Source organism: Dendropsophus ebraccatus, chromosome 6, assembly GCF_027789765.1.
Source record: "Dendropsophus ebraccatus isolate aDenEbr1 chromosome 6, aDenEbr1.pat, whole genome shotgun sequence".
NCBI classification, from domain to species: domain Eukaryota; kingdom Metazoa; phylum Chordata; class Amphibia; order Anura; family Hylidae; genus Dendropsophus; species Dendropsophus ebraccatus.
This window is the reverse complement of record NC_091459.1, coordinates 151,200,793-151,344,971: the sequence shown is the minus strand read 5'-3', so window position 1 is coordinate 151,344,971 and position 144,179 is coordinate 151,200,793. Positions and strand designations below refer to the sequence as shown.

The 144,179-nt window shown below is 51.0% G+C and overlaps 2 protein-coding genes across 6 annotated transcripts; one reads left to right on the top strand and one right to left on the bottom strand.

Annotated features, from left to right (window-relative positions):
* Positions 1 to 51,578: 51,578 nt before the first annotated feature.
* On the top strand, positions 51,579 to 92,866 carry GTF3C2 (general transcription factor IIIC subunit 2). Of its 4 annotated transcripts, none has more exons than XM_069973280.1 (20): positions 51,579 to 51,674; positions 53,385 to 53,700; positions 53,852 to 54,259; positions 62,810 to 63,041; positions 63,274 to 63,529; positions 68,045 to 68,139; positions 68,219 to 68,296; positions 69,185 to 69,283; positions 72,122 to 72,349; positions 72,991 to 73,102; positions 73,179 to 73,296; positions 84,392 to 84,417; positions 87,558 to 87,687; positions 89,998 to 90,139; positions 90,294 to 90,455; positions 90,526 to 90,613; positions 90,694 to 90,822; positions 90,923 to 91,099; positions 91,586 to 91,693; positions 92,299 to 92,866. In XM_069973280.1, the coding sequence occupies exons 2-20, from the start codon at positions 53,430 to 53,432 to the stop codon at positions 92,515 to 92,517; spliced, it is 3,078 nt and encodes a 1,025-aa protein (XP_069829381.1). In that variant the 5' UTR covers positions 51,579 to 51,674; positions 53,385 to 53,429; the 3' UTR covers positions 92,518 to 92,866. The 4 variants fall into 4 exon arrangements, with proteins under 4 accessions (XP_069829381.1, XP_069829380.1, XP_069829382.1 ...); XM_069973279.1 differs by having other exon boundaries at positions 53,382 to 53,700; XM_069973281.1 differs by having other exon boundaries at positions 51,668 to 51,752; positions 53,382 to 53,700.
* A 7,059-nt stretch (positions 92,867 to 99,925) lies between these two features.
* SLC30A3 (solute carrier family 30 member 3) lies at positions 99,926 to 128,304 on the bottom strand. Of its 2 annotated transcripts, XM_069974158.1 has the most exons (8): positions 128,173 to 128,304; positions 103,560 to 103,765; positions 103,339 to 103,485; positions 102,348 to 102,501; positions 101,803 to 102,013; positions 101,524 to 101,629; positions 100,747 to 100,881; positions 100,295 to 100,517 (listed from the first exon to the last, which is right to left on the bottom strand). In XM_069974158.1, exons 1-8 carry the CDS (start codon positions 128,247 to 128,249, stop codon positions 100,372 to 100,374), a joined length of 1,182 nt encoding a protein of 393 aa, XP_069830259.1. In that variant the 5' UTR covers positions 128,250 to 128,304; the 3' UTR covers positions 100,295 to 100,371. The 2 variants fall into 2 exon arrangements, with proteins under 2 accessions (XP_069830258.1, XP_069830259.1); XM_069974157.1 differs by lacking the exons at positions 100,747 to 100,881; positions 101,524 to 101,629 and having other exon boundaries at positions 99,926 to 100,517.
* Between the last annotated feature and the right edge of the window lie 15,875 nt (positions 128,305 to 144,179).

Genomic DNA, 144,179 nt, shown 5'->3' with positions numbered 1-144,179 from the left:
TCCCAGCACCAAGCTCAGCAGTACAGTAACCCCTGCACCGCCAGGAGTCTGACAGGCAAGGCGGGCTGGTAAATTCAAACTCAATTCAGACAGACACAGTGCAATAAACAGACAGACAGCGCAAAGTCATATTCCTAGCCGAATAGCCCTACGGAACCTAGCGATGGCCGAAACGCTCTACAGTACCCATCGATGGGCCGAAACACCATACAGAGCCCAGAGTTTGCTGAAACGCCCTATAGAACCCAGCGGTGGCAGAAACATACTATAGAACCCAGCAATGGCCAAAACGCCCTACAGAACCCAGCAATTGGCCGAAACACTGTACAGAACCCAAAGTTGGCCAAAATGCCCTATAGAACTCAGCATTGGGCCAAATTGCCCTATAGAACTCAGCATTGGGCCGAAACGCCCTATAGAACCCATAGCCATTTTAATACACTGGTGAACCTGGTGGAGGGCTCTCCTCCCTTTTTGGCGACACCCCCTCTCCCAGTGTTATTAGAATCAGTGCTCCACACACACAGTATAATGACCTGAAAGTGCCCCCACATTGTATTAAGAGCCCCAATACATGCGGTAGTTGTCTTATAGCAGTATTTCCACCATACAGCGATTACATATTGCCTCATAACTGCTCTGAACAAAACAGAAAGATATAACCAATTAGACCATTACATAACACTATCACTACAAGCCTATAACAGAGTGCAGTTACATCCAGTCACTCACAGGGGCGTCTTCTCTCATCAGAGTCTGTCACTTTTTCTTTCTCTCCATACAGCATGGCCTCCTTTATGTCTTCCCCCCAGCTGTGTATCCTCTCTCCAGAATCTACCAGAAATATTTTAGGCTCCAACACATAGTTGTTAGGTCCTCTGTACCCCTATATAATAGATACACCCCTCTGTGCCCCTATATAGTATGTACACCCCTCTGTGCCCCTATATAGTAGTTACACTCCTCTGTACCCCTATATAGTAGATACACCCCTCTGTACCCCTACATAGTAATTACACCCCCTCTGTACCTCTATATAGTAGTTACTTCCCTCTGTACCCCTATATAGTAGTTACACCCCTCTGTGCTCCTATATAGTTGTTACCCCCTCTGTACCTCTATATAGAAGTTACCCCCTCTGTACCCCTATATAGTAGTTACACTCCTCTGTACCCCTATATAGTAGTTACACCCCTCTGTACCCCTATATAGTAGTTACACCCCTCTCTACCCCTATATAGTTATTACACTCCTCTGTACCCCTATATAGTAGTTAAACCCCTCTCTACCCTTATATAGTAGTTACACCCCTCTGTGCCCCTATATAGTAGTTACCCCCTCTGTACGCATATATAGTAGTTACACCCCTCTGTGCCCCTATATAGTAGTTACCCCCTCTGTACGCATATATAGTAGTTACCCCCCTCTGTACCCCTATATAGTAGTTGCACCCCTCTGTGCCCCCATGGTTTTTAGGTGTCCCTGTGCCCCCACTTAATAATTAGGTATGCTCTGTGCCTCAGTATAGTAGTAAGGTCCCTATGTAATATAGGCCCCTCTGTGCAGTCCCCATATAGTATGTTCACTTGTGTGCAGCCCCCAGTAGTATATAGACCCCATTGTGCTGCCCCCAGTAGTATATACCCTTTGTATGCTGCCCCCAGTGGTATATAGACCTCCTATGTTCTGCCCCCACTAGTATATAGACCCCTATGTGCTGTCCCCAGTAGTATATAGACCCCATTGTGCTGCCCCCAGTAGTATATAGACCCCATTGTGCTGCCCCCAGTAGTATATAGACTCCATTGTGCTGCCCCCAGTGGTATATAGACCTCCTATGTTCTACCCCCAGTAGTATATGGACCCCTGTGTGCTGTCCCCAGTATTATACAGACCCCATTGTGCTGCCCCCAGTAGTATATAGACCCCATTGTGCTGCCCCAGTAGTATATAGACCCCATTGTGCTGCCCAGTACTATATATCCCTTGTGTCCTGCCCCCAGTAGTATATAGACCCCTGTGTGCCGCCCCAGTAGTATGTAGACCCCGTGTGCTGCCTCCAGTAGTCTATAGCCCCCCGTGCACTCCCTAGTAATATATAGACCCCCTGTGCGTTCTTCCAGTAGTATATAGCCCCCTTGTGTGCTCCTCTAGTAGTATATAGACCCCTGTGTGCTGCTTCCAGTAGTATATAGCCCCCCATGCGCTCCCCAGTAATATATACCCCCGCTTTGTGCTCCCCAGTAGTATATAGACCCCTGTGCGCTCCCTCAGTAGTATATAGCCCCTCAGTGCGCTTCCCCAGTAGTATATAGATCCCCTGTGCTCCCCCAGTAGTATTTAGCCCCCCTGTGTGCTCCCTCAGTATAAAGTCCCCCTGTGCGCTACTCCAGTAGTATATAGCCCCCCTGTGCACTCCCCCAATAGTATATAGCCCCACATGTGCTCCCCCAGTAGTATAAAGTCCCCCTGTGCACTACTCCAGTAGCATATAGCCCCCCTGTGCACTCCCCCAGTAGTATATAGCCACACATGTGCTCCCCCTGTGCGCTCCCCCCAGTAGTATTTAGCCCCCCCCTGTGCGCTCCCTCAGTATAAAGTCCCCCTGTGCGCTACTCCAGTAGTATATAGCCCCCCTGTGCACTCCCCAAGTAGTTTATAGCCCCACATGTGCTCCCCCAGTAGTATATAGCCCCCCTGTGCGCTCCCCCAGTAGTATATAGACCCCTGCTTTGTTTCCCCAGTAGTATATAGCCCCCCTTTGGGCTCCCCCTCCCATATTACCCCCCTGTGCACTCTCCCAGTAGTATATAGCCCCCCTGTCTGCTCCCCAGTAGTATATGACCCCTATGTGCTCCCCCAATAATATATAGACCCCTATGTGCTCCTCCAGTAGTATATAGACCCCCTATGCGCTCTCCCAGTAGTATATAGCCCCCCTGTGCTCCCCCTCTCATATAGGCCACCGTGAGCTCCAACAGTAGTATATAGACCCCTGCTTTGTGCTCCCCAGTAGTATATAGCCCCCCTGTGCCCCCCACTCCAACATAGCATATAACATAAAAAAAAAATAGGGGGACATTTATTAAGTCCAGTGTTTTCGGCGCTGGACTTAAAAATGTCCCAGCAGCTCCGACACTACAGAGATTTATGTAGAGGCGCACGGCAGGTGGTGTGAGCTGGGGGCAGGTGGTGGTAGCTGGGGCAGGTGATGTGAGCTGGAGCAGGAGGTAGTAGCTAGAGCAGGTGGTAGTAGCTAGGGCAGGTTTTAGTAGCTAGGGCAGGTGGTGTGAGCTGGGGGGACGATGGTGGTAGCTAGGGTAGGTGGAGCGAGCTGGGGCAGGTGGTAGTAGCTGGGGCAGGTGGTAGTAGCTGGGGCAGGTGGTGTGAGCTGGGGGGCAGGTGGTGGTAGCTAGGGTAGGTGGTGTGAGCTGGGGCAGGTGGTAGTAGCTGGGGCAGGTGGTGTGAGCTAGGGACGGTGGTGTGAGCTGGGGCAGGTGGTCTGAGCTGGGGTAGGTGGTGTAACCTGGGGCAGGTGGTAGTAGCTAGGGCAGGTGGTGTGAGCTGGGGCAGGTGGTGGTAGCTAAGGGCAGGTGGTGTGACCTGGGGCAGGTGGTGGTAGCTAGGGTAGGTGGTGTGAGCTGCGGCAGGTGGAAGTAGCTGGGGCAGGTGGTAGTAGCTGGGGCAGGTGGTAGTGCCTGGGGCCGGTGGTAATAGCTGGGGCAGGTAGTAGTAGCTAGGACAGGTGGTGTGACCTGGGGGGCAGGTGGTGTGAGCTGGGGCAGGTGGTGTACCTCTTCAGCTCTTCAGTCTTGCCTGAGTGGTGTATGCCCTCCCTAGGTCCCGGACACTCGCTGGTTAACGTAGAACAGTGTAGGTGTAGGTGTTGTGCAAGGAACTACAGAGTCCAGCAAGCACTTAAAGTGACTGATTTAGGGGGCGTGGCTTGAGCATGGCCGGGTGAAGACATACCTGACTGCAGCTCCGGGCCCCAGGCTCTAAATCTGGGACTTTACCCTCCTTTATCGCCACACAGTTATGCCCATTGGGGGTAGGAGGACACCCGCTACCCTCCCGGCCACCCCACGGACCTCCCTGCCTCGCCCTACCCGGGTGACACCAAACGCCCTGCGGCTCTCCCCGTCCTCCCCGCGGCAAGCAAAGATGGCCGCCGCACCAGCCACAAGGCCCCCTACACAGAAATCCACGCCGGTGTTCCCAGAGCTGAGTCAATCTGTACCGGGGATCCTGCGGAAACCTCCGGATGAAGGGCAGTCACCCGCATCCCCGACAGGAACGGATCCCTTGGTCGCACTGGCCCCGGCCTCGATCCTGACGGAGGTGAAGATTCTGCTGCAGGCCCTCCCCACCAGGGATGAACTGACCACAAAACTGACGCGTATGGATGAGAGACATGCCGGAGACATGGCAGACCTCAAATCCTCCATCGCTACAATCAGCACAGCAGTCTCGGGACTGGAGGCACGCCAGGACGCTGCGGATCAGGTTCTTTCCACCCTGACACCCCGCCTGGACTCCCACGACATTGTACTGTGGGATCTAGTTGCTCACGTGGACGACCTCGAGAATCGGGGTCGCCGCAACAATGTCAAGATCCGGGGTCTACCGGAGGACATTGGCCCGGACCGCCTCACCCGAGCTGTCAGGTACATCTTCAACAGCTACCTAGGGAACCCCTCTGACACTCACATAAAGTTAGACCGCACACACAGAGTAGTCCACTATTACCAGCAGAAGGAAGCGATCCTCCAGCATGCATGGGAGAAGGGACCCCTGGAATTTGAAGGTGCAGAGATCGTCCTCCTTCCAGACCTGTCCAGGCGCACTCTGGCCATGTGCCGAATGCTTCGCCCTCTATTGGACGCTATCCGGGAGTCGGGGGCCTCCTATAGATGGGGGTACCCTTCCACCTAATCATCCGACATGCCGGGACGACCTACCTTCTCCGCACTCCAGTGGACCTACCTGGGGCTCTACAGCTGATCGGCCTCTCTTCGCTGGATCTCCCAGATTGGACGGAGCCGGTGCTTCCACCCCCACCTGCTGGCCTGGTATTGAGCGGGCGCTACCCGAGACAGGAACAGCGTAGATCCCGTTCCCCGCACTGGGGCAGTCCCCGCTCTCCGCACCACCGAGATCGCTGCTCCCCTCCCCATCGCCCAACGGAGTCCCGTTGAGTGGCTGCACAAATCCAGAGATCAACTCCTGAAGGCCTGCTGCGGGACTTTCCCCGCCAGGATGTAGTTCCGGATGCCGTTAGTGTTAGTTCCAGACCGTAGGCCCTGTTGGGTTGAGACTCTGGCTACATCACGCCTCCCTGCTCTCATCCCTAGAGGGGTCTCTCCCCCCCCCTAGACTGTGCTTTACCCCCCCCCCCCCCCCCCCGGGACTGTGCCTTACCCCATCCCGATGCCCCCCCCCACTCTGCGCACATTACCGGCCTGCCTCCCGGACCCCTACGTTGTTCGTATGAGAAAGGATCATCATTCCCACTATGGGGGAGGCTGTCATTGTTGTTGCTCATGTCTGACTCAGCAAAGGGGCAGGCACTCGGAACACAGCGGAAGAGACAGTTATGCCCAGAGTTAGTTAGTTCCTATTGTGACACAATAAATTAAAATGACAAAAGTAATAAAATCACTTCTCCTGTTGTATCTTGTAGAAAGGAAACAACAAAACTATACAGAAATTATACAGTGAATGACACATCTCTTGGATAAATATCTGTGCATATATGATAACTCACAAATATATGTGAAAGTCCAAGTCCAAAAGACGTGTGCAAAGCACAAATAGTGCCTGGGTGCACGGCCTGATCCAATGGGAGAATACAAAGTAGTAGAGGTGGTCAGCGCCCAGTAGAATGGATATTGTTTCCTTATATCTCAATGTAAGAGCCTGAAGGTATAGCCCCTGGATACCGGGGTATGCGCAATAGAAAAAAGACTGGATTCCTTCAGCTCACGTAAAATCATTCAATTTTATTTCAATAATTCATTAAAAAGACAGCCGACGCGTTTCGAGCCTAGCCTGGCTCTTAATCATGGCATCTAAGTGATAATGTTACAAGACAAACAAAATATTAGTGTATGTACAGACAAAGGGATTAAAATTACACATAACAAAGTATTAGTCACAAAGGAAATGGACAACAAAATGAGTAAGCACGGATTGTATAACATATGTGGTATTATCGTAATGCGCTTAGAGTATAATTGCATGACATAACAAGCTTGTTCTGCACACCGTTGTATTATAGATGAGATAAGACATACCATATAATATGAACTCTAAATGTGATGTGTAATAAGACACTCAATAAAACAAGTGTGGGAAAAAAATCTGTCCCAAAAAATGGGAAAAACATAAATGCAAAGAATCAGCACATTCTAATAGAATACCTGGAATTAGTGCAATCATTGGGGAAAGGAATAATGCCTCCCATATTGAACGAACACCATGGAAACAGAAAGTCTCTGTAATACACAAATGGATAGATGGCTAATGTATGCAGAGACCGATGGCACAAGTTGCATAGTCATGTCACATGAGCCATATGTATCCACTGGAGTATGGAGATATAACTACATAGCCACTCACCTAAACGGGACCGGGACAGCAGGAGAGACGCTTATCGCGCCACAGAGAAATGCGGCGTCTAAGACAGGTGATTGAGTGTCGGGATAAGTGCCCGGCGAAACCGGAAGTGTCGTCTCGCGTGCTATACCTTCGGGTTTTGAAATTGAGATATAAGGAAACAATATCCATTCTACTGGGCGCTGACCACCTCTACTACTTTGTATTCTCTGTGCATTAGGCTGGCACCACCTCTCTGTCCCTCCTCCCCACCCTCCTCATCATTAGCAATGCCCCTGGCAGGTATTCTCCTATTCATCAGCTGTGTGAGCAGGGGCGTAGCTAATGTGTCCTAGGCCCTAGTACAAGAGGTCAACTTGCCCCCCCCCATCCTTTTACGACCAAGTGATAATATTGGTATATATATATATATATATATATAAATACACACACACACACACACACACACCAAGACCGATATTACCAATAACACCAGCATATAGGAAGAGGAAATATTATCAACATATATATTACCGCCATATTGTTACTGATCAAATCCTGTATACTGAGACCAATATTACCAATAATACCAGTATATAGGAAGGATATATTACCGCCACACCACAACCACTACCATCTCCACCATATTGTTACTGACCAAATCCTGTATACTAAGACCAATATTACCAAGAATACCAGTGTATAGGAAGGTTACATTTGATGGATAATGTGTTTTCCGTTAGACCCATCAGCGGCACCATAATGGGGTATTCTTGCCCCTGTGAGCTAGGCAGGACAAAAGAATATTTACTAGTACAAACAAATAAAGTTTTATTAATTCAAATAAATGGACCCTCCTCCCTCTAAAATAAGAGAAGGCGGATCCCCACAACCAGTGAGTCATTCTAAAGCAGAAAAACTAAGAGAATAAAGGGCGGGAAGTTGTGCCGCTGATGGGACTAAGGGAAAACACATTATCTGTCAGGAACCGGACAGCAGGACAAGACAAGTCAGTGAGCCCTAAGCTCAGCCCCGCCCACTGTCCTCTACCTACTTGCCACAATCCGCCCTAAGATGTCGGCGAGCAACTGGGCGGCAGTCCCTGCACTGGCTAGGTGGGACACAAAGACAAGACAGACAGACAAAACACAATGAAGAATAGTCGACAGTCCGGGTCACAACAATCGGGCAGCACAGTACAAAAACACAATCCAACAAGCAAGGTCAATAAACAGGCAATATGGTCAGGGGCAGCAGCTAGCAGGGATGGTCAGAACACAAGGCAAGAAGGGTCAGAGAAAAGACAGATAATAGCAGAAACACAAGCAGGCAGAGACAAGCTCAATATCCGGCAGTGAGAGGCCGGCTGGCAGACACTATATAGGAGACCAGAGGTCCAGTGCAGAAGCTGATTGGACCAGACCCCTGTAGCGCCTGGAGTAGTGGATCCACTGAACCGTCACTAGCGATAGCACTGACCTCACCAGGGAGCGGAGTCTAAGGGGCCGCTGGTATTCACCAGAGCCCGCCGCAAGGCGGGATGGACTTGCTGCGGCAGGCGACCCCCAGGTCGCTACCCCTGGCTTGGTTGCTAGTGACGGCAGGCGAGGCGTGGCAGGACAGGACTCAGGAACAGGACTCAGGAACAATGGGAAGGCAGGTGGCAAGGACTAGGGACAAGGACTGAAGACAGGAACAAGGGACAAGGACTAAGGTCAGGAACAACAGGGAGCAAGGCCAAACGCTATGGGAAGCATGTAGAGGCTCCAACACCTGGGAGGGGGCAGGGCTGGAACTTATAGGAGAGTGTGATGTGCAGCAACCAATTAGGGGCGGAACTGGCCCTTTAAATCTGAGACAGCCGGCGCGCGCGCGTCCTAGGAGGCGGGGACGCGCTCCGGCCGGCACAGTGAGAGACAGGAGCGGAGGAAGGTGAGGCGCCCCCAGGGGCCGAACTAGCAGCAGCGCCGGGTCCCTGCACAAGGACCCCGGCGGCTGCATGGGGCAGGAGGAGGTTGCGGCGGCGGCCTGGAACACGGGACGCCGCCGCGGCCGTGACAACCCCTAATCTCCTCAGAACACCTGGGGCAAGAGCAACCTGACTGGCAGGGAGAACAGTCTGTCAGACCAGCTAACCAGCATCAGAGTTAACTCTGGAGTGGCCAGGAGTATCTCAGGCAAAGCGGGTGTGGCTGAACAAACACAGAAGGAAATAGAGCAGTGTTCAGACAAGGTGCAGGACATGCAAAACATACAAAAACACTGAATATCAGCGCCATCTCAGGCGCGCAGCACGAGCCAAGGGGCGCACGGAGTTTGGCACAGGCCTATTCATGACATTATCCATCACATGTAACCTTCCCTTACATCCCACAGCGGCACAATAATGGGGACTTGACACATACTTTTAAACCCCCTAAGGGTGGGATTGAGTTAACAACCGAGGTAGAAAAACTTGGAATAGAGTTTCCTATTCTGTAGCGCTTAAAGAAGGTTCTGGGCGTAGACCAAGCCGCTGCAAGACAAATTTGTTCCAGCAGTATAAGTGCTCTTTCTGCCCATGAGGCCCATGGTGGAATGGGCTTTCGTAAATTCTGGAGGATCTTGGTCATTTAAAGTGTAACAGACATTGATGCTTTCTGAAATCCACCTAGAGATTGATGGTTTGGAGGCTTTCTTGACTTTGTTTCTTCCCATGAAGGACACGAATAGATTTTCGTTTTTTCTAATCTCATCAGTCTTGAAGGCCGGTTTGAAGGCATCTGACAACATCTAGGTTTGCTAATTCTGGGTCTTCAGAGGTGAGATCCAATGGTAGTCTGGATATGGAAATCATTTGATTTAAGTTACTGAAAGAGGGACACTTAGGTGAAAAATTTGGCAAAACTTTCAAAAGTACTTTATCCTGTAGAAAAATAGTGTAGGGTTCCTTAGCAGCAAGGGCTTGCAATTCTCCTACTCTCTTGGCAGATGTTATGGCCAAGAGGAAGACGGTCTTCAGAGTTAGCTTTTTTTAAGGACATTGTCTCCAAAGCTTCAAAAGGTTCTTTACTTAAAGCTTTTAAAACAAGAGATAAGTCCCACGCATTCACAGGTCTACAGACCCTGGGACGAAGTCTGGTGATAGCTCTTATAAATCCTTTCACTTCTTGAATTTGCAGGAGCCTCTTCTGAAGATGGACTGATAGGGCTGCTAACTGTACCTTCAGGGTGTTTGGAGACAACCCCTTATCAAAGCCATCCTGCAGGAATTCTAAGATCTCTGGGACTGAAGGGTTACTGGGGTCTATTTGTCTAGGAGAACACCAAGATTGGAAGATTCTCCTGACTCTAGCATATGACCTGTTAGTAGCATCACTTCTAGAATGAGAAAGTGTGTCTATTACTCTGCTCGAAAACCCTTTAGCCCTCAATAAGGACTGATTAGTCTCCAGGCCGTCAGATGAAGAGACCCCAGGTTCTGGCAGAGCTGCGTGCCCTAAGACACCAGGTGTAGGGCTGTAGTGGCTCTGCTCATCGTTAGAAGCTGGGAGAACCAGGACCTTTTCGGCCAGAAGGGAATTATCGCTATTACAGAGGCTTGGTCTTGTCTGATCTTCAGTAACACTTTGGATATCATGGCCGTTGGAGGGAATATATACGCCAGTCTGAACCCCCATGTTATTGTCATCACGTCCACTGCTACTGGATTGTCCTCCTGATAAAGTGAGCAGAATTTCGGGACTTTTGGGTTGAAACGCATTGCAATCAAGTCTATCTCCGGTAGGTCCCACATGGAGATAATTTGCAGGGTTCAGAGACCATTCACCTGGGACTGATAAATTCCAACTGAGTTTGTCGGCCACTACATTCAGAGTCCCCTTTAAATGCACTGCAGCTAGAGCGGTCAGATTTGCTTCTGCCCAATTCAGAATTCTTCCCACCTCTCCAAGGAGAACCTTGGATCTGGTGCCTCCCTGCTTGTTTAGGTAATACACAGCAGCGATGTTGTCTGATCTTACCTTGATTGCTTGACTCTGAATCTGAGGAGAGAGAAGTGTGAGGGCTTTGTAAATGGCTCCAGTTGGTTTGAAGAGAGAGTTCTTTCTGATCCAGTCCATCTTCCTTGGATCTCTTTCTCTTCTAGGTGAGCTCCCCATCCTGAGCCCGAGGCATCTGTTGTGAGAAATGTCCAGACTGGTTCTTGTATATTGGCTCAATCCTTTACCTGTGCCCACCATCGTAGGGATTTTATTAATGTTAGAGGAATTCTGATCTTCTTGTCTAAAGATGAAGTCTTCTTGTTCCATTTCTGTAGTACTTCCGACTGTAGGGGTCTCCGATGCCAAAGGGCCCAGGGTACTGCTTCTGCAGATGAGGAGAGAAGTCCTAGATAACTCATCAGAGTCCTGAAAGGAACTCGTCGGGGAACCCTCAGGAATTTGTATCCTTCCATAATTCTCAACTTCCTTTCCGGAGTGAGATAAAGTCTCATATCTTGGGAGTCTATGACAAACCCCAGATATCTTTTGATTGTGGAGGGTATGAGGTAGGAAGGTGAGCAGGTTCAATGTGGAGGACACATCTTGGTTTAGGAGTTCCTGAGATCTTGCTACGATGGGCCAATCGTCTAGATAGGGTATAACATTTATGTTCTGCACCCTTAGAACTGCCACCACGCAGGACACCACCTTTGTAAATACGAACGGGGCTGATGTTCTCCTGAAGGGAAGGACTTTGAATTGTAGATGTAGAATCTGCTTCCCCATTTGTACTGGGGAAACTTTGTGTTCTTTGAAGATAGATATATGGAAATATGCACCGAGATCGAGAGACGCCATAAAGTCTCCTTTGTTTAGAATCATTTTCACTGATTTTATTGTTTCCATTCAAAATTTGTTCTTGTTCATAAACCTGTTTAAGTACCTAAGATCTATTATAACCTATTATTAACCCTGGGTGTAACATAGCCTAGGCCAGACTATACCCCGGGGTGTAACATAACCTAGGCCAGACTATACCCCGGGGTGTAACATAGCCCTGGGCCAGAGTATATCCCGGGGTGTAACATAGCCCTGGGCCAGAGTATATCCCGGGGTGTAACATAGCCTAGACCAAACTATACCCCGGGGTGTAACATAGCCTAGGCCAGAGTATACCCCTGGGTGTAACATAGCCTAGGCCAGACTATACCCCGGGGTGTAACATAGCCTAGGCCAGACTATACCCCGGGGTGTACACCAGCCTAGGCCAAACTATACCCCGGGGTGTAACATAGCCTAGGCCAGACTATACCCTGGGGTGTAATATAGCCTAGGCCAATCTATATTGCTATGTTACACCCCGGAGTATAGTTTGGCCTAGGCTATGTTACACCCCGGAGTATAGTTTGGCCTAGGCTGGTGTACACCCCGGGGTATAGTGTGGCCTAGGCTATGTTACAACCCGGGGTGTACACCAGCCTAGGCCAAACTATACTCCGGGGTGTAACATAGCCTACGCCAGACTATATCCCGGGTTGTAACATAGCCTAGGCCAGACTATACGCCGGGGTGTAACATAGCCTAGGCCAGACTATACCCCGGGGTGTAACATAGCCTAGGCCAGACTATACCCCGCGGTGTAACATAGCCTAGGCCAAACTATACCCCGGGGTGTAACATACATAGCCTAGGCCAGACTATACCCCAGGGTATAACATAGCCTAGGCCAGACTATACCCTGGGGTATAACATAGCCTAGGCCAGACTATACCCCGGGGTTTAACATAGCCTAGGCCAGACTATACCCCGCGGTGTAACATAGCCTAGGCCAAACTATACCCCGGGGTGTAACATACATAGCCTAGGCCAGACTATACCCCAGGGTATAACATAGCCTAGGCCAGACTATACCCTGGGGTATAACATAGCCTAGGCCAGACTATACCCCGGGGTTTAACATAGCCTAGGCCAGACTATACCCCGGAATGTAACATAGCCTAGGCCAAACTATACCCCGGGGTGTAACATAACTTGGGCCAAACTATACCCTGGGCTGTAACATAGACTAGGCCAGAATATACCCCGGGGTGTAACATAACCTGGGTCAAACTATACCCTGGGCTGTAACATAGACTAGGCCAATCTATACCCCGGGGTGTAACATAGCCTAGGCCAGAGTATACCCCGGGATGTAACATAGTCTAGGCCAAACTATACCCCGGGGTGTAACATAGCCTAGGCCAGAGTATACCCCGGGATGTAACATAGCCTAGGCCAGAGTATACCCCGGGGTGTAACATAGCCTAGGCCAGACTATACCCCGGGGTGTAACATAGCCTAGGCCAGAGTATACCCCGGGATGTAACATAACCTAGGCCAGAGTATACCCCGGGATGTAACATAGTCTAGGCCAAACTATACCCCGGGGTGTAACATAGCCTAGGCCAGAGTATACCCCGGGATGTAACATAGCCTAGGCCAGAGTATACCCCGGGGTGTAACATAGCCTAGGCCAGACTATACCCCGGGGTGTAACATAGCCTAGGCCAGACTATACCCCGGGGTGTAACATAGCCTAGGCCAGACTATACCCCGGGATGTAACATAGTCTAGGCCACACTATACCCTGGGGTGTAACATAGCCTAGGCCAATCTATATTGCTATGTTAAACCCCGGAGTATAGTTTGGCCTAGACTATGTTACATCCCGGAGTATAGTTTGGCCTAGGCTATGTTACATCCCGGAGTATAGTTTGGCCTAGGCTATGTTACACCCCTGAGTATACTTTGGCCTAGGCTGGTGTACACCCCGGGGTATAGTGTGGCCTAGGCTATGTTACACCCCGGGGTGTACACCAGCCTAGGCCAAACTATACTATATATCCCGGAGTATAATTTGGCCTAGGCTATCAAGAAACAAAGAAATAAAGATAAAGTGGTTGGCATTACGGGATACTAGGGACGGGGATTATTATCAGGTTTATGCAGGTTAACGGGGAAACGGATTGTGATCACAGTTTAGGAGGTGCAAACTCGCAATCCATAGCAGACAACGTCATGGCACGCCAGCACCCTCCACTGATCGTTACAGCTGTTTCGTGCTAATCACAGCACTTCCTCTGACGTCACCACTTCAGCTGTGTCTGCGGCTTAAAGGGCCGAGCCACTGACGTCAGCAGAAGGGGTGTTACAATGATAAAAAGTTATATAGAAATACATAAAACCATATTACTATCATCCAGGGACAGTTACAGAAACATAGAGAGATCAATTCTTTCATTTAAACCACATAAGCCTTGTGCATTGGTGGAGAGAATCCATTGCGCTTCTCTCTGTAACACCTTATTTTGGTCTCTACCTCTTCTTCTTTGGACACGTTCTAGACCCATAAATTTTAAAGCTGAGATTTCATTATTGTGAACTTCTCTCATATGTTGTATTAAGCGTGGTACCCCTTTACCTGTGCGGAGAGATCTTGCATGTTCATAAAATCTCCTATTTACTGTTTTGCCGATGTAAAACAGCCCGTAATTACACAGTAAGGCGTATACGACCCCGCTAGTGCGGCAACAGATCATGTCCGATACATTAGCAGTGACTCCTCCTACTGTGACAGACTTACCAGGGAGGAAGTTATCGCACCAAGAGCAGGAACCACATCTAAAATTTCCTTTTGGGGCCATACCAGAGAGCCATTTACTATTATTTTCAGGCGATAGTTTACCGTGTACTAAGGCGTCCCTGATATTTTTTGCCCTTTTAAATGTGATCACAGGTACATCTGCAAAGCACTTTGAGAGTATTGGGTCCCGTTTTACCATGAACCAGTTGTCTTTTATCACTTGTTTAATTTTCTCTGCTAATGGGGAAAATTTGAAAGAAAACGCAAAGCGTGTCTTCACACCTTGCGTTTCTTCCACTTGCATTTTCTGTGCGTTTTTGTTAATTTTACGTAGTAGGGACGATCGTTGCTTATTAAAAGCTTCAAACCTTGCTTTTTCTAATTCTTTTTCAGGATAACCTCTTAGGATCAAGCGCTGCATGAGTTCATCTGATTTTTGAAGGTATGTGTCGTTGTCTTAACCTTAAAAACTGCCCATACGGGAGCGCTCTTTTTGTATGATTAGGATGGTAGCTTTTGTAGTGCAAGAAAGCGTTTGTAGCTGTCGGCTTACGATAGCTCGTTGTATGCAGCATATCATCCTTGATAGTGACCATGACGTCTAAGAACTCAATTTCACAGGTACTACTTTTACTGTTCATAGAATTATTATTCATATATTCAACAAACTCATCAAATTCATTGGCCGTTCCGCTCCAAATTACGAAGACATCGTCCACAAATCTGTGGTACCTTAGGATGTACTTCGCAAATGGATTATGGGAAAAGTTATTGCCATTACATCCTAAGCCTCCTACATGGTATCATATACATAAGATACACAAAAGAATGGAAAAACCGCCGGGACGTCCGATTGTCTCTGGAATTGGTTCTCCCACTGAGCCCTTATCTAAGTATTTGGATTGGCTGTTGAGACCTATACTACAAAGTGTCCCAGCCTTAATAAAAGACACAAATGAATTTTTACTTGCTTTGAAGATGTTGGCTCAGTGGGGGGACTGATTTTGGGGACAATTGACGTGGAAAGCCTGTATACGAAGATCCCCCATACTCTGGGAGTACAAGCCATTAGAGACCTCTTAAAATTAACTGATAAGAGTGAGACTTGCACGGATTTTATCTGTGACGCCCTTATGTTGATCCTACAAAATAATGTATTTCAATTTAACGGGGAATGGTTTGTTCAGAAAGAAGGTACTGCGATGGGAACCCCCGTCGCATGTACCTTCGCAAACCTTTACCTGGCAGTACTGGAAAAAATGATGGTGTTTTCTTCCCAAAATCCATTTGCGAAGTACATCGTAAGGTACCACAGATTTGTGGACGATGTCTTCGTAATTTGGAGCGGAACGGCCAATGAATTTGATGAGTTTGTTGAATATATGAATAATAATTCTATGAACAGTAAAAGTAGTACCTGTGAAATTGAGTTCTTAGACGTCATGGTCACTATCAAGGATGATATGCTGCATACAACGAGCTATCGTAAGCCGACAGCTACAAACGCTTTCTTGCCCTACAAAAGCTACCATCCTAATCATACAAAAAGAGCGCTCCCGTATGGGCAGTTTTTAAGGTTAAGACAACGACACATACCTTCAAAAATCAGATGAACTCATGCAGCGCTTGATCCTAAGAGGTTATCCTGAAAAAGAATTAGAAAAAGCAAGGTTTGAAGCTTTTAATAAGCAACGATCGTCCCTACTACGTAAAATTAACAAAAACGCACAGAAAACGCAAGTGGAAGAAACGCAAGGTGTGAAGACACGCTTTGCGTTTTCTTTCAAATTTTCCCCATTAGCAGAGAAAATTAAACAAGTGATAAAAGACAACTGGTTCATGGTAAAACGGGACCCAATACTCTCAAAGTGCTTTGCAGATGTACCTGTGATCACATTTAAGGGTGCGTTCACACCTACAGGATCTGCAGCAGATTTGATGCTGTGTTCAGTTATTTAAATGAAATCTGCTGCAGAAAATCAGCTGCAGATCCTGTAGGTGTGAACGCACCATAAAAGGGCAAAAAATATCAGGGACGCCTTAGTACACAGTAAACTATCGCCTGAAAATAATAGTAAATGGCTCTCTGGTATGGCCCCAAAAGGAAATTTTAGATGTGGTTCCTGCTCTTGGTGCGATAACTTCCTCCCTGGTAAGTCTGTCACAGTAGGAGGAGTCACTGCTAATGTATCGGACATGATCTGTTGCCGCACTAGCGGGGTTGTATGCGCCTTACTGTGTAATTACGGGCTGTTTTACATCGGCAAAACAGTAAGGAAACTAAATCGGAGATTTTATGAACATGCAAGATCTCTCCGCACAGGTAAAGGGGTACCACGCTTAATACAACATATGAGAGAAGTTCACAATAATGAAATCTCAGCTTTAAAATTTATAGGTCTAGAACGTGTCCAAAGAAGAAGAGGTAGAGACCAAAATAAGGTGCTACAGAGAGAAGCGCGATGGATTCTCTCCACCAATGCACAAGGCTTATGTGGTTTAAATGAAAGAATTGATCTCTCTATGTTTCTGTAACTGTCCCTGGATGATAGTAATATGGTTTTATGTATTTCTATATAACTTTTTATCATTGTAACACCCCTTCTGCTGACGTCAGTGGCTCGGCCCTTTAAGCCGCAGACACAGCTGAAGTGGTGACGTCAGAGGAAGTGCTGTGATTAGCACGAAACAGCTGTAACGATCAGTGGAGGGTGCTGGCGTGCCATGACGTTGTCTGCTATGGATTGCGAGTTTTAAAAGGACTGAATAAAGAAAGTTTTTTATGGTGAGTGTACTCTCAATCTTTCTTCTATGACAAATAGTGGCCTAGGCTATGTTACACCCCGGGGTGTACACCAGCCTAGGCCAAACTATACTCCGGGATGTAACAAAGCCTAGGCCAAACTATACCCCGGGGTGTAACATAGCCTAGGCCAAACTATACCCCGGGGTGTAACATAGCCTAGGCCAGACTATATCCCGGGGTGTAACATAGCCTAGGCCAAACTATACTCCGGGGTGTAACAAAGCCTAGGCCAAACTATACCCCGAGGTGTAACATAGCGTAGGCCAGACTATATCCCGGGGTGTAACATAGCGTAGGCCAAACTATACCCCGGGGTGTAACATAGCCTAGGCCAAACTATACCCCGGGGTGTAACATAGCCTAGGCCAAACTATACCCCGGGGTGTAACATAGCCTAGGCCAGACTATACCCAGGGGTGTAACATAGCCTAGGCCAGAGTATACCCCGGGGTGTAACATAGTCTAGGCCAAACTATACCCTGGGGTGTAACATAGCCTAGACCAGAGTATACCCCGAGGTGTAACATAGCCTAGGCCAGACTATACCCCATGGTGTAACATAGCCTAGGCCAGACTATACCCCGGGGTGTAACATAGCCTAGGCCAGAGTATACCCCGGGGTGTAACATAGCCTAGGCCAGAGTATACCCTGGGGTGTAACATAGCCTAGGCCAGACTATACCCCGGGGTGTAACATAGCCTGGACCAAACTACACCAGAGGGTGTAACATAGCCTAGGCCAAACTATACCCCGGGGTGTAACATAGCCTAGACCAGAATATACCCCGGGGTGTAACATAGCCTAGGCCAAACTATAACCCAGGGTGTAACATAACCTGGGCCAGACTATATCCCACGGGGTGTAACATAGCCTAGGCCAGACTATACCCCGGGGTGTAACATAGCCTAGGCCAGACTATACCCCGGGGTGTAACATAGCCTAGGCCAGACTATACCCCGGGGTGTAACATAGCCTAAGCCAGAGTATACCCCAGGGTGTAACATAGCCTAGGCCAGACTATACCCCGGGGTGTAACATAGCCTAGGCCAGACTATACGCTGGGGTGTAACATAGCCTAGGCCAGACTATACCCCGGGGTGTAACATAGCCTAGGCCAGACTATACCCCGGGGTGTAACATAGCCTAGGCCATACTATACCCAGGGGTGTAACATAGCCAAGGCCAAACTATACCCTGGGGTGTAACATAGCCTAGGCCAGAGTATACCCCGGGGTGTAACATAGTCTAGGCCAAACTATACCCCGGGGTGTAACATAGTCTAGGCCAAACTATACCCCGGGGTGTAACATAGACTGTCCCTCTGTGTTCTGTCACTATGATGGGTGGTAGTCCTTGGTCCCCTGTGTTCTGGCACTATGATTGGTGGTAGTCCCTGGCCCCCTGTGTTCTGGCACTATGATTGGTGGTAGTCCCTGGCCCCCTGTGTTCTGACACTATGATTGGTGGTAGTCCCTGGCCCCCTGTGTTCTGGCACTATGATTGGTGGTAGTCCCTGGCCCCCTGTGTTCTGGCACTATGATGGGTGGTAGTCCCTGGCCCCCTGTGTTCTGGCACTATGATTGGTGGTAGTCTCTGACCCCCTGTGTTCTGGCACTATGATTGGTGGTAGTCCCTGGCCCCCTGTGTTCTGGCACTATGATTGGTGGTAGTCCCTGGCCCCCTGTGTTGTGGCACTACGATGGGTGGTAGTCCCTGGCCCCCTGTGTGGGGCCCCTCTAGGCACATTCTTGTATCTTATAGCGGATACAGATAGGAGGTCAGGTGAGGTGTCTGGCAGCCCCCCAGGAATGTGCAGTGTGTAAGCGGCACATGTGGCCCAGTAGTCCCTCACTGTCCTTGTGTTTCCTGTTCCCTCACAGGATGAAGGCCGTCTGTCAGTGTCAGGGAGTGGCCCTGGGGCCATAGTCAACTGCCCAACTGTATAGACGGATGGAAGTCATGAATCAGCGCTCGGCTCTGCTGTATCAGCCGCTCCATATGTTTCCTGTTCAGCTCTGAACACCTGGACTGAGATGCAAACAGGAGAGGAATCCTGGGGTCGGAGCCAGAGGATGAAGATAAAGGGTCGGAGCCAGAGGATGAAGATAAAGGGTCGGAGCCAGAGGATGAAGATGAGGGGTCGGAGCCAGAGGGTGAAGATGAGGGTCGGAGCCAGAGGATGAAGATAAAGGGTCGGAGCCAGAGGGTGAAGATGAGGGGTCGTAGCCAGAGGATGAAGATGAGGGGTCGGAGCCAGAGGATGAAGGGGAGGGGCCCAGAGGGTGAGGGGACAGGGCCCAGAGGATGAGGGGACAGGGCCCAGGCCAGAGAGGGCCCAGGGGATGAAGATTAGCAGTCGGAGCCAGAGGATGAAGATGAGGGGTCGGAGCCAGAGGATGAAGATGAGGGGTAGGAGCCAGAGGGTGAAGATGAGGGGTAGGAGCCAGAGGGTGAAGATGAAGGGTCGGAGCCAGAGGATGAAGATGAGGGGTCGGAGCCAGAGAATGAAGATGAAGGTTTGGAGCGAGAGGATGAAGATGAGGGGTCGGAGCCAGAGGATGAGGGGTCGGAGCCAGAGGATGAGGGGTCGGAGCCAGAGGATGAGGGGACGGGGCCTGAGGATGAGGGGACGGGGACAGAGGATGAAGATGAGGGGACGGGGCCAGAGGATGAAGATGAGGGGTCGGAGCCAGAGGATGAAGATGAGGGTCGGAGCCAAAGGATGAAGATGAGGGGTCGGAGCCAGAGGATGAAGATGAGGGGTCAGAGCCAGAGGATGAAGGGGAGGGGCCCAGAGGGTGAGGGGACAGGGCCCAGAGGATGAGGGGACAGGGCCCAGGCCAGAGAGGGCCCAGGGGATGAGGGGACAGGGCCAGAGGATGAAGATTAGCAGTCGGAGCCAGAGGATGAAGATGAGGGGTCGGAGCCAGAGGATGAGGGGACGGGCCGAGGATGAGGGCGAGGGGTCGGAGCCAGAGGATGAGGGGACGGGCCCAGAGGGTGAAGATGAGGGGTCGGAGCCAGAGGATGAAGATGAGGGGTCGGAGCCAGAGGATGAAGATGAGGGGTCGGAGCCAGAGGATGAGGGGACGGGCCCAGAGGGTGAAGATGAGGGGTCGGAGCCAGAGGATGAGGGGACGGGCCCAGAGGGTGAAGATGAGGGGTCAGAGCCAGAGGATGAAGATGAGGGGTCGGGGCCAGAGCATGAGGGGACGGGGGTCAGAGGATGAGGGGAAGGGCCCCCTGCCATGCTGTTCTTGTCCCACACTCTGGGGGAAGGTTCGGGGCTCTGCCTGCGTTGCGGGTGTCATTCCTCTCAGTAAAGGTTCATAGCGAATGAAGGAGCTAAATTGCCATCAGGAGCCGTCGGTTCTCGTGGCCCCGGGTTCATTGCTCTATGTCCCGGCCAGTGAGAAGATCTGTCACAGTCACAAGATGACTCCCATCTGTAGAGCCCAGAGCTGCGCTCATCAGTACCAGGGGGCAGCTAGCTGTGATCCCTCACATCTGAGATCAGCAGGGGGCGGCTGGGGGACATGTGTGAGATCCAGGGCGGCTGGGGGACATGTGTGAGATCCAGGGCGGCTGGGGGACATGTGTGAGATCCAGGGCGGCTGGGGGACATGTGTGAGATCAGGGGCGGCTGGGGGACATGTGTGAGATCCGGGGTGGCTGGGGGACATGTGTGAGATCTGGGGCGGCTGGGGGACATGGGTGAGATCCGGGGTGGCTGGGGGACATGTGTGAGATCTGGGGCGGCTGGGGGACATGGGTGAGATCTGGGGCGGCTGGGGGACATGTGTGAGATCCGGGGCGGCTGGGGACATGTGTGAGATCTGGGGCGGCTGGGGGACATGGGTGAGATCCGGGGAGGCTGGGGGACATGTGTGAGATCCGGGGCGGCTGGGGACATGTGTGAGATCTGGGGCGGCTGGGGGACATGGGTGAGATCCGGGGTGGCTGGGGGACATGTGTGAGATCCGGGGCGGCTGGGGGACATGTGTGAGATCCGGGGCGGCTGGGGGACATGTGTGAGATCCGGGGCGGCTGGGGGACATGTGTGAGATCCGGGGCGGCTGGGGGACATGTGTGAGATCCGGGGCATTGGGGGACATGTGTGAGATCAGGGGCGGCTGGGGGACATGTGTGAGATCCGGGGCGGCTGGGGGACATGTGTGAGATCCGGGGCGGCTGGGGGACATGTGTGAGATCCAGGGCGGCTGGGGGACATGTGTGAGATCCGGGGTAGCTGGGGGACATGGGTGAGATCCAGGGCGGCTGGGGCACATGTGTGAGATCCGGGGCGTCTGGGGACATGTGTGAGATCCAGGGCGGCTGGGGACATGTGTGAGATCCGGGGCATTGGGGGACATGTGTGAGATCAGGGGCGGCTGGGGGACATGTGTGAGATCCGGGGCGGCTGGGGGACATGTGTGAGATCCAGGGCGGCTGGGGACATGTGTGAGATCCGGGGTAGCTGGGGGACATGGGTGAGATCCAGGGCGGCTGGGGCACATGTGTGAGATCCGGGGCGTCTGGGGACATGTGTGAGATCCAGGGCGGCTGGGGACATGTGTGAGATCCGGGCGGCTGGGGGACATGTGTGAGATCCGGGCGGCTGGGGGACATGGGTGAGATCCGGGGCGGCTGGGGACATGTGTGAGATCCAGGGCGGCTGGGGACATGTGTGAGATCCAGGGCGGCTGGGGGACATGTGTGAGATCAGGGGCGGCTGGGGGACATGTGTGAGATCCAGGGCAGCTGGGGGACATGTGTGAGATCCAGGGCGGCTGGGGGACATGTGTGAGATCCGGGGCGGCTGGGGGACATGTGTGAGATCCGGGGCGGCTGGGGGACATGTGTGAGATCCGGGGCGGCTGGGGGACATGTGTGAGATCCGGGGCGGCTGGGGGACATGTGTGAGATCCGGGGTAGCTGGGGGACATGTGTGAGATCCGGGGCGGCTGGGGACATGTGTGAGATCCGGGGCGTCTGGGGACATGTGTGAGATCCAGGGCGGCTGGGGGACATGTGTGAGATCCGGGCGGCTGGGGGACATGGGTGAGATCCGGGCGGCTGGGGGACATGGGTGAGATCCGGGGCGGCTGGGGACATGTGTGAGATCCAGGGCGGCTGGGGACATGTGTGAGATCCAGGGCGGCTGGGGGACATGTGTGAGATCAGGGGCGGCTGGGGGACATGTGTGAGATCCAGGGCAGCTGGGGGACATGTGTGAGATCCGGGGCGGCTGGGGGACATGTGTGAGATCCAGGGCGGCTGGGGACATGTGTGAGATCCAGGGCGGCTGGGGACATGTGTGAGATCCAGGGCGGCTGGGGGACATGTGTGAGATCCAGGGCAGCTGGGGGACATGTGTGAGATCCAGGGCGGCTGGGGGACATGTGTGAGATCCGGGGAGGCTGGGGGACATGTGTGAGATCAGGGGCGGCTGGGGGACATGTGTGAGATCCGGGGAGGCTGGGGGACATGTGTGAGATCTGGGGCGGCTGGGGGACATGTGTGAGATCCGGGGAGGCTGGGGGACATGGGTGAGATCAGGGGCGGCTGGGGGACATGTGTGAGATCCAGGGCGGCTGGGGGACATGTGTGAGATCCAGGGCGGCTGGAGTGGGGGGGGGGGGGCATGCACCAGGGAGAGAGAAGGCTGAGGAGACATACCCTTCTGGGAGTGAGGATATTATCCATCTATATGGCGGTGTATGTGTTATTACAGGACTGATGGAACCCCATAAGACGTGTTATCACCTCCCTCAGTGGTAGAGGCAGCAGAGGGGGCCGCTCACCCCAGGGCCCCGCACCACCTGCACTTCATTATCCTGACAGCTGATCCCATTTCCAGGGAACGAGAATTTCCCCGAGATATTTATTCCCTTTTATGGAGAAAGTGATAAAGTAACGGAGACTGTGAAGGCCGAACCATAGGAAAAGAGAGGGGGGGGGGATGGGAAGAAGGCCGAGGGGGGGAGACGCCTGTGTGTAGAGAGGAGGAGGAGGAGGAGAGGTGTAGTCCTGTATGTAGAGAGGAGGAGGAGGAGGAGGAGGAGAGGTGTGAGGTGTAGTCCTGTATGTAGAGAGGAGGAGGAGGAGGAGGAGAGGTGTAGTCCTGTATGTAGAGAGGAGGAGGAGGAGGAGGAGAGGTGTGAGGTGTAGTCCTGTATGTAGAGAGGAGGAGGAGGAGGAGGAGGAGAGGTGTAGTCCTGTATGTAGAGAGGAGGAGGAGGAGGAGGAGGAGGAGGAGGAGAGGTGTGAGGTGTAGTCCTGTATGTAGAGAGGAGGAGGAGGAGGAGGAGGAGAGGTGTAGTCCTGTATGTAGAGAGGAGGAGGAGGAGGAGGAGAGGTGTGAGGTGTAGTCCTGTATGTAGAGAGGAGGAGGAGGAGGAGAGGTGTGAGGTGTAGTCCTGTATGTAGAGAGGAGGAGGAGGAGGAGAGGTGTGAGGTGTAGTCCTGTATGTAGTCCCTGTGTCTGTGAGGGTGTAGTCCTGTATGTAGTCCCGGTGTCTGTGAGGGTGTAGTCCTGTATGTAGTCCCGGTGTCTGTGAGGGTGTAGTCCTGTATGTAGTCCCGGTGTCTGTGAGGGTGTAGTCCTGTATGTAGTCCCGGTGTCTGTGAGGGTGTAGTCCTGTATGTAGTCCCGGTGTCTGTGAGGGTGTAGTCCTGTATGTAGTCCCGGTGTCTGTGAGGGTGTAGTCCTGTATGTAGTCCCGGTGTCTGTGAGGGTGTAGTCCTGTATGTAGTCCCGGTGTCTGTGAGGGTGTAGTCCTGTATGTAGTCCCGGTGTCTGTGAGGGTGTAGTCCTGTATGTAGTCCCGGTGTCTGTGAGGGTGTAGTCCTGTATGTAGTCCCGGTGTCTGTGAGGGTGTAGTCCTGTATGTAGTCCCGGTGTCTGTGAGGGTGCAGTCCTGGCTTCTAGTAGCTTCCAGCAGGTGTAGATTTTGATAATGATATACGCCTGCAAGCAGGTGTAAATCCTGATAAATGAGGCTCGGGAGGAGGCCACACCTCCTCCCCGCCTTATCACGCTCCCGTCGGGGTGCGGTCCCGGTGTCTGTCGGGGTGCGGTCCCGGTGTATATCGGGGTGCAGTCCCGGTGTATGTCGGGGTGCGGTTCGGTGTCTGTCGGGGTGCGGTCCCGGTGTCTGTCGGGGTGCGGTCCCGGTGTCTGTCGGGGTGCGGTCCCGGTGTCTGTCGGGGTGCAGTCCCGGTGTATATCGGGGTGCAGTCCCGGTGTATGTCGGGGTGCGGTTCGGTGTCTGTCGGGGTGCGGTCCCGGTGTCTGTCGGGGTGCGGTTCGGTGTCTGTCGGGGTGCGGTCCCGGTGTATGTCAGGGTGCGGTCCCAGTGTATGTCGGGGTGCGGTCCCGGTGTATGTCGGGGTGCGGTCCCGGTGTATGTCGGGGTGCGGTCCCGGTGTATGTCGGGGTGCGGTCCCGGTGTCTGTCGGGGTGCGGTCCCGGTGTCTTTCAGGGTGCGGTCCCAGTGTATGTCGGGGTGCGGTCCCGGTGTCTGTCGGGGTGCGGTCCCGGTGTATGTCGGGGTGCGGTCCTGGTGTCTGTCGGGGTGCGGTCCCAGTGTATGTCGGGGTGCGGTCCCGGTGTCTGTCGGGGTGCGGTCCCGGTGTATATCGGGGTGCAGTCCCGGTGTATGTCGGGGTGCGGTTCGGTGTCTGTCGGGGTGCGGTCCCGGTGTCTGTCGGGGTGCGGTCCCGGTGTCTGTCGGGGTGCGGTCCCGGTGTATATCGGGGTGCAGTCCCGGTGTATGTCGGGGTGCGGTTCGGTGTCTGTCGGGGTGCGGTCCCGGTGTATGTCAGGGTGCGGTCCCAGTGTATGTCGGGGTGCGGTCCCGGTGTATGTCGGGGTGCGGTCCCGGTGTCTGTCGGGGTGCGGTCCCGGTGTATATCGGGGTGCAGTCCCGGTGTATGTCGGGGTGCGGTTCGGTGTCTGTCGGGGTGCGGTCCCGGTGTATGTCAGGGTGCGGTCCCAGTGTATGTCGGGGTGCGGTCCCGGTGTATGTCGGGGTGCGGTCCCGGTGTATGTCAGGGTGCGGTCCCAGTGTATGTCGGGGTGCGGTCCCGGTGTATGTCGGGGTGCGGTCCCGGTGTATGTCGGGGTGCGGTCCCGGTGTCTGTCGGGGTGCGGTCCCGGTGTCTGTCGGGGTGCGGTCCCGGTGTCTTTCAGGGTGCGGTCCCGGTGTCTGTCGGGGTGCGGTCCCGGTGTATGTCGGGGTGCGGTCCCGGTGTATGTCGGGGTGCGGTCCTGGTGTCTGTCGGGGTGCGGTCCCAGTGTATGTCGGGGTGCGGTCCCGGTGTCTGTCGGGGTGCGGTCCCGGTGTATGTCGGGGTGCGGTCCCGGTGTATATCGGGGTGCGGTCCCGGTGTATGTCGGGGTGCGGTTCGGTGTCTGTCGGGGTGCGGTCCCGGTGTCTGTCGGTGTGCGGTCCCGGTGTATGTCAGGGTGCGGTCCCAGTGTATGTCGGGGTGCGGTCCCGGTGTATGTCGGGGTGCGGTCCCGGTGTATGTCGGGGTGCGGTCCCGGTGTCTGTCGGGGTGCGGTCCCGGTGTCTTTCAGGGTGCGGTCCCAGTGTATGTCGGGGTGCGGTCCCGGTGTCTGTCGGGGTGCGGTCCCGGTGTCTGTCGGGGTGCGGTCCCGGTGTATGTCGGGGTGCGGTCCCGGTGTCTGTCAGGGTGCGGTCCCGGTGTATGTCGGGGTGCAGTCCCGGTGTATGTCGGGGTGCGGTCCCGGTGTCTGTCGGGGTGCGGTCCCAGTGTATGTCGGGGTGCAGTCCCGGTGTCTGTCGGGGTGCGGTCCCGGGTCCGGCTTCAGCCCGTGTGGGAGTCAGTCAGTCCTGGGTTTCCTGTCCTCCGGCAGTCCCCCCTCCCCCTCTCGGTAACATGAGCAGCAGCCGCACACAGGGCCGCCATGCAGAAACCTATAAATGCCGCCATTGTCCAAACATTCACCTAACGCCGGAGCTATTTATAGAGGAGCCGCCGGGGCCCTGGGTCCTAGAGCCCGAAGCCCACCGGGGGCCCAGCTGTGACCCCTACACAAAGCCAAGGGGGAAACATCAGTGTATAGCAGAAACTACAACTCCCATCATGGCTGGGCACCCTATACTTACTCAGGTATGATGGGAGAGCTGCAGGTGCCAACTGCTAGAGGTAGTCAGATGTGATGCCCCCCTGGCAGTGGCGGTGTACCCGCAGGGTGAGATGTGATGCCTCCCTGGCAGTGGCGGTGTACCGGCAGGGTGAGATGTGATGCCTCCCTGGCAGTGGCGGTGTACCCGCAGGGTGAGATGTGATGCCTCCCTGGCAGTGGCGGTGTACCCGGAGGGTGAGATGTGATGCCTCCCTGGCAGTGGCGGTGTACCCGCAGGGTGAGATGTGATGCCTCCCTGGCAGTGGCGGTGTACCCGCAGGGTGAGATGTGATGCCTCCCTGGCAGTGGCGGTGTACCGGCAGGGTGAGATGTGATGCCTCCCTGGCAGTGGCGGTGTACCCGCAGGGTGAGATGTGATGCCTCCCTGGCAGTGGCGGTGTACCCGCAGGGTGAGATGTGATGCCTCCCTGGCAGTGGCGGTGTACCCGCAGGGTGAGATGTGATGCCTCCCTGGCAGTGGCGGTGTACCCGCAGGGTGAGATGTGATGCCTCCCTGGCAGTGGCGGTGTACCCGCAGGGTGAGATGTGATGCCTCCCTGGCAGTGGCGGTGTACCCGCAGGGTGAGATGTGATGCCTCCCTGGCAGTGGCGGTGTACCCGCAGGGTGAGATGTGATGCCTCCCTGGCAGTGGCGGTGTACCCGCAGGGTGAGATGTGATGCCTCCCTGGCAGTGGCGGTGTACCCGCAGGGTGAGATGTGATGCCTCCCTGGCAGTGGCGGTGTACCCGCAGGGTGAGATGTGATGCCTCCCTGGCAGTGGCGGTGTACCCGGAGGGTGAGATGTGATGCCTCCCTGGCAGTGGCGGTGTACCCGCAGGGTGAGATGTGATGCCTCCCTGGCAGTGGCGGTGTACCCGGAGGGTGAGATGTGATGCCTCCCTGGCAGTGGCGGTGTACCCGCAGGGTGAGATGTGATGCCTCCCTGGCAGTGGCGGTGTACCCGCAGGGTGAGATGTGATGCCTCCCTGGCAGTGGCGGTGTACCGGCAGGGTGAGATGTGATGCCTCCCTGGCAGTGGCGGTGTACCCGCAGGGTGAGATGTGAGGAGGAGGAGGAGATGATGGCAGCAGTTGGCAGTGATAAGTCACATAGAAGAGCTGAGAGGAAGTCTCTTTCCAAAATGTCAAAGTAAGATGAATGAGGCCGGTCTCCTAGCAATGGATCCCGAACTCCAACATCTACAGGCTCCGCCCACATGACACATGGGGGGGTCACTGGCGGCCAGGGAGCTCACACCCTCCCACAATATACAGAGGGAGACATATCATTCTATAGGAGGTATACAGAGACTGGGGGGGGGGGGGCTGACAGAGAGGATATATATATATATATATATATATATATATATATATATATATATATATATATATAAATATATATATATAGCATTATACAGGAGACATGTCATCCTATAGGAGGTATACAGGGGGGGGGGTAGCTGACAGGAGGAGATATATATATAACATTATACAGAGGGAGACATGTCATCCTATAGGAGGTATACAGAGATGGGGGGGGGGCTGACAGAGAGGATATATATATATATATATATATATATATATATATATAACATTATACAGAAGGAGACATGTCATCCTATAGGAGGTATACAGAGACGGGGGGGGGGGGCTGACAGAGAGGATACATATATATATATATATATATATATATATATATATATATATATATAACATTATACAGGAGACATATCATCCTATAGGAGGTATACAGAGACTGGGGGGGGCTGACAAAGAGGAGGATATATATATATATATATATATATATATATATCATTATACAGAGGGAGACATATCATCCTATAGGAGGTATACAGGGGGGGGTAGCTGACAGAGAGGATATATATATATATATATATATATATATATATATAACATTATACAGGAGACCTATCATCCTACATAACATAATACAGAAGGAGACAGGGGTGGATTAGGGGTACCATGGGCCCCGGGCAGTTCATATATTGTGGGCCCCCTGCTAGCCTCGCCCCAAGTAAGGAAAAATGGCCGAGCAATGTCCTCTGCAGTGAATTATTATCTCTCTCTCTCTATCTCTCTCTCGTGTCTCACTGGGCCACCAATATAGAACCCATGAGACACGACACGCTGACCCCGTCCTTACCTGGATTCATCTGTATCTGTGACAAATCCCTTGTAAATAACATTTTCAGTAAAACTCAAACTCTCAGAACCCCCTACAGTTATACAGCTCTCAGGGTATGCTGGGAGTTGTAGTCTCTGAGAGGACAACCCTGTAATAAATCACTGTGTGCAGAGGCTCCTGGTGGCTGCAATCTGTGGGTGACAACCATCAGCCCTGAAGGTCCAGCAATACATCTGTCTACTATTGTACTACAACTCCCAGCATATTCTGAGGGCTGCAGACTGTCAGTACATGCTGGGAGTTGTAGTGCCTGCAGCTGTTGTAGTTGGGTCCAATACACTGGATGCTTTGTGGCATATAAGAATACATAGATCTGTGGGGGATCAGTGCAGGGAAGTGACCCCAGAACAGCACTAATAGGGGATAGAACAAAAACATCTCCTCCCTACCATATTACAACCATACTGTCACACTGTTACCATATTATCACCATACCGTCACACTGTTACCATATTATCACCATACCGTCACACTGTTACCATATTATCACCATACCGTCACACTGTTACCATATTATCACCGTACCGTCACACTGTTACCATATTATCACCGTACCGTCACACTGTTACCATATTATCACCATACCGTCACACTGTTACCATATTATCACCATACCGTCACACTGTTACCATATTATCACCATACCGTCACACTGTTACCATATTATCACCATACCGTCACACTGTTACCATATTATCACCATACCGTCACACTGTTACCATAATATCACCATACCGTCACACTGTTACCATATTATCACCATACCGTCACACTGTTACCATATTATCACCATACCGTCACACTGTTACCATATTATCACCATACCGTCACACTGTTACCATATTATCACCATACCGTCACACTGTTACCATGTTATCACCATACTGTTACCATATTATCACCATACCATCACACTGTTACCATATTATCACCATACCGTCACACTGTTACCATATTATTACCATACCGTCACACTGTTACCATATTATCACCATACCGTCACACTGTTACCATATTATCACCATACCGTCACACTGTTACCATATTATCCCCATACTGTTACTATATTATCACCATACCGTCACACTGTTACCATGTTATCACCATACCATCACACTGTTACCATATTATCACCATACCATCACACTGTTACCATATTAACACCATACCGTCACACTGTTACCATATTATCACCGTACTGTCACACTGTTACCATATTATCACCATACTGTCACACTGTTACCATATTATCACCATACCGTCACACTGTTACCATATTATCACCATACTGTCACACTGTTACCATATTATCACCATACTGTTACCATATTATCACCATACTGTCACACTGTTACCATATTATCACCATACCGTCACACTGTTGCCATATTATTGCCATACCATCACACTGTTACCATATTATCACCGTACCGTCACACTGTTACCATATTATCACCGTACCGTCGCACTGTTACCATATTATCACCATACAGTCACACTGTTACCATATTATCACCATACCGTCACACTGTTGCCATATTATTGCCATACCATCACACTGTTACCATATTATCACCATACTGTTACCATATTATCACCATACCATCACACTGTTACCATATTATCACCATACCGTCACACTGTTACCATATTATCACCGTACCGTCACACTTAGAAACCAAATCCAGTACACCAAGAACAATATTACCAATAGAAGTGCAGTTACTAATGACTCACAGGTGACATCTCTGATTGCCGTTGCTCACTTTTCGGTTTCTTCTCCATCTGGCGTGGCCATCATCAAGACTTCTACGACCACAACTCATCTGTAGGCGGGCTTCTGGGGGTGACTGGGGATAGGGGGGCATCTGGGGTAACAGGGACAGGGGAAGCAGCTGAGATGACGGGAGAATCTGGGGAGGCAGGGGGAGCAGCTAGGGTGATATGGTCAGGGGAAGCAGCTGGGGAGGCAGGGGGAGCAGCTGTGGTGACAGGGGGAGCAACTGAGGTGACATGGTCAGGGGGAGCAGCTGTGGTGACGAGCAGGGAGAGCAGCTAGGGAGACATGGTCAGGGGGAGCAGCTGTGGTGACAGGGGGAGCAGCTGTGGTGACAAGCAGGGGGAGCAGCTGTGGTGACAAGCAGGGGGAGCAGCTGTGGTGACAAGCAGGGGGAGCAGCTGTGGTGACAAGCAGGGGGAGCAGCTGTGGTGACAAGCAGGGGGAGCAGCTGTGGTGACAGGGGGAGCAGCTGTGGTGACAAGCAGGGGGAGCAGCTGTGGTGACAGGGGGAGCAGCTGTGGTGACAAGCAGGGGGAGCAGCTGGGGTGACAGGGGGAGCAGCTGGGGTGACAGGGGGAGCAGCTAGGGTGACATGGTCAGGGGGAGCAGCTGGGCGTGGCAGGGGGAGCAGCTGTGGTGACAGGGGGAGCAGCTGTAGTGACAAGCAGGGGGAGCAGCTGGGTGACAGGGGGAGCAGCTGGGGTGACAAGCAGGGGGAGCAGCTGGGGTGACATGGTCAGAAGGAGCAGCTGTAGTGACAAGCAGGGGGAGCAGCTGGGTGACAGGGGGAGCAGCTGTGGTGACAAGCAGGGGGAGCAGCTGGGGTGACAGGGGGAGCAGCTGGGGTGACAGGGGGAGCAGCTGGGGTGACAGGGGGAGCAGCTGTGGTGACAAGCAGGGGGAGCAGCTGGGCATGGCAGGGGGAGCAGCTGGGGTGACAAGCAGGGGGAACAGCTGGGGTGACAGGGGGAGCAGCTGGGGTGACAGGGGGAGCAGCTGTGGTGACAAGCAGGGGGAGCAGCTGGGCATGGCAGGGGGAGCAGCTGGGGTGACAGGGGGAGCAGCTGTGGTGACATGGTCAGAAGGAGCAGCTGGGGTGACAGAGGGAGCAGCTGTGGTGACATGGTCAGAAGGAGCAGCTGGGGTGACACGGGGAGCAGCTGTGGTGACAAGCAGGGGGAGCAGCTGGGGTGACAGGGGGAGCAGCTGGGGTGACATGGTCAGAAGGAGCAGCTGTGGTGACGAGCAGGGGGAGCAGCTGGGGTGACAGGGGGGAGCAGCTGGGGTGACAGGGGGAGCAGCTGTGGTGACAAGCAGGGGGAGCAGCTGGGCATGGCAGGGGGAGCAGCTGGGGTGACAGGGGGAGCAGCTGGGGTGACAGGGGGAGCAGCTGTGGTGACAAGCAGGGGGAGCAGCTGGGCATGGCAGGGGGAGCAGCTGGGGTGACAAGCAGGGGGAACAGCTGGGGTGACAGGGGGAGCAGCTGGGGTGACAGGGGGAGCAGCTGGGGTGACAGGGGGAGCAGCTGTGGTGACAAGCAGGGGGAGCAGCTGGGCATGGCAGGGGGAGCAGCTGGGGTGACAGGGGGAGCAGCTGGGGTGACAGGGGGAGCAGCTGTGGTGACATGGTCAGAAGGAGCAGCTGGGGTGACAGAGGGAGCAGCTGTGGTGACATGGTCAGAAGGAGCAGCTGGGGTGACACGGGGAGCAGCTGTGGTGACAAGCAGGGGGAGCAGCTGGGGTGACAGGGGGAGCAGCTGGGGTGACATGGTCAGAAGGAGCAGCTGTGGTGACGAGCAGGGGGAGCAGCTGGGGTGACAGGGGGAACAGCTGGGGTGACGGGGAGCAGCTGGGCATGGCAGGGGAGCAGCTGTGGTGACGAGCAGGGGGAGCAGCTGGGGTGACAGGGGGGAGCAGCTGGGGGTGGCAGGGCCAGGGGGGACCAGCTAGGAGGTGGCAGAGGCAGGGGGGAGAAGCTGGAGGGTGGCAGAGCCAGGGGGGAGAAGCTGGGGGTGGAAGGCCAGGGGGGTGCAGCAGTATCGCTGCAGCTGGTGGCCTGCGCCGGCCGGTCCCCCCCAGTGCTGTTATTATTAAGGGGCCCTGGGGCGAGCTTCCAGCACAGACAAACGGTTACACACCGAGCCGGAAGCGCACTGATGGAGTCCTGGTGCCCGTATTTCTCTCCTGCTCGGCAGCAGGAGGGGCAATCTCCCTGGGCCCCCCTGGAGGAAGACATATCATCCTATAGGAGGTATACAGAGACTGGGGGGGGGGGGGGGTAGCTGACAGAGAGGATATATATATAACATTGTACAGGAGACATATCATCCTATAGGAGGTATACAGAGACTGGGGGGGCTGACAGAGAGGAATATATATATACATATATTATACAGAGGGAGACATATCATCCTATAGGAGGTATACAGAGACTGGGGGGGGGGGGTAGCTGACAGAGAGGATATATATATAACATTGTACAGGAGACATATCATCCTATAGGAGGTATACAGAGACTGGGGGGGGCTGACAGAGAGGAATATATATATATATATAACATTATACAGAGGGAGACATATCACCCTATAGGAGGTATACAGAGACTGGGGGTGGGGGGGCTGACAGAGAGGAGGATATATATAATGGTGGTGTCCCACTAGGGGTGTTACTATTATTCACACCCTTTGTAAATGTCTGTACTTTTTGTGGTCTTATTGCAGCTAGTGTTACTAAAGATGAACACTAGATGTCGCTGTATTGTATATTGAAGTATAGAAGCTGCACAGCTCAGAGTTATTGTATTTGTATGTACCAGATTCTGTGAGCCAGTAGGATCTTTACTTTCTTCTGTCCTATCACCTCTTCCCTTTCTATTCTTCTGTTGTACTCTTTCCACCCAACCAAAGCGCACGTTACACGCTGGTTAGGAAGTTAGTCCCTTGGGTGAGGGAGGAGTCTTAGTTGAGCTACGGTGGAGAAAGGATGAAGCTCAGATAGCTCTCCACAGTGGTCCTACCTGGGCCCTGGCCCTCTGACAGGTCCCCTCTACAGAATACTTCTAGTCTTAGTACCCCGCATGGGTAGGACGCAGGACAGTCCCCTTTTACAAACTTCTTTCCTAAAGCAGGTATACACTGTGTGATGCAGTGCCAAACCTTTCAGGAGAGGACTAGCCAACAGATCATCTCAACCCACGCCGAGGACTAGGAGAAACCACAGTGCAGGACAGTATCCACTAAAGAGCCAAAGGGCTAGGAACTGATCCGGGTGGAGCAAAGTTACTGGAAAGTCTATGAACTCCATCTCGCAGCACGAGTGTCAGCAGGAAACCCTCAGCACTCTGCTCATCCCAGGTAACAGGGTCTGGGGCCTGTGTCTCCCATTAGGAAGGTTCAGCCATCGGTAGTGGGCATAAGGTGGTGTGAAGACTATAGGAAAGTCAATACACAGGCACAGGTTGTCTTCTTCTTCTTCTCTAAACTCCAGCATCCCGGCAGAGCACATTACTACTTGGGTTGAGACTCTCACAGCACCCTCCTCTCTACTACGCTACCTCAGTACAACTTTATCAACACTACTACATCCTACTGCACACTTATCCCACAGATCTGGTGGTTCTATGTTTGTGTATTTATTGGATCTGTGTCAGTGTGTATATATATATATCCGAGCTCATCTGTATCACCTGCTGCACATTTGCTGCACACCTGCACAGCGTATACACCGCAACCTTGGGACATCTCCCCTTTCTGTGGGTGGGGGGTCCTACTATCCGGGAGGGTCATTACACCGCTCTGACCACCTGTGACTACACTTTCCCAAGGGCGCCACCAATGCAACAGGACACCGACCACAGAGGAGAAGGGCACAACCGGCCTTACTCCTTAAAAGCAGGCGTGCCCTCACATCTGTGTGCCCACCAGGCACTGGCGTCACGTGACAACATAATAAGAACCGGCTGTATCACGGCGATTCACAATAGTGGCGTCACACTACAACACCCAGCAAGTGACCGGCCGTCTCATCGATATAACACCATCCAGGGGCTCACCACATATCATTATACAGAGGGAGACAAATCATCCTGTTACCTGACACCTGTAGTAGAGGCCGGGGACTACACCCCAGTTACCTGACATCTGTAGTAGAGGCTACACCCCAGTTACCTGACATCTGTAGTAGAGGCTACACCCCAGTTACCTGACATCTGTAGTAGAGGCCGAGGACTACACCCCAGTTACCTGACATCTGTAGTAGAGGCTACACCCCAGTTACCTGACATCTGTAGTAGAGGCTACACCCCAGTTACCTGACACCTGTAGTAGAGGCTACACCCCAGTTACCTGACACCTGTAGTAGAGGCTACACCCCAGTTACCTGACATCTGTAGTAGAGGCTACACCCCAGTTACCTGACATCTGTAGTAGAGGCCGGGGACTACACCCCAGTTACCTGACATCTGTAGTAGAGGCCGGGGACTACACCCCAGTTACCTGACATCTGTAGTAGAGGCCGGGGACTACACCCCAGTTACCTGACATCTGTAGTAGAGGCCGGGGACTACACCCCAGTTACCTGACACCTGTAGTAGAGGCCGGGGACTACACCCCAGTTACCTGACATCTGTAGTAGAGGCTACACCCCAGTTACCTGACACCTGTAGTAGAGGCCGGGGACTACACCCAAGTTACCTGACATCTGTAGTAGAGGCCGGGGACTACACCCCAGTTACCTGACACCTGTAGTAGAGGCCGGGGACTACACCCCAGTTACCTGACACCTGTAGTAGAGGCCGGGGACTACACCCCAGTTACCTGACACCTGTAGTAGAGGCCGGGGACTACACCCCAGTTACCTGACATCTGTAGTAGAGGCTACACTCCAGTTACCTGACACCTGTAGTAGAGGCTACACCCCAGTTACCTGACATCTGTAGTAGAGGCCGGGGACTACACCCCAGTTACCTGACATCTGTAGTAGAGGCTACACCCCAGTTACCTGACATCTGTAGTAGAGGCCGGGGACTACACCCCAGTTACCTGACATCTGTAGTAGAGGCTACACCCCAGTTACCTGACACCTGTAGTAGAGGCCGGGGACTACACCCCAGTTACCTGACATCTGTAGTAGAGGCTACACTCCAGTTACCTGACACCTGTAGTAGAGGCTACACCCCAGTTACCTGACATCTGTAGTAGAGGCCGGGACTACACCCCAGTTACCTGACATCTGTAGTAGAGGCCGGGGACTACACCCCAGTTACCTGACACCTGTAGTAGAGGCCGGGGGCTACACCCCAGTTACCTGACATCTGTAGTAGAGGCTACACTCCAGTTACCTGACACCTGTAGTAGAGGCTACACCCCAGTTACCTGACATCTGTAGTAGAGGCCGGGGACTACACCCCAGTTACCTGACATCTGTAGTAGAGGCCGGGGACTACACCCCAGTTACCTGACATCTGTAGTAGAGGCCGGGGACTACACCCCAGTTACCTGACATCTGTAGTAGAGGCCGGGGACTACACCCAAGTTACCTGACATCTGGAGCAGAGGCCGGGGACTACACCCCAGTTACCTGACATCTGTAGTAGAGGCCGGGGACTACACCCCAGTTACCTGACACCTGTAGTAGAGGCCGGGGACTACACCCCAGTTACCTGACACCTGTAGTAGAGGCTACACCCCAGTTACCTGACATCTGTAGTAGAGGCCGGGGACTACACCCCAGTTACCTGACACCTGTAGTAGAGGCCGGGGACTACACCCCAGTTACCTGACACCTGTAGTAGAGGCCGGGGGACTACACCCCAGTTACCTGACACCTGTAGTAGAGGCCGGGGACTACACCCCAGTTACCTGACACCTGTAGTAGAGGCCGGGGACTACACCCCAGTTACCTGACATCTGTAGTAGAGGCCGGGGACTACACCCCAGTTACCTGACATCTGTAGTAGAGGCCGGGGGACTACACCCCAGTTACCTGACACCTGTAGTAGAGGCTACACCCCAGTTACCTGACACCTGTAGTAGAGGCCGGGGACTACACCCCAGTTACCTGACACCTGTAGTAGAGGCTACACCCCAGTTACCTGACACCTGTAGTAGAGGCTACACCCCAGTTACCTGACATCTGTAGTAGAGGCTACACCCCAGTTACCTGACATCTGTAGTAGAGGCAGGGGACTACACCCCAGTTACCTGACATCTGTAGTAGAGGCCGGGGACTACACCCCAGTTACCTGACATCTGTAGTAGAGGCTACACCCCAGTTACCTGACATCTGTAGTAGAGGCCGGGGACTACACCCCAGTTACCTGACACCTGTAGTAGAGGCCGGGGACTACACCCCAGTTACCTGACATCTGTAGTAGAGGCCGGGGACTACACCCCCAGTTACTGACATCTGTAGTAGAGGCCGGGGACTACACCCCAGTTACCTGACATCTGTAGTAGAGGCCGGGGACTACACCCCAGTTACCTGACACCTGTAGTAGAGGCCGGGGACTACACCCCAGTTACCTGACATCTGTAGTAGAGGCTACACACCAGTTACCTGACATCTGTAGTAGAGGCCGGGGACTACACCCAAGTTACCTGACATCTGTAGTAGAGGCCGGTGACTACACCCCAGTTACCTGACACCTGTAGTAGAGGCCGGGACTACACCCCAGTTACCTGACACCTGTAGTAGAGGCCAGGGACTACACCCCAGTTACCTGACATCTGTAGTAGAGGCCGGGGACTACACCCCAGTTACCTGACATCTGTAGTAGAGGCCGGGGACTACACCCCAGTTACCTGACATCTGTAGTAGAGGCTACACTCCAGTTACCTGACACCTGTAGTAGAGGCTACACCCCAGTTACCTGACATCTGTAGTAGAGGCCGGGGACTACACCCCAGTTACCTGACATCTGTAGTAGAGGCTACACCCCAGTTACCTGACATCTGTAGTAGAGGCCGGGGACTACACCCCAGTTACCTGACATCTGTAGTAGAGGCTACACCCCAGTTACCTGACACCTGTAGTAGAGGCCGGGGACTACACCCCAGTTACCTGACATCTGTAGTAGAGGCTACACCCCAGTTACCTGACACCTGTAGTAGAGGCCGGGGACTACACCCCAGTTACCTGACATCTGTAGTAGAGGCCGGGGACTACACCCCAGTTACCTGACATCTGTAGTAGAGGCCGGGGACTACACCCCAGTTACCTGACACCTGTAGTAGAGGCCGGGGACTACACCCCAGTTACCTGACATCTGTAGTAGAGGCCGGGGACTACACCCCAGTTACCTGACATCTGTAGTAGAGGCCGGGGACTACACCCAAGTTACCTGACATCTGGAGCAGAGGCCGGGGACTACACCCCAGTTACCTGACATCTGTAGTAGAGGCCGGGGACTACACCCCAGTTACCTGACACCTGTAGTAGAGGCCGGGGACTACACCCCAGTTACCTGACACCTGTAGTAGAGGCTACACCCCAGTTACCTGACATCTGTAGTAGAGGCCGGGGACTACACCCCAGTTACCTGACACCTGTAGTAGAGGCCGGGGACTACACCCCAGTTACCTGACACCTGTAGTAGAGGCCGGGGACTACACCCCAGTTACCTGACACCTGTAGTAGAGGCCGGGGACTACACCCCAGTTACCTGACACCTGTAGTAGAGGCCGGGGACTACACCCCAGTTACCTGACATCTGTAGTAGAGGCCGGGGACTACACCCCAGTTACCTGACATCTGTAGTAGAGGCCGGGGACTACACCCCAGTTACCTGACACCTGTAGTAGAGGCTACACCCCAGTTACCTGACACCTGTAGTAGAGGCCGGGGACTACACCCCAGTTACCTGACACCTGTAGTAGAGGCTACACCCCAGTTACCTGACACCTGTAGTAGAGGCTACACCCCAGTTACCTGACATCTGTAGTAGAGGCTACACCCCAGTTACCTGACATCTGTAGTAGAGGCCGGGGACTACACCCCAGTTACCTGACATCTGTAGTAGAGGCCGGGGACTACACCCCAGTTACCTGACATCTGTAGTAGAGGCTACACCCCAGTTACCTGACATCTGTAGTAGAGGCCGGGGACTACACCCCAGTTACCTGACACCTGTAGTAGAGGCCGGGGACTACACCCCAGTTACCTGACACCTGTAGTAGAGGCCGGGGACTACACCCCAGTTACCTGACATCTGTAGTAGAGGCCGGGGACTACACCCCAGTTACCTGACATCTGTAGTAGAGGCCGGGGACTACACCCCAGTTACCTGACACCTGTAGTAGAGGCCGGGGACTACACCCCAGTTACCTGAAATCTGTAGTAGAGGCTACACCCCAGTTACCTGACATCTGTAGTAGAGGCTACACCCCAGTTACCTGACATCTGTAGCAGAGGCTACACCCCAGTTACCTGACATCTGTAGTAGAGGCCGGGACTACACCCCAGTTACCTGATATCTGTAGTAGAGGCCAGGGACTACACCCCAGTTACCTGACACCTGTAGTAGAGGCCAGGGACTACAACCCAGTTACCTGACATCTGTAGTAGAGGCCGGGGACTACACCCCAGTTACCTGACATCTGTAGTAGAGGCCGGGGACTACACCCCAGTTACCTGACATCTGTAGTAGAGGCTACACCCCAGTTACCTGACATCTGTAGTAGAGGCCGGGGACTACACCCCAGTTACCTGACATCTGTAGTAGAGGCTACACCCCAGTTACCTGACATCTGTAGTAGAGGCCGGGGACTACACCCCAGTTACCTGACACCTGTAGTAGAGGCCGGGGACTACACCCCAGTTACCTGACATCTGTAGTAGAGGCTACACCCCAGTTACCTGACATCTGTAGTAGAGGCCGGGGACTACACCCCAGTTACCTGACATCTGTAGTAGAGGCCGGGGACTACACCCCAGTTACCTGACATCTGTAGTAGAGGCTACACCCCAGTTACCTGACATCTGTAGTAGAGGCTACACCCCAGTTACCTGACATCTGTAGTAGAGGCCGGGGACTACACCCCAGTTACCTGACACCTGTAGTAGAGGCCGGGGACTACACCCCAGTTACCTGACATCTGTAGTAGAGGCTACACCCCAGTTACCTGACATCTGTAGTAGAGGCCGGGGACTACACCCCAGTTACCTGACATCTGTAGTAGAGGCCGGGGACTACACCCCAGTTACCTGACATCTGTAGTAGAGGCCGGGGACTACACCCCAGTTACCTGACACCTGTAGTAGAGGCCGGGGACTACACCCCAGTTACCTGACATCTGTAGTAGAGGCCGGGGACTACACCCCAGTTACCTGACATCTGTAGTAGAGGCCGGGGACTACACCCCAGTTACCTGACATCTGTAGTAGAGGCCGGGGACTACACCCCAGTTACCGCTCATCCCAGGTAACAAGGTCTGCGGCTTGTGTCACCCACTAGGACAGGTCACCCGAAACTGGTGGGCAATAGGTGGTGCAAAGACCAAAGAGTCAAAACACAGGCACAAGAATTCTCTCTCTTAAGTATTCTTCTATTTCTACCTCTGAAGTTCCAGCAGAGCACAGTATTACTTGGGTTGGGACTCTCTCGACATCCTCCTCTCTACTCCTCTGATCCTCTCTTCCACCTCTCATCACGCAACTCAGTCAGCACGACTGCATCACTTCTTCTACTGTCAGTACAGATCTGGATTCTGAAGTATTACGTATCTTATCAAGTGTAAAGTATTGTATCAAGGCAAAGCTGTATGATCTGCGTCCTACCTCACGTAAACAAGATTATATTTATGCTAAAGAGACTCTGTGATTCCTTGTCAAGCACCGACACAGCACACGTCTTCCTTGGGTCACCTCCCCTTTCTGTTTGTGGCAGTGCCAATAGTCTGGGTGGGTCACTACTCCACTCCGGACCACCGTGATAAGTACCCAAGGGACCCTGTAATAGCCCTGCAGGTCACTGACCACAGGGGAACAAGGTATAGCCGGCCCTTTAAAATAAAAGCAGGTGTGCCACCATACCTGTGTGCCCAACCATGACTGGCACCACGACACAATACCATCACTGGGCTCGGCTAGATCTCAGCCATCCACCACAGAACTGGTGTCACGCTTTACCACCCAGCAAGTGACCGGCCGTACCTCCACACCGGGGGTCACCACAACACACACATCTATAAGGCCTCTCCCCCCTCCCCCAATCTATAAGGCCACTCTCCCCCCTCCCCCAATCTATAAGGCCACTCTCCCCCAATCTATAAGGCCACTCTACCCCTCCCCATCTGTAAGGCCACTCTCCCCCCATCTATAAGGCTGCTCTCCCCTCCCCATCTATAAGGCCGCTCTCCCCCTCCCCATCTGTAAGGCCGCTCCCCCCCCCAGATCTATAAGGCCGCTCTCCCCCAATCTATAAGGCCACTCTCCCCCAATCTATAAGGCCACTCTCCCCCCCATCTATAAGGCCACTCTCCCCCCCATTTATAAGGCAACTCCCCACACCCCATCTATAAGGCCACTCTCCCACCCCCCATCTATAAGGCCACTCTCCCCCCCATCTATAAGGCAACTCTCCCCCCCCATCTATAAGGCCACTCTCCCCCCCCCCCCATCTATAAGGCCGCTCTTTCCCTCCCCATCTGTAAGGCAGCTCCCCCCCCCAGATCTATAAGGCCGCTCTCCCCCAATCTATAAGGCCACTCTCCCCCCCCATCTATAGGGCCACTCTCCCCCCATCTATAAGGCCACTCTCCCCCCCATCTATAAGGCCACTCTCCCCCCCATCTATAAGGCCACTCTCCCCCCATCTATAAGGCCACTCTCCCCCCCATCTATAAGGCAACTCTCCCCCCCCCGCCATCTATAAGGCCACTCTCCCACCACCCATCTATAAGGCCACTCTCCCATTTATAAGGCAACTCTATCCCCCATCTATAAGGCCACTCTCCCACCCCCCATCTATAAGGCCACTCTCCCCCCCAGCTATAAGGCAACTCTATCCCCCATCTATAAGGCCACTCTCCCACCCCCATCTATAAGGCCACTCTCCCCCCCAGCTATAAGGCAACTCTCCCCCCCATTTATAAGGCAACTCTCCCCCCCATCTATAAGGCCACTCTCCCCCTCCCCATCTATAAGGCCACTCTCCCCTCATCTATAAGGCCACTGTCCCCCCATCTATAAGGCCACTCTACCCCAATCTATAAGGCTACTCTACCCCTCCCCATCTGTAAGGCCTTTCCCCCCCATCTATAAGGCCACTCTCCCACCCCCCATCTACAAGGCCACTGTCCCCCAATCTATAAGGCCGCTCTCCCCCTCCCCATCTGTAAGGCCGCTTGCCCCCCCATCTATAAGGCTACTCTCCCCCCATCTGTAAGGCCACTCTCCACCTCCCCATCTATAAGGCCACTCCCCTCATCCCCCCATCTATAAGGCCGCTCTTCCCCCCATCTATAAGGCCTCTCCCCTCATCCCCCCATCTATAAGGCCGCTCTTCCCCCACCATCTAAAAGGCCTCTCCCCTCATCCCCCCATCTATAAGGCCGCTCTCCCACCCCCCATCTATAAGGCCGCTCTCCCACCCCCCATCTATATGGCCGCTCTCCCACCCCCCATCTATAAGGCCCCTCTCCCACCCCCCATCTATAAGGCCGTTCTCTCACCCCCCATCTATAAGGCCGCTCTCCCACCCCCCATCTATAAGGCCGCTCTCCCACCCCCCATCTATAAGGCCGCTCTTCCACCCCCCATCTATAAGGCCGCTCTCCCACCCCCATCTATAAGGCCGCTCTCCCACCCCCCATCTACAAGGCCTCTCCCCTCATCCCCCAATCTATAAGGCCGCTCTCCCACCCCCCATCTCTAAGGCCGCTCTTCCACCCCCCATCTATAAGGCCGCTCTCCCACACCCATCTATAAGGCCACTCTCCGACCCCCATCTATAAGGCCGCTCTCCCACCCCCCATCTACAAGGCCTCTTCCCTCATCCCCCCATCTATAAGGCCGCTCTCCCACCCCCCATCTATAAGGCCGCTCTCCCACCCCCCATCTATAAGGCCGCTCTCTCACCCCCCATCTATAAGGCCGCTCTCCCATCCCCAATCTATAAGGCCGCTCTCCCACCCCCCATCTACAAGGCCTCTCCCCTCATCCCCCCGTCTATAAGGCCGCTCTCTCACCCCCCATCTATAAGGCCGCTCTCTCACCCCCCATCTATAAGGCCGCTCTCCCACCCCCCATCTACAAGGCCTCTTCCCTCATCCCCCCATCTATAAGGCCGCTCTCCCACCCCCCATCTATAAGGCCGCTCTCTCACCCCCCATCTATAAGGCCGCTCTCCCATCCCCAATCTATAAGGCCCCTCTCCCACCCCCCATCTACAAGGCCTCTCCCCTCATCCCCCCGTCTATAAGGCCGCTCTCCCACCCCCCATCTATAAGGCCGCTCTCTCACCCCCCATCTATAAGGCCGCTCTCCCATCCCCCATCTATAAGGCCGCTCTCCCCCAATCTATAAGGCCGCTCTCCCCCATTCTATAAGGCCACTCTCCCACTTCCCATCTATAAGGCCGCTCGACCCCTCCCCATCTGTAAGGCCTCTCCCCTCACCCCCCCCATTTATAAGGCCACTCTCCCACTCCCGATCTATAAGGCCGCTCGATCCCTCCCCATCTGTAAGGCCTCTCCCCTCATCCCCCCATCTATAAGGCCGCTCTTCCATTCCCCATCTATAAGGCCGCTCGACCCCTCCCCATCTGTAAGGCCTCTCCCCTCATCCCCCCATCTATAAGGCCGCTCTCCCCAATCTATAAGGCTGCTCTCCCCCAATCTATAAGGCCGCTCTCCCCCAATCTATAAGGCTGCTCTCCCCCAATCTATAAGGCCGCTCTCCCCCATTCTATAAGGCCGCTCTCCCCAATCTATAAGGCCACTCTCCCCCATTCTATGAGGCCACTCTCTCCCCCCATCTATAAGGCCGCTCTCCCCCATCTATAAGGCCCCTCTCCCACCCCCCCATCTACAAGGCCTCTCCCCTCATCCCCCCATCTATAAGGCCGCTCTCCCACCTCCCATCTATAAGGCCGCTCCCCCACCCCCCCCATCTATAAGGCCGCTCTCCCCAATCTATAAGGCCGCTCTCCCCCAATCTATAAGGCCGCTCTCCCCCATTCTATGAGGCCACTCTCCCCCATTCTATGAGGCCACTCTCTCCCCCATTCTATAAGGCCGCTCTCCCCCATCTATAAGGCCCCTCTCCCACCCCCCATCTACAAGGCCTCTCCCCTCATCCCATCTATAAGGCCGCTCTCCCACCCCCCTATCTATAAGGCCGCTCTCCCCCAATCTATGAGGCCACTCTCCCCCATTCTATGAGGCCACTCTCTCCCCTATTCTATAAGGCCGCTCTCCCACAATCTATAAGGCCACTCTCTCCCATTATATAAGGCCGCTCTCCCCCAATCTACAAGGCCTCTCCCCTCATCCCATCTATAAGGCCGCTCTCCCCCAATCTATAAGGCCGCTCTCCCCCATTCTATGAGGCCACTCTCTCCCCCATTCTATAAGGCCGCTCTCCCACAATCTATAAGGCCACTCTCTCCCATTATATAAGGCCGCTCTCCCCCAATCTATAAGGCCGCTCTCCCCCAATCTATAAGGCCGCTCTCCCCCAATCTATAAGGCCGCTCTCCCCCATTCTATAAGGCCGCTCTCCCCCAATCTATAAGGCCGCTCTCCCCCATTCTATAAGGCCGCTCTCCCCCAATCTATAAGGCCGCTCTCCCCCAATCTATAAGGCCGCTCTCCCCCAATCTATAAGGCCGCTCTCCCCCATTCTATAAGGCCGCTCTCCCCCAATCTATAAGGCCGCTCTCCCCCATTCTATAAGGCCGCTCTCCCCCAATCTATAAGGCCGCTCTCCCCCAATCTATAAGGCCACTCTGCCACTCCCCATCTATAAGGCCACTCTCCTCATCCCCCCATCTATAGGTCTGCTTTTCCCCCATCAATAAGGCCCTTCCTGGAATCAGCATTTAAACAAACATGAGAACTAGAATCCTGGATGTTGTGAGGGGAGGGGGGGATCCAGACATTGCCAAGGTGGGACAACACTGCCATCTGCTGGCCACTGCTCCTATACACAGCACACCCCACCACACACCACTCATATATATATATATATATATATATATATATATATATATATATATATATACTGGGCTGTATACGTGTGTGTGTGTGTATGTATGTATGTATGTATGTATGTATGTATGTATATGTATATATATAAATATATATAAAAAGGGGTCCGTGGAGCCTCAGTTATGAGTCTCAAAACACGGGAATAGCCAGATATCCCTCTCTCCAGAGAAGGAAGCCCATTGCCAAGAGGTGCCTCCTAGTGGGGAGAGCACCAAACCACCCTGATACGTAGTCCCTCAGGTCCTCACTCTGCTGCGAGCTTTAGGACCTAAATAGGGAAACACCAGGGTGGCCCCTGTGAGTCACAGTCTAACTCTGTGGCAAGTATAATGACATAAGACAAGGGTTACCAAGAATAGGCATCCATCCACAGACTGCAGTTTCAGGGTGTTTGCCCCTCATCAGTGTGGAGCAGGATTCTGGCTACTGGGGCAATGATAAATAGACCAACAAAACACAACAATCACTGAACTCAGGGAGAACAGCGAAAATTCCAATGGAGTACTCATTTACGAGTCTCCATTGATTGTCCCATACAAAATTTGAATATGCAAAAAAGGGGTCCGTGGCGATGGGCTTCCTTCTCTGGAGAGAGGGATATCTGGCTATTCCCGTGTTTTGAGACTCGTAACTGAGGCTCCACGGACCCCTTTTTTGCATATTCAAATTTTGTATAGGACAATCAATGGAGACTCGTAAATGAGTACTCCATTGGAATTTTCGCTGTTCTCCCTGAGTTCAGTGATTGTTGTGTTTTGTTGGTTTATATATATATATATATGGTCAGTGCTGTCTGTATATGTAGATATAAATATATATATATTATGGTATGCTGAGCGGTGTATATATAGAGTGGTTTGCAATAAATTAGAATATCAACAAATAAAAATTATTTTTCCGTAATTCAATTCAAAAAGTGACTTCATATATTCTATAGAGACATTACATACAGAGTGACCTGATATATTCTATATACATTACATACAGAGTGACCTGATATATTCTATAGACATTACATACAGAGTGACCTGATATATTCTATAGACATTACATACAGAGGGACCTGATATATTCTATATACATTACATACAGAGTGACCTGATATATTCTATATACATTACATACAGAGTGACCTGATATATTCTATATACATTACATACAGAGCGACCTGATATATTCTATACATTACATACAGAGGGACCTGATATATTCTATACATTACATACAGAGTGACCTGATATATTCTATACATTACATACAGAGCGACCTGATATATTCTATATACATTACATACAGAGTGACCTGATATATTCTATAGACATTACATACAGAGTGACCTGATATATTCTATACATTACATACAGAGTGACCTGATATATTCTATACATTACATACAGAGGGACCTGATATATTCTATACATTACATACAGAGTGACCTGATATATTCTATATACATTACATACAGAGTGACCTGATATATTCTATAGACATTACATACAGAGTGACCTGATATATTCTATAGACATTACATACAGAGTGACCTGATATATTCTATACATTACATACAGAGTGACCTGATATATTCTATATACATTACATACAGAGTGACCTGATATATTCTATATACATTACATACAGAGTGATCTGATATATTCTATATACATTACATACAGAGTGACCTGATATATTCTATATATATTACATACAGAGGGACCTGATATATTCTATACATTACATACAGAGTGACCTGATATATTCTATATACATTACATACAGAGTGATCTGATATATTCTATATACATTACATACAGAGTGACCTGATATATTCTATATACATTACATACAGAGGGACCTGATATATTCTATATATATTACATACAGAGGGACCTGATATATTCTATACATTACATACAGAGGGACCTGATATATTCTATACATTACATACAGAGTGACCTGATATATTCTATACATTACATACAGAGTGACCTGATATATTCTATATACATTACATACAGAGTGACCTGATATATTCTATATACATTACATACAGAGTGACCTGATATATTCTATACATTACATACAGAGTGACCTGATATATTCTATACATTACATACAGAGTGACCTGATATATTCTATATACATTACATACAGAGTGACCTGATATATTCTATACATTACATACAGAGTGACCTGATATATTCTATACATTACATACAGAGGGACCTGATATATTCTATACATTACATACAGAGTGACCTGATATATTCTATACATTACATACAGAGTGACCTGATATATTCTATACATTACATACAGAGTGACCTGATATATTCTATATACATTACATACAGAGTGATCTGATATATTCTATATACATTACATACAGAGTGACCTGATATATTCTATATACATTACATACAGAGTGACCTGATATATTCTATATACATTACATACAGAGGGACCTGATATATTCTATACATTACATACAGAGTGACCTGATATATTCTATACATTACATACAGAGGGACCTGATATATTCTATACATTACATACAGAGGGACCTGATATATTCTATACATTACATACAGAGGGACCTGATATATTCTATACATTACATACAGAGTGACCTGATATATTCTATATACATTACATACAGAGTGATCTGATATATTCTATATACATTACATACAGAGTGACCTGATATATTCTATATACATTACATACAGAGGGACCTGATATATTCTATATACATTACATACAGAGGGACCTGATATATTCTATACATTACATACAGAGCGACCTGATATATTCTATATACATTACATACAGAGTGACCTGATATATTCTATATACATTACATACAGAGTGACCTGATATATTCTATACATTACATACAGAGGGACCTGATATATTCTATAGAGACATTACATACAGAGTGACCTGATATATTCTATATACATTACATACAGAGTGACCTGATATATTCTATATACATTACATACAGAGTGACCTGATATATTCTATAGAGACATTACATACAGAGTGACCTGATATATTCTATATACATTACATACAGAGTGACCTGATATATTCTATACATTACATACAGAGGGACCTGATATATTCTATACATTACATACAGAGGGACCTGATATATTCTATACATTACATACAGAGTGACCTGATATATTCTATATACATTACATACAGAGTGACCTGATATATTCTATATACATTACATACAGAGGGACCTGATATATTCTATACATTACATACAGAGTGACCTGATATATTCTATATACATTACATACAGAGTGACCTGATATATTCTATACATTACATACAGAGGGACCTGATATATTCTATATACATTACATACAGAGTGACCTGATATATTCTATATACATTACATACAGAGTGACCTGATATATTCTATATACATTACATACAGAGTGACCTGATATATTCTATACATTACATACAGAGGGACCTGATATATTCTATACATTACATACAGAGTGACCTGATATATTCTATACATTACATACAGAGCGACCTGATATATTCTATACATTACATACAGAGTGACCTGATATATTCTATACATTACATACAGAGCGACCTGATATATTCTATATGTAATACCTGGCGGGCAGGCTCCTCTCTCCCTATGTAATACCTGGCGGGCAGGCTCCTCTCTCTCCCTATGTAATACCTGGCGGGCAGGCTCCTCTCTCCCTATGTAATACCTGGCGGGCAGGCTCCTCTCTCTCCCTATGTAATACCTGGCGGGCAGGCTCCTCTCTCCCTATGTAATACCTGGCGGGCAGGCTCCTCTCTCCCTATGTAATACCTGGCGGGCAGGCTCCTCTCTCCCTATGTAATACCTGGCGGGCAGGCTCTTATCTCCCTATGTAATACCTGGTGGGCAGGCTCCTCTCTCCCTATGTAATACCTGGCGGGCAGGCTCCTCTCTCCCTATGTAATACCTGGCGGGCAGGCTACTCTCTCCCTATGTAATACCTGGCGGGCAGGCTCCTCTCTCCCTAATACCTGGCGGGCAGGCTCCTCTCTCCCTAATACCTGGCGGGCAGGCTCCTCTCTCCCTATGTAATACCTGGCGGGCAGGCTCCTCTCTCCCTAATACCTGGCGGGCAGGCTCCTCTCTCCGTATGTAATTCCGATGGGCACAGGCGGGCGATGTCTCTCTATGGCGGTGGGCACGGGCGGGCGATGTCCCTTTATGGCGGTGGGCACGGGCTGGGGCTGTCACTCTATGGCGGTGGGCACGGGCTGGGGCTGTCACTCTATGGCGGTGGGCACGGGCGGCGATGTCCCTCTATGGCGGTGGGCACAGGCGGCGATGTCCCTCTATGGCGGTGGACACAGACGGCGATGTCCCTCTATGGCGGTGGGCACAGACGGTGATGTCCCTCTATGGCGGTGGGCAGGGGCTGTCACTCTATGGCGGTGGGCACGGGCGGCGATGTCCCTCTATGGCGGTGGGCACGGGCGGCGATGTCCCTCTATGGCGGTGGACACAGACGGCGATGTCCCTCTATGGCGGTGGGCACGGGCGGCGATGTCCCTCTATGGCGGTGGGCACGGGCGGCGATGTCCCTCTATGGCGGTGGACACAGACGGCGATGTCCCTCTATGGCGGTGGGCACGGGCGGCGATGTCCCTCTATGGCGGTGGGCACAGGCGGTGATGTCCCTCTATGGCGGTGGGCACGGGCGGCGATGTCCCTCTATGGCGGTGGACACAGACGGCGATGTCCCTCTATGGCGGTGGGCACGGGCGGCGATGTCCCTCTATGGCGGTGGGCACAGGCGGTGATGTCCCTCTATGGCGGTGGGCACAGACGGTGATGTCCCTCTATGGCGGTGGGCACGGGCGGCGATGTCCCTCTATGGCGGTGGGCACATACAGAGTGACCTGATATATTCTATACATTACATACAGAGTGACCTGATATATTCTATATACATTACATACAGAATGACCTGATATATTCTATATACATTACATACAGAGTGACCTGATATATTCTATACATTACATACAGAGTGACCTGATATATTCTATATACATTACATACAGAGTGACCTGATATATTCTATACATTACATACAGAGGGACCTGATATATTCTATAGACATTGCATACAGAGTGACCTGATATATTCTATACATTACATACAGAGGGACCTGATATATTCTATATACATTACATACAGAGTGACCTGATATATTCTATACATTACATACAGAGTGACCTGATATATTCTATATACATTACATACAGAGTGACCTGATATATTCTATATACATTACATACAGAGTGACCTGATATATTCTATACATTACATACAGAGCGACCTGATATATTCTATATGTAATACCTGGCGGGCAGGCTCCTCTCTCCCTATGTAATACCTGGCGGGCAGGCTCCTCTCTCTCCCTATGTAATACCTGGCGGGCAGGCTCCTCTCTCCCTATGTAATCCCTGGCGGGCAGGCTCCTCCCTCCCTATGTAAGCCCTGGAGGGCAGGCTCCTCTCTCCCTATGTAATACCTGGCGGGCAGGCTCCTCTCTCCCTATGTAATACCTGGCGGGCAGGCTCCTCTCTCCCTATGTAATACCTGGCGGGCAGGCTCTTATCTCCCTATGTAATACCTGGTGGGCAGGCTCCTCTCTCCCTATGTAATACCTGGCGGGCAGGCTCCTCTCTCCCTATGTAATACCTGGCGGGCAGGCTCCTCTCTCCCTATGTAATACCTGGCGGGCAGGCTCCTCTCTCCCTAATACCTGGCGGGCAGGCTCCTCTCTCCCTAATACCTGGCGGGCAGGCTCCTCTCTCCCTATGTAATACCTGGCGGGCAGGCTCCTCTCTCCCTAATACCTGGCGGGCAGGCTCCTCTCTCCGTATGTAATTCCGATGGGCACAGGCGGGCGATGTCTCTCTATGGCGGTGGGCACGGGCGGGCGATGTCCCTTTATGGCGGTGGGCACGGGCTGGGGCTGTCACTCTATGGCGGTGGGCACGGGCTGGGGCTGTCACTCTATGGCGGTGGGCACGGGCGGCGATGTCCCTCTATGGCGGTGGGCACAGGCGGCGATGTCCCTCTATGGCGGTGGACACAGACGGCGATGTCCCTCTATGGCGGTGGGCACAGACGGTGATGTCCCTCTATGGCGGTGGGCAGGGGCTGTCACTCTATGGCGGTGGGCACGGGCGGCGATGTCCCTCTATGGCGGTGGGCACGGGCGGCGATGTCCCTCTATGGCGGTGGACACAGACGGCGATGTCCCTCTATGGCGGTGGGCAGGGGCTGTCCCTCTATGGCGGTGGGCACGGGCGGCGATGTCCCTCTATGGCGGTGGGCACGGGCGGCGATGTCCCTCTATGGCGGTGGGCACGGGCGGCGATGTCCCTCTATGGCGGTGGACACAGACGGCGATGTCCCTCTATGGCGGTGGGCAGGGGCTGTCCCTCTATGGCGGTGGGCACGGGCGGTGATGTCCCTCTATGGCGGTGGGCACGGGCGGCGACTTCCCTCTATGGCGGTGGGCACGGGCGGCGATGTCACTCTATGGCGGTGGGCACGGGCTGGGGCTGTCACTCTATGGCGGTGGGCACGGGCGGCGATGTCCCTCTATGGCGGTGGGCACGGGCGGCGATGTCCCTCTATGGCGGTGGGCACGGGCGGCGATGTCCCTCTATGGCGGTGGGCACGGGCGGCGATGCCCTCTATGGCGGTGGGCACGGGCGGCGATGTCCCTCTATGGCGGTGGGCACGGGCGGCGATGTCCCTCTATGGCGGTGGGCACGGGCGGCGATGTCCCTCTATGGCGGTGGGCACAGGCGGCGATGTCCCTCTATGGCGGTGGACACAGACGGTGATGTCCCTCTATGGCGGTGGGCACAGGGTCCTCTATCATCGGCCTGTTCTATCATGACACTTGACAATCATAGACATTTACACATCTCCAGCTTTCCAATCATGTATGATGAGAGGAGGGGCCCCAGCCAGGTACAGTCACAAGCCTATGATCACTGAGCACGACTGGAGGAGGCTGACACCAGAGAGCAGCAGCTGCTGAACCCGCCGGCCATGTTTGTGTTTCCAGGACTCCGATAAAATGGCGGGTGTCTGTGTACAAGCGGGCGCCATTTTCCCGAAGACCCCGCGCTGCTGTGACGTAATTAGAACGCGTCCACAGTCACCGGCGCCGGCTTTAAACGTGACAGCCGAAGGAGAAGGAGCAGGATCGGTCTCTGACAGCGGCGGGGCACGGTACCGGCTGTGTGCACCACACCGTATAGAGCCGGAGGTAAGAGCACGAGGCGCTCACAGCAGCCAATCACAACGCGGCGTTTGTTACCGAACTGACCCCGAGACATGAGAGCGGGTATGTGATTGGTTGGGGATAGCCCCGCCCCCTGCGCTGCCATCAGTCCGCTGTATTGTGTCCTGTGGTCTGTGACTAGTGTAATGTGTGAGGCTGACAATAGGGAGCGCCAGAGACGTGTGTGTGTGTGTAACCCCTCCCCCAGTGCTGTGTGTGTGACCCCTCCCCCAGTGCTGTGTGTGTAACCCCTCCCCCAGTGCTGTGTGTGTGTGTGTGTGTGACCCCTCCCCCAGTGCTGTGTGTGTGTGTGTGACCCCTCCCCCAGTGCTGTGTGTGTGTGTGTGTGACCCCTCCCTGTGTGTGTGTGTGTGTGTGTGACCCCTCCCCCAGTGCTGTGTGTGTGTGACCCCTCCCTGTGTGTGTGACCCCCCCCCCCCGTGGTGTGTGTGTGACCCCCCCCCCCGTGGTGTGTGTGTGACCCCCCACCCCCACCCCCCGTGGTGTGTGTGTGACCCCCCCCCCCACCCCCGTGGTGTGTGTGTAACCCCCCCCCCCCCCCGTGGTGTGTGTGTGTGGTGTGTGTGTGACCCCCCCCCCCCCCCCGTGGTGTGTGTGTGACCCCCCCCCCCCCCCCCCCGTGGGGTGTGTGTGTGACCCCCCCCCCCCCCCCCGTGGTGTGTGTGTGACCCCCCCCCCCCCCGTGGTGTGTGTGTGACCCCCCCCCCCGTGGTGTGTGTGTGACCCCCCCCCCCCGTGGTGTGTGTGTGACCCCCCCCCCCCCCCCCGTGGTGTGTGTGTGCCCCCCCCCCCCCCCGTGGTGTGTGTGTGACCCCCCCCCCCCCCGTGGTGTGTGTGTGCCCCCCCCCGTGGTGTGTGTGTGACCCCCCCCCCCCCCGTGGTGTGTGTGTGACCCCCCCCCCCCCCCGTGGTGTGTGTGTGTGACCCCCCCCCCCCCCGTGGTGTGTGTGTGACCCCCCCCCCCCCCCCCGTGGTGTGTGTGTGACCCCCCCCCCCACCGTGGTATGTGTGTGACCCCCCCCCCCCCCCGTGGTGTGTGTGTGACCCCCCCCCCCCCGTGGTGTGTGTGTGACCCCCCCCCCCCCCGTGGTGTGTGTGTGACCCCCCCCCCCCCGTGGTGTGTGTGTGACCCCCCCCCCCCCGTGGTGTGTGTGTGACCCCCCCCCCCCCCGTGGTGTGTGTGTGACCCCCCCCCCCCCCCCCCCGTGGTGTGTGTGTGACCCCCCCCCCCCCCCCCCCCCCCCCCGTGGTGTGTGTGTGACCCCTCCCTGTGTGTGTGTGTGACCCCTCCCTCTGTGTGTGTGTGTGTGACCCCTCCCTGTGTGTGTGTGTGTGTGTGTGTGACCCCTCCCTGTGTGTGTGACCCCTCCCTGTGTGTGTGTGTGTGTGTGTGTGTGTGTGACCCCTCCCTGTGTGTGTGTGTGACCCCTCCCTGTGTGTGTGTGTGTGTGTGTGACCCCCCCCCCCCCCCGTGGTGTGTGTGTGACCCCCCCCCCCCCCCGTGGTGTGTGTGACCCCCCCCCCCCCCCCCCCGTGGTGTGTGTGTGACCCCCCCCCGTGGTGTGTGTGTGACCCCCCCCCCGTGGTGTGTGTGTGACCCCTCCCTGTGTATGTGCAGAGGGAGGGGCTCCTTCCATGTACACATAACCAGTGGCTCTTCCTCTCTCTCAGCAGGGGCTGCGATGCAATATGGCGGAGATGTGACTCGCTGTGACGTTAATGGACGGATCTGCAGCTGATAATTGTGACACGCTCCCTGCTGAGGTCATGGTACAAAGCCGAGAAGACGAGAGTGCCCCTCCTCCTGCCCTCCTGCCCCCCGGGGTCAGCCCTGCCACCATCGGGGCCCCTATCATACATGCTCCTGGCAGGAAGGGGCCAGGTATGATTCTGTCTCTAGTGAACAGTGCGGCTCTTCCCAGTGACGGCCCCCAGAAGAGGGCGCTCTCCTCTCTGCCAGCACCGCAGGATGCTCTGCAGGTTACCACGGGTACGTCAGCTCCTCCTGCTCCAGGCCGGAACCCCTCCCCCCCCCCCCCCCCTACCCCAGGCCGGAACCTCTTCCCAGCCCCCACCACCACCCCTGGCCGGGCCCCTTCTCCTCACCCCCGGTAATCTCTGTGTGTCTGTATGTGGTGCAGGTCCTACCCTCGCGGATGGCAGTGATAGATGTTCGGTCGCAGAAGACTCCTCTTGTTTCCCACAAACCCCGACCTCCAATACCAGATGTGAGCCGCCCCAGGGACAGAGTGGCCCCAATATGGCTGCTGCAGTGGAGCCCCAGACTGTGTCTCTTACCTGTATGTTACAGGGCTCCTCTCCTGCTGTGACCCCTCTAAGTCCTACACCTGTAAGGGGATCGAGGAAACAAGGACGCAAGAGGGTGAAGAAGGATTCGGAACCTGGGCTCCCTCCTATACCTCCTCCTGGCAGGAAGGGGCTGGGTGTACTTCAGTCTCCGGGGAACACTGTGACTCCGCCCAGTGACGGCCCCCAGAAGAGGGCGCTCTCCTCCCTCCCAGCAACCCAGGACACTCTGCAGGCTGCTGGTACGTGATCCCCCATACCGATGTCTCCCGCCCCCCCCCCCCCCCCCCCATACTGTCCTAGGTTCCTCTGCTACCATTATCCTCTCCTTCCCTCTCGGCTGCCCTTTTGTTCCAGGCATCTACTACTCTTTCACTACAGTAATATTTTCTCCTGTTACTTCTGATCTTTCCGCAATAACCTCTCACGGTCTCCTCCTGCTCTTGAGTTCAGTTTTTTGTTTTTTTTTTAAAAACACTTCCCTCCTGACCGTTATTTACCTTGTAAAATATATATATTGAATTATGCTTACCGATAATTCTGTAGTCCACCATGACAGCCCACATGAGAGATTGTCTCCTAGGATCTAGTAGGAACAGGAACACAGAGAGGTTAAAAGCCCCTCCCCCCTGCACCTTCCCAGTGATTTACCAATAAGAGCAATACCAAATAAACATAAATTAGGGAGGGACCACCGCCTGTAGGACTTTCCTACCAAAAGCTACAGCATTATTGTCCATTATATCTAATCTATAATGCTTGAAGAAAGTATGCGGGCTCGACCAAGTGGCGGCCCGACATATTTGATCTTTCTGCTGATCCACGAGGTTGAAACTGCTCTCGTGGAGTGGGAACCGGATGACCCTGGATAGTGTAGGCTTCTGTAATTGTTGTAGTTAGCCATCTGGCTATTGAGCTCTTTGAAGCTTTTTTCCCCTTATTGGGACCTTGAAATTGGAGCAGGATATTTGAGTCCTTTCTCCAGTCCTTAGTAGCTTCTAAGTATTTGAGAAGGCAGCGTCGAACATCCAAGGTGTGGTAGAGCCTTTCTTGTTCATTATGAGGGTTATGACAAAAAGCTGGTAAGATGACTTCCTGAAGACGGTGGAAGTCCGTGACCACCTTGGGAAGAAAAGAAGGGTCTAATCTTAGGGTCACTCTATCTTCCGTGATCGTCATATATGGTTCCCTCATAGCCAGAGCCTGGATCTCGCCTACCCTACGGGCAGAGGTGATCGCTATTAAAAAGGCAGTCTTTAATGTGAGATGTTTAAGTGACGCCTCCTCAATAGGTTCAAAGGGCTTTTTGGTGAGACCTGTTAGAACCCAATTTAAGTTCCACGTAGGGGCCCTGACTGGATTTTTTGGCTTAATTCTAGTGACCGCCTTAAAGAAGCGTCTGATCCAGCGGTGTTCTGCCAGAGCCTGGTCTGATACTGCCCCCAAAGCTGCCACTTGTACCTTCAGGGTACTCTGCGACAGACCCTTCTCCAGTCCTTCCTGTAAGAAATCAAGGACTTGTGTGATCTTTAGAGCCTCTGGATTCGGCTTGTCATCACCACACCAGTTAGAAAACTTCTGCCAGATTTTTAAGTAGATGTTAGAAGTAGTAGTTTTTCTACTGCTCTTTAGGGTAGCTCTGACCCTATCAGAAAGGCCTTTCTGCTTCATGACGGACTCTTCAACATCCAGGCCGCAAGATGGAGGTTTTGTAGAGTCTGATGTTCCACTGGTCCCTGGTACAGCAGGTTCTCTAGATGTGGTAGAGGCCAAGGGTCTTCTATTGCTAGAGACTTTAGCAGAGAAAACCAACTTCTCTTTGGCCACATTGGAGCTATGAAGATCTGAAGCTATGTTCTTCTCTTACCGTTAACAGTGCCCTCGTTATTAGTGGCAGTGGAGGGAAGGCGTAAGCTAGTTGAAACCACCAAGTCTGTGTCAGTGCGTCTACTGCCTCGGGCATGTCCCTTGGATTGAGTGAGTAGAATCGACTTGTCTTTGCGTTCAGCTGGGTCGCAAAGAGGTCGATTTCCGGCATCCCCCAAACCGATGTTATCTTCTGATACACTTGGGGGTTTAGGCACCATTCTCCTGGGTCCAGCGCTTTGCGACTTAGTCCGCTAGATGGTTCTCTAAGCCTTTTAAGTGAACCGCTGAGATTGACAGGAGGTTCTCCTCTGACCACCTGAGGATCCTGGCAGAGAGGGCTTGCAGAGCTCTGTGTCTGGTTCCTCCTTGTTTTTTTTATGAAGGCTACTGCTGTGACATTGTCTGAGTATACTCTGACGTGAGTGTTTGTCACTATCTCGCTGGATCCCTGAAGAGCTTCCCAGACTGCCCAAAGCTCCTTGTAATTGGATGACATTTCTTTCAGATGAGGGGGCCACTGACCCTGTAAGGACTTGCTCTGTACATGCGCTCCCCAGCCCCATGCACTGGCGTCCGTTGTTACTATTGACAACGGACTCTGGAACCAATGAACTCCCTTGTTTAGGTTGAATTGTTTTGTCCACCAGTTTAGGGAATTTTTTACCGTGGGAGTTAAAAAAAATTTTTTTTTTTTTGTCGAGGGACAATTGAGATCTGTCCCAGACTGACAGTCTTTGTTTGCAATGTCCTTGAGTGGAACTGACACCACTGTATTGCTGGCATACAGGACGTCATCGTGCCATGGCCTCCCTGATGGAAACCTGTTTCTTCTTTTGAAATAGTTTTACCTTCTCTGGAATACTTCTCACCTTGTCTGGCGGCAGATAGGGTTTTTGATCCGCTGAGTCTAACAGCATGCCCAGGACGTTTTTTTGGCGGCTGGGGATTAGGTGAGATGTTTCGAAGTTTATTATCCATCCCAAATTTTCCAGGCAACGGATGGTTTGGGATAGATGGTCTAAGAGCCTGCTGTTAGAAGCAGGTCGTCCAGGTAAGGGACTACTATAAGCCCCTGGAGCCTTAGATGTTGGACCACTTCCACCATGATTTTTGTGAACAGCCTTGGAGCTGAAGAAATGCCAAACGGGAGTGCCACAAATTGGTAGTGATGTATGTTGCCCTTGTGAGACACAGCAAACCGTAGATATTTTTGATGATTTGGATGTATTGGGACGTGAAAATACGCGTCCTTGAGATCGATCGTTCTCATCTGGGCATTCAGAGTTATCATGGGGATGGCCGATTTTATTGACTCCATTTTGAACCTCTTGTAAACAATGTATTTGTTGAGGTACTTTAAATGTATTATTGTCCTGAACGTTCCGTTTGGCTTTGGTACCAGAAAGAGGGAGGAGTAATGTCCTCGCTCTTTTTGGCTGTCTGGAACTTGGACCACTGCTCCCAGCTGGACTAGATTGCAAACTCCCTCCCACATTCCTTCCTGTAAAAGAGAAGAAGGTTGATTGGAAATAAAAAATCTTTGTGGAGGTAAAGAAGCAAATTTGATCCTATAGCCTTGAGATAAGGTACTTAGGACCCAGGGATTAGAGGTAATGTTTTGCCACTGGCTAACAAAAAATTAAGTCTTCCTCCCACTGGAATGGTATCATTGCTTTTCGGCAGGTTGGTTGGGGTTAAGGAAAAAATCTCTGCCTTTCCCCCTTTTGCATAGTTCCACCTACCGGTTTTTCCTTTCCCCCTGAAGCTTCCCTTGCTTCCTTGGGGATGAAAGAACTTTTGGGGTTTTCTAGTTTTTTTTTTTCTTCTGGAAACCCCTTCTTTTTGTCCGCCGCCTTTTCCAATATTTCATCCAGAACGGGGCCAAAAAGTGATGTTCCTACAAATGGAATAGCACATAATTTTGTTTTGGAAGTTGTATCGCCCTGCCAGGACTTTAGCCATGAAGCTCTTCTTGCGGTATTTGACAATACTGCAGATCTAGGCGAACTTTAACATAGGGAGAGAAGATAGAAGCTGCTCTCTTGGGGCTTTATTTTCTATGTGAGTCTCACAAATAATGCTCTTGCCACACTTGTAGCCGCAATGTTAGGTTTCAACAGTGCAGCAGATGCTTCCCAAGATTTCCTCAGCAGAGCATCCATTTTGCGGTCCATAGAGTCCCGTAATTGAGATGCATCATCAAATGGAAGAGAAGTTTTTTTTCACAACTTTCGCCACTTGCACGTCCACCTTAGGAATTTCATCCCATTTCTCTTTTTCATCAAAAGGCAGTCTATTTTTATTTTCTTTAGGAACTACCAGTTTTCTTTCTGCTTCCTTCCACTCATCTAAGATTAGGCTCTTTATATTTTCATGAATTGGAAATACTCGTTTCTGTTTGGGCTTCCCTTCCTCCTCTTCTAAGCCCATCACACTTCTGACTGCTTTTGTGTCTTCAGAAGAGAAGATTCCTCCTCTACCGGCTGTTCAGTATCGGACATACACACGCCATCTCCAGCTTCTGAGTCTGAACTTACAATTAGCCTTGGGTCTTTTAGCAGGCGGATCATTAGAGCCTCCTGGTATAGCAGCCGTAACCTCCGCTGGAGTGTGAGAGTCTCAGCAGACCCAGAAGCACCAGCAGCAATATTTAAGCCGGCTAAAGACCATTTTGTCTCTTTGCGAATCATCGCTCTGAGTTCATCAGACAAGGATGGCTTTTCCTCTTGCACTAATTTACTAATGCAGGTACTGCAAAGTGGCTTTTTATAAGAGTCTGGAAGTTTCTGATTGCAGACTTTACATTTCTTTTTAGCATTAGCTTTCTGAGCGGATCCTTATCTCCCTGTAGGGAAAGGAGGAATCACTAGTCAGGCCACTTTAAATATACAGGTAGGTAGAAAGAGACCCAGCGGTCCATGTACTTACAGCAGCTGCTCCATAGAATCATCTCTGGGCGAAACCTGAGGGTCCATGATACAGCATACACCAGCAACGCCACAAGGAGAAAGAAGGTTGCAAATTCCTACCTAAGTAGCTGCAGGCGGACCGCAATTTTCAAATTTTGGCGCCACAATGACGTCACTCCTGCCCCTCGCGGCTCCCGCACGCTAACCCGGAAGCCTTTGGGACATGTCTGATGCGGCTGCCGGAGCGCTACGTCCTCCTCCTTATTCATCTGGACCGTGCTTGTGCTGCCGCGGGAGGAACGGGAACAGCGGGGAGCGCGGGTGAGAGGCTCACCCGCACGCGAGGGCGGGGAATCAAGCAGAGCCGGCGTTTAACAGCCCCCCCCCCCCCCCCCCCGGAGCGCAGCCGACATGCACAGCATAGAGGCAGGAGCCAGAGCTCCTGCAACATTAAGGGCAGCCTTGATCAGGAGGGAGTCCCCACAGAGAACCGTCCCAGCCCTATAGTAAACAAAGACTAGGAGCTAACAGCCCCCGGGTGAGACCTCTCTCCTGGACCTAGTAGGGGGGGAGCTTTTAACCTCTTTGTTCCTGTTCCTATTAGATCCTAGAAGACAATCTGTCATGGTGGACGCCCTGTAAAAAAAAAAATATAATATATATATTTTTTTTTTTTTTTTTTTAATTACATGAAGAAGAGGTAAAAGGGGGGACAGGATGGAAACACACACATATATATATATATATATATATATATATATATATATATGTGTGTGTTTCCATCCTGTCCCCCCTTTTACCTCTTCTTCATGTAATTAAAAAAAAAAAAAAAAAAAAAAAAAAAAAAAAATATATATATATATATATATATATATATATATATATATATATATATATATATATATATATATATATATATATATAATATATATATTATATATATCCCAGCAGATCAGTTTTTCAAAATTGGTAACAGTATTGCTTTGGTGTAAGAGCTCCCTGTACTGGGTGGGGGAGGGGCATGGTCTGCATAGCGGGGTCTACAGCTCTGTACTCTGACCCAGGAAGTCTCCCTCACCTTCCAAATCATAGCAGATCCACTTCAGGCTGGGGCTTACATCAGGGGACAGGACTGTGGGGGTAATCTCTCCATAGCTGTAACCCCTCTCTCCCCGGACAGAGAGCGCTGCATGTATGTGCCCACATCTGTCCTGCTCATTCCTTCCTGCAGTCTCTGTCAGTCCTTGTGTTTTCCATTCTCTCCATTCCTGTTATAATATGCCAGCACTCACACTCAGTTATACACACTGCTGCTATAATATGCCAGCACTCACACTCAGTTATACACACTGCTGCTATAATGTGCCAGCACTCACACTCGGCTATACACACTGCTGCTATATAAAGTCTCTGTCCTCCTTCACAGCTCTGTGACTCTCACTTCCTGATTGGTCCATGCTGAGCACACCCCCTTCCCCATTGCAGTCATGTGACCACACAGACCTCTGACAGCAGTCCTGCTTCTCTATTCTAGCCTGTTGTACTACACTACTGCATTATGGGGATCCTCCATCCTGTATCTACAACCTGCTCCTGTGTTATCAGGGTTATACAGTTACTATACATTATATACCACATGCTGCTATACTGTACAGTAACTTATATATCACATATCCAGCTGCTGTGTTATCAGGGTTATACAGTTACTATACATTATATACCACATGCTGCTATACTGTACAGTAACTTATATATCACATATCCAGCTGCTGTGTTATCAGGGTTATACAGTTACTATACATTATATACCACATGTTCATTGCTATAATGTACAGTAACTTATATATCATATCCAGCTGCTGCTGTGTTATCAGGGTTATACAGTTACTATATATTATATACCACATGCTGCTATACTGTACAGTAACTTATATATCACATATCCAGCTGTGGAACCAATTCTCTGCAGATCAGTGATTTCTTACGGGACAATTTGCTTTGGTTTAAGAGTGATTTGGATTACAAGCGCCGCCCCGAAACGGATTATACTCGTGATCCAAGGCACCACTGTGTGTGTGTATAATATATACACACACATACACAGCCCAGTATATATATATATATATATATATAATATATATATATATATATATATATATATAATATATATATATATATATATATATATCTAGTAGAGAGAGAGAGAGAGAGCGCCCTGCGTATCATTTGCTTTCCCACCACTGGTTGCACTGGTGACTCATTGTCAGGTGTCACTATCCTTACCCACCAACCCTTCTCCTATGTCACTATCCTTACCTACCAACCCTTCCCCTATGTCACTATCCTTACCTACCACCCCTTCTCCTATGTCACTATCCTTACCCACCAAGCCTTCTCCTATGTCACTATCCTCACCTACCAACCCTTCTCCTATGTCACTATCCTTACCTACCAACCCTTCTCCTGTCACTATCCTTACCTACCAACCCTTCTCCTATGTCACTATCCTTACCTACCAACCCTTCTCCTATGTCACTATCCTTACCCACCAACCCTTCTCCTATGTCACTATCCTTACCTACCTGCCCTTCTCCTATGTCACTATCCTTACCTACCTGCCCTTCTCCTATGTCACTATCCTTACCTACCTGCCCTTCTCCTATGTCACTATCCTTACCTACCAAACCTTCCCCTATGTCACTATCCTTACCCACCAACCCTTCTCCTATGTCACTATCCTTACCTACCAATCCTTCTCCTATGTCACTATCCTTACCTACCTGCCCTTCTCCTATGTCACTATCCTTACCTACCAACCCTTCTCCTATGTCACTATCCTTACCCACCAACCCTTCTCCTATGTCACTATCCTCACCTACCAACCCTTCTCCTATGTCACTATACTTACCTACCAACCCTTCTCCTATATCACTATACTTACCTACCAACCCTTCTCCTATGTCACTATCCTTACCTACCAACCCTTCTCCTATGTCACTATCCTTACCTACCAAACCTTCTCCTATGTCACTATCCTTACCTACCAACCCTTCTCCTATGTCACTATCCTTACCCACCAACCCTTCTCCTATGTCACTATCCTTACCTACCTGCCCTTCTCCTATGTCACTATTCTTACCCACCAACCCTTCTCCTGTCACTATCCTTACCTACCAACCCTTCTCCTATGTCACTATCCTTACCTACCAACCCTTCTCCTATGTCACTATACTTACCTACCAACCCTTCCCCTATGTCACTATCCTTACCCACTAAACCTGAGACTCTGGGGACCTTTTTGCATATTTCGCAGTGTTGAGCGCTTTATTCAGCAGCCAACCATGTTGTCTTTGGCTGGTCTCCCTAAAATCAATGATCTGCTTACCGTCCTCTTTCCCTCCTCTTCCTCCTTCCCGCTCTTCCTCCAGGCCGCCCTCCTCTTCCTCCTTCCCGCTCTTCCTCTAAGCCGCCCTCCTCTTCCTCCTTCCCGCTCTTCCTCTAAGCCGCCCTCCTCTTCCTCCTTCCCGCTCTTCCTCTAGGCCGCCCTCCTCTTCCTCCTTCCCGCTCTTCCTCTAGGCCGCCCTCCTCTTCCACCTACCCCCTCTTCCTCCAGGCCGCCCTCCTCTTCCTCCTTCCCGCTCTTCCTCCAGGCCGCCCTCCTCTTCCTCCTTCCCGCTCTTCCTCCAGGCCGCCCTCCTCTTCCTCCTTCCCGCTCTTCCTCCAGGCCGCCCTCCTCTTCCTCCTTCCCGCTCTTCCTCCAGGCCGCCCTCCTCTTCCTCCTTCCCGCTCTTCCTCTAGGCCGCCCTCCTCTTCCTCCTTCCCCCTCTTCCTCCAGGCCGCCCTCCTCTTCCTCCTTCCCGCTCTTCCTCTAGGCCAATCTCCTCTTCCTCCTTCCCCCTCTTCCTCCAGGCCGCCCTCCTCTTCCTCCTTCCCCCTCTTCCTCTAGGCCGCCCTCCTCTTCCTCCTTCCCTTCCTGTCTAGTGTGTGTGATAGTCTTAGTTTTCGCCTTTTCAGCTCCTTCCCCCATGGACACTGGGGATAAAGCTTTGGCCCCTGAAGACTCTCTACAAACTCCTGCAAAGATGGCAAAAAAACGCGGCCGCAAGACTAAATCTGAGATCCTTCAGGTGAAGGCGGCCCAAGAGGTGGAGGCCCAAAGCCATGTGCAGAACCAGCAGAGCGACTCCGAGAACATGGAGGTGGAGCTGACACAAAGTGGTCGTCCAAGGAGACGGGCCGCCAAAACGTGAGTCCCTGCTGAGCCCTGGAGCCCCAGTCACTGATGTGGGAGGTGTAGTCAGTATAGTTATTAGTCCCCCCTAGCTACACAAACCTGAGGGATCGGGGACCCCCCTAGCTACCCCCCCCCCCTCATATATGGGTAGAACCCCCTGGTCACATGGTGCTGTCAGTTATCGGAGAGGTTTTGGGCCTGTGTGTAGTAGTCCTCTGCTGACTGGAGGTTTCTCCTCCTCCAGGGCCTTGAAGTATTTTCAAGATATAGCAAATGAATGGGCGTCATCTCCCAAAGCGGAGAAGCCGCTGCCGGAGGAGGCCGGGAAGAAGAGGCGCAGGAAGAGGAAGGCAAACGACTCAGATGATGATGCAGATTTTGTGGTGTCAGAAGAGGTTCTGCAGCAGGAGAGAGAAGAGGTGGAAGATGAGATCCTGAGCGGGGAGGAGTCTGACGGCGACCTCAGCGTCTGCATGACCAGCGTCTTTGCCTACGGAGAGGTGAGGTGTCCGTCCTGCCTGCTGTCTGTCCTCACCGCCACAAGCTAGAGGTGGGGTCCTGACCGCCCCTGCTGGCCGCCATATTCATACTGCCATCTTATAGAAAGGAGGAGGGAGAAGCCTGGCTTTGGCTCTCTAGGAATGATGGGAGTTGTAGTCTGGGGGTCTCACATCAGTTGTTTGGCATCAGTGGTACGCCCCCCCCCCCCCCTGTGTGTGTGTGTGTGGGGCGTGCAGGGGGGACAGAGGCTTGGGGCGTGCAGGGGCCCCGGGGGGATGGAGGCTTGGGCCGTGCAGGGGCCCCGTGGGGGACGGAGGCTTGGGGCGTGCAGGGTGGACGGAGGCTTGGGGCGTGCAGGGGCCCCGGGGGCTGGAGGCTTGGGGCGTGCAGGGGCCCCGGGGGGCTGGAGGCTTGGGGCGTGCAGGGGCCCCGGGGGGACGGAGGCTTGGGGCGTGCAGGGGCCCCGGGGGGCTGGAGGCTTGGGGCGTGCAGGGGCCCCGGGGGGCTGGAGGCTTGGGGCGTGCAGGGGCCCCGGGGGGCTGGAGGCTTGGGGCGTGCAGGGGCCCCGGGGGGCTGGAGGCTTGGGGCGTGCAGGGGCCCCGGGGGGACGGAGGCTTGGGGCGTGCAGGGCAGGGCTGTGGAGTCGAAGCTAGTTTTGGTTGGAGTCGGAAAAAAATGGGGAATATATTAGTAATAGGACACTGGGCCTATTACATAAGGGTGGTCGGGGAATATATCAGTAATAGGACACTGGCCCTACTACATAAGGGTGGTCGGGGAATATATCAGTAATAGGATACTGGCCCTATTAGATAAGGGTGGTCGGGGAATATATCAGTAATAGGACACTGGGCCTATTACATAAGGGTGGTCGGGGAATATATCAGTAATAGGACACTGGCCCTATTAGATAAGGGTGGTCGGGGAATATATCAGTAATAGGACACTGGCCCTATTACATAAGGGTGGTCGGGGAATATATCAGTAATAGGACACTGGCCCTATTACATAAGGGTGGTCGGGGGGGATATATCAGCAATAGGACACTGGCCCTATTAGATAAGGGTGGTCGGGGAATATATCAGTAATATGACACTGGCCCTATTACATAAGGGGGGTCGGGGAATATATCAGTAATAGGACACTGGCCCTATTACATAAGGGTGGTCGGGGAATATATCAGTAATAGGGCCAGTGTCCTATTACTGATATATCCCCCGACCACCCTTATGTAATAGGGCCAGTGTCCTATTACTGATATATTCCCCGACCCCCCTTATGTAATAGGGCCAGTGTCCTATTACTGATATATTCCCCCGACCACCCTTATGTAATAGGGCCAGTGTCATATTACTGATATATTCCCCGACCACCCTTATCTAATAGGGCCAGTGTCCTATTGCTGATATATCCCCCCCGACCACCCTTATGTAATAGGGCCAGTGTCCTATTACTGATATATTCCCCGACCACCCTTATGTAATAGGGCCAGTGTCCTATTACTAATATATTCCCCGACCACCCTTATGTAATAGGGCCAGTGTCCTATTACTGATATATTCCCCGACCACTATTATCGAATAGGGCCAGTGTCCTATTACTGATATATTCCCCGACCACCCTTATCTAATAGGGCCAGTGTCCTATTACTGATATATTCCCCGACCACCCTTATGTAATAGGCCCAGTGTCCTATTACTGATATATTCCCCGACCACCCTTATCTAATAGGGCCAGTGTCCTATTACTGATATATTCCCCGACCACCCTTATGTAATAGGGCCAGTGTCCTATTACTGATATATTCCCCGACCACCCTTATGTAATAGAGCCAGTGTCCTATTACTGATATATTCCCCGACCACCCTTATCTAATAGGGCCAGTGTCCTATTACTGATATATTCCCCGACCACCCTTATCTAATAGGGCCAGTGTCCTATTACTGATATATTCCCCGACCACCCTTATGTAATAGGGCCAGTGTCCTAAGGGTGGTCGGGGAATATATCAGTAATAGGACACTGGCCCTATTAGATAAGGGTGGTCGGGGAATATATCAGTAATAGGACACTGGCCCTATTACATAAGGGTGGTCGGGGAATATATCAGTAATAGGACACTGGCCCTATTACATAAGGGTGGTCGGGGAATATATCAGTAATAGGACACTGGCCCTATTACATAAGGGTGGTCGGGGAATATATCAGTAATAGGACACTGGCCCTATTACATAAGGGTGGTCGGGGAATATATCAGTAATAGGATACTGGCCCTATTACATAAGGGTGGTCGGGGAATATATCAGTAATAGTACACTGGCCCTATTACATAAGGGTGGTCGGGGAATATATCAGTAATAGGACACTGGCCCTATTACATAAGGGTGGTCGGGGAATATATCAGTAATAGGACACTGGCCCTATTACATAAGGGTGGTCGGGGAATATATCAGTAATAAGACATTGGCCCTATTACATAAGGGTGGTCGGGGAATATATCAGTAATAGGACACTGGCCCTATTAGATAAGGGTGGTTGGGGAATATATCAGTAATAGGACACTGGCCCTATTACATAAGGGTGGTCGGGGGATATATCAGTAATAGGACACTGGCCCTATTACATAAGGGTGGTCGGGGAATATATCAGTAATAGGACACTGGCCCTATTAGATAAGGGTGGTCGGGAATATATCAGTAATAGGACACTGTCCCTATTACATAAGGGTGGTCGGGGAATATATCAGTAATAGGACACTGGCCCTATTACATAAGGGTGGTCGGGGAATATATCAGTAATAGGACACTGGCCCTATTAGATAAGGGTGGTCGGGGAATATATCAGTAATACGACACTGGCCCTATTACATAAGGGTGGTCGGGAATATATCAGTAATAGGACACTGGCCCTATTACATAAGGGTGGTCGGGGAATATATCAGTAATAGGACACTGGCCCTATTACATAAGGGTGGTCGGGAGAGGCTGTCGGTCACTATTTGGCAGTTTGTTCCTGAGCTGGAAGAGTCCATTGTGTGGGGGGAGGTCTGTGCTGTTCTCTTCCTGGATGCTGGATGACTGTATATGAGCAGCAGTGTAATATGGAGATATCCTGTGTAATATAGAGGAGGAGGAGACATAAGTAGTGTAGCTGTAACCTCTGACCTCAGTGCCGGGTTTTATCTCTGGGAGAAGATTGTGTGTTTTTCTTCAGTGTTCTATGGCTGCAGTAGGCTGTGTGTGTGCTATTGCGCACCCCCACAGTGACCTTCTATATCACTGTGTGACCTCTCTATATCACTATGTGTGACCTCTCTATATTACTATGTGTGACCTCTCTATATTACTATGTGTGACCCCCTCTCTATATCACTATGTGTGACCTCTCTATATCACTGTGTGACCCCCCTCTATATCACTATGTGTGACCCCTCTCTATATCACTGTGTGTGACCTCTCTATATTACTATGTGTGACCCCCTCTCTATATCACTATGTGTGACCTCTCTATATCACTATGTGTGACCTCTCTATATCACTATGTGTGACCTCTCTATATCACTATGTGTGACCTCTCTATATCACTATGTGTGACCTCTCTATATCACTGTGTGACCCCTCTCTATATCACTATGTGTGACCTCTCTCTATATCACTATGTGTGACCCCCCTCTATATCACTATGTGTGACCCCCCTCTATATCACTATGTGTGACCCCTCTCTATATCACTATGTGTGACCCCTCTCTATATCACTATGTGTGACCCCTCTCTATATCACTATGTGTGATCCCTCTCTATATCACTATGTGTGACCGCTCTCTATATCACTATGTGTGACCTCTATATCACTATGTGTGACCCCTCTCTATATCACTATGTGTGACCCCTCTCTATATCACTATGTGTGACCCCTCTCTATATCACTATGTGTGACCCCTCTCTATATCACTATGTGTGACCTCTCTATATCACATATATCTGGCAGTGTTAGTATTTCTGTGTTTCTGTGATGAATATTAGTTAGAAACATAGAAGATGTCAGCAGGAAAAGCCCCCCTGCTCCATCTGGTCTAGTTGTGAGTAGTTCAGGACATGGAGGCTGGAGACTGGCTGCACCCACTGCACACACAGGAGAAGCTGCTGTATATACAGTATATATTCCCTCAGAAGTCGCCCCAGGATCATGTAGGACATTAGGGAGAAGCTGCTGAGCCGGTGTGATAGATATCTCCCCTGGTATATGACCGGCCATTTATCACGGAGTTGGAGTCAGAGTTGGTCCTCATAAAATTTAGGAGTTTGAGTCAGAGCTGCGGCTTACCGACTCCACAGCCCTGGTGCAGGGGGCGGAGGCTTGGGGCGTGCAGGGGCCCCGGGGGGAGGGGCCAGAGGCTTGGGGCGTGCAGGGGCCCCGGGGGCCGGAGGCCTGGGGTGTGCAGGGGGGGCCGGAGGCTGGCACTGTGGGTTTGTGTGTTGCTCTCGTTGCTGACGGCCGTCCCTCTTGTCTTTCAGAAGGCCTACCCTCATGTGAGAGGCTTTGCTGAGAACGGGCTCCATAACTCCATCATGTCACCGCTGTGGAGCTCTGCGCAGATCACTCAGGAGCTGTAAGTCTCCCCACCACCACTCTGTCTATAGTGATCCCCCCCCCCTCTGTGCTATAACCATTCGGTCTCTCCTCTGTAGGCGAGAGGCCCGGTACTCAGATTGGGAATACCCCGAATGGATCCCGCATAAGGGCAGCTGGCACTTCCTGCCACACAGGTAACATGCAGAGCCCGGGGGGGGGGGGGAGCAGGACTGTGGGGGGGAAGCAGGACTGTGTGTGTGTTTTGGGGGGGGGGCAGGACTGTGTGTGTGGGGGGGGGGAAGCAGCACTGTGTGTGGGGGGGGGGGGAAGCAGGACTGTGTGTTTGAAGCAGGACTGTGTGTGTGTGTGGGGGGAAGCAGGACTGTGTGTGTGTGTGTGTGGGGGGAAGCAGGACTGTGTGTTTGAAGCAGGACTGTGTGTGTGTGTGGGGGGGAAGCAGGACTGTGTGTGTGTGTGTGTGTGGGGGGAAGCAGGACTGTGTGTGTGTGGTGGGGGGGGAAGCAGGACTGTGCGTGGGGGGGGAAGCAGGACTGTGTGTGTGTGTGGAGGGGAGGAGCAGGACTTTGCGTGTGGGGGGAAGCAGGACTGTGTGTGTGTGTGTGTGTGTGTGTGGAGGGGAGGAGCAGGACTGTGTGTGTGGGGGGGAAGCAGGACTGTGCGTGTGGGGGGAAGCAGGACTGTGTGTGTGGAGGGGAGGAGCAGGACTGTGTGTGTGGGGGGGGGGAAGCAGGACTGTGGGGGGGGAGGAGCAGGACTGTGTGTGGGTATGTGGGGGCAGCAGGACTGTGTGTGTGGGGCGCGTGGATTGCCCGCTGATCCTGGGGGGAAGGGGGGATAGGGAGTGGATTGCCCACTGATCCTGGGGGGTGAGATCCTCGCTGATCCTTGGGGGGGGGGGCAGTGGATCATCTCCCGCTGATCCTGGTTGGGGGGGGGGGATGGGGGGGGTCGATCACCCGCTGATCATGGTGAGGGGGCGGATGGGGAGTGGATTGCCCACTGATCCTGGGGGAGGGGTTGGGGGAGCGGATAGCCCCCTGATCTGTCCTGTTTTTTGGCAGTGAGGCGGCCATCTATCTCCCTCTGCAGACGACCTCCCCTCCATTCTGCATCAGAAGAGAAGGTTTAAAGGAGGACTCCGACCCCCATGTCCTTGGCAGGTGAGATTCTGACAGCAAAGCGCCCATCACTGTTACCCCAAGGATCTGTCGGCCATGCTGTGCATCACATGACACAGCTGAGTGGGGCCCAGTGTTACCATACTGTCCCAGTAGCCATCCTGTACTGGTGGTAGCCGGGGGTCATGTGATGGGCATCTATAGCTGCTTTATATTATGCATTGTATGTATTATCTACATTGTGGGTCACATGTTATCTAGTTTATATTACATGTCATATATACTGAGGGTCACGTGTCATATACTGTATACTATTGGTCACGTGGTACCTGCCGCTCCTGTAGCACACATCATATATAGCGTGTACTATTGGTCACGTTATCTGCCCCTCCTGTATCACGTGTCTATATATATAATCATTACTATTGGTCACGTGGTATCTGCCCCTCCTGTATCACATATAGCGTATACTATAGGTCACGTGGTAGGTGAACCCCATCTTTCCATTTTACGTCATGCGCCCCCCCCCCCCCCCCCCTTTACCCCCCCCTTTACTGTTTCCTGGTGGGACTCGCCGTCCGTGTTGCCAACAAAGGATGAAACGGACATGTTCAACTTTGGACGCTATCTTCCATAGCCTTGTGGTCACCCACCAATTATCCCTAGACCTCATCTCAAACCGAATTATGAAGGGGCCGTGTGGGAGGGAGGAAGACTCTGTGAAATCGGCCTTTGTGTGCTGGATAAGGAGGTTGTTTTTAGGGTGCCCCATACCACTGCCCCCCGCATGGATTATATGAATGAGCATTCACACGGACAGGATCCACAGCAGATATCAATGTAACTGGACACTACGGAACCTCTGTACCTGACATGGCCGCCCTGATGGATGAATAAGCCGCCATGGCCGGCCAGATGGATGAATAAGCCGCCATGGCCGCCCTGATGGATGAATAAGCCGCCATGGCCGGCCAGATGGATGAATAAGCCGCCATGGCCGCCCTGATGGATGAATAAGCCGCCATGGCCGCCCTGATGGATGAATAAGCCGCCATGGCCGCCCGGATGGATGAATAAGCCGCCATGTCCGGGCCTGATGGATGAATAAGCCGCCATGGCCGCCCTGATGGGTGAATAAGCTGCCATGGCCGCCCTGATGGGTGAATAAGCCGCCCTGTCCGGGCCTGATGGATGAATAAGCCGCCATGGCCGCCCTGATGGATGAATAAGCCGCCATGGCCGCCCTGATGGGTGAATAAGCCGCCATGGCCGCCCTGATGAATGAATAAGCCGCCATGGCCGGCCTGATGGATGAATAAGCCGCCCTGGCCGGCCTGAGGGGCAAGGAGCCAGACAGGGACAGTACAGAGCAGCAGGGCCCCTCAGGGCAGATGTGATGGTTACACCACCCCTGCCGCTCCCTCTTACATCTGGCGGCATTATAGTAATCTGGCCTTTAGTCTTCTGGACTTTGTGTAGACCACCGGGGGGATGTGAGTGTGGAGAGCGGAGCTCTGTTATATAAAAGACACCAAAGAGCATGACAGACCGCCAAACAGCACAGCCTCATACCATAACACGTCCTGTAGGGTCTTAGAGCCCACAAGGGGTCCGGGAGAGGGGCGTCCTACTATCTGCTGTCACCGCCTGACACCAGTCCCGTACAATCCAGAGGGAACTGGAGACCAGTACAACCCAGTGCATTAAGCCTCATAGAAATGACAGGGCTGGGAAGACCCGCCGTGCACCCCCCTGCCACCACCGCCACATGGTGCACAGGAGGGACAAAGCCGCCACTAATCTGGCATCCTAGATGTCCCGCTCCATGTCTGCCAACCACTTCCCCCATATAGCGGTGTAGTATCACTGTACTAGGAGCCGGTGCCCGCTCCATGTCTGTGAGGGTAGCCAAGTGAGATGGCCAAGGTTCAGACAACAATCACCCCCAGATATGTGCGCTCCCCGCAGCATCAGTAGATAAGGTTACCTTTTGTTTTGTGTGACTTTATGAAGCCAGACTCTTTCTAGGTATAGGATGGTTCCAGATTAGAGATAGCAGCTGCAGTTCTGCTTACACCTTAATATCACAGACACAGACAGCTGATGTACGTATCAGTAACATACGCTGGGGAAGCGCCCCCTTATTGAGTTGTTAGCTTTCATAGACATAAAGGGCCGTATTACTCATGCACAGTGTATTTAAGTATTGCAAACGTAACACGCGTCAGAGTTCCTGGAATTATCATTGTGAGCGAGAGTTCATGTCCCTTTCTTCCTTCCAGACCATCTTCCTGTCACGCTCTGAGAGCTGTGTGTATATATATATATATATATATATATATATATATATATATATATATATATATATTATAATATAATATGTGTGTGTGTGTGTGTGTAGTCCTACAGGTCACGGTGGTGACAGAAGGGAGCGCCATTGTACTGAGAGAGGAGAGCAGAGCAGACGTCCACATCAGCCGCCAGTGCTTCAGTAATCCTGACATTGGCATCACCCAGTTGCTAAGACTAGATGACGTGGCCGGGGGGACGTAGGGCTGGTCTATACATTACCTATCTGTAGGGACTAGAGGAGCCAACAAAGTGGCACTGCCGGACATGCTGGGTACCTGGCCTTGTCATACCGGTAGGGCTGGCATCCCTAAGCTCCGATCCCTGCAGGGAATGCAGCGAGGTATCACATGGCATAGCGTATACTGAGGGTCACATGTCATATATGGTGTATCCTGAGGGTCACGTGTCATATATAGCATATACTGAGGGGGTCACATGTCATGTGTAGCGTATACTGTTATTTGCCCCTCCTGTATACTGTCTGTATACTACCCGTATTACACTTGGTGTCTCGCTATCTACCGTCAGGTTCCAGTCTTTGCCCCCGCACCCTCAGCGCTTTGATGTCACCTTCTTTGTGGGGGGCCCGGTGTGGTCTCTTGATTGGTGCCCCACAATGTGGGGTTCTAATTCCTGCCAGTATGTGGCGCTCTATTCTCACCATGGAATGGACGATCGGCATCGGCTTGATGTTACACACACGGGACCGGCACTTCTACAGCTGTGGAGCCTCGGAGCCCTGAGCCCGGATAAAGGGTTTGTACATGTGAGATGGGGCCCTTCTCCCTGTGAAGGCGGGCCGGGGTTAGTGGGTGGGCCCCTTCTCCCTGTGAAGGTGGGCCGGGGTCGGTGGGCGGGCTGGGGTCAGTGGGCGGGCCCCTTCTCCCTGTGACTGCGGGTTGTCGGTGGGTGGGCGGGCCCCTTCTCCCTGTGACTGCGGGTTGTCGGTGGGTGGGCGGGCCCCTTCTCCCTGTGACTGCGGGTTGTCGGTGGGTGGGCGGGCCCCTTCTCCCTGTGACTGCGGGTTGTCGGTGGGTGGGCGGGCCCCTTCTCCCTGTGACTGCGGGTTGTCGGTGGGTGGGCGGGCCCCTTCTCCATGTGACTGCGGGTTGTCGGTGGGTGGGTGGGCCCCTTCTCCATGTGACTGCGGGTTGTCGGTGGGTGGATTGGGCCCCTTCTCCCTGTGACGACGGGCCGGGGTCGGTCGGTCGGTGGGTTGGGCCCCTTCTCCCTGTGACAGCGGGCCGGGGTCGGTCAGTGGGTGGGCCCCTTCTCCCTGTGACGGCGCGCCGGGGTCGGTCGGTGGGTGGGCCCCTTCTCCCTGTGACATACCCCAGTCATGTGTTGTGCAGGTATATGGAGGATGTAATATGGCGGCATCTCTTGCTCTTCCTCAGGGTGGAGTCGCCGGCCACCTTCTCCTATGGGTTGGCTGTAGATGACGGCTGCTTATGGGACCTGAAGTTTTGTCCTAGTGGTGGATGGGAGCCCCCCGGCGCCCTCAGGAAGGTAAGGGGGGGGGGGATGATGGCTACCTGTCTGCTGCAGGATGAGCGGTGTATAACATGGTGTGTGGCTGGCACAGGGTACGGAGATGGCACGGCTCGGTCTCCTGGCGGTGGCGTTCTCCAGTGGTCACGTACAGATCTACAGTCTACCTCATCCAGAAGCCCTGCACTCCCTGCGCAAGCACCGAGACACAGGTGGGGACAGACCGCCGCCCCCTCTATATGGGATGGCCTGTGTGTGTGTGTGTGTGTGTGTGTGTGTGTGTATATATATATATATATATATATATATATTATGGGATGGCCTGTGTGTGTGTGTGTGTGTGTATATATATATATATATATATATATATATATATATATATATATATATATATATATATATATATATATATATATATATTGTGAGATGGCCTGTGTGGGTGTATATTATTGGGATGGCCTGTGTGTGTGTATATTATTGGGATGACTATCTGGGGTATGCATTAAAGAAGGATCACTGTGAGGGATAGTGCAGGATCCTATGTGCACCTTCTGCTCCTATAATTGGGGGGGGTCACATACTTATGCCTATTCAGCCACACATATGTTTTTCTCCAGTGTGTATGGAATTCCCCATTTTCACTAAATAGCAATAAGTATGTGCCCCCTGCACGTCTCCTAGGAGCCTGCACTATCCATCCTACACATCATACATGTGTAGTTAGCACTATTCCCCCTGACCACTATCCACCCCCAGCAGGGGGAGGGCGACACGCCCACATATGCCGGCTATGCCCAGCATAACCCCACCGTCACCGTGGCCACCTCCATAAGACTTCAACCTACCGATATGTTTTATGTTAGTAGGTGAGAGCCCTAATCTAAAGGCTTCAGTAGCCGCCCCAATGTAAAAGAGTGAACCGAGATCCCCTGTCTATCCACGTGTAAAACATCCAAACGCCGCAATGAAGGAGGAGGTTATGAGGAGCCATTCTCATGTACCAAAAACAATCCACCGAATGCCGGCCTCGACAACAAATATTCCAAAACCAAATGGGCTGGGCAAGCCAATGAACCATCAACACAAGGAGGTGGTGGAACCCTTACCAACTCCTGATAAACAACCTCAAGGTATTCGAGACGACCGACACATCATTAAGTGATAATGGGGACAACGATTTATTAGATGAAAGAAGTTCACCAGGGCGTCAAAAACCAAACAAAATGCTGAAAAACTGCGCCTCGTAAGCAGAACAACACTCTGCCACAAACGCATAAAACCCTCTGCAAGAGGTGGAAAGTAACAGGACCTCTCCTATCCACTCCACCCCTAAAGATCTTCATACCCTTCAAAACCTGAAAACTAGCTACCATCGGGGAGAACCTGAACCGTCTCTGGGTATAAGACATACGACAGCTGAGTTCATGCACATCAGTGAAAGAGACTTTCCCACTCAATAACTTAGACAGAACCGATAAAACATAGACAGAATCCCCACAAGCAAGGTGACACTGACAGAATGCACACCATCGTCTTCAGGCAGCTGTGTAAGATGACCAAGAAACTTACAAATTATTCCCAGATCAAGTACCACATGGAAGACCTCCTGCTGGCGAAAACAATGGAACTAAAATCGGCATAAAGAGTCTGCTATACTTCCGCCATGCAGTGAGGATGCGTGTACCAGCTGCTCCGTACCCCACACCACTTTGAAACTATCTTATACCCGCACAACTGATGACAACGGCAAATACCTTTACCTTGGGGAGGACAGCGGTACATGAATCCTTTTGTGTCGACCATTGGCCCTAAAGGTTGGAGCAATCAAAGGTCAGAGCGGGCAAGGATGCGGAACACACGCTGCTGACTGCTGATGCCGCGGGGTCCCGTGACTAGAAACGTCTCACCAACACTCACTGATTATGAAGAAGAGAAGGACACTGAGTGGACTATAAGAAGTTTGCCACGGAGGTGGTGAAACAGATCGTCCGTGAGATCCAGGAAACGCTGGCAGCAACCATTACAGCCTCCCTAAAACCACTAACGACAGAGGTGACCAAACATGGTGGGCGCCTGGGGGTGGCAGTGTGGAGGCAGCTGAATCTTCTCTCCGACAATCGCAGGCTTTGGGACAAGGCCCAAGACCTGGAGGGCCGCTCCAGGCAAAATAATTTGAGAATTATAGGAGTGCCTGAGACCGTGACGCAGAGAGACCTGGCTAAAGTGTGTAAGTTTACCATTTCTTCATTATTGGGCATTCCTCATAGCAACAAAGTGAAGTAGGCACCCCGCTTAGGGCCCGACTTGAGAGGACAGTCCAGGGGTTTAATCCTGGTCAGCTCTGCAGCACTGCGCTCGCCCGCACCAAGTGATTGTGAGATACTTAGACTATTCTGATAGAATGGAAATTCTAAGAGCATTCCGCCACCTTACAGAGGATTTGCCTTATGAAGAGGCTAAATTGCTAATTTTCAGGGACTTTCCTGCTGAGACCACGAGGAGGCGAAAACTATTCTCGCCTATATGCACACTTCTCTTCCGGAAGCGCATTTCTTTTGCTCTTCTGTATTCACCCACAGTAGGCGTGTTCCATAATGATGGCTCCTATTCCACATTTCATACACTGGAGACTGCAATGGCAAGTTTAAAGGAGGACTTAATGGAAGTCCCGGATGCCGCTGACACTACTCTCCGATCCAGGCCGTCACAACGTACTAGGGACAGCAACAACAGGTCTCCATGGTCCCCGTCCCGCCATGAAGGTGATTGGTTTGATGCGCACTGAGACCAGGGCTTTGGTTATTTCTGGGCCCACCTGGGAGGTCCCCTTAGCCCATTGTGTTATTGTTGATGGGTTTCTCCATATAAGTAATGCATAGTTGTTCTTAATCAGTTGCAGTTAGTTCAAAGCATGTTTCTGTACTTGTATAGTTACTCAGAGCCTAAAGGCCCTATTCCACAGAACTATTATCGTCCGTATTCGGCCGATATCGGCCGCTACGGACGATAATCGTCTTGTGGAATAGAGTGCAACGATCAGCCGACATCTTTCATGTCGGCTGATCGTTGCAGTCGCTTGTTTTTCAACATGTTGAAAAACAAGCGACTGATATAGCAGCGATCTGCTGCTGGCGCTCCGTTGAATAGGAGCATCGGCAGCAGACGCTGCTATATCCTATGGGCTGCCCGGACGATCAGCGATCACCCGGGCAGCCCCCCCGCAGCTCCCCGCCGCCCCCTCCCGCACTCACCCGCTCGCTGCAGCCGCGTCGAATAGCGGCGGCAGCGAGCGGGGAACGAGGAGCAAACGAGCGCTGAGAGCGCTCGTTTGCTCCTCTAAACGACCCGTGGAATAGGCCCTTAAGGGTATGTAAAAGCATGGTGCTATAGGAGTCACGAACTGGAGAGAATGGAACGGCTGCACATCCCATCTATGGCTGATACTAATGCCGCTAGGCCTATATTAAAAATCAACACCAGAGTGTCTGTATATGAATTGATCAAGCCATATTGCCCCGTGTACCACCGCGCAGGTCCTCTGGTCCACACGGGTCCCTACGCTAACTCCACACCGTGTCGGTCAGCCTAGCGGCACTAGTATCAGCCATAGGTGTGAGGTGCAGCACTCTGTTTCTTCCCTGAACCGCATTTTGTTTCTCTCTTTTCTCCGTGTTTTGCACTCCTCCTGGTGAGACCCACATGACCGCAATTAGCAGGAGACACCTGAGTGCACATGGTTTTAATCCCTCCTGTTTTTTTCCCATTCTGTTTGCTGCAGCTATGGTGAGTGTAATACCTCATCCAGACTTGTGCTGCTTGGGGGCGACCTTCTCCGCCGGCGGTGCTGGCCGGGTTCTGGTGTGGTGTTTTTGGGTCTGGTCCTGTGGCATGGGGGTCGCAGGGCCGTCCCATGGCCCCCGTTCCCTGGCTGTGCACGCCTGCGGGGTTGGTGGCCACTGACTGGCACGGTGTGGACTTAGTGTAGGGACCCATGTGTATCAGATACCGGCACGAGGTACATGGGGCAGTATGGCTTGATCAATTCATACACAAAATTCTGATGTGTTTTTTATTTAGCCAAGCGGCACTAGTATCAGCCATAGGTGTGAGGTGCAGCACTCTGTTTCTTCCCTGAACCGCATGGTGCTATAGGAGTTCTTGTCACTGTATTAGTAAGGTCCGAAACCTAAAGCTCTCTGGATACGACTGTTAGGTGGGTTCCAGTGTAGCGGGTTTGTTTGTATGGGGGGGAGGGACCAGGCTTACCGAGGGGACATTTTTAAGTACTTTTTTAGGATGGCACATCATCAGTGGTATTTAAAATGTTGTGGTTAATATACTGGAATATTAAAGGGGTAGTGCGGCGCTAGACTTTTATTTAAATCCAGCATCACATTACAAAGTTATCACCTGTTCTGCCGTCTTCTGACACTTTTCACATGTCCCGCGTGACGTGTTGTGGGCCGTGCTGGGCTGTCCAACCCCTCTTTCCCTGCCTGCAGCTCGTCCCATAGTTCAGCCCCCCCTCTCTGACGTGCTGGCTCTGCTACCATTGGCCATCAAACAGCATCGCATGCTGTTGCCACCATCCAGTGGAATGTCAGTCATGGCGCATGCGCCGCTTTTATAGAAGCGGCAGCCTCTCCTGTATAGAATCCCAATGTGTCTCCGCTCTGTATTCACTCAATGCGATTTCTATGTAATCGCACAGAGCGAGTACAGTGTCAGACACCCTGGGATGCTTGTGCCCCAATTCACTATTCATTATACAGTACTGACACCCCGCCTGGCCAGCATTCACCCTGTCGATGTGGCTGTGGCGGGCAGTGGAAGTGGACACTAATAAATCTAAACATTGATTATAGGTGGGCGAAATATTTATAGGAGGGAAGGGGGTAGACGGGCCGGCGATCTGACGACATGACGCGTGCTGCAGCCTGGGAGTTGTAGGAAACATGCAGCACACGCCCAGCCCGCCGAGACAGGAAGTGTGGGATTTTTGAACATGAAGCGGGGAGCGGACCAGAGGATGGGAACGGCGTCTCAGGACCACAGTCAAAGCTGCACCATGTTGGTAGACAAGATAAACAAGTGTAGAGATAGTTTAGTTGTTTGGTTAAGCGCCACACTACCCCTTTAAGGGGTTCAGGTTGCCACAAAAGAGAGGGATCATGCTGCGATATCTGAAGTGTCTGAAAGCAGATGTGGTCCTACTGCAGGAGACCCACGTAGTACAGGAGGATTTCTGCCGACTGAAAAAGATGTGGGTGAAGGAGGTTTATGGATCATAAGGCGGGGGCACTGATTCTTGTCCATCGCTCTTTTCAGGGAGAAATCGTGCAGGTGTCTCATGACAGCGCTGGCAGGTTATGTAAAATGCACATTAGAATGACCTGCAAGGATATGGTTATGTATAATGTGTATGGCCCCAATGTTCTCGCTGATCGGCTCCTAGCAGACCCAGTGCATCATAAGCTGGTAGCAGGAGACTTCAATGAAGTAATGACGTTTTCAGAAGACCGCTCACATTCCCGTAGTTCCCATGATTCTTTCACCCCGCTATAGACTTTGATGCAGAAGATGTCTCTGACTGACACCTGGAGGCATCTTAACCCAGATGCCAGGGAATATACTTACCATTGGGCCCAACAGGATTCTTGGTCGAGGATTGACTGTGATGACATCCACCTCCCTTCTGCTCAGTCAGTACGCTCTCTATTGAAGAGATGGTTATCTCTGACCATGGACCTCTATCCTTCACTGTTACCACACAGCTCCCAAGGGGAAGTGCCCTTATCTGGAGATTCCCTGTGGGTCTGGCTAAAGACTATGGTTTTAAGGCCTTACTAAAAGGCTGGTGGCTAGAATGTTCCACAACCAATGCAGAACATACCTCCCAGCCTCGGTTGTTCATTGACACTGCAAAGGCAATTCTCCAAGGGAGGATAATGGCTTAAATAGTGATTCTCCAGAATAACGTAAAGGCACAACTATTACAACATAGCACTTCCCTTAGGGAAGCTTACACGTCCTTCCTGGCTACCCCCTTCTGACACAACCAGATTGGCAATGGGCTAGGGAACAGTATATGAACTATGGATGAAGATGAGAGAGGAATTGCAGCATTCCTACTATGAAGCACGGCTGTTTTACCATGGGAATAGGGCAGGGCTGCTTTTGGTGAAATTTGCCAGGGGTCCCTTTCCACACCAATCCATTACCCAGTAAGTGGATGCACATGGGGTCCCACATAGACTTCCAGCAAAAATTAATGAGATCTTGCAAGACTTTTATAAAAATCTTTAAGGAGGACACAGAAAGGCCTACCTGCCCTGATTAGTTATGCTTCTGACCTGCCAGTGCTGTCGGATGCGGATAGGGAGATATTGAACAAATCCGTTTCACTAGAGGAGATGCAGGGAGTGATATCCCAACTGAAGTCACTGAAAGCACCCGGCCCACTGCTCAATCCGGCCCACTGCTCAATCCGGCCCACTGCTCAATCCGGCCCACTGCTCAATCTGGATATTAAAATCGTATCCAAGATATTGGCTGATCGTTTGGCTATAATGGCTTCACTCATCTAATCAGTGCAGGTTGGGTTTATACAGGGACGATCAGCAGTCATAAATATCTGAAAAGTCATGTTGGACAAGATCAAGATGCGTCAAGGGGAACATCCATCCCCAGCTCTCCTGTCCATTTATGCCGAAAAACCATTTGATAATGTGAGCTAGGGATGTGTTCAAAGTGATGAGGGCAATGGTCTTCTCTGGTGCTTTTATTTCTTATGTTCAACATCTATACCACTCTCCACTGGCACAGAAAAAAAAAAGACTCCGCTCCACCAGTCACACTAGGCAGGAGCACGTTGCTCTCCGCTGGAACATGTACATACCCCAGTGTTCCTTTCTTCTTCCTTTCCCCTATTTAAGGGGACTCGCTAGGGTCCATTGTCCGTCCGTCCGTCCGTCCGTCCCCCCCCCCCCCCCAATTATTTAACCTTGTGATTGAGCCTTTGTCTAGTAAACTTCATTTAGCAACTGATTTTGAGGGAATTGCAGTGAGAGGGGAGGAACTGTGCGCCGCCCTCTTCGCGGATGATCTACTTTATTTTTTTAAACTCTGTACATAGTGTTTGGATACTGGGGGGAGTTCAGGGTGTTGTCAAGCTTTAAAGTAAATAAGGACAAAAGTGACCTTCTCCATCTGACCTCTGCACCACTACGCCCAGATTTACCCATACGGTGTGCCTCCTAGTATGTTACATATTTGGGCATAGGCAAGTTCCCTAATTCTATCTCTATCTACAAGTACAATTGGCCTAACTTGCCCCTGCCCCTCGTGGCCAGAGTGGCCCTTCTTAAAATGATTGGATTCGCAAGACTGTTGTACCCTTTTCAGAGAATCACAGCCCTTCTCAGACATCAGGATGTTTCGGTGCTTACTCCAGCCTTTTCTACATTTGGGCCTCTCAACGTCCTAGAATAGCAAGGAAAAAGTTAGTTCTTTCCAAGGAGAAAGGTGGTCTTAATATGCCTGATATCTGTTGCTACAACCTGGCTTGCCTGTTGAGGCATGGGATTGACTGGCTTAGAGGCTCGAGTAATTACTCAACTTTACCTTGGAATCCCACTTGGCCCATCCTTGGTTTATTGCATACCAAATTCATGGCACTCCCTGTGAATATTAAAAATAGCCTTTTGTTCCAGGACTCCATGAAGGTATGTCAACATAGCAAAAAGCTTATGGGTCTGAATAGCCTTGCACATCAGCATATGGCATCACCCGCAATTCCACCAAGGGCACCATAATGTCTTGTTTGCCCAATGGAGGGAGAAGGGTGTCCGGACAGCATCGGATCTGATACACATACCGACCCGTAAATATCTGACAATCTCTGAGGTACAGGCCAAATATGGACTCAGCTAGGGTAATTTTTTACCTTATCTGCTAGGTTGTGAGACCTTACCAGGGAGTTCACTTCTAACCCGCTAGCAACATATGTGACAACATCTAGCCCTACTCATCCACTGTCCTTCCTATGTATCACCTTAAAGGAACGCTGCCACTAAAGGTCTACCTCAAACTATGTTTACATTTTGGGAAGACAAACTTCCTCTTCCAGATCTGAGTGGTCAGATTTTGAGGGGATGGGGTTCTGTCAGGAGGTTATTAATCAACAATGGAGAGAGACTGTTTCCTATCATGCACCATGCTATGTACGGCTTTAGTTTCCCCATAACGGAGCTAATCCAGATAGCATTGATGTTTCTCCAAATTGCTCGGAGTACGGTACTGATCTGGTTGAGTATACTATGTTATGGGCTATGTTATTGGGTGCACCTGGGATATACTTTGCCTTAACCCAAAGATTTCAGTGAAAACACAGAAGCACCAGATGTCTCAGCAGTTCATACAGTAAGTCTGAGAGACGATTCACAGCAAATAAACCGCCTCTCTTATCCGAGTGCTGCACTAATATCCTCTCCTCCCTGAAACGTTTACCAGATTGACAACGCAGGAAAAAGTTCCAGCAGGGTGATATTTTTGACGGCCCCATTCTCTACCCAAGGGCTGTGCCGGGGTTCAGCACACCAGTGCCCGTTCTGAAACGCACCAAGACCATATGCTCCAGCAGCTTTCGTAATCGGACCCATCCACAGACTGTTCTTACTACACGACCCAAGGCGCCCCCATCCACACTACCCCACCGTTAAAAACCAGTAACAATCTCCGCCCCAAGGACAGGGCCTCCTTTACACTAACCGTTCACCTAATCTGAGGCTCAGGCCCCTGGTAGTTGCATACAAGCGTCTGGAAAATATTTTCGCCATAGATATAACTGACTGCAAACACTTACCCAGCAAGCACTGCATCTCATCTAAGGTTGCCTCCTTTTTCGACAACACGGACACCAACAGCGAACAAATTTTAGCAATTTTCTCATTTGGCAAACGGAATTCCCGTCCTTTGGGAACGACATGGTGAATGAAAGTGGATGGACCTCTAGTACACTGCTTGTTTTTTACAGGAATTGGCCAGGATGCCAGGGCTGTGGGTGTTTTTTTTTAATTTTTTATCTTCTTCTTTCTTCGGTGCGGGTCCATTCTCTAGCATCGGGCCGGTATGAAGCACAGGAGGCGGGTGGGCCGTCCGTCCGGCCCCCTCTGTGGCGGCTCCATTGGCTTAGTTTAAAAAAGGCCTGCTGCATCGGCATCTTGCGCGCCGGTCTATTCATGTAAAAAAAAAACAAAAAAAAACAGTGTACAGGGGACAGCTGGACGCCGGGTACAATGGGTGAGAATACTGAGGACAAGTCTCATAAACGTAGGTGTACCAAAGGGTAAGAGTCATCTACTTAGTATATGGCTAGAACAACGCTCCTGGGGGTGGGAGGTGGTATATACACTCACCGACCACTTTATTAGGTACACCATGCTAGTAACGGGTGGTCTTCTGCTGCTGTAGCCCATCTGCCTCAAAGTTGGCCGTACTGTGCGTTCCGAGATGCTCTTCTGCCTACCTTGGTTGTAACGGTTGGCTATTTGAGTCACTGTTGCCTTTCTATCAGCTGGAACCAGTCTGCCCATTCTCCTCTGACCTCTGGCATCAACAAGGCATTTCCGCCCACAGAACGGCCGCTCACTGGATGGTTTTTCTTTTTCGGACCATTCTCTGTAAACCCTAGAGATGGTTGTGCGTGAAAATCCCAGTAGATCAGCAGTTTCTGAAATACTCAGACCAGCCCTTCTGGCACCAACAACCATGCCACGTTCAAAGGCACCAAATCACCTTTCTTCCCCATACTGATGCTCGGTTTGAACTGCAGGAGATTGTCTTGACCATGTCTACATGCCTAAATGCACGTAGTTGCCGCCATGTGATTGGCTGATTAGAAATTAAGTGGTAACGTGCAGTTGGACAGGTGTACCTAATAAAGTAGCCGGTGAGTGTATATGTGTGTGTATACATATGTGTGTGTATGTAAATGTATATTGTGTGTGTGTGTATGTATGTATATATATATATATATAATATATATATATATATATATATATATATATATATATATATATATATATATATATATATATATATATATATATATTATTATAAATTTTTGTTTAATATACTAATTTTATTGTTTCATACAATTATCACAGATGTGTTGGTAAATCCTTGTCTCCTTCATGTTGGCGGGATGCGACCCCCCCTCCCCCATCCTTGCTATTATCCGTCTGCAGATGGTCATTACATGGCTGAGCGGCTGCAGTATGGTGACATTAACCCTTGTGTGCCTGCACCCTGCTGACCCCCTGGAGCTCCCACAGTGTCACTGGATGAGGGGTATATACTATATACCACAGTGTCACTGGATGAGGGGTGTATACTATATACCACAGTGTCACTGGATGAGGAGTATATACTATATACCAGAGGGTCACTGGATGAGGTGTAGCGTCTGTGAGTATATAGCCCCCCCCCCCCCCCCCCCTGGGAGTCATTACCCGCTCGCTTATCTCCCATCATTGACGCCCCCCCTCCTATTTGCTGTATACAGGGGAGGATGGGGCCTGTCTGCCCTCTGTATACTTCACTCCGGTCCCTTTGTGTGGCCGGTCTATCCCTGACCTGTCTAGTGTATAAGAGGAGGAAGGAAACCGAGACCCATCTATCACTGTCTCCTCCTCCTCTTATCTCCCCCGCACAGATGTACAGACGACCTGAGGGGGGGTAATAGCCGCAGTATATTATGGAACATGATGGTTAGGGATGGCTGCTCTCTATAGGGGACACGGCGCTCTCCTAGGAGGATGGCCGCTCTCTATAGGGGACACGGCGCTCTCCTAGGAGGATGGCCGCTCTCTATAGGGGGCAAAGTGCTCTCCTAGGAGGGATGGCTGCTCTCTATAGCGGACACAGCGCTCTCCTAGGGGGATGGCTGCTCTCTATAGGGGACACGGCGCTCTCCTAGGAGGATGGCTGCTCTCTATAGCAGACACTGTGCTCTCCTAGGAGGATGGCTGCTCTCTATAGGGGACACGGCGCTCTCCTAGGAGGATGGCCGCTCTCTATAGGGGGCACAGTGCTCTCCTAGGAGGATGGCCGCTCTCTATAGGGGACACGGCGCTTTCCTAGGAGGATGGCCGCTCTCTATAGGGGGCAAAGTGCTCTCCTAGGAGGATGGCCGCTCTCTATAGGGGACATGGCGCTGTCCTAGATGAGATGGCTGGCACCTATAGTTTAGTCAATGACATACGCCGTCAGTATTTGCACTAAACGTTTTGTTTTGCTCTTCTGCAGATCCACGGGAGCCAACAATCTGTAAGGTAAGTACCATGTATAAGGAATATGTCTAGCACAGCATAGTGAGTATAGAGGATATCCTCTCCTGCATATAGCCAGCGTGGTGTGTGTATAGAGGATATCCTCTCCTGTATATAGCCAGCATGGTGTGAGTGTGTGTGTATAGAGGATATCCTCTCCTGTATATAGCCAGCATGGTGTGAGTGTATAGAGGATATCCTCTCCTGTATATAGCCAGCATTGTGTGAGTGTATAGGGGATATCCTCTCCTGTATATAGCCAGCATGGTGTGAGTGTATAGGGGATATCCTCTCCTGTATATAGCCAGCATGGTGTGAGTGTATAGAGGATATCCTCTCCTGTATATAGCCAGCATGGTGTGAGTGTATAGGGGATATCCTCTCCTGTATATAGCCAGCATGGTGTGAGTGTATAGGGGATATCCTCTCCTGTATATAGCCAGCATGGTGTGAGTGTATAGGGGATATCCTCTCCTGTATATAGCCAGCATGGTGTGAGTGTATAGGGGATATCCTCTCCTGTATATAGCCAGCATGGTGTGAGTGTATAGGGGATATCCTCTCCTGTATATAGCCAGCATGGTGTGAGTGTATAGGGGATATCCCCTCCCCTGTATCTAGCCAGCATGGTGTGAGTGTGTGTATAGAGGATATCCTCTCCTGTATATAGCCAGCATGGTGTGAGTGTATAGAGGATATCCTCTCCTGTATATAGCTAGCATGGTGTGAGTGTATAGGGGATATCCTCTCCTGTATATAGCCAGCATGGTGTGAGTGTATAGAGGATATCCTCTCCTGTATATAGCCAGCATGGTGTGAGTGTATAGAGGATATCCTCTCCTGTATATAGCCAGCATGGTGTGAGTGTATAGAGGATATCCTCTCCTGTATATAGCCAGCATGGTGTGTATAGAGGATATCCTCTCCTGTATATAGCCAGCATGGTGTGTATAGAGGATATCCTCTCCTGCATATAGCCAGCATGGTGTGTATAGAGGATATCCCCTCCCCTGTATCTAGCCAGCATGGTGTGAGTGTGTGTATAGAGCATATCCTCTCCTGTATATAGCCAGCATGGTGTGAGTGTATAGGGGATATCCTCTCCTGTATATAGCCAGCATGGTGTGGGTGTATAGGGGATATCCTCTCCTGTATATAGCCAGCATGGTGTGAGTGTATAGGGGATATCCTCTCCTGTGTATATAGCCAGCATGGTGTGAGTGTATAGGGGATATCCTCTCCTGTATATAGCCAGCATGGTGTGAGTGTATAGGGGATATCCTCTCCTGTATATAGCCAGCATGGTGTGAGTGTATAGGGGATATCCTCTCCTGTATATAGCCAGCATGGTGTGAGTGTATAGGGGATATCCTCTCCTGTATATAGCCAGCATGGTGTGAGTGTGTGTGTATAGAGGATATCCTCTCCTGTATATAGCCAGCATGGTGTGAGTGTATAGGGGATATCCTCTCCTCTATATAGCCAGCATGGTGTGGGTGTATAGGGGATATCCTCTCCTGTATATAGCCAGCATGGTGTGAGTGTATAGGGGATATCCTCTCCTGTGTATATAGCCAGCATGGTGTGAGTGTATAGGGGATATCCTCTCCTGTGTATATAGCCAGCATGGTGTGAGTGTATAGGGGATATCCTCTCCTGTATATAGCCAGCATGGTGTGAGTGTATAGGGGATATCCTCTCCTGTGTATATAGCCAGCATGGTGTGAGTGTATAGGGGATATCCTCTCCTGTATATAGCCAGCATGGTGTGAGTATAGAGGATATCCTCTCCTGTATATAGCCAGCATGGTGTGAGTGTATACAGCGGGTCCCTCCATTGCCCGGGGCTCCTGCTGTGTGATATCCCACATCCTCCCCCGGCAGCTTTGGGTCAATAATAAGTTTTGTTGTCTCTTGGTTCCTTTTTAATTAAAGTCAGTGAAGTGCGGCGGACGTGACATGTGCGGGAGATGGACGGCGCTAATGTCACCCCCTCCCCTGATACGTATGGAGCAGGATCCCCCCCCACACACACACTGATATGTCTGCTATGTGTAACTGGTGTATGGAGGAGGAGGATGGGACCCAGCACCTACAGAAGTATTCACCCCCCCCGAGCCCCCCGGTATGTCTGGTGTATGGAGGATGATGTGATAGGACCCAACACCTACAGAAGTATTCACTCCCCCCCCCCCCCCCCGTGCCCCCCGGTATGTCTGGTGTATGGAGGATGATGTGATAGGACCCAACACCTACAGAAGTATTCACTCCCCCCCCCCCCCCGTGCCCCCCGGTATGTCTGGTGTATGGAGGATGATGTGATAGGACCCAACACCTATAGAAGTATTCATGCCCCCCGGTATGTCTGGTGTATGGAGGATGATGTGATAGGACCCAACACCTACAGAAGTATTCACCCCCCCCCCGTGCCCCCCGGTATGTCTGGTGTATGGAGGATGATGTGATAGGACCCAGCACCTACAGAAGTATTCACCCCCCGAGCCCCCCGGTATGTCTGGTGTATGGAGGAGGATGTGATAGGACCCAACACCTACAGAAGTATTCATGCCCCCCGGTATGTCTGGTGTATGGAGGAGGGTGATGGGACCCAGCACCTACAGAAGTATTCACCCCCCCCCCCCCCCCGAGCCCCCCGGTATGTCTGGTGTATGGAGGATGATGTGATAGGACCCAACACCTACAGAAGTATTCACCCCCCAACCCCCCCCACCCCACCCCCGGTATGGAGGATGATGTGATAGGACCCAGCACCTATAGAAGTATTCACACCCCTCGAGCCCCCCAGTATGTCTGGTGTATGGAGGAGGAGGATGTGATAGGACCCAACACCTATAGAAGTATTCACCCCCCGGTATGTCTGGTGTATGGAGGATGATGTGATAGGACCCAACACCTACAGAAGTATTCACCCCCCAACCCCCCCCACCCCACCCCCGGTATGGAGGATGATGTGATAGGACCCAGCACCTATAGAAGTATTCACACCCCTCGAGCCCCCCAGTATGTCTGGTGTATGGAGGAGGAGGATGTGATAGGACCCAACACCTATAGAAGTATTCACCCCCCGGTATGTGTGCGTCTGGACCTGTACGGCTCAGCTGACCACATCCTTTGTCTTCTAGGTGGACTGTGTTGTCAGGCTTCATGTGGGATCCATTAAAGCTTGTAGCCCTGGTGAGAATGGGCAGTGCTTCACCGTGGCCTGGCATCCCTCCAAACCCCACCAGTACCTGGCAGCTGGATTCTATGATGGTGAGGGCCTCCTATGTGACTGCATCCTAAATCTGCCCACACTGAGGTGACCCCTGTCCTCTCCTGCTCGGGGATAGTCCGCTCCTTACACTGGGGTGACCCCTGTCCTGCTCGGGGATAGTCCGCTCCTTACACTGGGGTGACCCCTGTCCTGCTCGGGGATAGTCCGCTCCTTACACTGAGGTGACCCCTGTCCTCTCCTGCTCGGGGATAGTCCGCTCCTTACACTGTGGTGACCCCTGTCCTGCTCGGGGATAGTCCGCTCCTTACACTGAGTTGACCCCTCTCCTGCTCGGGGATAGTCCGCTCCTTACACTGGGGTGACCCCTGTCCTGCTCGGGGATAGTCCGCTCCTTACACTGAGGTGACCCCTCTCCTGCTCGGGGATAGTCCGCTCCTTACACTGAGGTGACCCCTCTCCTGCTCGGGGATAGTCCGCTCCTTACACTGAGGTGACCCCTCTCCTGCTCGGGGATAGTCCGCTCCTTACACTGACCCCTGTCCTGCTCGGGGATAGTCCGCTCCTTACACTGAGGTGACCCCTGTCCTCTCCTGCTCGGGGATAGTCCGCTCCTTACACTGTGGTGACCCCTCTCCTGCTCGGGGATAGTCCGCTCCTTACACTGAGGTGACCCCTGTCCTCTCCTGCTCGGGGATAGTCCGCTCCTTACACTGAGGTGACCCCTCTCCTGCTCGGGGATAGTCCGCTCCTTACACTGAGGTGACCCCTGTCCTCTCCTGCTCGGGGATAGTCCGCTCCTTACACTGAGGTGACCCCTCTCCTGCTCGGGGATAGTCCGCTCCTTACACTGAGGTGACCCCTGTCCTCTCCTGCTCGGGGATAGTCCGCTCCTTACACTGAGGTGACCCCTGTCCTCTCCTGCTCGGGGATAGTCCGCTCCTTACACTGAGGTGACCCCTCTCCTGCTCGGGGATAGTCCGCTCCTTACACTGTGGTGACCCCTCTCCTGCTCGGGGATAGTCCGCTCCTTACACTGAGGTGACCCCTCTCCTGCTCGGGGATAGTCCGCTCCTTACACTGAGGTGACCCCTGTCCTGCTCGGGGATAGTCCGCTCCTTACACTGAGGTGACCCCTCTCCTGCTCGGGGATAGTCCGCTCCTTACACTGGGGTGACCCCTGTCCTGCTCGGGGATAGTCCGCTCCTTACACTGAGGTGACCCCTGTCCTCTCCTGCTCGGGGATAGTCCGCTCCTTACACTGAGGTGACCCCTCTCCTGCTCGGGGATAGTCCGCTCCTTACACTGAGGTGACCCCTCTCCTGCTCGGGGATAGTCCGCTCCTTACACTGAGGTGACCCCTGTCCTCTCCTGCTCGGGGATAGTCCGCTCCTTACACTGAGGTGACCCCTCTCCTGCTCGGGGATAGTCCGCTCCTTACACTGAGGTGACCCCTCTCCTGCTCGGGGATAGTCCGCTCCTTACACTGGGGTGACCCCCTGTCCTGCTCGGGGATAGTCCGCTCCTTACACTGAGGTGACCCCTGTCCTCTCCTGCTCGGGGATAGTCCGCTCCTTACACTGAGGTGACCCCTCTCCTGCTCGGGGATAGTCCGCTCCTTACACTGAGGTGACCCCTCTCCTGCTCGGGGATAGTCCGCTCCTTACACTGAGGTGACCCCTGTCCTCTCCTGCTCGGGGATAGTCCGCTCCTTACACTGACCCCTGTCCTGCTCGGGGATAGTCCGCTCCTTACACTGAGGTGACCCCTGTCCTCTCCTGCTCGGGGATAGTCTGCTCCTTACACTGAGGTGACCCCTCTCCTGCGCGGGGATAGTCTGCTCCTTACACTGAGGTGACCCCTGTCCTCTCCTGCTCGGGGATAGTCTGCTCCTTACACTGAGGTGACCCCTGTCCTGCTCGGGGATAGTCCGCTCCTTACACTGAGGTGACCCCTCTCCTGCTCGGGGATAGTCCGCTCCTTACACTGAGGTGACCCCTGTCCTCTCCTGCTCGGGGATAGTCCGCTCCTTACACTGAGGTGACCCCTCTCCTGCTCGGGGATAGTCCGCTCCTTACACTGAGGTGACCCCTGTCCTCTCCTGCTCGGGGATAGTCCGCTCCTTACACTGAGGTGACCCCTCTCCTGCTCGGGGGGACGCTCTGACGTGAAGGTTATAGTCTCCAGGTGGAGAGGTTGGCCCTATATCTCGGGGTATATGCTCTGACGTGAGGGTTATAGTCTCCACATATATGTCCGGGGATTTTCTGACTGTCGGGTGGACACTCTGATTGAGATGAGCAGACGAGTGGTTAACCATTTGTTGCCCTCTTCTTTGGTTCTGATTTCAGGGACAGTAGCAATATGGGACCTAAAGACAAAGTCTGTTCTGCAGAAGGTGCGGCAGGGCGGGGTGATAAAGCAGTACCCCTTCCACAGCCTCTCCGCCCACGACAACGCCGTCCGCAGCATCGAATGGTGTAAGGCCGACAGGTATGGGAGCAGCACATGGCATCATTGTGTGGCTCTTACCTGACTGCATTCTATCGCTCTCTGTTATCAGCTGCTAGTGGTCTTATTTACATCCTGAACCTTATAACGCTCCTGTAGTGTAATACACTCAGTGCTGTGTTTTCCTTCCTTTCAGTAATTTCTTTGTGACGTGTGGAAACGACCGGCGGCTGAAGTTCTGGGATCTCCGCCGTCTGCACGTGCCGGTCAACAATATCAAAAGGTTCCAGAGCACGGAGATCACGTGGCTGCTGCCATACTGCGGGGTGGCGGTGGCGCAGGATAACTGCTATGCCTCGTGAGTTTCCCGCACACTCCGGCCGCCATATTCCTTACCTCACAGACCTGACACCCCTCTCTCTCCGCAGACATGGCCTGTGCGGCATCCATTACGTGGACTCCGGCTTCCTGGGCTACAAGCCGTACTTCGCTGCCCCTCGCAAAGGAACTGTGTGGGTAAGAGGGGCTTTATAGGGTCTTCACTCGCTGTATTGGTTGCTTGTGCTTTTCTCACAGCATTTCCCGTCTGCTCACAGAGCGTCTCTGGTTCGGACTGGCTAAGCTCCATCACATCAGGAGACATTACTGGAGAGGTCATGGTCATCATGTTGCCCAGTCTGAACGTTCAGTCCATCAACACCAAGCGACCGTCGGACCGCAGATTTGTGAGTGTGACCCTTGTATGAGCCCACGTGGGCTTTGTGTGAGGCCATTATTCTGGAGTCTTTTTGGTCACTTCTTTCCTTGGTCCTTTCTTCCTCACAGCCGGTTTATAAGGTGGATTTCCAGTCCTTTGCTCCCCCGTCTGAGGCTAGTCCGGATGCCGGTGACCACACCATGAATGGGCCCCTCGCTGAGAGTCGTCACTGGGAACACTTCAAGCCAAAGTCATTCCGTGCAGCAACTGGACGCTTCAGTCTTCTTTTTCAGGATACAAATCTGGTAGGTTCCGTATAGACTGTGCGGAGAATCTGGACCTGGAGAGTGTGGGGACCAAGGACCATGACATGTTGTTACATTACAGTGTACATGGCCTTACATAGGACTGCATAGTCTGGCGACAGATCTGCACCACAGTGAGGAGTGTGGAGAAGCCAAGCAGCAGCGCTGTGCACCCTCCTCTGTGTCGCAGTATTGGGGAGGGTGGTTGTTGGTTCCACCGTCTGCACACGGTGATTGCAGCAGCATGGACCTCCTCCTCCCCCATACTCGTCCCATAAAGCACTGTACACCCTGGATCGACTCCTGCAGTGTATGATGAAGATGCTGTGAGTGAAAGCACAGACCTTGTCTTGCTCACACCACTGAGGATTTGCTGGTGGATTTATCTCCTCTGACACATTGCAACAGATCCTCAGCTGTGTGGCCAGGACTACGTTTAGTACAGGGGCCTCTCTGCTTTAGATAATTGCCCTCTTTCTGATACAGAGGGACTTCCATAACCTGAGCAGCCGGGAGCCATTTAAGAGGATGCAAGCCAATGAGCTGAAGGGTGATCTGAACATGGAACGTGTGCAGCTGGAGGCCATACACAAGGTGAGGATCGGCCGTAGATGATGGACCTGCTGGGAGGTGGCCACTAAAGGGGTAGTGCGGCGCAAAACATTTATTCACAAAAGAACACACATTACAAAGTTATACAACTGTATGTGTATGGCCCCCTTATACAATATGTATATGTATGTTATACAATATGTATGTGAATGGCCCCCTTCCCTGTGTTCCCCGGAACCCCCACCCCGGAAGTGTGGTGCATTATACTCACCGCATTTGTGTAGACACCCGGCCGCCATCTTGGGACAATGACGACATCTTCGGGAGGCTGGCCGAACTGCTCCAGCCGTCAGTCATGCCGGCCCCCCTTTGCCGTGTCATCAGCTGCTCGGCCGCGATTGGGGTGGGGGGGGGGGGAGGGGAACACGGGGAAGGGGGCCATTCACATACATAACACACATTACAAAGTTGTTTAGCGCTGCACTACCCCTTTAATGTGGGAGATGTCACATGATGTACATTCCATGTGAGGTTGGAGGAATTCTCCACCTTGTGTGGCTTCCACCATGCCACTCTTTCCTGACACAGTATGGAGAAACTCTAAAATGTTCAGGATTTGACACTTCTGTTTTTTTGTCACTCTTAAGGTCCGTTTCAACCCCAACCTGGATTCGTACACGTGGATTGTGTCTGGAGGTCACTCCGGCCTGGTCCGAGTCCACTGTGTCCAAGGTTTGCAGTCTGTGGTTGGTCAGAAGATCATTCAGGAGAAGAGAGCCAAGTTTCAGGCCATGTATGAAGCCGTGGAGACCGTCACGGAGTCTGAGTACAGCCCGCAGGTCCAGCATTGTGTGGTGGAGGTCTAGAGACTGCAGACATCTAGTAGAGGTGCTCAGTGTGCTCTATAGGTGTCTTTGGCTCTTTTCTATGAGATTGTCGCTTTAACGTCTGTTTTTAGTTGTTTTTAACTTTTTGTGCCCAGATGGACCTTTCTCCAGCACTTGCACTGCCCTGGGCATTCGTGTGGGCAGGATTTTCGCAGCACAGGGACTTATAGTAGGATGGGATAGAATCCTGCTACAAGGTGTGTGCATATGTATGAACACACGGACCTGAGTAGTAAAGACAGAGACACAATAACTCATCGCTCATATTGAGCTCCTTGTTAGGTGACTTCTGGTTGTTTATTAAAATTCTCCTATTTTTACAAGTGCATTTAGTCTAAGGTGAGCGTTGTGCCATAGGTGGATGTCCAGTCTGACCGAGGGGGTGTGAAGAGTGTAGGCCTGGTCTGTGAGGCTGTGTGAGGCCTGTGACTGTGGGTGTGTGAGGATTGGAGGCCTGGTCTGTGAGGCCTGTGACTGTGGGTGTGTGAGGATTGGAGGCCTGGTCTGTGAGGCCTGTGACTGCTGGTGTGTGCGGATTGGAGGCCTGGTCTGTGAGGCCTGTGACTGCGGGTGTGTGCGGATTGGAGGCCTGGTCCCTGACTGAAGATGTGTGAGGATTGGAGACCTGGTCCCTGACTGAGGATGTGTGAGGATTGGAGGCCTGGTCTGTCACTGAGGATGTGTGAGGATTGGAGGCCTGGACTGTCACTGAGGATGTGTGAGGGTTGGAGGCCTGGACTGTCACTGAGGATGTGTGAGGATTGGAGGCCTGGTCTGTCACTGAGGATGTGTGAGGATTGGAGGCTTGGCCGTAGACTAAGGATGTGTGAGGATTGGAGGTCCGGCCCGTGACTGAGGGAGTGTGAGGATCAGAGGTTTGGCCCATCAACTCACAGGACTTGGTGCCACCATTACCATCAGCAATAATTCTGTCTCTATGTGGTCCATCTCTTGTTTGGATATGTGGTGGAAGTTCCGTAACTAAGGAGCTTATATTTCATGGTTTTGTCTGAATATGTTGGTGGCGGCGGCACTGATTTATCTCTTTGTGTTGAGATGTGTGGTGGTGGTCTCAGTAACATAGCTATGGCGTCCATCTCTCTTTGTATTTGGATGTGTGGTGGTGGTCTTAGTCACATGACAATGGCGTCCATCTCTTTGTGTTGGGATGTGTGGTGGTGGTCTCAGTGACATGAGAATGGCGTCCATCTCTCTTTGTATTGGGATGTGTGGTGGTGGTCTCAGTCACATGAGAATGGCGTCCATCTCTCTTTGTATTGGTATGTGTGGTGGTGGTCTCAGTCACATCACTATGGCGTCCATCTCTCTTTGTATTAGGATGTGTGTAGTGGTCTCAGTCACATGACTATGGCGTCCATCTCTCTTTGTATTGGGATGTGTGGTGGTGGTCTCAGTCACATGAGAATGGCGTCCATCTCTCTTTGTATTGGGATGTGTGGTGGTGGTCTCAGTCACATGACAATGGCGTCCATCTCTCTTTGTGTTGGGATGTGTGGTGGTCTCAGTCACATGAGAATGGCGTCCATCTCTCTTTGTATTTGGATGTGTGGTGGTGGTCTTAGTCACATGACAATGGCGTCCATCTCTCTTTGTGTTGGGATGTGTGGTGGTCTCAGTCACATGAGAATGGCGTCCATCTCTCTTTGTATTGGGATGTGTGGTGGTGGTCTTAGTCACATGACAATGGCGTCCATCTCTCTTTGTGTTGGGATGTGTGGTGGTGGTCTCAGTCACATGACTATGGCGTCCATCTCTCTTTGTATTAGGATGTGTGTAGTGGTCTCAGTCACATGACTATGGCGTCCATCTCTCTTTGTGTTGGGATGTGTGGTAGTCTCAGTCACATGAGAATGGCGTCCATCTCTCTTTGTATTGGGATGTGTGGTGGTGGTGGTCTCAGTCACATGACTATGGCGTCCATCTGTCTTGGTATTGGGATGTGTGTAGTGGTCTCAGTCACATGAATATGGCGTCCATCTCTTTGTATCGGGATGTGTGGTGGTGGTCTCAGTTACATCACTATGGGGCAAAGGATTTTTATTTTCTTTATTATATAAAAACATTGTGTAGAGCACAACGAGAGATACAAATATACAGTCACAACGTGACGACAAAACCACAGTGTCACAAACAACCATCTATACAACCAGCGGGGGGAGAATGAAGACCCTCACCACAGGGCTCCTGGCAGGGGCAGTGTTATTACTTCTCGGCTCGCGCTCCACCTCGGTGGACACAGAGTTTAGTATTCGAGTCTATGAGCTGCTGGTCATCAGCACCCCTCCAATGTGTGTGCGCTAAACACGCTACACTGTGTCACATGGTCACGGCAAGTGTTCATATAATATGGAATAAGAACATGGAGCTCACACTGTAATGGATATAACACCCGTCCTGCTATCGTTACAAGTCATGAGAAGCTCTGCACCCCCCACAGCTCTGGGAAATGAGTTTCTCTGTAGGCCCCTGCCAGCAGCCTCCTCTGAGGAGGGGGGGTTCATATACTTACGGAGGTTATGTGACAGTAAGAGGAAGGCTGTGCTGTCCATGGCCCGTTTATGGTAATTCGCTATATTGACTAATACCCGAGAGAAGACAAGAACCAGAGCCTTCCATCAAATGTCATACAACCCCAGGAACCTCCCCTACGTTAACGTGGAAAGACAAAGTACATACACTGTGTTATAGACCAGAGACACACAAGACACCACAGTGGACAACGTGAGAATGAAATCCAGACGCCTGCAGCCGAACGCCCCGCAGAGCTGACATTCATTCCTGACAATCAGCCAGTGTCCACCTACGAGCAATACAGAAGTATATTATGGCACGGGTCCTAGGAAAACCCTGGGTCTGACCAGCGTCCGTACAATCTATCAGACCCGCGCTAGGAGTCGTATTAGTCCGAACCAGACCCTATAGGTCTTGCCATGGATGCACGGATATCAGTTAGCGGTGGCCACCGAGCCGTCATCTTGGCTACGCCTCATGGACTAATGGGACATTTAAGTGGACGATTATTATTATTGTGTCGCGCTATGTGCTCAGAATTTCCAATCATTGAAAACTTAATGAGACAAGCAAAAAAAAAAGTGTGTGGAGGATGAGTGTATACTCCCATGGGGCCAACGTGTGCAATGGACCGAATGGATTAGAATAGTGACCACGCACCATCCATTTCCTCAGCCTCTCCGAGCACAGCTTAAAGAGAACATGCCAGAAAATGACCAATTGTGTACATAATAGTTTTATAGTAAACAGATTTATTTATTTTTTTAAATTTTGGTGGTTTGTTATTTTTCTATTTATATTATAAAATCATCCAGAAATCTTGCAGTTTTCACTCTCCATACTGGGGCTAAGGGCCTTGTTCTGACTGTGGTGAGGAGGCTGGCTGCTGTAAAGTGATCTGTACAGCATTGCAGCATCATGTGACACCAGCAGATAGAGGAGACAGTAGCAACTCCCTGGGGAATGACCTCCTCAAAGATCACAGACTCCTCACAAGGGTACAGAGTCTGTCTATTGCTGTCTATGTCCATGAGTCTTACTGTAAAAACAGCTCAGGAAATACGGCTGCCCGCTTAACAATGTACAAAAGGTGACATCAAAATATTAGTCAAAAAATAGAAACTGATTAGCATAAAATAACAAGTTTTACTATCCGACTCCACTCAGTATAAAAAATTCTAGGTGATCCGTTGTCTTTAAAGGGGTTATCCAGCGCTACAAAAACATGGCCACTTTCCCCCTACTGTTGTCTCCAGTTTGGAGCGGTTTTGAAACTCTGTTCCATTGAAGTAAATAGAGCTTGGTTGCAAACTGCACCTGAACTGGAGACAACAGTAGGGGGAAAAGTGGCCATGTTTTTGTAGCGCTGGATAACCCCTTTAAGTAACTCTGGGTCTAGATATAGTTGTGATGATTCCCCAGCACCTCGCCGTCTTCAAGTGTACCTGTCATTATGCAGTGGAACAGCGTGCAGTCGCTCCTGGTGCCAGAAGATCAGGTAACCTTGCATAGAACCACGCTGGTTGAGTTCAGAGTAGCGCAAATGCTTGGTTCTTGCCCAGAGTGGTAACGTCCAAGGTTACCCAATCTTCCGGTGCCAGGATTGACTGCAGACTGATCCGGGAAAGCCACCTAATGACAGCTCCCTGATCATATTCCCAGAGTGTTTGAAAGGCTAATAAATGATCAGGAATCGGCCTGGGAGTCGGGAGTGTCATCTTTGTGTCTGTTCTGGAAGTGTGTTACATGCCATGTTCTAGAACAGGAGACCACGGTGATGCTAAGGCTTTCCCTGTGTAGCTTAGGACATAGTTGGTATTGTTAGTGGCAGCCCACTATGTTCATGCTGCCGCCGGGGCCTCGCTCTGCAGGGTGCGGATTTCAGTCACACTTTGAGAGACTTGCTCTGTAAACACAATCTTTCATCACTAGACGGAAACACTGCCAGTGTGGAGATGACCTCTGGGCAGACGAGGGCGCAGTTTCTGCTTTCCCCATCACTGTGGGGAACAAGGGATTATGTTTTCCTATGACCATTATTTTACAATCAACAGCTTATACTGAGCAATTACTCTAGAAGACATGGGCATGTGCAACGTAAATTCACCCTGCAGGGTAAAGGCCCTATTACACACTGCAATGATGGGCCTTACTTGGCCGGTTACCGACCTTCTGGGTGATAATCGTTTAGTGTAATAGGACGTGTTAAAAAAACGCCACGATCAGCCGACATCATGTTAGCGATGGTCTCCTGCTCTTTGCTTCTTGTAATAGGAGCTGCGTCAGCAGACTGTGCGGACATCAGTGGGAAGCCTGAAGTGCTCCCCGCTCGCTCTCTCTGCGTGTAATTGCACAGACAGAAAGCGGGAAATGAGGAGGAAGCTAGCGCGGTTGTATCATTAGTGCCGTGAATATTCAAACCCTTTCCCTGGAAAGAGTCCACTGCAGGGCTTCCACATCTGTGCTGTCCGTGTTTCACGGACCACTGATCATATTTACAATCGTAATTACGATCGCGTTAATGACTTCATACCAATTTATCCTCTCCTCATAATACCGATCATTGAAAAGAAAACAAATTATTGCTTGTCATTCGCTCAACAAGCACTTAAGCAATTTGTCCGTACGTGTAAAGGCCCGATTACACAGACCGATATCTGACAGATTTTTGAGACCAAAGCTAGGATTTGAAAAGAGGAAAAATCTTAGTCTTTCATTTATGACCTGTTGTTTATAGTCTGTTTCCGGCTTTGGTTTCAATGATCTGTCAGATAAATCTGTCTGTGTAATAGAGTCCTAAAAGCACCCAAACCTAAGCTGTTGTTCCTAATGTATGGCCAGCAAGAGTCTCCCGGAATAAGTCCGCTTCCAAGGGTCTTCCGAAACCAACGTTGCTAGGAGATTGCCCGCAATCCTATATGTTTTTAATCGTTGCTGTATATTTGCACAGTGTTTGGCTTTATCGATAACTGACCTTTTCTTTGCCTAATGTTTAGGTCTCCTGTATTATGTGTAAATCTTGGGTTCAGATATCAGACAAGACTAGGCCTGCAGAGGTCATACCATAGCTGGCAGTCTGGTCCACACACATACGTACAACACATGACATTAAAGCTCTCACACCACATGACACAATAGATTGCACAATATCTGACCGAGGTGAGAGCTCACATTATATGGCATCACGGTGGTGATGGGACATCACGCTTCACTTTGGAATGTTGGCAGAACGCTGCATAGGCGAAGTGGAAAGTGGAACCAGAAGTGGACAGCCGGTCTTGGTCTACAACCACATGGTCTGGGATGGATAATGGTGGTTAATGGAGCTACCTCAATGCTGGTGACTCATATGGAAGACAACTTATATTCTAATGTGCAATGGTACAGATCTCACCCCACCGGACACAAGGAACAAAATTAAGGGGAACAGAAATGCCTGGATCTCGAGGTGCCATGTGCTGGGTGGCACATCAACAGATTAGAGTGAAGGTCTTAAAACCAGACCCCATGACCTGGCCATTAATTGTCCCCCTAAGCCAGTGTTTCTCAACTCCAGTCCTCAAGACCCACCAACAGGTCATGTTTTGCGGATATCCCATACAACGAACAGCTGTGGCAGTTACTGGTGCACTGACTATAATTATATTAAACAGTAACTGTGGTCATCTCCCAGTGTTATTCATGCTTTCTTGGATCACGTGGGAAAATGGAGCATGGGGGATAAAGCCCCTGGATTCCGGGGTATCAATGGCAAGAAAAGAAACTTGATTCCTCCAGCTCATATAAAATTCCACTTTATTAATTCCAAAAGTCTAAAATGGTAGCCGACGCGTTTCGAGCCTACTTAGCTCTTAGTCATGGCATCTGCATAGTTAGACAAACAGACTAAGTGTTAATACACAAAGATTACAAACGTGGTTAAAAACATATATATACACATAGAAACAAACACAGAGGGAGATTCTTGTACATCATGAGTAATCCTATTCTTGTGACCGTGATTGATACTTGTATAGTATCCTGTACACTGATCCGTGTTCCATCATTGTTAACTGGCTCCAATATCAGTAAACCAAACTAAATAAATATATATAGTATGTAATCAATAAATAGTTAGTATGTATGGTTAGCTGTTAATTAGCTACAATATTAATGAAGCAGATTAGGTATACATCCTGATATAGAATTGATATATAATACATTGGTATATATAAATAAAGAAAGAAAGAAAAGCCATAATACCTGGATCCGCAATGGGCTATATTCATTTCCCCTAGATTATTGCGGATCCAGGTATTATGGCTTTTCTTTATTTATATATACCAATGTATTATATATCAATTCTATATCAGGATGTATACCTAATCTGCTTCATTAATATTGTAGCTAATTAACAGCTAACCATACATACTAACTATTTATTGATTACATACTATATATATTTATTTAGTTTGGTTTACTGATATTGGAGCCAGTTAACAATGATGGAACACGGATCAGTGTACAGGATACTAGACAAGTATCAATCACGGTCACAAGAATAGGATTACTCATGATGTACAAGAATCTCCCTCTGTGTTTGTTTCTATGTGTATATATATGTTTTTAACCACGTTTGTAATCTTTGTGTATTAACACTTAGTCATGGCATCTGTATAGTTAGACAAACAGACTAAGAGCTAAGTAGGCTCGAAACGCGTCGGCTACCATTTTAGACTTTTGGAATTAATAAAGTGGAATTTTATATGAGCTGGGGGAATCAAGTTTCTTTTGTTGCTATAATTATATTACCTGTGAAATCCTCAAAACATGACCTGTTGGTGGGTCTTGAGGACTGGAGTTGAGAAATACTGCCCTAAGCAGTAACTAAAAATGAGCAGAGCTGAGTAGCACAAGCGATATGTGTATTTTTAGGCAGCTATTGGGACAGTGGTGGTCTCCACTTGCTCATCTACACGTACTGCTCTCCTCTATAACTAGGAGCTTCATTCTTTGGTAACGTCTATATTAGATTATGTACATTGCATATCTCACTTCTAACACCAGAGATTTGCTCCTCAGAAAGCATAGCTGGGGATATTGGATATCTGTGCTAGCTCTCTGTTTGGCCTGATTTCTATATATTCTATAGAGGCTCTTCCTTCTTGATACATGGAAAGTTGCCTAGTATAAGGTTTCTGGAGAAAGCATGAATTCATGAGCAATGGTCGGAAGCCCATGTGACTGTGACCGATAACCAGCATGTTCCAGGGTTTGGTTCCACTCTTACGGATGGATGGGACATTAGAGAAGGCATTTTGGTCATCCAGTTGGGTCTTGGCACTGTGGGCACACCGCCATATCATCCACATATCTCTCCACTTGGATTGTGCTAATAAAGAACTCAAATTTGGTCTGAAGAAGTTCTGTGGCCTCTTGGAGAATAATGTTGGCCTCACGAGTCTCATCTGGGAATGAAAATGAAGAATTGATCTGTTAAAGACTCAAGGGTGAGAAGAGTTGTGTAGTTCCCAGTACTCCTGTTTCCAGCATTATCAGATGTAAAAAAAACAACGCATTGTCCACCAGAAGTAAATGTGGAAATGAAGCAATGTCTAGACATGAGGTATACGTTAAATCTTCTCCATGTCAGCATGAAGTAAATATTACAATAAACTGTCACAAGATTCAGCTTACCGATGGCCAGATGCACAGACACCACATTCTGACTGAGGGTGAGAGCCCAGAGACGTAGGCAGTGCACAGAGCGGACCCCCTGAACAGACAGAAGGACCTCCTTCACTGTGCCATGTGCGATACTGCGGGGCCTGCCTGGTACCAGAGACAAAGACAAAGTCAACCTGGAAGTGCCTGAGAGACTTTAGTAACCCTAACACTCTGTGCCAAGGAGACCATGGATAATCTAGGTGAGAGACCTCCATGTCTACCCAATGGTTGAAAGTTACAAAAGCAAGATCATTAAAGACCAAGCATGAATTGATCTGGGACCAAATTGCCAGAACCACTTTTCCTGTAAGAGGATGAGAGGCTAAAGAAGTTTCCCTTCCATCTGTCAATGAACTCTTCTATGTTGGTAGAGAAGGGCATACAGTAACGCTGCTTCCTCTGTGTTAGGATGTGATGGTAGTGTAAATCGTAGTGTCTGCTATAAGTGGAACTGCAAGATCACTTACTATGGAATCTTTTCCCTGTGAAGTCTTTCCTACAGTCTTCTGATTACAGCTTACCGCTGGTGATGGTGCCCTGGAGTGGGTCGGTGGCATCATAAGAAGCCTACATGCAAGACCCGACAGAACCAGCTACATCTCTTCTATATCTATAGATCCAGTTTTGGACTAGAAATGAGATATGGGCTCTGTCCTGCTTGATAACTATAGGCCCATATCAGCCCTGTGCCCTCCTTACATCCTTCTCGTTACCCCCACCAGTTTTTTCCCTCATTCTCAGATTTACCTTCCATCAGAACCCAAAACACATCACGTAAAATGGTGATTGTTGTGCCCAGTACAAAGATGGAGAAGAGGAAGGTGCAGACGGGATCAGCAATCTTGTACTGAGGCTGCAATGAAAAAATAAATACAACTTCACTGAGAGCTCTGAGGAACTCTGGTTATAGCATACAAAGAGGGTGAAACCCGCTCCATCTTCTCTTTATATAATAGTTCTCTCCCCCATTCATCTCCTTTTCTGATAACATTGCACCACATCCCAACCTCTCCTTCTTTTACTCACTTTAAAGTAAATAATGATGGCCGCCACCATCACTCCAATGCTCTGTAGAAGGTCTCCAATCACATGAATGAATGCTGCTCGAACACTTGTGTTACCATGGTGACCCAGGTGTAGAGAGAGTCCGCTGCTTTGACTGTCTCCGATCTTCTCGTATCCTGAGCCGTGGCTGTGTCCATGGAAGTTTGTCGACTGGTGGAGAATGTAGGCCATACTGGAATTACAAACCACATGCTTTATTGTTATTGTGGAAAAGTCACCCTAAAAAGTCCTGAGAAACATCTACATGCAATCCTTAAAGTTTATACAGTGGATGGACTAGAACCTTGTACTCAACATGCATGAGAGTAAGATGCCAGGGATGCGAGCTGACCTATCCGGTGCTCTAAAATAAACCCACCAGAACCAATGAGAAGAACATCTGACACCGATGAGCAAAGAGGTGGCGGCTAAGAGGGTGCTTATATTCATACTTAGTGGTGTCAAACCCCATGTTGACCTATTGGGTTTAGCTGTACAGTCCCCGATACAAGGTGTATTACGCTCACATGATGTTTACAATGACTGCGCAGCCAGAGGTGATGAGCATGACGTGTCCATCGATGTCATAGTCATTATTGATGATCCGAGCAGTGGCCAGGTACAGCAGAATCCCAGTCACAATCCAGATTGAGAGGACCGAAGCCAATGCCCCCAGGATTTCTACAAGTCATAAGAAAACACCACATGGTAACGGACCAGAAAGACAGACTGAGGACACTGATACAGCTATGGCTTAGGGTGAGGACCGAATTAAGGACACAACATCACTGACCTTCAGTGAACTTGGCTTTTTCTCTGACAGATAAGGCTGAGGCCTGCAATCTCTCAGGGATGGCTGGTTATCCAATAGTTTAGAATATTGCTAGCAGAGGTGATGTAGGGTATACAGGATGGACAATGTATATACTATAACCGTGCATGTGAAAAATGTTCTTGGTATGAAACCGTGATGGGGGAATTGGCTCAGAACGTAGGAGATGCAGGAACATAGGTATCCTACTGATCAAGGACTGCACTCGCTGCACCCCAAGTGTCATTGAAGCCGGACATCAGATTCAACAGTTTCATAGTGGAACCGTCATTGTTTTCTATAGGAGGAGATGGAAGTGTACAGGCTTCAGTAGTGTAGATCACCCAAATGGGAGGCCAAAGCTTTGACTATCCAGGCATGAGGGAATTTAGTTTTGCACTGGATGGAAGGTCGCAGTTAGGCACCTGTGTCCCAGACAATGGATTTTCTTATAAGGAGGTTCTGTATTGTTTGAGCTCTGCACTCTCTCTGGATGGGAATTACACGTCCCACTTTATTCAGGGTTGGGGTGGATTTTCATTGAGTGGGCTCACATGTCTAGTCAGCAGTTGTTCTAGTATTGTTGTGCTACCTCAGTATTTTGTGTCTTTTGGCCGGTACAATGATGGGGGTTGTAATTGGACACTGATTTGTATTATCTCAGTAGCCAGATCAATGAGGCAATATGAGCACCGTGCTGCACCTACCTGAGCGGTGCCAGCCGAATGTCATGTTCTTGGTTGGTGGTCGGCTAGATATCCACAGTGAGAAGAGGCTGACACACATACTGCCCAGATCAGTCAGGAGATGGGCTGCGTCCGTCATAATGGCCAGGCTGTGGGCAATGTACCCTCCTAGAGGCAGACAGAAGCATTATGGGAGTGGATGCAGCACTTCACAGAGACTTTGCTTTAGGCGCTCAAGTTACCTGCAACCTCTCCGATCATGAAGAGAAAGCACACCACACAGGCGAAGTACAACTTCTTCCGTGCCTGTAGCTTCTGCTGATTGTCGGAGAATGAGCATGGACCATGGCAGTGCTGTGATATCGGTCTCTCCAGCTCAATGGACACAGCTGAACCCCCATTCTGGAACGGGAATCCCGGAAAGAGGTCCTTGGTGCCTGTGAAAAGACTGCAGCAGAAAAGAGGCTACTAGAAATAGGATCAACTGAGTGATCAACCTCTGTGTGAGCCACAATGAGCGAGAGAAGTGGAAAGATTAAGGGTCCATTTACACAGAAAGATTATCTGCCAAAGATTTGAAGCCAAAGCCAGAAACAGACTATAAACAGAGTTCAGGTCATAAAGGAAAGCCTGAGATTTCTCCTCTTTTCAAATCCATTCCTGGCTTTGGCTTCAATAATCTGTCAGATAATCTTTCTGTGTAAATGGCCCCTTAGGGTGTCTGGTGATAGACTATAGATATAGATAGCATAGATATAGATAGCATATTTAATAAACACCAATGGTGCAGGGAAAAAAGGTAAGCGACCCTCAAATTGACTAACCTTTTGGTTTTACTTTCTCCCAATAGTGAACACACACTGGTGAACTACAGAGAATACCCGCGCTCCAGAATTTTCTCAGTTTTGTAAACCTTTGAGGAATGTGCATCCAGGCCTTTAAATTATCTAGTTTTTTTCCAGCTTCAAACATATCTATAAAATGCCTTCTGAAAGTTGTTCCCATCGGTGCATGGCTCACACCTTACCAACACAGATCTGACAATGCCCAGGCTTTAATGCAGAAAACCAAGAAATTACAGAGACTTCACTTCTCCATAAACTGGATGTTTACTCAATGAGCAACCGTATAGTGATCAGTCATATCAGTGACAAGTAATACAGTGGATTATCTGGTGGCAATGAGACCTATCAAGGGGGGAAAGTATTAATAAACCTCCCCAACAGTTACTGAAGGAGACAGTTTAGCGTTTCCCCATTAGACATTAGGTGGGCAGCTTATGTCCATAAGTCTCCCCAGGAATAACATGTTATAGATATATAACCTTTATATATGTGTAACCCCTAGAATTGATTTATGGAGAGCAGCAGGCACAGTTATATTCATACCCCATTGTCAACCATACTGAACCAATATTGACGTTTTCCCCTCTAAATATTACTTCTCTTTTTAAGTGTTACTTATAGTATATTCAGTTTGTACTAAGCTAGATGGGGTTTCCTTAGTCAGCCCCTGGCAGAAGAGTGAAAACCTCCCCCATACCTCACAAGCTCTTGTTAAGACTCTCATGGAGGCACTGTGCCACTCCACTGAGTGAGAAGATGAAACAAACAGAACCCCCCTTACTTAGGGCCCTATTCCACTGGACGATTATCGTTCAGATTATCGTTAAATCACTCGAATCTAAACTATAATCGTTCGGTTGAAATGCAGTTAACGATTAACGACCGAACGAGAAATCGTTGATCGCTTTATAAGACCTGGACCTATTTTTATCGTTGCTCGTTCGCAAAACGTTCGCAAATCGTTCGCATTTGTTCAATAAGACATCGTTCGGTCGTTCACAATAGATACGAACGCAATAGCGAATAAATAGCGAAGAAAAAAAACGATCGCAATTACGATCATAAGTAACGATTATCGTTCCATGGAAATGACTGAACGTTTTCAGGTCTTTCGCAATAGCGGTCGTTTGAGATTGTTAACGATTATGCAAACGATAATCGTCCGGTGGAATAGGGCCCTTACACTGGAAGCTTTATTAAGGGGTGGTAAATTGGAGGCACAGCTCCTATGGACTCTATAACTGGTAGATGCTTGCTCCCCACTCCTCCCCAGCTATAGCCAAAGAACCTCCCACTACTAATGTGCTGGTTGCGGCCATGAAGAGACTAGTGGGGCAGCTTGCAAAGATACATCCAGAAGGAAATTCCCAATGGTTGAGGGCTTTTTCCAGCATAGTGACCACCCCAGCCTCGGGAAGAGGGATAGAAAACTTGCAGGGATGTTGCTTTTCAGTACTTGGAGGAATGGCAGTGCTCTGATGTGGTAAAGAGGCGAAGGATAGTAGAAAGCCTGAAAGGACCGGCAATGGAAATAGTGCAAGCTGCTGGGCGAGGTAAACCCCAAGTGACTCTCATGACTACATGGCTGCTGAAGATGCTTTCGGATCACCTGAGGATGCCACTGACCTCCTCTACAAGCTTCACGTCACCTACCAAGAGGCAGGGGAAAAGATGTCTGATTACCTCTATAGGTTGGACAAGTTGATCTACACAATAGTGTCAGAAGAGCGGCTTGACTCTAAGGAAGTGGACAACTGCCGTCTTGATTAAATGCTCCCGGGTGTTTTGACTCATGACCTGATTGCTCAGAGACAGGTGGCGGCTTTACACTGATGAGAAGGTGAAACAAACACCCCCCCCCCCATCCTTTACTGCTGTTACATATGTTACAAAAGGGAAAGGGGGGACGTAATGGAAACCTTTATATATGTTACAGGAGGAAGAAGGGAAAGGGGGACATGATGGAAACCTTTATATATGTTACAGGAGGAAGAAGGGAAAGGGGGACATGATGGAAACCTTTATATATGTTACAGGAGGAAGAAGGGAAAGGGGGGACATGATGGAAACCTTTATATATGTTACAGGAGGAAGAAGGGAAAGGGAGGACATGATGGAAACCTTCCTATGTTACAGGAGGAAGAAGGGAAAGGGAGGACATGATGGAAACCTTTATATATGTTACAGGAGGAAGAAGGGAAAGGGAGGACATGATGGAAACCTTTATATATGTTACAGGGGGAAGAAGGGAAAGGGGGGACATGATGGAAACCTTTATATATGTTACAGGAGGAAGAAGGGAAATAAGGGACATGATGGAAACCTTTATATATGTTACAGGAGGAAGTAGGGAAAGGGGGGACATGATGGAAACCTTTATATATGTTACAGGAGGAAGTAGGGAAAGGGGGGACATGATGGAAACCTTTATATATGTTACAGGGGGAAGAAGGGAAAGGGGAGGACATGATGGAAACCTTTATATATGTTACAGGAGGAAGAAGGGAAAGGGGAGGACATGATGGAAACCTTTATATATGTTACAGGAGGAAGAAGGGAAAGGGAGGACATGGTGGAAACCTTTATATATGTTACAGGAGGGAAGAAGGGAAAGGAGGGACATGATGGAAACCTTTATATATGTTACAGGAGGAAGAAGGGAAAGGAGGGACATGATGGAAACCTTTATATATGTTACAGGAGGAAGAAGGGAAAGGGAGGACATGATGGAAACCTTTATATATGTTACAGGAGGAAGAAGGGAAAGGGAGGACATGATGGAAACCTTTATATATGTTACAGGGGGAAGAAGGGAAAGGGGAACATGATGGAAACCTTTATATATGTTACAGGAGGAAGAAGGGAAAGGGAGGACATGATGGAAACCTTTATATATGTTACAGGAGGAAGAAGGGAAAGGGAGGACATGATGGAAACCTTTATATATGTTACAGGAGGAAGAAGGGAAAGGGGGACATGATGGAAACCTTTATATATGTTACAGGAGGGAAGAGGGGAAAGGGAGGACATGATGGAAACCTTTCTATATGTTACAGGAGGAAGAAGGGAAAGGGGGGACATGATGGAAACCTTTATATATGTTACAGGAGGAAGAAGGGAAAGGGGGACATGATGGAAACCTTTATATATGTTACAGGAGGGAAGAGGGGAAAGGGAGGACATGATGGAAACCTTTATATATGTTACAGGAGGAAGAAGGGAAAGGGAGGACATGATGGAAACCTGTATATATGTTACACAGAGGGAAGAAGGGAAAGGGAGGACATGATGGAAACCTTTATATATGTTACAGGAGGAAGAAGGGAAAGGGAGGACATGATGGAAACCTGTATATATGTTACACAGAGGGAAGAAGGGAAAGGGAAGACATGATGGAAACCTTTATATATGTTACAGGAGGAAGAAGGGAAAGGGAGGACATGATGGAAACCTCTATATATGTTACAGGAGGAAGAAGGGAAAGGGAGGACATGATGGAAACCTTTATATATGTTACAGGAGGAAGAAGGGAAAGGGAGGACATGATGGAAACCTTTATATATGTTACAGGAGGAAGAAGGGAAAGGAGGGACATGATGGAAACCTTTATATATGTTACAGGAGGAGGAAGGGGAAGGGGGGACATGATGGAAACCTTTATATATGTTACAGGAGGAAGAAGGGAAAGGAGGACATGATGGAAACCTTTATATATGTTACAGGAGGAAGAAGGGAAAGGGAGGATGTGATGGAAACTTTATATATGTTACAGGAGGAAGAAGGGAATGGGGGGACATGATGAAAACCTTTATATATGTTACAGGGGGAAGAAGGGAAAGTGAGTACATGATGGAAACCTTTATATATGTTACAGGAGGGAAGAAGGGAAAGTGAGGACATGATGGAAACCTTTATATATGTTACAGGGGGAAGAAGGGAAAGGGAGGACATGATGGAAACCTTTATATATGTTACAGGAGGAAGAAGGGAAAGGAGGACATGATGGAAATCTTTATATATGTTACAGGAGGAAGAAGGGAAAGGAGGGACATGATGGAAACCTTTATATATGTTACAGGGGGAAGAAGGGAAAGGAGGGACATGATGGAAACCTTTATATACAGGGGGAAGAAGGGGAAGGAAGGACATGATGGAAACCTTTATATATGTTATAGGAGGAAGAAGGGAAAGGGAGGACATGATGGAAACCTTTATATATGTTACAGGAGGAAGAAGGGAAAGGAGGACATGATGGAAACCTTTATATATGTTACAAACTACTTCCCACGTCGCAACTCACCCCATGCGCCCTTGACCCAATCCCATCCCACCTTAATCCCGACCTTACCTAAGCATTCGTCCCATCACTGTCTCATCTCTTCAATCTATCACAAATTACTGGCATCTTTCCCTCTCCATATAAACATGAACCATCACACCCATCCCTTGACCCCGCCTCCTTGTCCAGCTACCGCCCCATCTCACTTCTCCCCTTTGCCTCAACTCCTCGAGCAACATGATTACCTTGAAGTATCCTCCCACTTCTCATCCAACTCGCTCTTTGACCCCCTACAATCTCGTTTCTGCCCTCACCAAAGTGGCCCTGACCTACTAACTGCCAGAGCCCGTGCTCCCTATCCTTGTCCTATCTTCTGCCTTTGACACAGTTGTCTCTCCTCCTACAAACTCTTTAATCCCTTGGTGTCACCGGCTCCGCTCTCTCCTGGATCTCCTCTTACCTCTCTAACCGCAGTTTTAGGGGCCTTTTAGACTAAATGATTTTTTGTTTTCTCCAATTAACAATGAACTATCGCAAACGAGCGCTTTTCTGAACGACTTGAAATCTTTCACCATTATAGACTGATAGTTCGTAATTGTTTCTCCACTCTACTGTATGAGCAAACAATGTGTACATACACCGAACAATTAGTGAACAACTAACAATGATGTTATGGCCAGCTCAAAAAGATTTGGTCAACTCCAGAACAAATTGTCATTAGTCATTAGTCATTGCCTGAATATACACGGAAAGATTATCAATAAAATTCCAACAATATAACGATTTTTTGCATAACATTTTTGTGTAATACGGCCCTTAGTGTCTTCCACTTAGCTGGTCTCCCCCGAGGCTCTGGCCTCTTCTCTTCTCCATCTATACTTCTGGCCTGGGACCCATCATAGAGCCCCACGGCTTCAGGTACCACCTCTACGCTGAGGACACCTCTACCTCTCCGGTCCAGATGTGATGTCTCCGCCATCCAGGATCCCAGAGTGTCTTATCAGCTACATCTTCCTCCTTCCACTTTGTAAAAGTCAACGTGGCCGAAAAGAACTAATCCTCCTTCCCCTATCTCGTTCCACCCCTCTAAATGATGATCAATGGCTGCACATCATGCATGTCGGCTGATCGTTGCCTTTTATGACTTGAATCTACTATCAGCTGTAATGGCCGATAGTCGGTCAAGCACAGACGATAATCACTTCACATAATTGGACCTTTAGGCCTCATTCACACGTCAGTATGATTTCCTGGATGAAAATCTGAATTCTCTATTTTTCATACGCAAACCGCAAAAAAAACATCCATTTTGCATTCGTATTGTGTTCAGTATTTTTATCCGTTTTATTTTTGGGTTTTTTTGCGGATCCTCCAAAAATAAGGTGTAGTGAAGAAAAAAGAGGGGATGGCAAAAATAATGTCATTTGCTGCCCCCCCCCCCCCAAAAAAAGGTCATCTGGTTTTCTGGGGGTCATTTTACAGTCATTTCTATCAGGCAGGATATTTCTGGTAGGAACTTGGTGATGTCACAAAAAACGGATCCGAGATACGGATGGTTTTGCACATTGCAATGTACTCTCCGCAAATTTTGTGCTCTCCATAGACTTCTATTGAGGTGTCCATTCCATAATTACGGAACATATTACAACATGTCCGGTTTTTTGTCACAGATTGCGGATCCTCAAAAAAAATGAATGTATGAATAGCACCATTGGAAATAATGGGCTGTAATAGATTCCGTATTTCCTGGTCCGGGAAAACGGATGAAAAATACTGACGTGTGAATTTAGCCTTAGGGTCACCTTTAACTCTACCCTGACTTTTAAAGCACACAATCAGACCCTGACCACCTCCTGCCGCCTTCAACTCAAAACCATTTCCTGAGTCCACTGTTTTCTTCACCCCTGACTAAGCATCCTCCTGTCTGGCCTTCCATCTAACACCCTTGGTCCCCTCCGGTCTATTCTTAATTCTTATGCCGACTAATCCACCTCTCCCCTCTGTCAGTCCCTTCACTGGATCCCATTGCTCAACAAATTCATTTTACATTGTTGACTATGACATACAAGACCATCCACAACCTCTCCCCTCCCTATACCTCTGACCTGATATCCCACTACCGTCCCTCACACAACCTCTGATCCTCCAACGATCTCCTTTTCTGCTCCCCCTTGTTCGTAACACACCCAACTGCCTTCAAGATGTCTCCCAAGTTTCCCCCATACTGTGGAACTCGCTCCCCAGACACATCCGGTTCTCATCCACCACCAAGACCTTCAAAGTAACCTGAAAACCCATCTCTATATACTAGGTTATAACCTATAATAATTCGGGATCATACTGGGACTAGCTGCACCACTATCTCCTTACCCTCACCTTGTAGATTGTAATTGCAGGCAGGATCCTCTCTCCCTATGTAATACCTGGCGGGCAGGCTCCTCTCTCCCTATGTAATACCTGGCGGGCAGGCTCCTCTCTCCCTATGTAATACCTGGCGGGCAGGCTCCTCTCTCCCTATGTAATACCTGGCGGGCAGGCTCCTCTCTCCCTATGTAATACCTGGCGGGCAGGCTCCTCTCTCCCTATGTAATACCTGGCGGGCAGGCTCCTCTCTCCCTATGTAATACCTGGCGGGCAGGCTCCTCTCTCCCTATGTAATACCTGGCGGGCAGGCTCCTCTCTCCCTATGTAATACCTGGCGGGCAGGCTCCTCTCTCCCTATGTAAGGCCTGGCGGGCAGGCTCCTCTCTCCCTATGTAATACCTGGCGGGCAGGCTCCTCTCTCCCTATGTAATACCTGGCGGGCAGGCTCCTCTCTCCCTATGTAATACCTGGCGGGCAGGCTCCTCTCTCCCTATGTAATACCTGGCGGGCAGGCTCCTCTCTCCCTATGTAATACCTGGCGGGCAGGCTCCTCTCTCCCTATGTAATACCTGGCGGGCAGGCTCCTCTCTCCCTATGTAATACCTGGCGGGCAGGCTCCTTTCTCCCTATGTTATACCTGGCGGGCAGGCTCCTCTCTCCCTATGTAATACTTTAAGAGTTCTTCCCATATGTACAGGCCATAAAAATGATGACGTGCAACTTACATCTTAGAGCAGCGCTTCTCAAACTGCGCCCCATCACCTCCTCTGTGCCCCCATCACCTCCTCTGTGCCCCCTCACCTCCTCTGTGCCCCCATCACCTCCTCTGTGCCCCCTCACCTCCTCTGTGCCCCCATCACCTCCTCTGTGCCCCCATCACCTCCTCTGTGCCCCATCACCTCCTCTGTGCCCCATCACCTCCTCTGTGCCCCCATCACCTCCTCTGTGCCCCCATCACCTCCTCTGTGCCCCCATCACCTCCTCTGTGCCCCCATCACCTCCTCTGTGCCCCCATCACCTCCTCTGTGCCCCCATCACCTCCTCTGTGCCCCATCACCTCCTCTGTGCCCCCATCACCTCCTCTGTGCCCCCATCACCTCCTCTGTGCCCCCATCACCTCCTCTGTGCCCCCATCACCTCCTCTGTGCCCCCATCACCTCCTCTGTGCCCCCATCACCTCCTCTGTGCCCCCCATCACCTCCTCTGTGCCCCCATCACCTCCTCTGTGCCCCCATCACCTCCTCTGTGCCCCATCACCTCCTCTGTGCCCCCATCACCTCCTCTGTGCCCCCATCACCTCCTCTGTGCCCCCCATCACCTCCTCTGTGCCCCCATCACCTCCTCTGTGCCCCATCACCTCCTCTGTGCCCCCATCACCTCCTCTGTGCCCCCATCACCTCCTCTGTGCCCCCATCACCTCCTCTGTGCCCCCATCACCTCCTCTGTGCCCCCATCACCTCCTCTGTCACCCCCATCACCTCCTCTGTGCCCCATCACCTCCTCTGTGCCCCATCACCTCCTTTGTGCCCCCATCACCTCCTCTGTGCCCCCATCACCTCCTCTATCACCCCCATCACCTCCTCTATCACCCCCATCACCTCCTCTGTGCCCCCCTCACCTCCTCTGTGCCCCCATCACCTCCTCTGTGCCCCCATCACCTCCTCTGTCACCCCCATCACCTCCTCTGTCACCCCCATCACCTCCTCTGTCACCCCCATCACCTCCTCTGTCACCCCCATCACCTCCTCTGTGCCCCATCACCTCCTCTGTGCCCCCATCACCTCCTCTGTGCCCCCATCACCTCCTCTGTGCCCCCATCACCTCCTCTGTGCCCCCATCACCTCCTCTGTGCCCCCATCACCTCCTCTGTCACCCCCATCACCTCCTCTGTGCTCCCTCACCTCCTCTATCACCCCCATCACCTCCTCTATCACCCCCATCACCTCCTCTGTGCCCCCCTCACCTCCTCTGTGCCCCCATCACCTCCTCTGTGCCCCCATCACCTCCTCTGTGCCCCCATCACCTCCTCTGTGCCCCCATCACCTCCTCTGTGCCCCCATCACCTCCTCTGTGCCCCCATCACCTCCTCTGTGCCCCCATCACCTCCTCTGTGCCCCCATCACCTCCTCTGTGCCCCCTCACCTCCTCTGTGCCCCCATCACCTCCTCTGTGCCCCCATCACCTCCTCTGTCACCCCCACCACCTCCTCTGTGCCCCCTCACCTCCTCTGTGCCCCCATCACCTCCTCTGTCACCCCCATCACCTCCTCTGTGCCCCCATCACCTCCTCTGTGCCCCATCACCTCCTCTGTGCCCCATCACCTCCTCTGTGCCCCCATCACCTCCTCTGTGCCCCCTCACCTCCTCTGTGCCCCATCACCTCCTTTGTGCCCCCATCACCTCCTCTGTGCCCCCATCACCTCCCCTGTCACCCCCATCACCTCCTCTGTGCCCCATCACCTCCTCTGTCACCCCCATCACCTCCTCTGTGCCCCCATCACCTCCTCTGTGCCCCCATCACCTCCTCTGTGCCCCCATCACCTCCTCTGTGCCCCCTCACCTCCTCTGTGCCCCATCACCTCCTTTGTGCCCCCATCACCTCCTCTGTGCCCCCATCACCTCCCCTGTCACCCCCATCACCTCCTCTGTGCCCCATCACCTCCTCTGTCACCCCCATCACCTCCTCTGTGCCCCCATCACCTCCTCTGTGCCCCCATCACCTCCTCTGTGCCCCCATCACCTCCTCTGTGCCCCCATCACCTCCTCTGTGCCCCCATCACCTCCTCTGTGCCCCCTCACCTCCTCTGTGCCCCCATCACCTCCTCTGTGCCCCCTCCTCACTCTGCCAGGAGCACCGCATGCACAGAAATGGGGTACGGAGGAGAGAGGGAGCGGACACAGAAATAGGAGGTTAAGGATGGAACCATGCTGGTGTGTGTGTAAGCTGCCAGGGGAGTAGGGGGGGGGGGGGGGGTACGGAGAAAGGAGTGCTGCACTGTGATGCTAGTTTACAGGTGGAGCAGTATGTGGTGTTGGGTTTTTGCCGATGGAGCAGTACTTATTTCTGCACTTTGGTGCTTATTTGGCAGTGCTCTGGGGTATAATGTGCACTACATGGCAGTATTAGGCATTGCATAGTAGTAGGTGTTTGTTGGTGAGGCCCGAGCATCAATATGGATCCCCAGGTGAGGCCCGAGAACAAAAAGTTTGAGAAGCACTGCCATAGAAAACTGTGAAATGTATTTAGTCTACCCGCACTGAGGGACCAGCCCGGGATAGCCGCGCGGAGGAACCAGCCCGAGATAGCCGCGCGGAGGGACCAGCCCGGGATAGCCGCGCGGAGGGACCAGCCCGGGATAGCCTCGCGGAGGGACCACCACCTCCTCTGTCACCCCCACCACCTCCTCTGTGCCCCCATCACCTCCTCTGTCACCCCCACCACCTCCTCTGTCACCCCCATCACCTCCTCTGTGCCCCCATCACCTCCTCTGTCACCCCCACCACCTCCTCTGTGCCCCCATCACCTCCTCTGTCACCCCCATCACCTCCTCTGTGCCCCCATCACCTCCTCTGTCACCCCCATCACCTCCTCTGTGCCCCCATCACCTCCTCTGTCACCCCCATCACCTCCTCTGTCACCCCATCACCTCCTCTATCACCCCCATCACCTCCTCTGTGCCCCCATCACCTCCTCTGTGCCCCATCACCTCCTCTGTGCCCCCATCACCTCCTCTGTCACCCCCATCACCTCCTCTGTGCCCCCATCACCTCCTCTGTGCCCCATCACCTCCTCTGTGCCCCATCACCTCCTCTGTGCCCCCATCACCTCCTCTGTGCCCCCTCACCTCCTCTGTGCCCCATCACCTCCTTTGTGCCCCCATCACCTCCTCTGTGCCCCCATCACCTCCCCTGTCACCCCCATCACCTCCTCTGTGCCCCATCACCTCCTCTGTCACCCCCATCACCTCCTCTGTGCCCCCATCACCTCCTCTGTGCCCCCATCACCTCCTCTGTGCCCCCTCACCTCCTCTGTGCCCCCATCACCTCCTCTGTGCCCCCTCCTCACTCTGCCAGGAGCACCGCATGCACAGAAATGGGGTACGGAGGAGAGAGGGAGCGGACACAGAAATAGGAGGTTAAGGATGGAACCATGCTGGTGTGTGTGTAAGCTGCCAGGGGAGTAGGGGGGGGGGGGGGGTACGGAGAAAGGAGTGCTGCACTGTGATGCTAGTTTACAGGTGGAGCAGTATGTGGTGTTGGGTTTTTGCCGATGGAGCAGTACTTATTTCTGCACTTTGGTGCTTATTTGGCAGTGCTCTGGGGTATAATGTGCACTACATGGCAGTATTAGGCATTGCATAGTAGTAGGTGTTTGTTGGTGAGGCCCGAGCATCAATATGGATCCCCAGGTGAGGCCCGAGAACAAAAAGTTTGAGAAGCACTGCCATAGAAAACTGTGAAATGTATTTAGTCTACCCGCACTGAGGGACCAGCCCGGGATAGCCGCGCGGAGGGACCAGCCCGAGATAGCCGCGCGGAGGGACCAGCCCGGGATAGCCGCGCGGAGGGACCAGCCCGGGATAGCCTCGCGGAGGGACCAGCCCGGGATAGCCGCGCGGAGGGACCAGCCCGAGATAGCCGCGCGGAGGGACCAGCCCGGGATAGCCGCGCGGAGGGACCAGCCCGGGATAGCCGCGCGGAGGGACCAGCCCGGGATAGCCGCGCGGAGGGACCAGCCCGGGATAGCCGCGCGGAGGGACCAGCCGGGGATAGCCGCGCGGAGGGACCAGCCGGGGATAGCCGCGCGGAGGGACCAGCCGGGGATAGCCGCGCGGAGGGACCAGCCGGGGATAGCCGCGCGGAGGGACCAGCCGGGGATAGCCGCGCGGAGGGACCAGCCCGGGATAGCCGCGCGGAGGGACCAGCCCGGGATAGCCGCGCGGAGGGACCAGCCCGGGATAGCCGCGCGGAGGGACCAGCCCGGGATAGCCGCGCGGAGAGACCAGCCCGGGATAGCCGCGCGGAGAGACCAGCCCGGGATAGCCGCGCGGAGAGACCAGCCCGGGATAGCCGCACAGAATGAGTGGCCAAAAAATCTATACAGGATAAAGACAATGTGTAGGAGTCATGTGACTGATCGGATCTGGAGAAATCTTTCATGTGACTGATCGGACCTGGATGGATGATGTGGCTGATCGGACCTGGATGGATGATGTGGCTGATCGGACCTGGATGGATGATGTGGCTGATCGGACCTGGATGGATGATGTGACTGATCGGACCTGGATGGATGATGTGGCTGATCGGACCTGGATGGATGATGTGACTGATCGGACCTGGATGGATGATGTGACTGATCGGACCTGGATGGATGATGTGACTGATCGGACCTGGATGGATGATGTGACTGATCGGACCTGGATGGATGATGTGACTGATCGGACCTGGATGGATGATGTGGCTGATCGGACCTGGATGGATGATGTGACTGATCGGACCTGGATGGATGATGTGACTGATCGGACCTGGATGGATGATGTGACTGATCGGACCTGGATGGATGATGTGGCTGATCGGACCTGGATGGATGATGTGGCTGATCGGACCTGGATGGATGATGTGGCTGATCGGACCTGGATGGATGATGTGACTGATCGGACCTGGATGGATGATGTGACTGATCGGACCTGGATGGATGATGTGACTGATCGGACCTGGATGGATGATGTGACTGATCGGACCTGGATGGATGATGTGACTGATCGGACCTGGATGGATGATGTGACTGATCGGACCTGCACTGTTGTGATTGATGGGATTGGATTGGTCGGATCTCAGTACATGGAACATACTGTGTGCGATGCGGTGAGGGCTTCGCATTTGCTTTGATGATGAGATGGCTCCACGATGTATACAGGAGAACAATGGGAGTGAGGAGACAATGAGGAGGCTCCAGGGCTCCTATCAGGAGGGACATGGGCCATTAATCTGAGGGGGGGGGGCAGCCATGACAGCATGCGGCATGTCGCCTCCACCCAGATCCCCCTCCCCTAATAATGACCCTATTATCTGCGGCTTCCACAACGCTTGACTGACCCCACACAAGTCACACGAGCTGCGATTATACTGGGGGTCCTCATGTGTGGAGGAACGATGATTGCCCAGTGATGAACTCTTATTATTTGGGGTCACTCTGATCTCTCAGTGATCTCCTCTTAGTATTTGGGGTCACTCTGATCTCTCAGTGATCTCCTCTTAGTATTTGGGGTCACTCTGATCTCTCAGTGATCTCCTCTTAGTATTTGGGGTCACTCTGATCTCTCAGTGATCTCCTCTTAGTATTTGGGGTCCCTCTGATCTCCTCTTAGTATTTGGGGTCACTCTGATCTCTCAGTGATCTCTTCTTAGTATTTGGGGTCATGCTGCTCTCTCAGTGATCTCCTAGTATTTGGGGTCACTCTGATCTCCTCTGAGTATTTGGGGTCCCTCTGATCTCTTTGTGATCTCCTCTTAGTATTTGGGGTCCCTCTGATCTCTCAGTGATCTCCTCTTAGTATTTGGGGTCCCTCTGATCTCCTCTTAGTATTTGGGGTCACTCTGATCTCTCAGTGATCTCCTCTTAGTATTTGGGGTCCCTCTGATTTCTCGGTGATCTCCTCTTAGTATTTGGGGTCACTCGATCTCTCTGTGATCTCCTCTTAGTATTTGGAGTCACTCGATCTCTCTGTGATCTCCTCTTAGTATTTGGGGTCCCTCTGATTTCTCGGTGATCTCCTCTTAGTATTTGGGGTCACTGTAATCTCTTGGTGATCTCCTCTTAGTATTTGGGGTCACTCTGATCTCTCTGTGATCTCCTCTTAGTATTTGGGGTCACTCTGATCTCTCTCTGATCTCCTCTTAGTATTTGGGGTCACTCTGATCTCCTCTTAGTATTTGGGTCACTCTGATCTCTCGGTGATCCCCTCTTAGTATTTGGGGTCACTCTGATCTCTCAGTGATCTCCTCTTAGTATTTGGGGTCCCTCTGATTTCTCGGTGATCTCCTCTTAGTATTTGGGGTCACTGTAATCTCTTGGTGATCTCTTAGTATTTGGGGTCACTCTGATCTCCTCTTAGTATTTGGGGTCACTCTGATCTCTCTCTGATCTCCTCTTAGTATTTGGGGTCACTCTGATCTCCTCTTAGTATTTGGGGTCACTCTGATCTCTTTGTGATCTCCTCTTATTATTTGGGGTCACTGTAATCTCTTGGTGATCTCCTCTTAGTATTTGGGGTCACTCTGATCTCCTCTTAGTATTTGGGGTCACTCTGATCTCTCTCTAATCTCCTCTTAGTATTTGGGGTCACTCTGATCTCTTTGTGATCTCCTCTTATTATTTGGGGTCACTGATCTCTCAGTGATCTCCTCTTAGTATTTGGGGTCACTCTGATCTCCTCTTATTATTTGGGGTCACTCTGATCTCTCGGTGATCCCCTCTTAGTATTTGGGGTCACTCTGATCTCTCAGTGATCTCCTCTTAGTATTTGGGGTCACTCTGATCTCTCAGTGATCTCCTCTTAGTATTTGGGGTCACGCTGATCTCTCAGTGATCTCCTCTTAGTATTTGGGGTCACTCTGATCTCTCAGTGATCTCCTCTTAGTATTTGGGGTCCCTCTGATCTCCTCTTAGTATTTGGGGTCACTCTGATCCCTCTCTGATCTCCTCTTAGTATTTGGGGTCACTCTGATCTCCTCTTAGTATTTGGGTCACTCTGATCTCTCTCTGATTTCCTCTTAGTATTTGGGGTCACTCTGATCTCTCTCTGATTTCCTCTTAGTATTTGGGGTCCCTCTGTTCTCTCAGTGATCTCTTTTTAGTATTTGGGGTCCTTCTAATCTCTCTGTGATCTCTTAGTATTTGGGGTCCCTCTGATCTCTCAGTGATCTCCTCTTAGTATTTGTGGTCCCTCTGATCTCTCTGTGATCTCCTCTTAGTATTTGGGGTCACTCGATCTCTCTGTGATCTCCTCTTAGTATTTGGGGTCCCTGTGATCTCCTTTTAGTATTTGGGGTCCCTCTGATCTCCTCTTAGTATTTGGGGTCCCTCTGATCTCCTCTTAGTATTTGGGGTCACTCTGATCTCTTTGTGATCTCCTCTTATTATTTGGGGTCACTGATCTCTCAGTGATCTCCTCTTAGTATTTGGGGTCACTCTGATCTCCTATTAGTATTTGGGTCACTCTGATCTATCGGTGATCCCCTCTTAGTATTTGGGGTCACTCTGATCTCTCAGTGATCTCCTCTTAGTATATGGGGTCACTCTGATCTCTCAGTGATCTCCTTTTAGTATTTGGGTTCACTCTGATCTCTCAGTGATCTCCTCTTAGTATTTGGGGTCACTCTGATCTCCTCTTAGTATTTGGGGTTACTGTGATCTCTCTCTGATCTCCTCTTATTATTTGGGGTCATTCTGATCTCTCAGTGATCTCCTCTTAGTATTTGGGGTCACTCTGATCTCTCAGTGATCTCCTCTTAGTATTTGGGGTCACACTGATTTCTCAGTGATCTCCTAGTATTTGGGGTCACTCTGATTTCCTCTTAGTATTTGGGGTCACTCTGATCTCCTCTTAGTATTTGGGGTCACTCTGATCTCCTCTTAGTATTTGGGGTCACTCTGATCTCCTCTTAGTATTTGGGGTCCCTCTGATCTCTCAGTGATCTCTTTTTAGGATTTGGGGTCCCTCTGATCTCTCTGTGATCTCTTAGTATTTGTGGTCCCTCTGATCTCTCTGTGATCTCCTCTTAGTATTTGGGGTCACTCTGATCTCTCGGTGATCTCCTCTTAGTATTTGGGGTCCCTCTGATCTCTCAGTGATCTCCTCTTAGTATTTGGGGTCATGCTGCTCTCTCAGTGATCTCCTCCTAGTATTTGGGGTCACTCTGATCTCCTCTTAGTATTTGGGGTCACTCTGATCTCCTCTGAGTATTTGGGGTCCCTCTGATCTCTTTGTGATCTCCTCTTAGTATTTGGGGTCCCTCTGATCTCTCAGTGATCTCCTCTTAGTATTTGGGGTCCCTCTGATCTCCTCTTAGTATTTGGGGTCACTCTGATCTCTCAGTGATCTCCTCTTAGTATTTGGGGTCCCTCTGATTTCTCGGTGATCTCCTCTTAGTATTTGGGGTCACTCGATCTCTCTGTGATCTCCTCTTAGTATTTGGAGTCACTCGATCTCTCTGTGATCTCCTCTTAGTATTTGGGGTCCCTCTGATTTCTCGGTGATCTCCTCTTAGTATTTGGGGTCACTGTAATCTCTTGGTGATCTCCTCTTAGTATTTGGGGTCACTCTGATCTCCTCTTAGTATTTGGGGTCACTCTGATCTCTCTCTGATCTCCTCTTAGTATTTGGGGTCACTCTGATCTCCTCTTAGTATTTGGGTCACTCTGATCTCTCGGTGATCCCCTCTTAGTATTTGGGGTCACTCTGATCTCTCAGTGATCTCCTCTTAGTATTTGGGGTCCCTCTGATTTCTCGGTGATCTCCTCTTAGTATTTGGGGTCACTGTAATCTCTTGGTGATCTCCTCTTAGTATTTGGGGTCACTCTGATCTCCTCTTAGTATTTGGGGTCACTCTGATCTCTCTCTGATCTCCTCTTAGTATTTGGGGTCACTCTGATCTCCTCTTAGTATTTGGGGTCACTCTGATCTCTTTGTGATCTCCTCTTATTATTTGGGGTCACTGTAATCTCTTGGTGATCTCCTCTTAGTATTTGGGGTCACTCTGATCTCCTCTTAGTATTTGGGGTCACTCTGATCTCTCTCTAATCTCCTCTTAGTATTTGGGGTCACTCTGATCTCCTCTTAGTATTTGGGGTCACTCTGATCTCTTTGTGATCTCCTCTTATTATTTGGGGTCACTGATCTCTCAGTGATCTCCTCTTAGTATTTGGGGTCACTCTGATCTCCTCTTATTATTTGGGGTCACTCTGATCTCTCGGTGATCCCCTCTTAGTATTTGGGGTCACTCTGATCTCTCAGTGATCTCCTCTTAGTATTTGGGGTCACTCTGATCTCTCAGTGATCTCCTCTTAGTATTTGGGGTCACGCTGATCTCTCAGTGATCTCCTCTTAGTATTTGGGGTCACTCTGATCTCTCAGTGATCTCCTCTTAGTATTTGGGGTCCCTCTGATCTCCTCTTAGTATTTGGGGTCACTCTGATCCCTCTCTGATCTCCTCTTAGTATTTGGGGTCACTCTGATCTCCTCTTAGTATTTGGGTCACTCTGATCTCTCTCTGATTTCCTCTTAGTATTTGGGGTCACTCTGATCTCTCTCTGATTTCCTCTTAGTATTTGGGGTCCCTCTGTTCTCTCAGTGATCTCTTTTTAGTATTTGGGGTCCTTCTAATCTCTCTGTGATCTCTTAGTATTTGGGGTCCTTCTGATCTCTCAGTGATCTCCTCTTAGTATTTGTGGTCCCTCTGATCTCTCTGTGATCTCCTCTTAGTATTTGGGGTCACTCGATCTCTCTGTGATCTCCTCTTAGTATTTGGGGTCCCTCTGATCTCCTTTTAGTATTTGGGGTCCCTCTGATCTCCTCTTAGTATTTGGGGTCCCTCTGATCTCCTCTTAGTATTTGGGGTCACTCTGATCTCTTTGTGATCTCCTCTTATTATTTGGGGTCACTGATCTCTCAGTGATCTCCTCTTAGTATTTGGGGTCACTCTGATCTCCTATTAGTATTTGGGTCACTCTGATCTATCGGTGATCCCCTCTTAGTATTTGGGGTCACTCTGATCTCTCAGTGATCTCCTCTTAGTATATGGGGTCACTCTGATCTCTCAGTGATCTCCTTTTAGTATTTGGGTTCACTCTGATCTCTCAGTGATCTCCTCTTAGTATTTGGGGTCACTCTGATCTCCTCTTAGTATTTGGGGTTACTGTGATCTCTCTCTGATCTCCTCTTATTATTTGGGGTCATTCTGATCTCTCAGTGATCTCCTCTTATTATTTGGGGTCATTCTGATCTCTCAGTGATCTCCTCTTAGTATTTGGGGTCACTCTGATCTCTCAGTGATCTCCTCTTAGTATTTGGGGTCACACTGATTTCTCAGTGATCTCCTAGTATTTGGGGTCACTCTGATTTCCTCTTAGTATTTGGGGTCACTCTGATCTCCTCTTAGTATTTGGGGTCACTCTGATCTCCTCTTAGTATTTGGGGTCACTCTGATCTCCTCTTAGTATTTGGGGTCCCTCTGATCTCTCAGTGATCTCTTTTTAGGATTTGGGGTCCCTCTGATCTCTCTGTGATCTCTTAGTATTTGTGGTCCCTCTGATCTCTCTGTGATCTCCTCTTAGTATTTGGGGTCACTCTGATCTCTCGGTGATCTCCTCTTAGTATTTGGGGTCCCTCTGATCTCCTCTTAGTATTTGGGGTCCCTCTGATCTCTCAGTGATCTCCTCTTAGTATTTGGGGTCCCTCTGATCTCTCTGTGATCTCCTCTTAGTATTTGGGGTCACTCGATCTCTCTGTGATCTCCTCTTAGTATTTGGGGTCCCTCTGATCTCCTTTTAGTATTTGGGGTCCCTCTGATCTCCTCTTAGTATTTGGGATCTCTCAGTGATCTCCTCTTAGTATTTGGGGTCCCTCTGATCTCTCAGTGATCTCCTCTTAGTATTTGGGGTCACTCTGATCTCCTCTTAGTATTTGGGTCACTCTGATCTCTCAGTGATCCCCTCTTAGTATTTGGGGTCACTCTGATCTCTCAGTGATCTCCTCTTAGTATATGGGGTCACTCTGATCTCTCAGTGATCTCCTTTTAGTATTTGGGTTCACTCTGATCTCTCAGTGATCTCCTCTTAGTATTTGGGGTCACTCTGATTTCCTCTTAGTATTTGGGGTTACTGTGATCTCTCTCTGATCTCCTCTTATTATTTGGGGTCATTCTGATCTCTCAGTGATCTCCTCTTAGTATTTGGGGTCACTCTGTTCTCTCAGTGATCTCCTCTTAGTATTTGGGGTCACTCTGATCTCTCAGTGATCTCCTCTTAGTATTTGGGGTCACTCTGATCTCTCAGTGATCTCCTCTTAGTATTTGGGGTCACACTGATTTCTCAGTGATCTCCTCCTAGTATTTGGGGTCACTCTGATCTCCTCTTAGTATTTGGGGTTACTGTGATCTCTCTCTGATCTCCTCTTATTATTTGGGGTCACTCTGATCTCTCAGTAATCTCCTCTTAGTATTTGGGGTCACTCTGATCTCTCAGTGATCTCCTCTTAGTATTTGGGGTCACTCTGATCTCTCAGTGATCTCCTCTTAGTATTTGGGGTTACTGTGATCTCTCTCTGATCTCCTCTTATTATTTGGGGTCACTCTGATCTCTCAGTGATCTCCTCTTAGTATTTGGGGTCACTTTGATCTCCTCTTAGTATTTGGGGTCACTCTGATCTCTCGGTGATCCCCTCTTAGTATTTGGGGTCACTCTGATCTCTCGGTGATCCCCTCTTAGTATTTGGGGTCACTCTGATCTCTCAGTGATCTCCTCTTAGTATTTGGGGTCACTCTGATCTCCTCTTAGTATTTGGGGTCACTCTGATCTCTCAGTGATCTCCTCTTAGTATTTGGGGTCACTCTGATCTTTCAGTGATCTCCTCTTAGTATTTGGGGTCACTCTGATCTCCTCTTAGTATTTGGGGTCACTCTGATCTCCTCTTAGTATTTGGGGTCACTCTGATCTCCTCTTAGTATTTGGGGTCACTCTGATCTCTCTCTGATCTCCTCTTAGTATTTGGGGTCACTCTGATCTCCTCTTAGTATTTGGGGTCACTCTGATCTCCTCTTAGTATTTTTGGTCACTCTGATCTCTCAGTGATCTCTTAGTATTTGGGGTCCCTCTGATCTCCTCTTAGTATTTGGGGTCCATCTGATCTCTCTCTGATCTCCTCTTAGTATTTGGGGTCCCTCTGATCTCCTCTTAGTATTTGGGGTCCCTCTGATCTCCTCTTAGTATTTGGGGTCCATCTGATCTCTCAGTGATCTCCTCTTAGTATTTGGGGTCCCTCTGATCTCTCTGTGATCTCTTAGTATTTGGGGTCCCTCTGATCTCTCTGTGATCTCTTAGTATTTGGGGTCCCTCTGATCTCCTCTTAGTATTTGGGGTCACTCTGATCTCTCGGTGATCCCCTCTTAGTATTTGGGGTCACTCTGATCTCTCAGTGATCTCCTCTTAGTATTTGGGGTCCCTCTGATCTCTCAGTGATCTCTTAGTATTTGGGGTCCCTCTGATCTCCTCTTAGTATTTGGGGTCCCTCTGATCTCCTCTTAGTATTTGGGGTCACTCTGATCTCTCTGTGATCTCCTCTTAGTATTTGGGGTCACTCTGATCTCTCTGTGATCTCCTCTTAGTATTTGGGTCACTCTGATCTCTCTGTGATCTCCTCTTAGTATTTGGGGTCCCTCTGATCTCTCTGTGATCTCCTCTTAGTATTTGGGGTCACTCTGATCTCTTGTGATCTCCTCTTAGTATTTGGGGTCACTCTGATCTCTTGGTGATCTCCTTTTAGTATTTGGGGTCCCTCTGATTTCTCTGTGATCTCCTCTTAGTATTTGGGGTCACTCTGATCTCTCTGTGATCTCCTCTTAGTATTTTGGGTCCCTCTGATCTCTCTGTGATCTCTTTTTACTATTTGGGGGTCACTCTGATCTCTCTGTGATCCCCTCTTAGTATTTTTGGTCACTCTGATCTCTCTGTGATCTCCTCTTAGTATTTGGGGTCACTCTGATCTCCTATTAGTATTTGTGGTCTCTGTGATCTCCTCTTAGTATTTGGGGTCCCTCTGATCTCTCAGTGATCTCTTTTTAGTATTTGGGGTCCCTCTGATCTCTCCTTGATCTCCTCTTAGTATTTTTGGTCACTCTGATCTCTCAGTGATCTCCTCTTAGTATTTGGGGTCCCTCTGATCTCCTCTTAGTATTTGGGGTCCCTCTGATCTCCTCTTAGTATTTGGGGTCCCTCTGATCTCTCGGTGATCTCCTCTTAGTATTTGGGGTCCCTCTGATCTCTCTGTGATCTCCTCTTAGTATTTGGGGTCCCTCTGATCTCTCTGTGATCTCCTCTTAGTATTTGGGGTCACTCTGATCTCTCAGTGATCTCCTCTTAGTATTTGGGGTCCCTCTGATCTCCTCTTAGTATTTGGGGTCCCTCTGATCTCCTCTTAGTATTTGGGGTCCCTCTGATCTCCTCTTAGTATTTGGGGTCCCTCTGATCTCTCTGTGATCTCCTCTTAGTATTTGGGGTCCCTCTGATCTCTCGGTGATCTCCTCTTAGTATTTGGGGTCCCTCTGATCTCTCTGTGATCTCCTCTTAGTATTTGGGGTCCCTCTGATCTCTCGGTGATCTCCTCTTAGTATTTGGGGTCCCTCTGATCTCTCTGTGATCTCCTCTTAGTATTTGGGGTCCCTCTGATCTCTCGGTGATCTCCTCTTAGTATTTGGGGTCCCTCTGATCTCCTCTTAGTATTTGGGGTCCCTCTGATCTCTCGGTGATCTCCTCTTAGTATTTTTGGTCACTCTGATCTCTCAGTGATCTCCTCTTAGTATTTGGGGTCCCTCTGATCTCCTCTTAGTATTTGGGGTCCCTCTGATCTCCTCTTAGTATTTGGGGTCCCTCTGATCTCTCGGTGATCTCCTCTTAGTATTTTTGGTCACTCTGATCTCTCAGTGATCTCCTCTTAGTATTTGGGGTCCCTCTGATCTCCTCTTAGTATTTGGGGTCCCTCTGATCTCTCTGTGATCTCCTCTTAGTATTTGGGGTCCCTCTGATCTCTCGGTGATCTCCTCTTAGTATTTTTGGTCACTCTGATCTCTCGGTGATCTCCTCTTAGTATTTGCGGTCCCTCTGATCTCCTCTTAGTATTTGGGGTCCCTCTGATCTCTCTGTGATCTCCTCTTAGTATTTGGGGTCCCTCTGATCTCTCTGTGATCTCCTCCTAGTATTTGGGGTCCCTCTGATCTCTCGGTGATCTCCTCTTAGTATTTGGGGTCCCTCTGATCTCTCTGTGATCTCCTCTTAGTATTTGGGGTCCCTCTGATCTCTCGGTGATCTCCTCTTAGTATTTGGGGTCCCTCTGATCTCTCGGTGATCTCCTCTTAGTATTTGGGGTCCCTCTGATCTCCTGATAGTATTTGGGGTTACTGTGAGATTCGGGGGGGGGGGGGGGTTATATAACATAATGATAAGATATTTATACTTAGTGCAGTGACGGGTGCTTGTACATTATTCTAGTTTGGTTACTAATCGGCCGTTGGATGCGGCTTAATTGAAAAATCCATTTAATTAAATAGTAAAAACGGAGAAAGAACGGTGACAAAGGAAAAACTGTGTGAACTAACAATAAAAAACGTCCACTGTTTGCAAAAGACGTCCGAAAATAATGATCATGATCATTATTTTAACGTTCGCAATAAAAACATCCGTTATTCAATACAGTGTGCATAGGACGTCCAGCTTTCTATTGATTTCAATTCTTTGCTATTGCAGTCAGTTAAATAGCGGCCGCCTTTTCTCTATTTATGATGTTGTGTGAACATAGCCTTTCTGTGTTTTTAACCTTGTCCCGATTAAAAAAAGATGGAAATACTGTGTGTGAACACAGCCCATAGAGGATTTAATGTATATACACACAGGGGGAGATTTATCAATGGGGGTAAAATTTAGACTGGTGCAAACTGCCCACAGCAGCCAATCACAGCTCAGCTTTCCTTTCAGCACTGCCTAAAGCTGAGCTGTGATTGGTTGCTGTGGGCAGTTTGCACCAGTCTAAATTTTACACCCTTTGATAAATCTCCCCCAAAGTGTCTGCATAGAGGGTATATAGATACTCTCGTGTCTGTGTACAGGGTATATAGGACTCTTGTGTCTGTGTACAGAGTATATAGGATTCTCGTGTCTGTGTACAGGGTATATAGGATTCTCGTGTCTGTGTACAGGGTATATAGATACTCTCGTGTCTGTGTACAGAGTATATAGGATTCTCGTGTTTGTGTACAGGGTATATAGGATTCTCGTGTCTGTGTACAGGGTATATAGGATTCTCGTGTCTGTGTACAGGGTATATAGGATTCTCGTGTCTGTGTACAGGGTATATAGGATTCTCGTGTCTGTGTACAGAGTATATAGGATTCTCGTGTCTGTGTACAGGGTATATAGGACTCTCGTGTCTGTGTACAGGGTATATAGGATTCTCGTGTCTGTGTACAGGGTATATAGGATTCTCGTGTCTGTGTACAGGGTATATAGGATTCTCGTGTCTGTGTACAGGGTATATAGGATTCTCGTGTCTGTGTACAGGGTATATAGGATTCTCGTGTCTGTGTACAGGGTATATAGGACTCTCGTGTCTGTGTACAGGGTATATAGGATTCTCGTGTCTGTGTACAGGGTATATAGGATTCTCGTGTCTGTGTACAGGGTATATAGGATTTCCGCGTCTGCGTACAGGGTATATAGGATGGCAGTCAGGCTGCGGGTGTATCTGGTATATATAGGGTGAAGGCTTTTGTATGTGTGAGGATGAGCAGTATGGGAGATCTGTGTGATATGTAGAGTGCGGCGAGATTAATGTCACGTACGTGCGGTATTGGTGTGTAATATATGGGGTGCATTGTGTATAGTGCAGTACGTGACGCATGGGGTGCTGGGTATATAGTCTGGAGGGTGCTGGGGTATATAGTCTGGAGGGAGCCGGGTATATGGGGTGCTGGGATATATAGTCTGGAGGGTGCGGGAGTATATGAGGTGCTGGGGTATATAGTCTGGAGGGTGTGGGGTATATGGGGTTCTGGGGTATATAGTCTGGAGGGTGCGGGGTATATGGGGTGCTGGGGTATATAGTCTGGAGGGTGCAGGAGTATATGGGGTGCTGGGGTATATAGTCTGGAGGGTGCAGGAGTATATGGGGTTCTGGGGTATATAGTCTGGAGAGTGCAGGGGTATATGGGGTTCTGGGGTATATAGTCTGGAGGGTGCGGGATATATGGGGTGCTGGGTATATAGTCTGGAGGGTGCGGGGTATATGGGGTGCTGGGTATATAGTCTCGAGGGTGCGGGGTATATGGGGTGCTGGGGTATATAGTCTGGAGGGTGCGGGGTATATGGGGTGCTGGGGTATATAGTCTGGAGGGTGCAGGGGTATATGGGGTGCTGGGGTATATAGTCTGGAGGGTGCGGGGTATATAGTCTGGAGGCTGCGGGAGTATATGGGGTGCTGGGGTATATAGTCTGGAGGGTGCAGGATTATATGGGGTGCTGGGGTATATAGTCTGGAGGGTGCGGGGTATATGGGGTGCTGGGGTATATAGTCTGGAGGATTTAGGGTAAATGGTCACTGACCTCTTGATCTTCAGGCCGCCCCCTCCCTTGTTGGGCTCCACGAGTCTTCGGGTCTCCGAGTCTCCCCCGGGCTCCATTCTCTGTATTATGGGCTCCAGTTTAGGGTCACACTCCCATGTCTTGGTGTGTGATGTCGGGCTGTGTGACAAAAAAGGGTGAAAATCCACGACCAGGGGCAGTGTCAGGTGAGACGATCTGCAGTGGGGTCCAGGTGCAGGTGAGATGATCTGCAGTGGGGTCCAGGGGCAGTGTCAGGTGAGACGATCTGCAGTGATATCCAGGCACAGGGTCAGGTGAGACGATCTGCAGTGGGGTCCTGGCGTAGTGTGTGATAACAAGCCTGGTGAGATGATCTGCAGCGTAGTGCTGGATTATGTGATGATCTGCACAGAGTGGTCTGGTGCAGGTGGGATGCAAGATTTGGGGTAATAACTTGCAAAGTGGAAAAGGATATACTGTGGTGAGGCAACGATCTGCAGAGCGTCTCCAGCCGCAGTGTCCTGTGTGCCGCAGAGTGTGAGCTGAGAGACGGAGCGATGTGTGAGCGATCAGAGGAGAGATCGCTGTGAGAGGAGTCAGGACGGAGCTGCTGCTGAGGGAGGAAGAGCTCCCCCTGGTGACAGAAAGCCGGAGCTGCCGCCACCTCTCCTCCGCTCGTGCACAAGAAAAGTCACCGAACCGAAACCGTCCCCGACCGAAGAAAAGATACCGCACCCCGAGCCACCGACTACCAGCATACCACCCCCCCCCCCCCCCCCCCCCCGCTCAGTATACCGCACGGTGAACGTTCCGAACAGCAATAGCACCCCCCCCATCCCTCCAAATTATACAGTATCTTGATAAACAGCGACCACCGAGGTGATGAGGGGGTTACTGGTCACAGCTGCTGGGGTCTCTGGTGATGAGGGGGTTACTGGTCACAGCTGCGGGGGTCTCTGGTGATGAGGGGGTTACTGGTCACAGCTGCGGGGGTCTCTGGTGATGAAGGGGTTACTGGTGACAAGGGGGTTACTGGTCACACCTCAGGGGGTCTCTGGTGATGAGGGGGTTACTGGTGACAAGGGGGTTACTGGTCACACCTCAGGGGGTCTCTGGTGATGAGGGGGTTACTGGTCACACCTCAGGGGGTCTCTGGTGATGAGGGGGTTACTGGTCACAGCTGCGGGGGTCTCTGGTGATGAGGGGGTTACTGGTCACAGCTGCGGGGGTCTCTGGTGATGAGGGGGTTACTGGTAACACCTCAGGGGGTCTCTGGTGATGAGGGGGTTACTGGTCACACCTCAGGGGGTCTCTGGTGATGAGGGGGTTACTGGTCACACCTCAGGGGGTCTCTGGTGATGAGGGGGTTACTGGTCACACCTCAGGGGGTCTCTGGTGATGAGGGGGTTACTGGTCACAGCTGCGGGGGTCTCTGGTGATGAGGGGGTTACTGGTGACAAGGGGGTTACTGGTCACACCTCAGGGGGTCTCTGGTGATGAGGGAGTTACTGGTCACACCTCATAGGGTCTCTGGTGATGAGGGGGTTAATAGTCACACCTCAGGGGGTCTCTGGTGATGAGGGGGTTACTGGTCACACCTCAGGGGGTCTCGGGGGGATGAGGGCTTACTGGTCAAAGCTCCAGTGCTGAAGGAGATATTGGTCATAACTCCGGGGGTCTCTGGTGACGAGGGGGTTACTGGTCTGGAGGTCTATGGTGGGATACATCCTTACTGATAGTGTTCTGTAGGTAGATGGCGCAGTTACAGATCCTCGGCCAGTCAAGTTCCGGCTCCGCCACCAGTCCAGTTCTGGATCAGTGGCCAGTCCGGTTCCGGCTCCGCCACCAGTCCAGTTCCAGCTCTGCGGCCAGTCCAGTTCTGGATCCACGGCCAGTCCGGTTCCGGCTCCGCCACCAGTCCAATTCCAGCTCTGCGGCCAGTCCGGTTCCGGCTCCGCCACCAGTCCAGTTCCAGCTCTGCGGCTGTCCGGGACTGAATCCTGAAGGACACTGGGAGTTTAGTTGATGATAAATGTAAATGTAGAGATTAGTGTCAGGCGGCTGCTGCGAAGGCTCAGGAGGGGCAAAGACCTCCATGAAGAAACACAGGGCTTCTCTGTACAGAACTGATGGAGAATTATGGGAAGACATAACAAAGCTGAGCGGGTTTAGGAGCCGAGTAATGGGAGGACTACTATTACCCAGACAGATTTAACTGGGGTCTCCTCAGGGTCTTGTCCTTATGATGTTTAAACTTGGCATGACAGAGCAGTGACCATTTATAATCCACAAACCCTGCCAGGAAGTGCCCAGGGGGAGGATCCTGTTGTGGCTCCACCTATTGGCTGAGGAGAACAGGACCAAATTGGGTGCCAAATCACTTCCATGGAGCCACAAGACCTCGTATTGCTGGTATGGTGGTCTCCCTATGGACCACCCCATGAATGTGTCCACCACAGTGCTCCACCACCTGACCTCATACTGCTGGTATGGTGGTCTCCCTATGGACCACCCCATGAACGCGTTCACCACAGTGCTCCACCACCTGACCTCATACTGCTGGTATGGTGGTCTCCCCATGGATAGTGTAGAGGAGGCTCAGCTGTGTCCCCACACATTACATTCCCCTGGTGGATTGTGGGTAATGGTTTGCATTTGAGCTTCTTGTCCAGCAGATTATCTCCAGTAAATGACATTTTATCTGTTCCCTGATGAAAACCAGTGGCGTAGCTACTATGAAGGCAGGGAAGGCGACTGCTATGGGGCCCCTGCAGGAAGAGGGCCCGAGGAAGCCTGCCCTGCCTTTATGGTAGGTACCCCGCTCCCCCAGGGGTCCAGAGAGGAAGAGGGACCCCCACTGCACTGTTCAGCCCCCTCACTGTAGTGCCGGGTGAGCGGGCTGAACAGAGGAGCAGGACCTGCCAGACGGCACAGGAGAGGGATGAAGGACCTTTGGGTCACATGACCCAAAGGTCCTCAATACCTATGTGAAGATCAGCCCGGACTACAGGAGGAGGAGGGGGGAAGCCTGGGAGCTGTAAGTGCTGTGTATGTGTGTCAGAGAGTGTATATATGTATCTGTGGGTATATGTATATGTCAGTGGGTGTATATATGTATCTGTGGGTATATGTATATGTCAGTGGGTGTATATATGTATCTGTGGGTATATGTATATGTCAGTGAGTGTATATATGTATCTGTGGGTATATGTATATGTCAGTGAGTGTATATATGTATCTGTGGGTATATGTATATGTCAGTGAGTGTATATATGTATCTGTGGGTATATGTATATGTCAGTGAGTGTATATATGTGTCTGTGGGTATATGTATATGTCAGTGAGTGTATATATGTATCTGTGTATATATTTATATGTCAGTGGGTGTATATATGTATCTGTGTATATATTTATATGTCAGTATGTGTATGTATCTGTGGCTATATGTGTGTGTGTATGGTAGATGCTATTTCCAAGTGGGCTAAAGGACCTGGTCCCACTTGGATTTAGCATTTTCACATTAGAGTCAGCTATTTCCAAGTGGGCAGAGGGACCTTAGCATTACCACATAATATAAGCTACTTTGTAGTGGGTAGCGGGACCAGGTCCTTTAACCCACTTGGATTTAGACTCAACCATTTTCTTTTATTTCTGGTTGAGTATTTCTTATTACACTGAGATGATTTCCCTGTGTACAGTCTATTAATGGTGTATACATCAGCACTAGTGTCATCACATTACAGCGTATATATGTGTGTATGTCAGTGGTGTATCTGTATATACATTAATGGTGCCTCTGCGTGTGTGTGTATGTGCGTCATTGTCTGTGTTTGCCGGGGGGGGGAGGCGTACAGGATTCATGGGGCCCCATACAGTTTTTTGCTATGGGGCCCCATGAATCCTAGCTACGCCCCTGATGAAAACGTATTAGTTTTGCCTCCAGCTGAGTCTCATTACTGTCCCAGAGTTATAGCCAATATCTAAAAGGGGCACAGAAACCAACATTGTCCTCAGAGTCCATCAACATCTCCAGCAGGAAGAATTACGGCAAGAGCAGCATTGTGCGGAGGCGAGATGTAGCTAGGCTCTCCTGCACCAGGGGCAAAGATTTAACTTCCCCCCCCCCCCCCCCCTTGTGTGCGCAGTAAGCACAGGGGGGCCCATGCTGTCCCTTCGCTGCTGGTATATAACACATATATATATATATCTATATATTTTTTTAAATGAAGTTTAGATAAGAGATTGTTCAGATGAGCAGTTCGCTCATCTCTCCTGGCAGCACTAGTGCGGGATTCACAATATGGGATAAATAACATCATATTTCCTGTGCACCTGGAATGTTTTTATGAAGAATGATTATCGGGGCAGCTCTGGGCTCAATCACCATTTTTTAAAGTAATTCCATTTTTCCCATTTAAAATTTGGTCCCTAAGTACCTTAATGGAGGCGCCATTGTCTCCGATCCCTGCTGTCTGTACCTGAGGAGGCGCCGTTGTCTCCGCTCCGTGCTGTCTATACCTGAGGAGGCGCCGTTGTCTCCGCTCCCTGCTGTCTGTACCTGTAGAGGGGCCGTTGTCTCTGCTCCCTGCTGTCTGTACCTGAGGAGGCGCCGTTGTCTCCGCTCCCTGCTGTCTGTACCTGGGGAGGCAGCATTGTCTCCGCTCCCTGCTGTCTGTACCTGAGGAGGGGCCATTGTCTCCGCTCCCTGCTGTCTGTACCTGAGGAGGCTCCGTTGTCTCCGCTCCCTGCTGTCTGTACCTGTGAAGGTGCCGTTGTCTCCGCTCCCTCCTGTCTGTATCTGAGGAGGCACCGTTGTCTCCGCTCCCTGCTGTCTGTACCTGAGGAGGCGCCGTTGTCTCCGCTCCCTGCTGTCTGTATCTGAGGAGGCGCCGTTGTCTCCACTCCCTGCTGTCTGTACCTGAGGAGGCACCGTTGTCTCCGCTCCCTGCTGTCTGTACCTGAGGAGGCACCGTTGTCTCCGCTCCCTGCTGTCTGTACCTGAGGAGGCGCCATTGTCTCCGCTCCCTGCTGTCTGTACCTGAGGAGGCACCGTTGTCTCCGCTCCCTGCTGTCTGTACCTGAGGAGGCGCCCTTGTCTCCGCTCCCTGCTGTCTGTACCTGAGGAGGCACCGTTGTCTCCGCTCCCTGCTGTCTGTACCTGAGGAGGCACCGTTGTCTCCGCTCCCTGCTGTCTGTACCTGAGGAGGCGCCATTGTCTCCGCTCCCTGCTGTCTGTACCTGAGGAGGCACCGTTGTCTCCGCTCCCTGCTGTCTGTACCTGTGAAGGTGCCGTTGTCTCCGCTCCCTCCTGTCTGTATCTGAGGAGGCGCCGTTGTCTCCGCTCCCTGCTGTCTGTACCTGAGGAGGCACCGTTGTCTCCGCTCCCTGCTGTCTGTACCTGAGGAGGCACCGTTGTCTCCGCTCCCTGCTGTCTGTACCTGTGAAGGTGCCGTTGTCTCCGCTCCCTGCTGTCTGTACCTGAGGAGGCGCCATTGTCTCCGCTCCCTGCTGTCTGTACCTGAGGAGGCGCCGTTGTCTCCGCCCCCTGCTGTCTGTACCTGGGGAGGCAGCATTGTCTCCGCTCCCTGCTGTCTGTACCTGAGGAGGCGCCGTTGTCTCCGCTCCCTCCTGTCTGTATCTGAGGAGGCGCCGTTGTCTCCGCTCTCTGCTGTCTGTACCTGAGGAGGCTCTGTTGTCTCCGCTCCCTGCTGTCTGTATTTGAGGAGGCGCCGTTGTCTCCGCTCCCTGCTGTCTGTACCTGGGGAGGCAGCATTGTCTCCGCTCCCTGCTGTCTGTACCTGAGGAGGCGCCGTTGTCTCCGCTTCCTGCTGTCTGTACCTGAGGAGGCGCCGTTGTCTCCGCTCCCTGCTGTCTGTACCTGAGGAGGCGCCGTTGTCTCCGCTCTCTGCTGTCTGTACCCGAGGAGGCGCCGTTGTCTCCGCTCCCTGCTGTCTGTACCTGAGGAGGCGCCGTTGTCTCCGCTCCCTGCTGTCTATACCTGAGGAGGCGCCGTTGTCTCCGCTCCCTGCTGTCTGTATCTGAGGAGGCGCCGTTGTCTCCGCTCCCTGCTGTCTGTACCTGAGGAGGCGCCGTTGTCTCCGCTCTCTGCTGTCTGTACCTGGGGAGGCAGCATTGTCTCCGCTCCCTGCTGTCTGTACCTGAGGAGGCGCCGTTGTCTCCGCTCCCTCCTGTCTGTATCTGAGGAGGCGCCGTTGTCTCCGTTCTCTGCTGTCTGTACCTGAGGAGGCTCTGTTGTCTCCGCTCCCTGCTGTCTGTATTTGAGGAGGCGCCGTTGTCTCCGCTCCCTGCTGTCTGTACCTGGGGAGGCAGCATTGTCTCCGCTCCCTGCTGTCTGTACCTGAGGAGGCGCCGTTGTCTCCGCTTCCTGCTGTCTGTACCTGAGGAGGCGCCGTTGTCTCCGCTCCCTGCTGTCTGTACCTGAGGAGGCGCAGTTGTCTCCGCTCCCTGCTGTCTGTACCTGAGGACGCGCCGTTGTCTCCGCTCCCTGCTGTCTGTACCTGAGGAGGCGCCGTTGTCTCCGCTCCCTGCTGTCTGTACCCGAGGAGGCGCCGTTGTCTCCGCTCTCTGCTGTCTGTACCCGAGGAGGCGCCGTTGTCTCCGCTCCCTGCTGTCTGTATCTGAGGAGGTGCCGTTGTCTCCGCTCCCTGCTGTCTGTACCTGAGGAGGTGCCGTTGTCTCCGCTCCCTGCTGTCTGTACCTAAGGAGGCGCTGTTGTCTCCGCTCCCTGCTGTCTGTACCTGTGGAGGGGACGTATCCGCTCCCTTCTGTCTGTACCTGAGGTCGTGCTGTTGTTTCCGCTCCCTGCTGTCCGTACCTGTGGAGGCGCCGTTGTCTCCGCTCCCTGCTGTCTGTACCTGTGGAGGTGCCGTTGTCTCCGCTCCCTGCTGTCCGTACCTGAGTAGGCGCTGTTGTCTCTGCTCCCTGCTGTCCGTACCTGAGTAGGCGCTGTTGTCTCTGCTCCCTGCTGTCCATTTATATAAATGTGATATATATTTGGAGAAGGCAGTTATTAAAGGGTTAAGTATATAATAATGTACAACCAGACCAGACCCTTAAATAGACACTGGACCCCAACTCTCTTGTGTGCCCCCCCATCCCAGACTGGTGTCACCCTGTACCCCCCGGCCCCCCTCCCCACTCCAGACTGGGCACCCTTCACCTCCCCCCCTCAGACTGGGCACCCTTCACCCCCCTCCCCAGACTGGGCACCCCTTCCCCTCCTCCCCACACTGGGCAGCCTTCACCCTCCTCCCCAGACTGGGCGCCCCTGATTGTCCTCCCCTTCCCACACACCTGTCTTTATTTCTTCCTCCTCCATAGGGCAGTGTACATACAGGACCTGCGGTGACATCATAGTCACATACCAAGGTCCTTCACCATCTACACAGTAACTTTGCTGTACTGTCTCCTGGCTGCTGTTTAGCCCTGATTTGCACAAAATCTCGGTAAAAACGCTGCGATTTTGCACAAATTATAGCTAAACAGCAGCCAGGAGACAGGACAGTATGGGAAATACCTCTTCTGATCAAGTTATAATCGTCCCCGTCCTCCTCACACTGACAGAGGGCAGGAGGCTTCCAGGCTGCCTCATCCACTGGGATCCTTCTCTCTCTGGTCCCTGTGATGGCGCCCCCCCTGGTCTCTGCAACCGGGGCAGCTGCCCCCCCCTTCCCTACGGCCCTGGTGCAGAGATGTTGATAAGTTAGGTTCATTGATCAACTGAAACTGTAGCCCCCGATCCTATCTATTGTCTTCTCTGAGCGAAAGAAATCAGACGGCAGTTTCTGGTGGGACTTCTCACATATATTATCATGGTAAAGCCATTGAAAAGCAACAGCTCGGCCTCTTCTGATGACAAGGGCAGATCCAGCATCTAACCCACACCAGGTGATTCCTCTTCCCCCTGGTAGGGGAAAACTGCACTGATGAAATGGACCCTCAGAAAGTCTGCACACGTAGAAGTCATTCAGAATTATAAAACGATCCTTTGCAATGGCCGACAGATGACTATTGTGATCGATCAGGTTAAATTTTGGGAGTTCTGTCGACCATTTCCCATTTTACACAAGTCTACTGTAAAATTGAGTATTGAATGGCTTCATCAATTTATGGGCAACTTAGGAGACATAATATAAGCACTCTTATAAGAGTGCACATTATATCTGGAGGAACCATCAGTCATCTAAGACTCATTGCCAAAACGTAAGAGGCAGCACAGTAACCAAACACTTGTCCTGCAGATCAAATCCATCTTCAGAAGGCACCACTGTCCAACTTTTTAAGTGACCTTCTACTCCTTACACTGCTCTTTCCTCAATAGAAAACATGAAGTCCTATTATTGTGACCAGCAGCTTATATTCGTAAATGATGTGTGCAGCACGGACAGCAGCTAGGCGGGCCAGGAGTAACTCCATAAGGTCCTTGTAGGTGTCAGGATTAGAGATGAGCGAACTGGGTTCGAGTCGATCCGAACCCGAACGTTCAGCATTTGATTAGTGGCGGCTGCTGAACTTGGTTAACGCTCTAAGGTTGTCTGGAAAACATGGATACAGCCAATGACTATATCCATGATTTCCACATAGCCTTAGGGCTTTATCCAACTTCAGCAGCCACCGCTAATCAAATGCCGAAAGTTTGGGTTCGGATCGACTCGAGCATGCTCCAGGTTCGCTGATCTCTAGTCAGGATCCATGCTGGCTGCATCACACATCTGCTGGACTGTCCATAGAGCCAACACCACCATCCAGTTGCCCCCACAGATGATCAGTTGGGCCCAGGACTGTGGAATTAGGGGCCAGTGCAGTACTGGGAGGTCTTGCTCGTCCAACCAGTATCGGACATTTCTAGCCATGTGATGTGTTGCATTGTCTTGTTGGAAGATCTTACCTGCTCCAGGAACAACAATCTGCATGTTTGGGTGTATGTGACCTTCAGGTATGGATTTAGACCCAGATCATCTGAAAGCGCCTCCACATGAATGAATGGCCCAGACAACATCCCCCAGACCATAACACTGCCCCCCGGCTTGTGTTATTCCAGCAATGGCAGCAGAGTGTTTGTTCACTGATGTTTCTCTATTTACATGACAACGTCCATCTGTTCCATGAAGCCTTTACCGATCAGCAGAGAACACAACCCTTTACCGACCAGCAGAGAACACAACCCTTTACCGACCATCAGAGAAGACAACCCTTTACCGACCAGCAGAGAACACAGCCCTTTACTGACCAGCAGAGATGACAGCCCTTTACCGACAAGCAGAGAAGACAAACCTTTACCGACCAGCAGAAATGACAACCCTTTACCCACCAGCAGAAATGACAACCCTTTACCCACCAGCAAAGAAGACAGCCCTTTACCGACCAGCAGAGAAGACAACCCTTTACCAACCAGCAGAGAAGACAGCCCTTTACCGACCAGCAGAGAAGATAGCGGTTTACCAACCAGCAGAGAAGACAGCCCTTTACCGATCAGCAGAGAACACAGCGGATGAGAATACAGGGGTGTAGCTAAGATTCATGGGGCCTCATAGCAAAAGAACTGTGTATACATGAGCCGTGCCCATACCCGGGGAAATAGGGTGTATACATGAGCCGTGCACATACCAGGGAAATAGGGTGTATACATGAGCCGTGCACATACCCGGGGAAATAGGGTGTATACATGAGCCGTGCACATACCAGGGAAATAGGGTGTATACATGAGCCGTGCACATACCAGGGAAATAGGGTGTATACATGAGCCGTGCACATACCCGGGGAAATAGGGTGTATACATGAGCCGTGCACATACCAGGGAAATAGGGTGTATACATGAGCTGTGCCCATACCCGGGGAAATAGGGTGTATACATGAGCCGTGCCCATACCCGGGGAATAGGGTGTATACATGAGCCGTGCCCATACCCGGGGAAATAGGGTGTATACATGAGCCGTGCCCATACCCGGGGAATAGGGTGTATACATGAGCCGTGCCCATACCCGGGGAAATAGGGTGTATACATGAGCCGTGCCCATACCCGGGGAAATAGGGTGTATACATGAGCCGTGCCCATACCCGGGGAATAGGGTGTATACATGAGCCGTGCCCATACCCGGGGAAATAGGGTGTATACATGAGCCGTGCCCATACCCAGGGAATAGGGTGTATACATGAGCCGTGCACATACCCAGGAAATAGGGTGTATACATGAGCCGTGCACATACCCGGGGAATAGGGTGTATACATGAGCCATGCCCATACCCGGGAAATAGGGTGTATACATGAGCCGTGCCCATACCCGGGAAATAGGGTGTATACATGAGCCGTGCCCATACCCAGGGAATAGGGTGTATACACGAGCCGTGCACATACCCAGGGAATAGGGTGTATACATGAGCCGTGCCCATACCCAGGGAATAGGGTGTATACATGAGCCGTGCCCATACCCGGGAAATAGGGTGTATACATGAGCCGTGCCCATACCCAGGGAATAGGGTGTATACATGAGCCGTGCCCATACCCGGGAAATAGGGTGTATACATGAGCCGTGCCCATACCCGGGGAATAGGGTGTATACATGAGCCGTGCACATACCTGGGGAAATAGGGTGTATACATGAGCCGTGCCCATACCCGGGGAATAGGGTGTATACATGAGCCGTGCCCATACCCGGGAAATAGGGTGTATACATGAGCCGTGCCCATACCCAGGGAATAGGGTGTATACATGAGCCGTGCACATACCCAGGAAATAGGGTGTATACATGAGCCGTGCACATACCCGGGGAATAGGGTGTATACATGAGCCGTGCCCATACCCGGGAAATAGGGTGTATACATGAGCCGTGCCCATACCCGGGAAATAGGGTGTATACATGAGCCGTGCCCATACCCAGGGAATAGGGTGTATACACGAGCCGTGCACATACCCAGGGAATAGGGTGTATACATGAGCCGTGCCCATACCCGGGAAATAGGGTGTATACATGAGCCGTGCACATACCAGGGGAAATAGGGTGTATACATGAGCCGTGCCCATACCCAGGGAATAGGGTGTATACATGAGCCGTGCCCATACCCAGGGAATAGGGTGTATACATGAGCCGTGCCCATACCCGGGAAATAGGGTGTATACATGAGCCGTGCCCATACCCAGGGAATAGGGTGTATACATGAGCCGTGCCCATACCCGGGAAATAGGGTGTATACATGAGCCGTGCCCATACCCAGGGAATAGGGTGTATACATGAGCCGTGCCCATACCCGGGAAATAGGGTGTATACATGAGCCGTGCCCATACCCGGGGAATAGGGTGTATACATGAGCCGTGCACATACCCCGGGGAAATAGGGTGTATACATGAGCCGTGCCCATTGCCGGGGAATAGGGTGTATACATGAGCCGTGCCAGGGCCGCTTTAACCAGAGGGCACATGGTGCACGTGCACCGGGCCCACTGGTTAAAGGGGCCCCCCGAGCAGGCCGGCCGTTGCTATGTGCGACCAATGCGGTCGCACAGGGCTCCGGCCACCAGCCTGTCAGGGGGGAGCGCCATGGATAGGTAATCTACTTACCCCTCCATGGCGCCCCCTGCAGGGCCCCCCCGTCCGCCGCTGCCCCCGCCCGCTGCTGTTGCTGCGGCGCTTCAGCGCTTCAGCAGCAGCGACACTGACAGAGAGAGAGCCATTGGCTCCCTCCCTGTCAGTCACTCTTGTGGCCGCACTTCCTGTGGTCACAAGAGGCCGCACTCTCCCTCTAGCGCCCGACGTCACTGGAGCGTCGGTGTGAGGGTAAGGGGAGTGCAGCCTCTTGTGACCGCAGGAAGTGCGGCCACAAGAGGGAAGAGAAGAGGAACGCGTGGACCCAGGTGAGTAACAGTGTTTAATGTCCAGAAAGTATTCCAGCGAGACAGCCATCCTTGATAAAATCCACTTTTATTTAACTTGGACAAAAATAGAATAAAACATCCAGCACATGGATAGTGCGACGCGTTTCGACGTTAGTACGTCTTAATCACTGCATAAGTACATTGTGTGCATGAAACATATAAATAGTGCTCAAAACAATTAAAACACAAAGGGAAGCTCACCTGTATCCGTGTCCAGCAAACATAGAGTGGGCTAGCAATCAGCAATGAGGTGAATCACCAACATGCAGCTGGACACAGGACAGGTGAGTAACAGCTCCATCTGGTGGACAGGAGGAATCATGCATGAGAGGATATCAATACAAATACATTAGGTCCGTTTTGTAATTTAACCCTTTGGGAAAACGGGAACCCAGATTGAGAATCCAATACGCTTCTCTATTCAACAGCTTGCGCTGCCAATCCCCTCCTCTTGCATCTCTATACACCTTCTCTATACCAAAAAATGAGAAAAACTTTGTTTCACCATTATGAATGTCTACAAAATGTCGTGCGGCACCGGACATATGAGTACTCTTTTTTGCAATGTCATGAAGATGTTCCGCAATTCTAACTTTTAATTTACGTGAGGTACATCCTACATATAATTTATTACACGCATTGCACTCTATTCCATAAATTATATGATCACTATCACAATTGATAAATGAATTGATTTTATAAATTTTCTTTCTTTCACAGTCTTGGAAAGTATTAGTTTTTTTCAATATTATATGGGTGGGGGGGCGGCTATATGGGGGAGCACAGGGGAGCTATATACTATGGGGGGGGCGGCTATATACTATTGGGGAGCACAGGGAAGCTATATACTATGGGGGGGTTATATACTATTGGGGAGCACAGGGGAGCTATGTACTATGGGGGGTTATATACTATTGGGGAGCACAGGGGAGCTATGTACTATGGGGGGGCGGCTATATACTATGGGGGAGCAAAGGGGAGCTATGTACTATGGGGGGGCGGCTATATACTATGGGGGAGCACAGGGGAGCTATATACTATGGGGGGGGGCGGCTATATACTATTGGGGAGCACAGGGAAGCTATATACTATGGGGGGGTTATATACTATTGGGGAGCACAGGGGAGCTATGTACTATGGGGGGGCGGCTATATACTATGGGGGAGCAAAGGGGAGCTATGTACTATGGGGGGGGCGGCTATATACTATGGGGGAGCACAGGGGAGCTATATACTATGGGGGGGGCGGCTATATACTATTGGGGAGCACAGGGAAGCTATATACTATGGGGGGGTTATATTCTATTGGGGAGCACAGGGGAGCTATATACTATGGGGGGGTTATATTCTATTGGGGAGCACAGGGGAGCTATGTACTATGGGGGGGCGGCTATATACTATGGGGGAGCACAGGGGAGCTATGTACTATGGGGGGGCGGCTATATACTATGGGGGAGCAAAGGGGAGCTATGTACTATGGGGGGGCGGCTATATACTATGGGGGAGCACAGGGGAGCTATATACTATGGGGGGTTATATACTATTGGGGAGCACAGGGGAGCTATGTACTATGGGGGGGCGGCTATATACTATGGGGGAGCAAAGGGGAGCTATGTACTATTGGGGGGGCGGCTATATACTATGGGGGAGCACAGGGGAGCTATATACTATGGGGGGGGCGGCTATATACTATTGGGGAGCACAGGGAAGCTATATACTATGGGGGGGTTATATACTATTGGGGAGCACAGGGGAGCTATGTACTATGGGGGGGCGGCTATATACTATGGGGGAGCAAAGGGGAGCTATGTACTATTGGGGGGGCGGCTATATACTATGGGGGAGCACAGGGGAGCTATATACTATGGGGGGGTCGGCTATATACTATGGGGGAGCACAGGGGAGCTATATACTATGGGGGGTTATATACTATTGGGGAGCACAGGGGAGCTATGTACTATGGGGGGGCGGCTATATACTATGGGGGAGCACAGGGGAGCTATATACTATGGGGGGGTCGGCTATATACTATGGGGGAGCACAGGGGAGCTATATACTATGGGGGGTTATATTCTATTGGGGAGCACAGGGGAGCTATGTACTATGGGGGGGCGGCTATATACTATGGGGGAGCACAGGGGAGCTATGTACTATGGGGGGGCGGCTATATACTATGGGGGAGCACAGGGGAGCTATATACTATGGGGGGGCGGCTATATACTATGGGGGAGCACAGGGGAGCTATATACTATGGGGGGTTATATACTATTGGGGAGCACAGGGAAGCTATGTACTATGGGGGGGCGGCTATATACTATGGGTGAGCACAGGGGAGCTATGTACTATGGGGGGGCGGCTATATACTATGGGGGAGCACAGGGGAGCTATATACTATGGGGGGGGCGGCTATATACTATTGGGGAGCACAGGGAAGCTATATACTATGGGGGGGTTATATACTATTGGGGAGCACAGGGGAGCTATGTACTATGGGGGGCGGCTATATACTATGGGGGAGCAAAGGGGAGCTATGTACTATTGGGGGGGCGGCTATATACTATGGGGGAGCACAGGGGAGCTATATACTATGGGGGGGTCGGCTATATACTATGGGGGAGCACAGGGGAGCTATATACTATGGGGGGGGTTATATTCTATTGGGGAGCACAGGGGAGCTATGTACTATGGGGGGGCGGCTATATACTATGGGGGAGCACAGGGGAGCTATGTACTATGGGGGGGCGGCTATATACTATGGGGGAGCACAGGGGAGCTATATACTATGGGGGGGCGGCTATATACTATGGGGGAGCACAGGGGAGCTATATACTATGGGGGGTTATATACTATTGGGGAGCACAGGGGAGCTATGTACTATGGGGGGGCGGCTATATACTATGGGGGAGCACAGGGGAGCTATGTACTATGGGGGGGGGGCACAGGGTTCTATATACTATGGGGGGCACAGGGAGCTATGTACTAGGGGGGGCGGCTATATACTATGGGGGAGCACAGGGGAGCTATGTACTATGGGGGGGCGGCTATATACTATGGGGGAGCACAGGGGAGCTATATACTATGGGGGGGCGGCTATATACTATGGGGGAGCACAGGGGAGCTATATACTATGGGGGATTATATACTATTGGGGAGCACAGGGGAGCTATGTACTATGGGGGGGCGGCTATATACTATGGGGGAGCACAGGGGAGCTATGTACTATGGGGGGGCGGCTATATACTATGGGGGAGCACAGGGGAGCTATGTTTTATGGGGGGGCGGCTATATACTATGGGGGAGCACAGGGGAGCTATGTACTATGGGGGGGTGGCTATATACTATGGGGGAGCACAGGGGAGCTATATACTATGGGGGAGCACAGTGGGGCTATATAATATGGGGGAGCACAGGGGGTATATACTATGGGGGAGCACAGGGGGCTATATACTATGGGGGAGCACAGGGGAGCTATATACTATTGGGGAGCACAGGGGTGCTATATACTATTGTGGAGCACAGAGGGCTATATACTATTGGGGAGCACAGGGGTCTATATACTATTGGGGAGCACAGGGTTCTATATACTATGGGGGAGAGCACAGTGGGGCTATATATTAGGTAGAGCACAGGGGGGCTATATACTATTGGGGAGAGCACAGGGGGCTATATACTATGGGGGAGCACAGGGGAGCTATATACTATGGGGGAGCACAGAGGGCTATATACTATTGGGGAGCACAGGGGTCTATATACTATTGGGGAGCACAGGGTTCTATATACTATGGGGGAGAGCACAGTGGGGCTATATATTAGGTAGAGCACAGGGGGGCTATATACTATTGGGGAGAGCACAGGGGGGCTATATACTATTGGGGAGAGCACAGGGCGGCTATATACTATTGGGGAGAGCACAGGGGGGCTATATACTATTGGGGAGAGCACAGGGGGGCTATATACTATTGGGGAGAGCACAGGGGGGCTATATACTATTGGGGAGAGCACAGGGGGGCTATATACTATTGGGGAGAGCACAGGGGGGCTATATACTATTGGGGGGAGAGCACAGGGGAGCTATATACTATTGTGGGAGAGCACAGGGGGGCTATATACTATTGTGGGATAGCACAGGGGGGCTATATAC

Coding starts and splice junctions, on each gene's coding strand:
- GTF3C2 (XM_069973280.1), top strand. CDS start 53,430: ATGGACGGATCTGCAGCTGATAATTGTGACACGCTCCCTGCTGAGGTC. Junction 53,701..53,851: donor TGCTCTGCAGGTTACCACGG/GTACGTCAGCTC, acceptor TATGTGGTGCAG/GTCCTACCCTCGCGGATGGC. Junction 54,260..62,809: donor GGACACTCTGCAGGCTGCTG/GTACGTGATCCC, acceptor TCGCCTTTTCAG/CTCCTTCCCCCATGGACACT.
- SLC30A3 (XM_069974157.1), bottom strand. CDS start 128,249: ATGGAGCCCGGGGGAGACTCGGAGACCCGAAGACTCGTGGAGCCCAAC. Junction 102,502..103,338: donor ATTCGGCTGGCACCGCTCAG/GTAGGTGCAGCA, acceptor TATGACTTGTAG/AAATCCTGGGGGCATTGGCT. Junction 100,518..101,802: donor CCATCATTATTTACTTTAAA/GTGAGTAAAAGA, acceptor TTTCATTCCCAG/ATGAGACTCGTGAGGCCAAC.